The sequence below is a fragment of the Ptychodera flava genome, unplaced genomic scaffold, assembly GCF_041260155.1.
Source record: "Ptychodera flava strain L36383 unplaced genomic scaffold, AS_Pfla_20210202 Scaffold_31__1_contigs__length_3010019_pilon, whole genome shotgun sequence".
Taxonomy (NCBI): Eukaryota; Metazoa; Hemichordata; class Enteropneusta; family Ptychoderidae; genus Ptychodera; species Ptychodera flava.
This window is the reverse complement of record NW_027248353.1, coordinates 277,501-415,419: the sequence shown is the minus strand read 5'-3', so window position 1 is coordinate 415,419 and position 137,919 is coordinate 277,501. Positions and strand designations below refer to the sequence as shown.

Genomic DNA, 137,919 nt, shown 5'->3' with positions numbered 1-137,919 from the left:
TGTACATGAATCGTAGATTTACTGACGGCGGGTATTTTTACTGCAATTACTCGGTAGCCAAGGTTACAGAACAATTTGACGTCCAACCACGTCAACCAAGGACGGCCTTGCCACGTTTTATAAATTGTATAGTTCATTTAAAGTAAAACTTTACCGGAAGTGTTCCAAGAAATAACCATTTCTTTCAAAGTGGTTGAAAATTAATTATCTATGCAACTTTTGACCCCTCATCAGTATCGAATATCATATCTTATTATTTGACAGACTTGCAAATTAAACGTAATATTCTAATAGGGGAGTCATGTGCCAACTTGAGACATATGCAAATATGTCTTTCAATTGTCTTGAACAAACAATCTATTCTTCATTTGTCTTGAACAGAGGAGACATTTCTTTCCAAACTAACTCTACATTACACGAGCGATTTCAACGAAAATGCAATCTAAGACCATCTTGCACTTTCACGCTGTTTTATTGATTTTGTCATCTTTCAGGATGATCTGAAAGAAATTCGACTATCATAATTTTGAGAATTTGTTGTTCGGTAATGCTGGCTTTCATTGTTGCCTTGGAATTTCTTGTGAGCTGTTATAAGTCAGAAAGAAAACGATCAATGCCAATTAAGCTATTTATATTTTCATAAGAATACGAAACTTCTCACAAAAGATCGTCGACTGAAATAACAAACCTTACTAAAAAAATTTGTGTAGACACTTGACATATAAAATGTCACACGTTTATTCTGTATATCGAACAATTTGATGTTAAAGTTCTGCTTAGAGTGTTGCTGCAGGAATCACACTTGAACGTTTGATTGCTAAATATCAGTTTAAATGTTGTTCAGCAGCAGTATCATCATACTAGATTTTGACGTCATTTGTGTCAGAGGTAATATGGTCGCTTTTTGACACTTCGTCAGAGGCACATAGAATCATCGAAGTATCTGCACACGTAAACCTTAAGCCAGTTTCAATCCCATAATCTTTACTTCCGAACAGATAAGCTGCGCGGACCACGGTCTAAGGTACCTTAACCTTGATGTCGCCGTGTGATCGATATTGTTCCAGCTCGAATTTTTGTTTGTTTGTCTGGCTGTCGTGACTTTGGTCTGTATAGTATATTGTCTAGTATAGGCTATTAAGTGCATATACGATGATCAAAGAAAAAAAATATTCACTGAGTCGTAAATATCAACAAGGCTCTGTTCTTGACGGTCCTACAGGTACACATCCTTGTCTGTACTTCATAAAATGGTAATGTTCTGATCATGTGCTTTTGATTTTGATTGAAACAAAAGGTAACGTACAATACAAATAATCTCAAGACCCGTTACATACTTAACTTAGTTCCCTTAATCGTTCTTTAAGGTACAAGAATCTGATATATATATATATATATATATAATATATATATATATATATATATATATATATATATATATATATATATATATATATATATATATACTTTCAACCCGTACAACAACAGGAAAAACGCACAAGAACACAAAACATCATATGGTTCAACCCACCGTTTGACAATAGCGTCAACACCAACATCGGGCGCAAATTTCTACACTTAATCGACAAATGTTTCCGCCACGATCATACACTCAGGAAGATATTCAACAGGAATACACTCAAACTAAGCTACAGCTGTATGCCGAACATGCAAAGTATTATCACTTCACACAACAAATCAGTACTTGCCAAGGAAATGGAAAACAAGAACACAACCGCTACCATCGCCAATAAAGAATGCAACTGCAGACAAAGAGCAAATGCCCATTGCCAGGAAAATGCCTCACCGAGGGCGTGGTTTACCAAGCAACGGTCACCAGAGAAGACAACAATACACACGCAACATACATCGGCCTGACGGAGACTCCATTCAAAACAAGATATAATAACCACATGCTATCATTCCGCAACACAAAATACAGAAACAGCACCGAACTGAGCAAGCACATCTGGTCACTGAAAGATGCAAAGACAGAATACAGGATTGACTGGAAAATAATAAAGCAATGCAATCCATACTCCAACGTCACAAAAAAATGCAATCTGTGCCTCCACGAGAAATTCATACTCCTCAGATATCCAGAAATGTGCTCCCTCAACAATAGAAACGAATTAGTATCGACCTGCAGACACAGGAGAAAATTTCTCTTGTGCAGTCACTAATTATTCAACCTTTTGCAACAAACAGGTGCCAACAAAAACAAAACAAAAGAAATCGTTTCCCGCCTAAAGTTTCAGTCGATCACAGCCACCCGATGAGTGTAGGCGGCTCTGCAGCCTATACGAAACAAATTTGTAGTGGAAATGTAATATTTTAGATTATCCTGATCAACTCAGTTGTGTATTTAGCTCTACTCTAGTATTGAGCACTCTACTCCAGCTGATCTTGAACTAAACAAGTATATACTTCGCTCCGGCATTCGTTGAGCACTCTCTAGATCAACATGGAACCTGTGGACTCTACGAAGAACATCCCGACTGCCAATCAGAAAGGCTACTTGAAACGTTTCATCGAGAAAACAGAATCATTCCTCAGGCGAGTACGATGGAAAGCTTTCCACTTCCTAAATCCATCTTGTAAACCAGACAAAGAAACCTTCGGTTTCAAAACCACAAAATCGCCGAAACCAATCAGCGAGCTAAAAGAATTTGAAGACGGAATGCTAGAGCTCGTCCAAAACATCGAATTTAGAAAATCCAACAATTGTGAATTTCAAAGGAGACTATCGCAAGATGTCAAGAATATCAGAAATGACAACAAACTCCTTATAGCAGCTGACAAAACAACAAACTTTTACCGCATGGAACCAGCCCAGTACAACCAACTTTTACAGAACAACATAACAAAATCATACAAGAAAGCCCCGAAAAATACAAAACCTAAGATAGTGAAAGAGGAAAAAAAGATTGCAGAAAGCCTTGAGCTAGACGACAGGATTGATGCCATCGCAGAAAAAGACGCTTTCATAACACTGAAAGACCACAAACCAAATTTCAGCAACAACCCAGTATGCAGACTGATAAACCCATCAAAATCAGAAATCGCATCATCAGCAAAAAAATCCTCGAACGGGTGAACACAAATATAGCAAAGAAAAGCGGGTTAAACCAATGGAAAAACACGCAATCTGTCATCAACTGGTACAAGGCGATCCCAACAAATCCAAGCACACATTCATCTGTTTTGACATAGTTGACTTTTACCCATCAATAACAGAGGATTTACTGAAAAAAGCATTGGTCTTTGCATCAAATTACAACACGATCACTGCCGAAGAGAGAAACATCATCTTGCAAGCAAAGAAATCACTACTTTTCAATGACAACACAACCTGGTGTAAGAAGACAACAGACACACTATTTGATGTGACAATGGGCAGTTTCGACGGCGCAGAAACTTGCGAGCTTGTAGGGGCCTACTTGCTGTCACTGCTTAAACCAATATGCGGAGACAAGGCAGGCGTCTACAGAGACGACGGCCTGGCAGCACTTAACGAACCACCTAGGCAAATGGAGAACATAAAGAAACAATATGCGCAGTTTTCAAAGACCACGGCTTCAGAATCACCATAGAAACCAACAAGAAATCTGTCAACTACCTGGACGTGACCTTCGACCTATGCACTGAAACTTTCAAGCCTTTCACCAAACCAACAACATCCCGCTATACGTCAACCACAGAAGCAACCACCCACCCTCCATCATCCGCAACATACCAGAATCCATCAACAAACGATTGACCAGCATATCATCAGACAAACAAACATTCGATTCAGCCATCACACCATACCAAGATGCACTCAAAAAGAGCGGCTACGACCACCAACTCACTTTCAAACCCGTACAACAACAGGAAAAACGCACAAGAACACGAAACATCATATGGTTCAACCCACCGTTTGACAATAGCGTCAACACCAACATCGGGCGCAAATTTCTACACTTAATCGACAAACGTTTCCGCCACGATCATCCACTCAGGAAGATATTCAACAGGAATACACTCAAACTAAGCTACAGCTGTATGCCGAACATGCAAAGTATTATCACTTCACACAATAAATCAGTACTTGCCAAGGAAATGGAAAACAAGAACACAACCGCTACCATCGTCAATAAAGAATGCAACTGCAGACAAAAGAGCAAATGCCCATTGCCAGGAAAATGCCTCACCGAGGGCGTGGTTTACCAAGCAACGGTCACCAGAGAAGACAACAATACACACGCAACATACATCGGCCTGACGGAGACTCCATTCAAAACAAGATATAATAACCACATGCTATCATTCCGCAACACAAAATACAGAAACAGCACCGAACTGAGCAAGCACATCTGGTCACTGAAAGATGCAAAGACAGAATACAGGATTGACTGGAAAATAATAAAGCAATGCAATCCATACTCCAACGTCACAAAAAAAATGCAATCTGTGCCTCCACGAGAAATTCATACTCCTCAGATATCCAGAAATGTGCTCCCTCAACAATAGAAACGAATTAGTATCGACCTGCAGACACAGGAGAAAATTTCTCTTGTGCAGTCACTAATTATTCAACCTTTTGCAACAAACAGGTGCCAACAAAAACAAAACAAAAGAAATCGTTTCCCGCCTAAAGTTTCAGTCGATCACAGCCACCCGATGAGTGTAGGCGGCTCTGCAGCCTATACGAAACAAATTTGTAGTGGAAATGTAATATTTTAGATTATCCTGATCAACTCAGTTGTGTATATATATATATATATATATATATATATATTATATATATATATATATATATATATATATATATATATATATATTTATCCCCCGCAAACGCTGTCAATGCTGGACAAGGCCCCACATCACTGGTAGTGATGCTGTGCCCCGCCAGCTACAACACCAGCAAAATTAAGGAATACCCAACTCATGTCTTTGTGGGAGAAATGGGCCACCAAATGGGTGACCAGTGTTCCCTTTTAGGTTTCAAGAAGGTGCGCAACTTGAGATACACCTGATTACCTCACAGCTGGGTCCGTTCGTATATATACTAATTGATTGAGGTACGTCACAACGTACAATGGACGTTGGTGGCAACTGCGTCGCCAACGTGCGCTAAACTCGAGACGCGGAAGTAAAATCTACGCTGAGATTGCACATTTCGCCCTGAGTTATCGTTTCCAAAACTAATACCGATTGAAATGACTGAAATGACTGAGACTAAAGTTGCGCAAAACATGAAATTTCACTGCGAGAGCAGTCGGAGACACTGCGCAATTAGCGCGCAAATAAGCCTTAGCGGGAACACTGTGGGTGACCATTTAATGAGAAACTGTAACTGTAAAATACATCAAACAGCCACTAATTGATGACACGCAAACATAATACAAAACATGTGACCTTACAATAACTAACCTACTTACACTTGTGATAAAATTAAAGTTGCAAAGATGAGATACATCACTTAGGCCCACAAAATTGGTGACCATAAACTGACACACAAACAAATTTCCTTACAATGATTAACATGCTGCTAACTGTGAAATACATAAAGTGGGCCACAAAATGGGTGACCAATTAACAGTCTAACAAAGAATTCCCCTACATAGGTAACTCATTTAATCTTGCCCCAATCTTGTGGGGCCCAAACACGCCACAAGACACACCTTGTGTCGGCCCCACAAGAAGAAAGTCCACGTCACTGCAGCCCCTGCGAACAGTGACTTGTCTTGATTGCTACGTTGACCCGTGCCGTGTTGAGAAACTGGCAACTGGACTGTGACTCATGCATGTTTCACAGATGTATGCAAAATTTATACTGGCACAGCACCAGTGTCTAACTAGCAATAACTTAGCCATCCTACTTATATACTGTGCTTGGCTATGCTACTACCCTCTGTTTTATTGCAGCAATAGAGGTAAACCCGTAACAATTGTAAAGTCTGTAAACTACGTTTTGTACTTCATCTACAAACGAGTCTTGTTGACCCCCTTCTTTGTATTACTACCTTGGGAAACAAGGAACAAAACTCGAATTGAGTAACTGTTTTTCCTACTGTGGCTAAACACAAACCAAAGAGAGACTTGCTCTAAAAAACAGAGATTAAAAACCCTTTTGGAGGGAAAAATTCTCTCTGAAAAAGCCTAGTCAATCATATGGAATCATAATGCGTGGAATGCAAAGATAGCAAAAATAATTGTTAGCAATGTGAAATGGAATCTGCTAGTCTGGAGGAAGTGCATAGTGTGAACCTAAAAACTTCCTGAACTTAATAAACATATTTCTAACCAGCTTCCTCCCCACCCTATAAAGCATACTTGCTCCTTATACGTTGTCACTTGAACATTTTTCGGGACATCAGATAATAAGCCAGAATGGCACAACTTACTGCAGCCCCTGCGAACAGTTACTATGCTAAACTTGGCCTTAAACTGATGACCTATATATATACTTGTTTCACAACTTAACTGATTGTACCCAACGACCATTTAGGCAAATAGACTTCATACCTCTGGATGATTGCTGGAGAGCCTGTTTTTAAAGTAGCAGTAATGCACTCATATTGATAAAGGAAGGTTAAAAAATTGTCACACTGGCAAACCAGAAAACACAGCTGATTTCTCGTTAAATTGACTCTACTTGAAAGGGGAAGCTGGCTTACAACATTTGACTCTGTACCGCGCACGGCGCACAGTTGCTGTACTAAAACTGGGTCTTCAACTGGCAAGTAGATTCCAAACATCTGAAACCTCTGATTGGTTATTGGAAGGCTTGCCTTTGTAAATATATGTGCAACACATAGCAAGATAGATGAGCCATTACTATAACTTTGAAGTCTTATGTACAATAATACAGCTTCATATTGATCTAGAGAGGATAAACTTATATATCCTAAAGAATAACTGAAAACACTAAAAATTGTCCATTTTGTAAAGTTGATGTTGTTGCTTGTTGCCTTGTAGCCCTAGTGTCAGATGCAGGATTTGAATATGCTGAGTGGCAATGAGGTTAGCTGCCTTCTTTTTGTACAGTTCTTTTTCTATGAGCCATGCTTTTAGCCCCTTTTGTGGATAAGGTAATTGTTACCTACAGGAGTGATGTGGTACTGGAGCCAGCTGCCTTCTTCTGGGTTATCTTTTCGCCTCGAGCCATGCCTATGAGCTAAGAAAATGAAAACTAGGCAGAAAAAGGAAATTGTCTGAGTTCCACTTAAGGGGTTATAATACCCATAGTTCAAAACTTTTGACAGCTGGTCACATGTGAAGCTATTGCAAAACTAAGGCAAAAAGCTGAAATTGCCCGTTCCCTCAATTGGACATATGCACAACTGCATGTAAGGAGGCAAAGAAAAACTGTGGTTGAGTGGCAGCAAGATCCACGGCATGGAGAATCCGCTCAGGGATGCTGCCCTGAAAATAAAAATACATACACCCCTTCCGCAGCCAAAAAGTCAAAGTTGCGTGCCCAGCCGATCCCAACAATGAACGGGAAAAATACAAGCTGAAAAACACAGCTGAATCCAACAATGTGGAAAAATAAAACAGCGCTACCAGAGCAGCTGACATTCCACCGAAGTGGAAAAATAAACAAGCTGTAAAAACAGCAACACCCGACATGGGGACCTGTCATGGGCTGTAAGCACCGCAGTAAAACAAGCCGCGTGGGGAGTGGTATGTAACAAGATTCACACACGATTCCCAAGCCCTGGTCTGATGCCACTCCAGATGTCTACATTCCGACCACAGCTATACTACAATAAAAATAAAATGACCGAAGGCATGGCGACGTACTATGCCAATGCACGACAAGCGCGAAGTAGAGCAACTCGTACACTACGATAGAACCGGCGAATGCCCAGCTCGTTAAGGTGTACCCCATCCCTGTGGAATACTGGTAGCGATGACCGCCATAACCCGACATGTGACCAGAAAGGGATTTCCCGCCAAAGACTCCCTCAATTGTTCGTTCAGGGCGTCCCGGATGTTTTCCGGACACCGGGCACGATGCAAAACCTGGCTAAAATTACAACTCGAACGCTGAAATGCTGATGGAGATTCTGCACGAAAAATTAATCCTCTGAGCAATAGCCTCGGGTGAACTATACACACTGCAGAGATCGTTTGTACCGATGTCTAAAAATACTATATCCGGCGACACGTCTCTCACGTACGACATACTCAGAGAACGTAAGGTACCTCCGCTGATACCCCTCACAAAGACACGCACTCCGGACAAACAGAAAATACTGAGCGAGTTTCTGCGCGTATATTCCCCTAGACGGCGTATGAAGTGTACCCCGTCACTGTAGAATACTTGTAGCGATGACCGCCATAACCCGACATGTGACCACAAAACACAAAGGGATTTCCCGCCAACGCCTCCCTCAAGTTGTTGTACAGGGCGTCTACACGTGCATTGAAGTCCCGGATGTTTTCTGTACACGGGCCCCGGGCACGATGCAAAACTTAGCTTACAACTAATGATAATAACCGAACGTTGAAATGCCGATGGAAATTCTGCATGAATAAAATAAACCTATGAGCAATAGCCTCTTGTGAACCATGCACACTGCAGAGATCGTTTGTACCGATGTCAAAAAACAAAATCTGGCGAAACGTCTCTCACGTACGATGTCCTCCGAGAAAGTTACCTCCGCTGGTACCCTTCACAAACACGCTTCGAACAAACAGAAAAAATTAGTGAGTTCCGGCGCGTGTATTTTCCTAGACGGCGTATGAAAGAATGCCCCAAAAGTACTACACGGATAGGGGCATGGTTTCTTGTGGAGAAAGGAATGTTATAAATACCGTTACCGTTGTTAAAGTTCAGATGAGGTCCATCTGCCGAAATGGCAGTCTTGCCTGGAGGAACGTCTCAGGGCAAAAGAGGATGCTACAAGCCCACACGATGACCTCTTGACCCCCGCCACAGGCGGCGCTGTATGAACGTTTGCAGGAGATAAAATTCCTTACTTTTGTAACTTCTTATATTTATATATATGTTTGAACATTACAAATAACACTCCCTTGTCCATCCTTACTATGGTGGTCTTCCTGGAAGCTTAAAAAAGAACAATATGAACATGGAACATACAGTCAATTCGACTCCTGACAAAGAAGACATGTGGCCATGTAATCTTATTTTGAACGTATTAACCATTTGTGTTTCCCATGTGGATAATGTCAGTTTAAAAGATTGGGTATTTAAAATGAAGTACACATTCTGTTCATTGTATGTTGTTGCAATGCAGTAGAAGGACTTTTCATTGAACAAGAAGTATGCGAAGAATATTTGTGACCATCACTGGAAATGTTGGTGACAACTAATTCAGTCAAAGGTCTAAAACTTTTATGTAAGATACAGAGAAATTTGCACGTGAACAACTAGGCCTAACCCTGTCACAATTTGTTTATGAGATTGCATAAACATGAGTTTACTTTGGAATTTCTCTCTGCGAGGTTATCAGATCACTGTCGTCTGAAGTCCCTGGCTATATGATGCTTTTCCCAAAGACCAGTTCCAGACTTGTGGTCCAATAAAATACAACGATAGCATAAGATGTCCAAAAATGTACATCAAGGCTTTTTGCTGAAAACTAACAGCTATTTTCTCACTTCATCTGCTAGGCACAAAAAGTATTTTTGTCATTCGTTTGTCCTATCATTGGCTGTCTTACGATTATCCCAAATTGTTTTCAAAGAAACGATAGCGCTACCGAATATAATTAAGGCGGCTCCTATAAAGTCAAAGCGATGTGGCTTCACTCCAACTATCAGTGCTTGCAATATAAATGAAAATACGACGTCTAGTACACTTAGTAGAGATGCCACACCCACACGCTCCAAATGAGAGCTTCCATCTAGCGCATATGTAAACAGCGTGGAGAAAAGGCACAAACCAACAGTTAACCAGGCATCTCTAGATGACATTTTCCACACTGGTATCTCTGTGCAAAACATAACTATGAGACAAACTACTGGTATAGTCACACCATAATAGAGCTGTTTGACAGTTAGTGGCACAGATTCACCCAAAGCCCGAATGGCCAACATACAAGAAGATATCGAAACGCCAGTTGTTATTGTCCAAATATATCCGACCAATGTGTCCTCGGGTGTCGTTATTGACAAAGTTTCGTTGACATGGATCTCATTCTGAATATCGCTTCCGAACAAAAATGGCGGGCGTGTAATGAGAGTAACACCTGAAATATTTGTCAAGACAGTAAGTATGTCAACAACTCTGCAGGATTCTCCAAGAAGTAGAGCGCCTCCAATGGTTGCAGTTAGCATCGAAAATGCTTTCGATACTGCAGTAAAACTGCCAAGATTGGTGTGTTTTAAGGCCTGATACCGAGCAATCGTAGCGACAGTTTGAAATACTCCGTTTGCTGCGAGAAGTATCATTATCTTACCGTCCTTATAAAACACTTGTGGTCTTTGATAAGTGGCAGTGGCAATGACGGGAATAACAAATGCCACGCTGGTCAGAAATGCCTGCTGAACAGGTGGCACTGCATGGGCAAGTCCTGCAAGGAGAGATGCCAACGCGGAGAATGGTCCGAAGAGTAATGCAAGGGTCACTCCTAACTGGTTTCGAAACCGTTTCAGGCAAGCGTTTCTACATGTTGAAGACCCCTCCCTCTTGTTCGCTTGATTGGTTGCCACTATCATCTTTGAAGAGCCAAGTTAATTCCATTTGAGAATTCATGGCTGTGGTACCATAGAGAGCGAGAACAAATTCTTACTTGAAATAATAGAGCGACCTATCCCTGGTATAAAAAATAAATCACTGTCGATAGCGAACAATTGTCACAAGATTTACATATTCAAATAATAATCAGAAAGCAATACACATGTAAGTTAAGAACACTGGGTTTGCTTTGAAAGAATAGGTGAATATCATTGTACGTAAAAGGTGTTTGTTAAATCACTCATTTTTACGACGGAGGTCCAGCTTCAGTTGCACATAATTGGAAATCACCTTTTTGAAGTCTGCTGGCTCTATCTTCGGAAAAGGTGTAATATTTGGTTTTTATGTCATGTCTATATAACATGTACATTTTTACCTGTTCACTCATGTTCCATTGCGGTACCCCAAAATGTTTCAACTGTAAAGATGGCAATGAGAGGCCAACATAAAAAGTGTAGGTTTCTCCTGAATACAGCAAGGCTCGCTTCACAACAAGGCCCTTTGTTACAATACCTTTCTAAGTAAAATTCCCCTTCAAAACAAATTATCTCCTTCATTATCATTTTATGTGAACTTGAAATTATGTAGTCACAGCTCTGAAAAAAGTAAGTACGCAATAATTCTACTTTTGCACGTCCAAAACTATCGAGATCGTGGTGGAGACCTCATGCATAACACAAAAAAGCTTCAAAATAGATTACCATAATTATGTAGCAAGTGCATGGTGTTTACTTCTATGCAGGAAAAGTGGCAGACGCTAAAGTCAAATAATTGGCTACTTCTTGTCCCTGTCTTTTTCGTATTTCCGCATGCTGTGATGTTGTGGATCTCATCTCTCTTTTACATTATATGAGTTTGAGCTTTACGTGTGACTTAAGCTATCATAAAAGTATAGATTGAATGTAAAGGAATACATCACAACTAGCAATACAGCTCTTCGCGATCTTATAAAACACCGGGTCATCATCTTTTCAGGCATGATAATGACCTAATCATTTGGAAATAACTCCGACCAATGAAATATGCGAGTTATATAACAAAGTTCTATTATGAAATTGAACAGAATAGGACAACTTAGAATATATTCAAATATATTCAAACCTTATGTCACCTGTCTATATCAGTTCCGAATTACCACCGTCTACCTAATGATTGTCTTTACGAACTCTAATTCAATGTATCTGTTTTGTTAACTTTTACATAGGGCTCTGAAACAGTCTTGGAGGAATGAGTTGCCCCACTCACCGTCTTTCAAGTTATAGGTGCCGCATACAATATACGCTCTCTTTTCCTGTTTGAAGAAACTCACGCCTTCAATGCCGATGGTCTGTTGCGTCGATCATTTCAACAAATCAAAACCGCCTCTTCGAAACCAACAAATCTACAGAAACAGTCACTGCCACAGGAAGTTAAAGTCCGACAGTGCATGTACAGTGCATGTACAGTGCATGTACAGTGCATGTACAGTCACGTCAAGCAGACTAGTCAGGATACACAGAATTTTTCTTAACCTCTGAATTCAAACTCGTAAATGTGCGCCGGGCCATTATTCTTGTTTTGCAAGTATTGTTTATAAAGACGATCTATGATCTACTGAAACATGACCAAACTCGAAAGCAATTCCGCATAATAATTATATTTACATCAAAATTAGTCGCTGAAAACGGTTTGTATCAATGACGCTCACATTAATTCAATTGGAAGGTTACATAATTCAAATTACGTCTACAGAAGGTGATTTATCATTGTCTGGTTTGTGAGCAATGTTCAAAACAAATCTTCAGCTAGTTTATAAAATGACAGAGAGGTCAGAAGCTCTCTAAACAGTGAAGAGTGGTCTAACATGAATAATTAAACTAATAACTTATCGATAATACGTTCCCATTGAAATAGAAAGAAAGAATTCTGTCATGTGGCCAATCTTCCAATCACAACTTGCAAAACGCTCCTTAATATTTTGTCATACCTTTCACGTCATTAGGGTAGTTTTCGTCTCGAAAGTAAAAGACTTAAACTTTTGCTCAAACTTTCCTCAATGAAACTTTCGATCATTCTCTTAACAAATCAAGAATAAATATCAAAGGTCACCGTGCAAAGTTTGATGCTAAAGAAACAAAGTACCTAATATTACTGATGTATGAAATTCAAATGGCCGCAATCCCTGTTTTACCTCTAAACGGGAAATAAAATTTTCGATTTTCGAAAAAGTAAGAGGACGGAAGTTTCCCTACTCCTAGAGCTTTAAAATGAGTCTCCACTGGTAGTAGATCAGAATAGAATCATAAAAGTATGGGATCCACATATCTGTTCCCGAGGTACATCTTCCTCAAGCCCTATTAAATATATCATTGAATAATGAGATTAAAGTCAATTTCGACTCAAAAATCCTTCATAGTCATAGCACATTAAACTCAAATACAAATTGATGCTAGATCACTCATTGTTGCGATCAAAGCAACACGGTTGGCAATTACAGTTCATAGAGTATATGGTCATTGAAACTTTAAACAACATTCACGGGTTTCTTAGTGTGGAGGAGACACGCACAGTGTTGCTGTATCTGTTTACGTTGTCTAACATATGCTGATCACTGCTATATATCCTTATTCTCTTCCACTAATCATCGAATTTTGACAGTGAGGACTACGCAAAAACTAAGTTAGTGAAACCAAAAATGCATAAGTGGGTTGTTTAAGTTATCATGATATTTGATAATTCTGTAAAAGTTAGATAATGCGTCATTTAAAATTGTCTTATGCTTTAAAACTCATCTGAATATTGATCTATTGTTCTATTGTAGAGTGGATGAATTTGATAGTATGATTACAGTCTAAATAGCAGTGCCCTCCAGATAAATACTCGTAACTCATTATTACACAATAAACACTCAAGTTATACGTTTATGCATAATCGTTCAAGGGCAGTGTTTTAAACTCCAGTTGGTCCGTGGCATACCCCATGCACAAAAAATCGAAAAACCAACCAATTCGTACACAAAGCAAAATGACCCTCCCTTAAACTGTTTGCATGAAAAATGGTTACTAACTAAATCACACCAGCCCTCACCCATGTTAATTCTGTCAAGGCCAATCATAAAAGTCTAGAGGTAGGCTTGAATCATGGCCAGGCCAGTGGACAAGGCCAATGCTGGTCAGCAGCATTTGAACAGCGCCCTCGTGCGACGAATCCTGGAGAGCATCGTTTATCGCCAGAACCTATAAATCCTAGTTACATTTTACAAAATTGTGAAAAATCGAGCTCGGTGACCTACTAAACAAAATGTGGTTTTGAAAAATTCACAAACAGAGCTATTATTTAGCAAGTTTGAAAAAATGGCATTAGTAGAAACTATCAATAATTAATAAACTACCCTCTCCAAATCCTAAAATTTGGGGCATATTTGTTGCAATGTTGGTTAAAAATAAATATCGTGACTTTTTAAATCAATTTAATGTAAGTAAAATCTTCAAAGTAGCTGAAATTTATAATTTGTTTGTTCTTTTACAGTGTAAACGTGAAAAATACAATCCTGATATAAATATGGAAATGATGACCTCTTTTATTGATTTTTCAGTGATTTTGTGAAAAACCGTGAATTTTTAATGTCATTTTGTAAAATAAACAAGCGCGGTGACTCCATCTTTTCCCCCAGTTTTGGACTACTCTCATATGTAGGTATTCAAAAAAAGCCCATTTGAAAAAAATGACATTACTTTTACTTTTTCCGATCGTACATCCTTGAAGTCGAACGCGCTTCAGGGACAGACGTTCGGAGTCAAATTTCTACAATTCTTTTCTGATCCACAATTTGTTGGGGCTCATTTTAAAGCTCTTGGAGAAAGAAAAACTTTCACGCTCTTAGTTTTTCGAAAATTTAGTTCCCCCGTAAAGGTAACACAGAGATAGTGGCCACTTCATGATATTTTAATTTCATATATTGTAAAATGTTGGAAAATGTGTATCGCTATTTCTAAACTATGCACGGTGACCCCGATTTATAATTCTTGATTTTGTAAGAGAATGGCTCAAAATTTTATTTAGGAAATTTTGAGCAAAAGTTTAAAGCTTTCACTTTCGAGACGCACACTACCTAAAACAGAAATTTAAAGTGTAATATGGAAACACTGTCGGCTAGAATTGTTCTTATGACAAATTAATGTCGTAGAATATTTTGGAATTAGCAACAGCAAAATAATCCTGTTCATCTGCTTTGTCTTACGGTTCTTTGTGAGTGAATTTGTATAATTGTAACTCGAAGTTCGCTTGTCAGTTAATTAGCCAGCCGACATTACCTTGACCCTGGTTCGTATTATCCAATTAACAAACAAAAGGAAAGAATGAGTATCGTACAATATGCGTTGCAGTTTATGTTCAGGTTTATTTCCTTACACACTAATAATGATTCCTAAAAGTTTACAATGATTAGCCGGCAATAGTGTTTAAAAAGAACAGAAACTCTAGACACGCCTCTATCCAAGTTCATATCATTTACACGTGTTGTATTGACAGACTTTGTCCAGAATTGTTCAGAGTTCAGAGTCCACGTCGATCCTGTTGCTACGGTTACGAATTCCTTGAGTAGCCTCTTCCAGTTCGTGCGGGAATCTGATTCACACAAAAGGTCCTCAAGACAATTCTCCTTTCAATAGCAGTCCAAACATTTCCGTCACGTATCTGCACACGTAAACCTTAAGCCAGTTTCAATCCCATAATCTTTAATTCCGAACAGATAAAATGAGCGGACCGGTACCTTAACCTTAATGTCTCCATGTGATCGATATCATTTTAGCTCGAATTTTTGTTTGTCTGGCTGTCGTGACTTTGGTCTGTATAGTATATTGTCCGAGTATAGGCTATAAACAGCATATAAGATGTTCGAAGAAAATGATTCGTAAAGTCGTAAATATCAACAAGGCTCATTTCTTGACGGTCCTACAAGTACATATCCTTGACTGTAGTTCATAAAATGGTAATGTTCTGATCATGTGCTTTTGATTGAAAGAAAAGTTAGCATTAAAAATATAATCTAAAGACTATAATTAACGCATCCGTCGACAGTTTAGTTTCATACTAGACTATATTTCCTAAATTTCCTTTCTTCAAGATGCTTATATATATATATATATATATATATATATATATATATATATATATATATATATATATATATATATATATATATTCAACAGCATTATCTACAGTGGTACCATCAGATTGAGACGCATTTGTTCCCTAGACAAATGGTTTGATCAGCGAATAGAAGAGTTTCAAGATAAATTGGTTAAATCAGGATATAATAAAAATCATAGAGAAGGTTCGTAATAAACCTAGGACACATTTTCTTCAATATAACAAACCTAAGACAACAAAGAGAGTAGCATTGGTGAGTGACTTTCATCCTCTGCGCCCAAATATAAAAGAAATGGCCAAAAAACACCAAGATATATTAAAAATTTCCAAAAGAATGCGTGAAGTCGTGCCCAACCCACCTATTATTTCACAAAGAGTGTGCGCAAACCTTGGCCAACTCATTGTTAGACATAAATTAACATTGAAACGTAGTGACAATAATATAAATTACGGTTCAGGACCATGTGGAGATAGTAAATGTAAAATAATGTGTTCACATATGGTAAAAACGGACAAAATGACTAATATCCATAATGGAAAAATATTTCAAATAAAAGGGAATTATAATTGTAACACTGAGAATGTTATATACTGTATCTACTGTGATAAATGCATGTGTCAATATGTTGGACAAACCAAGAATAAAATTAGATATAGAATGGCTGGACACAGGAGTATGATTAAATCTAATAAGTCTGACCCTAATAACCCTGCAATGTTCGTGAGCCAACATTTTAATTCATCTAACCACTCCGTCAAAAATATGAAAGTTGTAATTCTTGAAAAAGTACACAAAGATGACAAATTCTCCAGAGATTTCACAGAGTCCAAGTGGATATTTCAACTCAACACTATGTATCCTCAGGGTTTGAACAGAGAGACACCACAAAAATTCTAGATGTGTAAGCAGATTTTACAGCTCTTTCTTCATTTCATTTTGACCATTTTCAGTAGGCATCACTCTTTCAGCAGTATTCATTTTTAGTTTTCTTTGTAAGTGTTCTAGTTTGATGTATTGTAGAATTTCAGTTGTTACATAAGTGTCCTTGGATGTACGCTATTGTCCACGGTTCATAATTTCACCTGTTTGAGCTGTATAACGCGAGATAAAATTTCTCCCCTTCAAAAAACGATTAGTAACACCGTATTAAAAAAGTATATAAATTTATAAAGAAATGATGTACGATAAGGAGAATTGGAGACTTGGAACGGCAGCTCCAGTTACCGATAGCCTTACTATCCAAACTTGTACCCCAACTAGTGTTACCAAAACTACGAATGCATCATTAGTCGAAAAAGTTTTATTGCATTGGATTTCTCCTCCAATATTGCTATCGAAAACAGACCTCAAATCAGCACAACATCAGAGAAATTAGCCAAGACGGCAACAACGTGCCAACAACTCTGCAGGGTTCTCCAAGAAGTATAGCGCCTCCTGTCATAGTGGTTGCTGTAAGCACAAAACCACTCGACAATGCAGTAAAATTGCCAATATTGATCATTTTCAAAGCTTTACATTTAGCAATACCTACAATAGTCTACTATAGTGATAGGTAACATTTTCTTCCAGTTCCTGTAAATCACTTAAGGTCTTTGATGGTAATAATAGCTATGGGACATGAGAATAGCGCCACCAACAAAACTGTCTGCTGCACCGGCTGTACTTAAAATGTGCAACTTGAATTGTGGCATAAAGAAATAACACCGTGTAGAGTGGTAACAGCAGAGAGAGAGAGAGAGAGAAAGAGAGAGAGAAGAGAGAGAGAGAGAGAGAGAGAGAGAGAGAGAGAGAGAGAGAGAGAGAGAGAGAGAGAGAGAGAGAGAGAGCTGCACTTGAAATTATGGAGCGACTGTTTCCTTATACTTGAAAATTCGTCAACGAGAGAGAACAATAGTCGCCACACGATTTACATATTGACACAATAAGCAGCAATGTCCTTCACTGAATTAAGAACACTGGGTTTTCAAACAATAGATGGCGGAAGCTGACAATAGCTTTGATCACCCGTCAGAGCAACGCCCTGACTTGTCTACTTGCTGGCATTTCATGATCTGTTACAACCAAGGCTGTGTGGTACTAGATAATTGTGATTTGTATTATGTGACTAAAACGGCACAATAGTTTCCGCTGACTCATATGTGCAAACCATAGTCCCTCTATTCACAGTAGTGCAAACGTTTTTGTCCTCTCTTTTAACCAACTTTGAAAGCACCTTTTCTGAATATTCTAAAGCGCTAAAGAAATTCAACTGATTAAATCAAAAGTTATATCACAGTCACTCCACAAAGTTATGTTAAAATCATTGACAGTGTAAAAGGTTTCAAATTTTCTTACAACTGTTCAATATCCTTTCAAATTGTAGAGTTGCTCAAAGTTGCCGAGATTTCCAGTAAGTCGGGAATAGAATACCAAAGCCAAGGTGGTACAATTGGTGAACGCTCTCTCAGTCATCTTTTTGAAAGAAAACGGAGCAACTAACTTGTAAAGGGAGTTATTCGTAAGTCATACATGTAGTTATGTTGTCATCGACTGAGTACACAAATCCCATTCACGTCGAAGTGTGTCGTCTGCCGACGCTGTGGTCTCGGTTTCAAAGAACAAGTCTCAGAGCTCCTATTCGCCAAATAATACTTATGCATTTGTTGGGGTGACAGCGAATGAACAATAGGAATGTGTCAAACGAAAATACATTTTGCATGCGCAATATTATAATGTGGCAACACATCCATATCTACTCCTAGCGTAGCAGAGAAATGGGAAAGGACATCCTTATCCTTAAATCATCGATGCGATGCAATTAGGTTTTATAGCAGAATCCCCAAGAATCACCAAAAAGCAAAATTGAATTCCTGAAAGAGTTATGATATTCAGAGTCTGGAGAAGTAAGAAGTTAAAGGAACAATGAAAAACATTTACATCCACAGCGCCAAGATGCTCTCAACTAGATATTTGAAGCGTTGAGATGAACATGAATCATATATTTACTGACGCCAAGTAATAATATTACTGCAATCACTAGGTAGCCAAGGCTACAAATTAATTTGACGTCTAACCACGTCAAACAAGGACGGCCTTGTTGGCAATATAGTACATTCAAAATAAGACTTTGCCGAAAGTATTCAAAGGAATAACCATGTGGTAGGAAATTAATTACCTACTCAAATTTTGACTCCTCGGTAAAAAATATAATATCTCATTATTTGTCAGGCGTGCAAATTAACTATAACATTTTAATAATGGGAGTCATGTGCAAATACGAACCATGTGCCAAAATGTTCTTCTATTGTCTTGAACAAACAATATATTCTTCATTTGTCTTGTACAAAAAGATATTTCGTTTGAAACTAACTCCACATTACACGAGTGATTTCAAACGAAAATGTCATCCATGCCCATCTTGCACTTTCACGCTGTTTTACTGTTTTTGTCATCTCTCATGAAGATAAGAAAGAAATTGATAAATCATAATTTTGAATACTTGACATTCAGTAATACTGACTGGCATTGTTGCCTTGGAATTTCCGGTGAGCCGTTATTTAGAAAAAACGAACAATGCCAATTAATCTATTTATATTTTCATAAGAATACAAAACTTATTCTCACAAAAGATCGTCGACTGAAATACCAACACTTTGTGAAAAAGATTTGTGTAGACACTCTCCATGTATACAATGTCACAAGTTTATTCTGTACATCGAACAATTTGATGTGAAAGTTCCGTTTATAGTGTTTGTGCAGGCCTCACACTTTAACGTTTGGTTGCTAAATATCAGTATCAGTATATCAGTATATCGAACAAATGTTGCTTAAGCAGAAGTATCTTAATAGATATTCACGTCATTTTTGTCAGAGGTAATATGGTCGCTTTTTGACACTTCGTCAGAGGCACATGGAATCATCAAAGAATCTGCACATGTAAACTTTAAGCCAGTTTTAATTCCATAATCTTTACTCCGAACAGATAAGCTGAGCGGCCGGATCACGGTCTAAGGTACCTGAACCTTAAAGAGGCACTCCCATTTGGTAACATGTTTAAAACACATTTTTAATGCCAACGGTCGATATTTGACGCGGCGACTGCGCGCGGATCGCGAGATATCGATAAAAACATGTCATTTCCCGAGCGTATTTTTCACATCCCGAAGTTTTACGATCGTTTCTGATTATGATGCGAAATCCCCCGAAGGTTTGTTGTTGTGCTGATTGACGATATTCTAGGGAGTCCATAATATGTTCGAACGACGCAATTTTACCTCCCACTGCGAAGACTTTATATACAGCATTATGCCTTTACCACAGGTCAGTTTTGAAAACTTCCACCACGTCCACCATAATTTTTAATTATAGCCTGCTGTGTTTTCATTGTTCATGTAACATTGAGAAAGAATCTAAGCGACCACCAACATGCACTAATGGCCGGTGACTTGTAACGTTGAGCAGTTTTTTTACAATTGTAGTTTCATACTAAACTGAATTCCCCTGAATGTTTTTTTATGCTACAAGAAACGTTTTATGAATTTCGAAAAGGAATATGTATATATATATATATATATATATATATATATATATATATATATATATATATATATATATTATAATGTATATATTGTATATATATAATATATATATATATATATATATATATATATATATATATATATATATATATATATATATAAGTATGTATAAGTATAAGTATGCGAAGAATAAAGGTCTAAAACTTTTATGTAAGATACAGAGACATTTGCACATGAATAACTTGTCCAAAAACCCTGTCACAATGTGTTAATGAGATTGCATACACATGAGTTTACTTCAGAATTTCTCTGTGCGAGGTTATCAGATCACTGTCGTCTGAAGTCCCTGGCTATATGATGCTTGTCCCAAAGGTCAGTTCCAGACTTGTGGTCCAATAAAATACAACTATAACATAAGATGTCCAAAGATGTACGTCGAGGCTCTGTTGAAAACCATCACCATTTTCTGACTTCATCTGCTAGGCACAAAAGTATTTTTGTCATTCGTTTGTCCTATCATTGGCCGTCCTACGATTATCCCAAATTGTTTTCAAAGACACAATAGCGCTACCGAATATAATCAAGGCGGCTCCTATAAAGTCAAAGCGATGTGGCTTCACTCCAACTATCAGTGCTTGTAATATAAATGAAAATACGACGTCTAGTACACTTAGTAGAGATGCCACACCCACACGCTCCAAATGAGAGCTTCCATTTAGCGAATATGTTAGCAGCGTGGAGAAAAGGCACATACCAACAGTTAACCAGGCATCTCTAGAAGACATCTTCCACACTGGTATCTCTGTGCAAAACATAACTATGAGACAAACTACTAGTACAATCACGCCCGAATAGAGCTGTTTGACAGTTAGTGGCACAGATTCACCCAAAGCCCGAACGGCCAACATACAAGAAGATATCGAAACGCCAGTTGTTATTGTCCAAATATATCCGACCAATGTGTCCTCAGGTGTCGTTATTGACAAAGTTTCGTTGACATGGATCTCACTCTGAATATCGCTTCCGAACAGAAATGGCGGACGTGTAATGAGAGCAACACCTGAAATATTTGTCAAGACAGCAAGTATGTCAACAACTCTGCAGGATTCTCCAAGAAGTATAGCGCCTCCAATGGTTGCAGTTAGCAACAAAAAAGCTTTCGATACTGCAGTAAAACTGCCAAGATTGGTGTGTTTTAAGGCCTGATACTGAGCTATCGTAGCGACAGTTTGAAATACTCCGTTCGCTGCAAGAAGGATCATTACCTTGCCGTCCTTATAAAATACTTGTGGTCTTGATAGTGGCAGTGGCAATGATGGGAATAACAAATGCCACGCCGGTCAGAAATGCCTGCTGAACAGGTGGCACTGCATGGGCAAGTCCTGCAAGGAGAGATGTCACCGCGGAGAGTGGTCCGAAGAGTAATGCAAGGGTAACTCCTAACTGGTTTCGAAACCGTTTCAGGCAAGCGTTTCCACATGTTGAAGAGCCCTCTTGTTCGCTCGATTGGTTGCCACTGTCATCTTTGAAGAGCCAAGTTAATTCCATTTGAGAATTCATGGCTGTGGTACCATAGAGAGCGAGAACAAATTCTCTACTTGAAATAATAGAGCGACCGATCCCTGGTATAAAAATAAGTCGCTATCGATAGCGAACAAATGACACAAGATTTACATATTCAAACAATTATCAGGAAGCAATACACATGTATGTTAAGAACAATGGGTTTGCTTTGAAAGAATAGGTGAATATCATTGTACGTAAAAGGTGTTTGTTTAAAATCACTCATTTTTACGACGGAGGTCCAGCTTCGGTTGCACATAATTTCAAATCACCTTTTCGAAGTCTGCTGGCTCTATCTGCGGAAAAGGTATTATATTTGGTTTTTATGTTATCTCTATATAACACGTGATCTTATCAACACACCGTGTCACCATCTTTAATGGCATGATAATACATTAATCATTTAGAAATAACTCCGACCGCTTGATATATGCGAGTTATATAACAGAGTTATAACGTGAAATAGAACAGAATAGGACGACGTACAATATATTCATTTACAATTCAAACCCTATGTCATCTGTCTATATCAATTCCGAATTACCATCATAAAATAAACTACATAATGATTTCCTTAACGAACGTCGAGTTGAATGTTTCTGTTTTGTTAACTTTTACATAGGGCTATGAAAAAGTCTTGGAGAAATGAGTTGCCTCCCTAACATCCACTGTCTTTTAAGTTATATGTGTCGCATACAATATATGCTCTCTTTTCCTTTATGAAGAAATTAGCCTCCACTGGTGGTAGATCAGAATAGAATCATAAAAGTGTGGGAGCTCAAATATCTGTTCACGAGGTACATCTACCCCAAGCCTTATAAAATATATCGTCGAATAATTAGATTAAATTAGTGGATGAATTCGATAGTATGATTACAGTCTAAATAGCACTGCCCTGCATATAATACTCGTAATTCAAAATTACAAAGTAAACAGTAAAGTTATATGTTAATGCATAATCGTTCAAGGGCAGTGTTTTAAAATGTATTTGGTTCGTGCCATACCCCATGCACAAATATCGTAAAACCAACCAATTCGTACACAAAATAAAATGACCCTCCCTTGAACTGTTGCATGAAAAATGGTTACTAACCCAAATCACACCAGCCCACCCATGTTAATTCAGTCTAAAATTTAGTTTCCCCATAGAGTTAACACAGTGATAGCGGCCATTTCATGATTTTTGAAATTCAAATATCGTAAAATGTTGGAAAATTTGTTTCGCTGTTTCTAAACTATGCACGATTACCCAGATTTACATTCTTGATTTCGTTAGAGAATGGCTGAAAGTTTTATTAAGGAAATTTGGGCAAAAGTTTAAAACTTTCACTTTCGAGACGCACACGACCTTAAACAGAGATTTAAAGTCTAATTTGGAAACACTGTCGGCTGGAATTTTTGTTATAAAAATAAATGTCGTAAAATTATATTTTGGAATATGTAACAGAAAAATATCCTCTTCAAGTTGTCTTACGGTTCTTTGTGAGTGAACGTGTGTGATTATGTTATTTCTATCTACATTCGGCCAAACAAAATAAATTGTGCTGTTCCGATAACATGGTTTTCAAACTTGGGTTAGAAAGGTCGGTAGGTTTTTTTTTCAAAATATTATAATTATTTTTAAACACGCATTTTTCAGGGGTTCAAAGCCTGCAGCTGCCAACAATACTATCATCAGATTGGATTACTGGTTGACGTGTATGTTTTTGTTTGAATGTCATAGAAACTGACGCGGCTGAATCATAATTCTTTTGACAGCAAACTGTACAGTCCGGTTTCAGACATGACTGTCTTCGACAGTGCAAGGCTTTTGAAATTCCTCAACTTTCGCATTCACTCATTGAGTGAATGTATTCCACGTATAAGCTCGCATAGCCAATATGGATATTTATCTGCCGGACTTCAAACCACGGCCCGGCCGCAAATTTGGCAAATTGAACTCGAGTGGAGTATGTTTTACATCGAGAAAAATGTTGGTAGTTTTACTCAAGAATTTGTTCGAAAGTCCGTTTCCGATTTACAGCAGACAACAACGAACTTGCCGTGATCACATTTGCGAAACATACGTATGCGAAACAAACAAGCGAAATGCTTGTTTTTCCTCGTCGAAACTAATTATCTTTTACTAGTATGCCTATTATCCCTAGGAACCTGCACAACGAAAATTAATGTGACCAGCAGTTTCCGAAAAAATAAATGTCGACAAGGAAAACCAAGAAAAATCGCATCCAAAAATACAAATATGTATATTTCATCAAAATTTAAACAAATACGGCCAAGTTTTTTTTGAAAATTAGGCTTTGTTACAAATATGGTTAACTTTTGTTACAAATTGGGTTAGTGTTACGAATAGGATTAACTTTTGTTACAAAAAAGGTAGGATGACTTCTGTCAGAAAACAACATTTTTCACATTTTTGACCGAAATAGGTGAAAGTTACCCCAAAATAAACTTTTGGCAAGTTTCTGCACAACGTGAATATCCCTAGGAACCTGCACAAGGAAAGTGAATCTGACGAGCAGTTTCAGAAAAACGAGTTTCGACAAGGAAAACACAAGAACCCCCCGAAAAAATAAACACATATGCATATTTCTAACAAATCTTAACAAAGACGGCCAAGTTTTTTTGATAATTTATTTTTTGTTACAAATAGCGTTAGAGTAATTTCTCTCAGAATTTTTTTTTTACATTTTGACCGAAATTCGTGAAATTTTCCCCAAATTCAACTTTTGGCATATATCTGCAAAACGTAATTATCTCTTACTAGTATGCCTATTACCCCCTAGGAACATGCACAACCACAGCTCATGTGACCAGCAGTTTTCGGAAAAATTAGTTTTGACAAGGAAAGCAAAGTACATCGCTCCCAACAATACAAATATGAATATTTCATCAAAATTTAAACAAATACGGCCAAGTGTTTTTGAAAATCAGGTTTTGTTACAAATAGGGTTACTTTTGTTAGAAATTGGATTAGTGTTACAAATAGGATTAACTTTTGTTACAAGTAGGGTTAGTATGATTTCTGACAGAAAACAAGAGTTTTTGACATTTTTGACCAAAATTGGTGAAAGTTCCCCCAAAATCAACTTTTGGCATGTATCTGCACAACTTGATTATCCTTTACTAGCATGCCTATTATCCCTAGAACCTGTGCAACGAAAGTTAATGTGACCAGCAGTTTCCGAAAAAACGTAACTTCGACTAGGAAAAACAAGCAAATCGCTCCCAAAAATACAAATATGCGTATTTCATCAAAATTTACAAGTAGGCCATTTATCCCTAGAAACCTGTACAAGGAAAGTGAATCTGACGAGCAGTTTCAGGAAAACGTGTTTCGACAAGAAAAAAAAGAAAATCACCAAAAACATACAAATATGCATATTTCTTACAAATCTAAACAAATACGGCCAAGTATTTTTGACAAGAAGCTTTTGTTACAAATTTGGTGAGTGTTACAAATAGGGTTAACTTTTGTTACAAATATGGTTAGTATGATTTCTGTTAGAAAACAAGTTTTTTTTCACATTTTTGCCCGAAATTGGGGAAAGGTGGCCCAAAATAAACTTTTGGCATATATATGCACAACTTGATTATCTTTTACGAGTGGGCCTATCCGAGCCTAAATAATTACTTCCGCCCAAATTCTCGCGAGTTCAGATGCAATTACACTGCCGGTCAAAGAATCACCTCTGAAAAACATTTAAGGATAGGCCTTTGTCTTATTTCCTTGTAATATCTTAGAGAACAACTTCACATATGCGACTTTGGTCGTCCAGGTCGCAATTGGCCATTGGTCTGAATGTAGCTTACGTAGGCAATCTGTGACAGATAAATGGTGGATGTTCTTTGGGGAAAGGGACTTTGGAAAATGACAATAAATCCTTGCTGGTGTTGGTTACAGGAGAATCTGAGAGGGCGCTTACCTGAAAAGACGGAACTTAGGTTCATAGTTCCTTATACCGCCTGATCGAAAGAGAGAAACAGCTTCCCATTTTGGTTATACAATAAATTACAGTTTCTTGAGTCAGACTCGCAATGTTATTATAGGAAGCCGATACATATCTCTCATGATTTTTCTTCCTTGGGTTAAGGAGATGTATTCTTTTATTGAACTTTGATGATACGAGGTTTGTAAACTGTCGCAAGACAGGGAGTGGTAAACAAATACTTCAACCTGTTTATTAAGTAGTGGACAACGTCACTGAGGTAAGGTCAGTGTGTACTGCTGTGGCTGTTTCATGACAGAACGTGCAGTACAATTATATCTACCTGGATTTATGATCCAGATTCGGCATTTGCAAAATCACACCCAAGTCACCAAATTTGATTTTGAATCAGGTAAAGGCCATTGCTTATGATAATCTGCTCTTTTCCCTGATTTTCCCTGATTTTTGAAGTCAAAAGACATGACCCTGACGTCCTTCTGGAGTTGTACCTCCTGTTCTTCACTAGATCTTTATTTCCGTCTACCTAGTTTTGTATGATATTTAAACCTCTAAGAGACCCAACGCACTCAAAATTTTACTAAATTTCTATACCACTCCTCTACCTGCTTGAAGTGTGGCACGTTGAAGTGAAGTTTCCACAGAAAGAACTGTGTCGCTATTTCATTGCACATTGTAGATTAAGGTCACACTTTCAAGCATATTTTAATCATCCAGTGTACAGTGCACGAGACAAGGTATTTTAGGTTGCGACCCGACCTACATTGTGCATGTATTGGTGTCAGTCCTTGATCTCTGTTTCTCGCGTTCGTGCATGTTCGTAATTACTCAATCGCCGACAATTGTTAGGAGCTTTTTCGTTGCAATGATAAATTGACTTTTGTCGATTGCAGCATAATATGCTCTGACTATTTCAGCATGCAGTTTTCAAAAACACCTTGACGAAATCTCCTCAAAAAAATATGCAAATTTAGTATGTCTGTACCATGGCTGTTTTTGTCTGAAGCTTTCAAGGGTAGTTTGACCCGCGTGTCCTAGTCAACGCTCTCTACCGAATCATGCAAATTACTTTATTATATAAGGTAGCTATTTGTCGTTGTAGCGTGTCAGGGCGTTGTGACAGAATGTCGTGTCAAGCTTTTACTGTGAGTCCGGTACATCGATCAATTGACTATCATAACAGTGATCCACATATTTTATCAAATTTTACAGGCTTAAAAACGCAAAACTTCAGGCTTATTCATCCAATCAATCAATCAAAATTATTTACAGCACAAAAAGTCAATAAAAAATTTTATCCTTAAATAACAGATTATTGTACAGTAATACGTCGTCACACTGTGACGAATGCTTCCGATATTTTTCATTTATATTCATGGATATTTATACACTGATACATTGATTTCTTTAAAAACACCATTTTAAACAGTTTTATTTTGTTCCCATCTTTTTAAAATGTAGCACGTATTCCGAGACCCTTATTTTTACGGCGTGGGGGTATTAGAATTCAAGCAAATAGTAAGCAGGAGTACAGAGCTAAATAATACCCTATATTGAAAATACTTCGGCACTACATGAAATGGATTGAGAGACAAGCTTTTTTTTCAAACACCCCCTGACGAAACTTTCGACCGTGCTTTTAGCAAATCAAGAAAACAAATAAGGGGCCACGACGCAAAATTGGTAATAAAGATACAATTTGCGCAACATTTACAGAGATCAATAATTGAAAGACTGGCTGTAATAACTGTACTAACTCCACGGGGAAGAATTAAGTTTACGAAACTGAGATCAAAAACAAACTTAAAGAGCGTCAAAATGAGCCCACAAATACATGAAATCAGAAAAATACTGTGAAGTGTGAAATCCGAATATCTTTCCTCGAGGCGCGTTCTACCTTAAAAATATAAACGAACGTATTAAGGTGGGAATTGAGTTTTATCATCTCACCAATTTGCATATCTCTGATGTAAGTACTGTAATATTCATAAGCATGGTGGGCAGGGCGATCCATGTGACGTCATTGTATTCCTCTAAATGGTAAATCAGACTTAAGTTTGGTTTGAGTGCGCCACTGAAGCTTGTACATTGGCACAGCTGGGGTATATGCTAAAGTCAGAAAAACATTTTGGCATGGCTGCGAAAAACCGCGTGGCAATCGTTGGGGCTGGAGTAGCGGGTTTGATGTCAATCAAAAGCTGTCTTGAAGAAGATGGACTTGAACCAGTTTGTTTCGAGAGACACAGCAAACTAGGTAAGTTAGCATCAACTGTGTGTTCAGTATGGACAAAAGACCTGAGGGTGTTTGTATAAAAGTCACACACACGCTCTCTCTCTCTCTCTCTCTCTCTCTCTCTCTCTCTCTCTCTCTCTCTCTCTCTCTCTCTCTCTCTCTCTCATGCTGTGAAAGAAAAGATCTACAATCATGATAACATTGACAACCTATTTTTAGCATAGGGAGAATTGGAGAATTCCGTTAGCAGCAAGGTAGTTGTTTATGTTTTATTTAAAACTTCAAACCTTCCTGTCTTTTCTTCTTCGGCTGTTGTCTGTCTGTCTGTCTGTCTGTCTGTCTGTCTGTTCTGTCTTTCTGTCTGTCTGTCTGTCTGTCTGTGTGTCTGTCTGTATGTCTGTGTGTCTGTCTCTTTCCTTCCTCTGTAATCACATGCACTGTTGTGTACGTAGTCACGGACTTGTCCGAAACAGTCGTATATACTTCGGTTCAAAATAACAAAGGCATAAAACCGTCAACTGGGTGAAATGAATGACTATGGTTCACGATAAATGGAGCCAAGGTCTCGTCGCTCTGACCTACTTCGATTCGCTTAGCTGCCGTGCAAGATTACACTGAGATAACAGAACGCGTATGGACAAGTTTTGAAATCACGTGGAATTTCTTGAAATTTCATTCATAAGCTCTTCATATTTACAAATTGTTCAATAAAACCCAGTTTGGGGAAAAATATTTTGATATAAATGGAGCGGTTTTCCAATGGCCAAGCAACTGCTTGCACCCCATTACCCATAATGGCGAGATTGACTCCCTTAGTACTTTTAAGACAAATTGGCCTAATGTGAAGCGATGTTCCTGTCCCTCTTTTTGAAACCTTGCTTCTTACTTGCAATAAAGGTGACATAGAAAAGTAATTTTGAATATGACGTCAAAATGTAATCCTTGATCATCTAGTATAAAATTGTAAGAAAAACTTTGCCGGTTATGAACGTTTTTGAAAAACGTATTATATAGGTTATTTAAGCAACAAACCATTCCCAGCGACGGTATACCACGAGATTTAACCAGTTCACGACATCTGTGCACGAGCGATAGCCATTTGCTGGTGTGGTTTATCGATATTATATTGTAACATAAATCGAAATTCTGGAGTGAGAAGGGTCAAAAAGGGAATTTATGTCTAACAGGGAGCTCGTGTCAGTCCAACCCGTGCTATATCGCGAATGTTGCATGGTTATTATCATGTCTCTTGACCACGCAGATCGCGGTATTTGTGCCATAAATATACTGGTATGATATAATGTAATACCTACCTAATATTGCCTTTTCGTTCGTCATATAAGCGTGAGTGTCATTTGTGCTGTGTCAGAAACGAAATGAAGTTTAGTGTCTGACGCAGCACAAGTGACAAAAGGAAATATCAGGTACTGCGGTATATCATACCAGTATGCTGCAATCCCCAATTGCTTTTCATGTGTCATATCAGCATGGGCGTCATTTGCATCAGACATGAGACGAAGGTGAGTGTCCGACGCACCTAAAATTAGGCTACTGTAGATACGATGAGGGAACAGCGCCCCGGCCAATCGTCGTACGCAGCATGAATGTCTACAACGAGACGCATTGTAAATTGTAAATAATTATCCGAGATTGACCACAGATGTACTCTTTCAGAAATTAGAATTCATTGAGGTAATCTCGAATTCTGTAACGTGTTAGTTCTCATGTATTTCTATTAACCCTTTGAGCGCCAAAGTCAATGTTTGTCACCTTTACAAAATATATCCCAGTCAATGTTTTCAGATTTTTGCCAAAGTTTTGAGAAAAAAACTGTACTCAAGGAAACGTGATGTCTACCTGCTCAAAAATTATCAAAAATGTGCAGACAGATTCATACAAATTGGTAAACTGTTGCATTAAACTTTTGGTGGGAAAATTCTGCAATCAAAGGGATAATGCAGAACACAAGATCTGAGAATCGTCTTTTGTTTATTTCTATCAGGCGGTGTGTGGAATTATGAGCCTACATTACGTCCTGGGCAGGGAAGTGCCATGTATGACTCTGTTGTATCCAACAACAGCAAAGAGATGTTGTCATTCTCAGATTTCCCCTTTCCCAAAGAATATCCGCCATTTATGGGTCACGGATTGGTCCTTCGTCATATCCAGAACTATGCACAACATTTCGATCTCGAGAAGCACATTCGGTTCAACACAGACGTAATCGACGTACAGCGCAACAACGATGGCAAGTATTGGAAGTTAAAGATCAAGGACAAGGATGACAAGCTTTCCACTGAAGAGTTTGATTATGTCATGATTTGCACCAGCGTTTACAACAAAGCAATTCTTCCTTCGTATCCTGGGCTGGAAAACTTCTCTGGTACCAAAATCACGCCAACGAGTATCGCGAGGCCAGTATATTCAGGGAAAGAAAGTTATAGTCGTTGGTGAGTCAGGTTTTTAATTCCAATCATCAATCAATCAATCAATCAATCAATCAATCAATCATCAATCAATCATCAATCAATCAATCAATCAATCAATCAATCAATCAATCAATCAATCAATCAATCAATCAATCAATCATCAATCAATCAATCAATCAATCAATCAATCAATCAATCAATCAATCAATCAATCACAATCACTCAATCAATCAATCAATCAATCAATCAATCAATCAATCAATCAATCAATCAATCAATCAATCAATCAATCAATCAATCAATCAATCAATCAATCAATCAATCAATCAATCAATCAATCAATCCGCCCATGCGTCCGTCCATCAATTCATCCACTCGTCTAACCACCCACCCACCTACCCATCCAAACCCACCAATCCACCCACTCACCCACCCATCCACCCATCCATCCATCCATCCATCCATCCATCCATCCATCCATCCATCTATCAACACATCGATTTACACATCCCTCCTTCCATCCATTCATCCACCCACCGAAATGTGATTGTTCATATTAAAACATATCACTTGCCAAAACGGTGGCCAAAATATAGAAATATCTATTTTGTTTATTTAGCAAATCACTAATTTTGTCTTCTACGAACAATAATCGTACATATACACTCTCAATGACGATCATTTTGAGTATGACTGTATAACTAAAATGTCCTTCTTAATTTCATTTTTTCAAGGCGGATCCCAGTCTGCCGGTGACATTTCGTCTGAACTGGCTAGAAGTGGGGCCGAGGTAATTCTTGAGATGATTATTGCGCCTTCGTTTTCTGTGTTTGCAGAAATAACTAAGCATTGTTGGGTCGGTAAAGAGAAATGCTTGCTAGTGAATATGACACTGTGTGTGATTGTCTCTGATAGTGCGATGGAAGGCATAGTGCATCACAAGAAAAGCTCCAAAAGCAGAAGATGGGAACAAGAGATAAAAAGCACTAAGCCCAATCCCTTATGTCGTATTTCATTTTGTTTTTATGCGATACCATTAGTCAAGGACGCCAATATGAACGAAAATGTGACTGATTGTACGGGTGACGTACTTTCATATGAAATGCTGACAGGGATTGGTGCACGGGTTAAAACATAAATATTGTCATAGTAGAGAAGAGGACGGACTATTTTTAGGGCAAAAAAGACGAGGAAAACACATAGGGGAGGTATAAACCCTTGCCAGCACTTTTTAAAGCCCAAATAGCTGCAAATGTTTAATAAATCGATCTCAAAATATCCTTCGTTTTCCAAGATGTTTCTTTGAATAAGACCCCTAAGAGACTGAAAAAGTGTATAACGCTGCCTTGAGTGTCATGAGTGTCATGTAAATGCAAAGGTTTTAACGTCATTTTAGATTTCCCGCTATTTTCAAAAACTCGTCATATGACAGAAAAATAAAGAATACAACAACAAAATGTTAGCCACCGTGTGATGCATTCAAGTAAATGGCATCATACTTGTGTCTGTTATGATCACGATGTATATGTGAAGGAAAATACTGTTTTTTGTATTTTCTCATGGGGGCGCCATTTTATGGCTGCGGCATCCATTTATTATTACGCCTGTTAAAATGTGTAGGCATGGTACAAGTCAGCGAGCAGTGATACTTCAATACACGTCCTTCAGCAAGTACATTAAACGAACCAACTCTGGTTTGAAAATAAGGTCATGAAAATAATGCATAAAATAAGCAGCTTCTGGGGCTTTAAGGTGATGCAGGCCTCTAAATCGAAAAAAAAAAACTGTTCTCTCAAATTCCCCTAAGAGAACTCTAAATGTTCATTTCAAGTGTGAGAATGAAAATTGGGGCACATGCAAAACTGGCACAGAAATAAATTACCAAATATTTCCTGACGAACAAAAAGATGCTCTGTTTTCATTTGCTCAATAACAATCAAAATGAGCTACCGCAAGAAATACACCGAATATATCCCCTGCATGCACCCTGCAAATATATACCCGAATTCTACCTTGAAGACAGTAGGTTGCTTACATATCAATCCAGTTCGTCAATACATATTAAAATCATAGAAATATCACAATACAGTAAAACCGTACCATCTCTGCCATGCCACATTGAGATTAAGTTTGTATCTGTGTGACTGTAACGGGTGAGCCTATTTATGTACATTTTGGGATGATCAAAATCTCAGAAGAAATTCTTGAAGCGTGTTTCCTAAGACGGGGAGTTATATTTGATCTCTTTTTGTAGAATAATTGTAGAATTTAACAGGGTGGTTAGTTGTCAGCAGGTCAATAATACAAGGGCTCATCTTTATGATTAATAACATAGACGATCAGCCAACAAGTAGACCTTTCCCATTTTCAGATGTCAAGGGATTTGAACTATTTTCCAATCACGTCCCTTGTAATGTGCGTGAATATAGTGGGTTTATGGAGAAGTTTCAAAAGCGTCGGCTTACCCCGTTCTCTCTTTTCATTCTGATCCACAGGTATATATTAGCATGCGTCATGGCGTGTGGATTATCCCCCGTATGTGCCAGGATGGTCTCCCATTTGACATCGCCCTATTTCGTCGGACCTTGTTTAAATCGCAGTCAAAGCTGAAAGAAGAAATTGAGAAAGTGTGTAAGACAAGAATGAGAGATCATCAGAAATTTGGCCTACAGGTAATACGTAGTCGCCATCGAAATATATTTTCAACTGCACCAACGATACCTCGCGAAGCATTACACCCACGTGAATAGAAAGAAAGGACATATTGTTCGTTTAGTATTCTTAAGTTCAAAATAGTATACTTAAAGTACTTAATCGAAGGTAAACCAAACTTTTACTGTTTGGTATCACAATAGTTTTCTCTTTATTATCTGTTCAGTTTTTCTACATGTATTATGTCATACGTTAATCGATCCCTCTTTAATGTCGATAGAGCGATGATGTTTGTCGATACGAAAACTTTGATATGCTCAAAACTGAATTTGCTGATTGCATGATCAAAGGTTAAAAAATCATAAATACAGTCTCTTAAACAGAAAAATATGCAAATGTTTCCTTGTATAAATCAGTTATTTTGAATTTTCTATATAATGTTTCAGTCACTACTCAGGTGTTACAATTAATAGTCGTGTAGCGGTATTTTGAACAAGTTTGTAATTTTGAAAAACGGCATACTTGCCGCCATGTTACCAACATGCGTGTCACTCGAATAGTTATATATCCAACAGTTACAAAGATATACTTGTCATAGGTGGCACTGCACCTAATGAATGGACTTCCCTTTTCTTCTCTGTATCTGTGAGATCTAAAAACGTCCAGTGGTCTTTTGAATATGAAATGAAAGACTTTTCCAATTATACCAATTGAAAGTGTCATTTCCTATAAAGAGGTGGTCTATGCAATGTTAGAAACCCAACAAAGTGAGCAGAGAATGTACAAGTCTAGTATGAATGTAGTAATCAGAGTGGACCCAGAGTACTTGCATGTCTTAAGATAACAGTCTTTTCTGGCATGAAAATCAAGGGTTTTGCATTAAAACACAAGACTTCCCAATGTCTACAAAGCCCTTTATACATACATATTTTCTATACATAGGGCAAGGATATATACTCAATTTTCAAAGCTGTTATGATCTGTGACGACATACAAGACAGGCTGGTCCAAGGTCAAATCAAACCAATGGTTGACATCAAAGGGTTTCAGAAAAATGACGTCATCTTTCAAGACGGCACAACTCTGGAGGATATAGATGCTGTCATCTTTACCACAGGTTATGGATTCGGCGTTCCGATTGTAAATGATTCGTGGCTTTATGGTAAGTACTGTAAGTCATGAGTATACTCGATTGGTACTTGGTTCTAAGAGTTTTACCTCAGTTGATATTGTTTGTTTGTAATATTTTGTTTGGACATTAGGCAATGGAACGGCCAACCGGAACTTCAGTATACTGTGAGAGAGAGAGAGAGAGAGAGAGAGAGAGAGAGAGAGAGAGAGAGAGAGAGAGAGAGAGAGAGAGAGAGAGAGAGAGAGAGAGAGAGAGAGAGAGAGAGAGAGAGAGAGAGAGAGAGAGAGAGACCGATGATGATTTGCACAGGAACTGTGGCTGGCAACTCAACAATCACGGTGACGAAAATTGGAGTAATCATTGTTAACGTTTCATATATTGTCAGGAACTGGCTAATATTATTCATAAGACATTTCCAATATTTGTCCCTTACTTTTTCCTCCGTTCCCATTTCTTTGTTTCCATTGTTTTGCGTAGAACTGATTCGAATTTCATTCGATTGCAGAACATGGATAACCAGAAAACATAGAACGGTTGCAAATGTCTCAATTTCCCTGTGCGCCTAGAGCATCCTGAGAGGTTGGCCTTGATCAGTATATGCAGTCCATACGGACCTCATTGGCCATTAGGGAAATACAGGCCCGGCTAGCAAGCCGAGTCTTTGCTGGGAATATTGTACTGCCAGAAAAAGCTACCATGAAGAGAGACATCGATCAGAAGATAAAACATGAGAAAAACAAGTCTTTGTATGTAAGTGTTATTAGTTCAAAAGGATATTCCTTTCTTGTCGGTATATTGACGTCATTTTATTACCCACAATGCATTGTGGTTGGTAGAGGGTACTTTAGAGTAAGAATTCTTTGGTTTGGCCTGTCGAAAAGAAAAGCCCTTGTCTGTGCAGTAGTCGGCAGAGCTGGTGAGATATTGAGCCCGCCACTGAGTCCCCATGGACCAGATGATGGATGTTGTAAGCGAGAAGTGTAGCGACAATTCTCCGTCATAATTGCTTCCAGTTGTCTGTATAACACGGTGTGTCAGCAGCTACGAATATTGAGAGCATGACTAGAATGCATGGTGGATGATAATTTCCCTTAATGAGTGCATGGGGGCATATAAGGGCAGGCGTCAAGCAGTTGGGTTCGAGAAGGAAGTCCGTCATCGCGGCTTTGTATGGACCAATTGAAATAAATCAATACCGAATAAATAAGCCAAGCGCCAAGAAATAAAATGAACAAATACATTGGGTTTTAGTGGAACAGCATTCACCGATGACGGACTATCAGCCATCTCCCCTGTCGACGTCGCACCATGTATGATCACGACAGAATGGTATAAGTATGGAGGTCCATAACTTTACCTATGATATGATTATGAATGTGTACATCCAGCGCATGGCTAATAGTGAAGTACCCAGCGTACTCGGTGCTTATCCATTCGAAACTATTAGCAGACTCTTGTTGGTTGTTACATTTTGTTCGCCCTTTCCCATACTGCCTTGTGGTATGCACAGCCGGCCTGCAGCCCGACCTTCCAATTATGTTGACTCGGTAGTCGATAAAAAATGTATTCGCAAGATATAGTATGTTAGTTTTGTGTTGAAAGATAGGTAGGCCCTCTCCAAAAGAAGGGTCTGTGGCCGACATGTGTATGATTGAACTAAAAACAAACGAACCTCCGTCCTGGTTAACACGAATGTCTTTCGACAGGATAATCCCTTAAGAGAAAATCTAGACGCCATGCAATCAGAGCTAGACAAAACAAAGCACGTAGCTCAATCTGGATGTACACTGCATGGTCATACATGCATTATGTCATCAGGCCACGTTCGCCATCATTCATTTTGTGTTAGTCTGTTTTTAAAAAGATTTGTCCTCCTTTAGTCATTACAGAAGGTTATCGCCAGCAAAAGTGATTTCGCGCCGGAATTGTTTACATCCACTTTATTCACACATATATGTCGACAATGGGAAGTAAAAGTTTGCCCAGGATTAGCATGTTAGCCAATCAGACTCACAGACCCCGATGATGACGTAGGTCACATATATATTAGGAGTTGGAAGGTCATCGTAAATGGTAAATGCAATGACGGGGGCGCGAATGGACAGTACTGACTGTTGTGGTTGAATTTTTCTGCTTGATGTGAAAAAAACACAAAAAACATTTAGCTGTGCTCCCCAAGGATTCACAAAAGTAATAAAGAAGTGGTAGGCAATACTCCGAATATCAAGTATGTTGTAAGTTTCCAGGAAGTTTTTTCAAGTCCTTTGCGATTCGTGTACGTTTATCGAAATCCGTAAGTAAACTTCGATTGCAATTTTCGTGTTCGTGTAGCAAAATTCGTTGTAGTGCAGTGTACCTGAAACCTGAGAAGTTTCAATGTCTGCTTCGAACATTTGACTTTTGCAGGGATTGCTCACATTTCAGACATTTGCTTTTTCCCGGCGATTTTTGTAGGTGGCTATGCAATCTCCATACAGAGAATTAAGCGCGGCGTGGTAATTATAATCTCGCTAGGGAGTCTTAGCAGTAGCAACACAAATCTCTGCCACCGTCGACATTTTACACCCATTTTTAGGTATTGCGCGTTTTCCATTAAAATACTTTTTGTCTTTTTGTATATATATAATTCCAACAGAAATAGATAAATGAAATATACACTTGTTTCAATATCGATCCGATCGATTTCATGATTACTTGAAAAAACATATCCCTTGCTCTATATTACAACTTACATGGATCACGCACCGCCAACGAAGCTGCTCGTGCAAAAAAGGTGTTCGTGCGCAGTTTTTTTACCAATTGGCTGCACCTTGTAGATGTGAATCGACGATCCAAATGGATGCCCCTACGGCTGTCAACTTTGTCAAAGTTACATCTGATTATATATTTTTAATGGTCTGCGGAAAATGCAATCTCTAGCTCGACAGCTCCTCTCAAACTTTGAGAATTCTACCACGTTTATTGAACCAGTTGGGCACGCGGAGGACTGAAAGAAGACCCAGTACACTGAAATATTTTAAATTTGCCTGCAGCAGAAACTGGTAGAGGCGCGCGGTCAACGACTTGAAACTCTCTAGCTTGGTGAGAATTATCCATGCCGCACTGCTGCCACAAGGCGTGCTTCAATCTCTGCCTCGGCTACGGAGCACGTAGGCAATTTACAACAGAATTTGTGGTGAGTGATGAGATGGGAGACCTTGCATAGGTCGGGCAGACAGTAGAGGAAGAAAGATTCCTTTTCTCCTGTCTGTGGATGTAGACTGCCAATTCAGTACGCGTAAGCGCAGGAATCAAAATGGCTGCCGTCTGGAACATCGCCTCTTCTGGAGTTGCAGCTAACTCCAATTTAGATATTCTTTCAATACTCTCACCTTCAATTACTGTAAATATAGTGATCATAGCGGGATGATACTAGGTTATTCACAAAATACCTGGATTTATATTCGAATACATCCTGATGCAAAGGTCACTGCACTGAGAACAATACTGACGCGAACGATATTATCATTATGCAGCCTTTTAATCTAATTTCACCAGGGAACAAATCGAAATTAGGGCTATTTTAGGATGGTCGTCGCGTACTTCATTGAGCGAACGCCAGCACACTTCCGAATGCGTTCCTAGCGTCCGCTTAGCCAACAGAACGAAATTTTGACCCGCGGAGTGCAGTGCACGTGGTAGAAATTGTCTTAATTGTAGGTCAGCAGCATAATTTCACTCAAATTCACAGGTTTTAAACTGACCATTATTCACTTCGTGAAGTACTTAATGTTAAGAAGTATAATTTTTTGTAAAAAGTGTAAAAATCTTCTCTCTATCCCCTCGTTGACGTAAATGTGTTTTGATGGCAAAGGTCAAATAGCGTCCAAGTGACCTTACGTCATGACAGTGACTCCTTTTCGCTTCCTCTGATATACCGAGACTTACTGTACAACGAAACTCCATAAGTTACAGAGGCAGGTGTATAGTAATTTTTGATATGCTTGTTAAGATGACATTAAACTGGTCCAATAATCATTTTCATTCAAGGTAATACATTACCAGGTCCATTGGACATTTGAGATTACAAATTTAAGTAGGACCATCCTGAACCACTGATAGTTAGTGGTGGTACCAGGTGTCCGGAATGGGTAAGCGTACCCTGCTAGTATGCTACACCCGTCAGGATTGATCCCAAAATTGTCAAAATATTGCACGAAGTGATACAGTATATGGATCACTGTTATAAGTCAAAGCCGGGAATGCTGTCGCTAATCATTTGAGTGACCGAGGTGTCATATTTTGCCACAATGTGGTCATATCGACCGTAGAACATTTTGAAAGTCCTCACGAATCTTTGGATGTATATCCCTGTCTCACTAGTTTTGATACTAATAAGCTGTGTCTCATTTGAAAATTCGCGTAGGAATCACAAGCCCTACAATATCTGAGAAGTTGAGACACATACACACCATAAGAAGGTGCAGGTGGAATATTACTTGATAAGTGGGGATAATTTAAGATTTCAAAATCATCCCTTTTGTCATACAGCTTAGTGTATAGCCCATTAGTACCCACTTGCAGGAACAGATCAACATATGAAGCTGAGTTCCTACTCTCAGTTGTTTCTTTGATTTCCAATTCATCAGGGTATCTATGATATAAGTAATTTATATGTCTTGATTGTTCAGACTAATCAGATCATCAATATATCTGTGCGTGTTGTTAAAACGCCTTGCAAGTTTTTAGACCCTGCTTTGTAGAGAGATTGTAGGAACTCTGCTTCATATGAATAGAGAAATAAGTCAGCAAGAAGTGGTGCACAATTAGTACCCATTGGTATGCCGATAGATTGTTGAAAGGTCATACCACCAAACTTAACAAATATGCTGTCGATTAAGAAATTAAGCATGTTAATAATTTCTTCATCTGTGCATTTGTGGTGTGCATCCATGTTGTTACTAAAATAACCTGACCCATGTTTGATGGTAATATATTGGTACCTTCTACTGCCATTTTTATGCGGGAAAGCTTGTTTAACGACAGATGACAGCCTTATTTTAAGTTTATAGTGGGGATTGTGGTGTATAGCGTGGAAAAGTCAAGGGTATGTTTCAAATTCAAGGCGGCCCTGCCTGCCTTGCCCTCTAAGACCTTATATTCCAGTGGAGTTCAAAGCAAGTCGATGTAAGTAGTATATGAGAATAAAGGTATTTTTAAAATACTGGAGTCCGAAAAAACTGTCCCAATGAAAATCAACTTTAACACTTACTTCAAACTGACCGTACTGCGGAAAAGTGTTACATCGCAAAGGTAATATTATATTCTCAATTGTTTTTCTACTACAGATTCCAGGCCCACCAACTGTTGATGACATAGCCGAGGTGCTTGGTGTGAAACCGTCATTCTGGCGTCTTCTCCTGTCGGATCCAAAACTGGCCATGGCGTACGAGTATGGTCCCATGGTTCCATACTGGTATCGATTGCAAGGACGAGGTGCATGGCCTGGTGCCAGGGATAGAATATTGAATGCCGTTGAGAAACACCTCATTTTGCTTGAAGGGGTATCCTTCTATTGAATAAAACAAATCATTTTATGCACGTTAATTCGCATATCACTTAAGGTGGATCTGCATGTTGCCAACACAGTTTTTTAAAAGGAATAATTCTCATCTCAGATGACAAGGAATCCCCTAATATCATATAGTTTCAAAAAACCCGGAGAATCTAAAGTTTAGTATGGTAGCAATAGTTTATCGAAGGATGAAAGGGATGTATACTTCGTGCAAAAACCTCAATTTTGGTATTGATGATAAAAATTTATTTAAGTCCAAATTTGATACAATTTTCTGAATGCAATATTTCACTACCATTTTATTTTGCATTATCTATCCTCATTCTAAAATATCACGGGTTGAAAGACTACGATAAAAAGTGATTACAAACATGATAAGTAAATTCAAATGCATGTTATTCAAAACGCAAAAACTTTATTGCCAAACAAAATAGTCGTTTTATGTATAGCATTTAGGGAACATTATGTGAAAAGTTCATTAAATTTGACCAAGCCAGAGTGGGGTTAAATTCTTTGAAAATCTTTAAATTTGGAGAAAAAGAAGCCAGGATTCGGGTGATTTGCATACATTTGCACAAATTAACACTTCTTTATCACACAACTTACAGCTGCTTGACAAGCCAAAAGAAGAACCCGACTTATATTTTAAGCTTTGGTTAACAAATTAATTGATATTGACTGAATACTTACAAAAACGTGATTTGGAGCAAAATACGCTGAATTTGGTGCAGCCACCCTTAAAGGAGCTATTGTTGTTACAGTGTCTTTCCATAAGTACAATATATCTGTTATTTTGGTAGGTATATTTCTTTAAACAGTGATTACACTACACAGAATAGAAGTGTATATTCTTAAGTCATTGGCTTCATTACCTTTTAAATATCAAAACCTTTATTGACGATTGCTGGCGATTATTATAAAAATTGTCATTAGACTGCATTCAAAAATACCCAGTACGAAAGGGGGCGGGATATTCTAAAAATGTTTTCGGATTTTTTCAAATACCCCTCTAACAAACTCGCAGTTTGTTCAAGTCCCATCCTTCTCACTTGCTATAATTTTAAGTCCCCCGTTCAAAGTAACCGAAATGTGGCCGATATAGTGCTTCATCCAAAAATATCAATAATACAGGAAATTTATTGTGCAAACTATTACATTTCCCATAAAAGCTATGTCTCTACATTTATATGTGTGTGATAATTATGTTAATGTACTTCTTCAAGTGGAAGGTAAAAGTGAATGTGTGTATAAAACATCTGATTTTGGATTCATCAATATGTTGATTCACTATACACGGTTGTCTATGAGAAAACTATGGACGCGTACATTCCAATATAAAACTTCCAATATCTGTTCATGTATAGACGTTAGATAAATGATATAAATGTACTTGATTAGAATGGGGTGTTTACAAGTGCACATGTGTACAAGAAATTTAACTTTGGAATTTCACCGAAAATGTTGATTAACTATCCATCGGGATCTATGGTAACACTGTGAATTTTTTTTTCCCAATATAAAACGTGCGATATTTGTGCATATACGGACCCTGAATAATGGACATAATTGATAGATTTGGTTAGAAGAAGTTGGTTACATGTGTATATGTATACAAGAAATTTAATTATGGAATTTCGCCAAAAATGTTGATATACTGTAAATTGTAGGATATGAGGAAACTACGAATAACACATTACGGGTTGTCATCTCCAAATAGTTATTCAAAGGTTTTTGACCTGAAGCTTCCAGTTTTTATTGATGACACTATGCAATATTTAAATAGTTTGTATTATGTCAATGTCCTCAAAAAAATACATACGAGGAACTTCATCCATAAAATCCCCTGGCAAGGTTAATCGGTCTGTCATTTGGTATATCATAGCTTCCCGCGTTAGGTAAACACAGAGCAATTCAGATGCTAAAATACTTCTGGGTTACACAAGATAAACCAAAGAGGTCTAGTTACATGTAATCTGACGGTAGCAAAGTGTCATTCACATCTCTAGCAGTGATGATGTGTGAATGTTTGGTTTAGTTGTGCGTTCCCGGGTATTTTGCAGCATTCTTTTCCTCGATAACGTGCAAAAGTTTTACGTAGAATATATTTATTTACATGACGACTATCTTAGACTTTATAACATCCTTGACTTTCATCTGCCAACTGTCGATAAAGAAATGCACAGAAATCTCTGTCGAGGACGTCAATTAAAAAGCGAACTTAGACTATAACCTATCGTTCATGTCGGGAAATCATAGCGCGTACTTCTTGCACAGGTGCAAACTCTGGAAATATTCTAAATCAAAAATGTATGGTAATTTAAAATCACGCCTTGCTAAGTTACTTGACTTTATTCAGACAAATATCAAGGAAAAATTAGAGTTAACTAAGACTATGGGCAGAAATATCGTTCGCTGTGTAAATGCCAAGCGACCTCGGGTTGTCATGTGACAAAGACGTCCCGCATACTGATGACTTTAACTAAACTTGTATGTTACTAAGCCAACCAGGCTGCACCTGTGAAATCTCACCACTTCACAAACTAAACGTACACGAAAATATTTGCCGTACGTTTGTAAACATATTTTCAAGAACGAGAAAACTTACATGATCGGTCAGGAGATCCATATCTTCGAACAGCTACTCTTGTGTGGAATTGTTTGTGGAGCAGATACTTTTGAGCTCATGTGATGGAGACAGAGGCGGCGGGTCTATTTCTTCAAACTTCAGTACTTCAGCTACGTTGAACTACTGCTACAATGACATAATGGTGTATCAGCGGGTGGATTAGTGACGACTAGTTCCAGTGATGAGCGACACCGATGTGCATTCATAAACTAAGGTAAAGAGATTAGTGTGATATAGTCGGTTTTGGCGGAAGGAATGGTAGCGTGTTTGGCTTTGATTGGTTAGAGTTGAATCGCGTCGCAAAGAATTAGAATTATGCGTAAACACAGGATATTAGGAAGGAACTGACAAGATTGTAATCCGTCCTCATTATAGCTATCTATGCGTAACATTTCTCAACAACTTTTGAACCGACAGTAAGACTTTCGTCTATATCGTTAAAAGACGCACATTTGATACCAAAACAAACAGAACGGCTCGACCAAGTAATAATGAGGAACATGACGTCTTGTTCACTTTCCGATAGGAATGCTTGAAAGCAAATGCAACTTATGTACGTGTGTGTATATATAGAAGTATGAGCGGATTTTTGTCAAATAGTGCTGGCAGACGCATGGGTTTTGTCAATAAAATAATGTTCGACTTGCAACTAAAATTTGGCTGTCGCAAATAATATGCATTGCGCCTGAATTTAATTGACAAATTTAATCATTAAGATGTGAAATAGTGAAATTTTCAAATACAAGATCGCTCAATGACAGGAATCCAAACACCGCTCTGAAATAGGATGGCATTTTTGGTAAAAAAATGCAAAAGGTACACCTAATGGAGCTTTAAGCATGCCAGATATGCAAATATTGCTTCAGAATTTTCCAACACTGCATATTTCATTGCTTACATTGCATACTCCTCTGTATAAGAAGATGCTGATCGATAACTGCTATCTGCTTAGTCGCCATGGTTGTCGTGAAATCAAGTCTTGTATCCATATTCTACGTTGTGACTGAACAGACACGGTTTCAATTGTCGGTAACATAGTCATATTGTTACTCAAATACTGAAAAATTTAGGATTGTTGATATTGTAGTAATTCAATCATGGGGATGATGTGCAAATATATGTAAGGATAAACACCATAATAATGTTCTTCCATAGACTGTAAGTACCGCAGTGATTCTAAGTACTGTACCAATTTTTATAATCCTTGAACTCACAGGGGTATCTCTGCGTACAAATGTGTGTGTTGTTACCCTTTATGTCAAAAACATGTACATGTATCTTTCCAATTTTTCAACTTGATATAATTTACTTATATTATGTACTACCAGCCTATGATGAAAAGATATATGTTACTTAAGTTTCATGCATCTGTAATCTTCAGACAAAGGGAAAGGATTCTTAGCTTTACACTCACATTTATATGGTTGAGACGTACCATTCTATTACAAGGATGCATGAAATTTAAGTTACATAAGTTCCTTGTTAAGCTCATCAGTGTAATTCCATACACTGCTGGTTCGAAGGCAAGACAACAGGTTACGAAGATGATATGTGATGCGTACGAATGAAGCGATAAATACCTTTTAAGAGTTTATCTAATATTTTTCACCTGACCTATGGTATGACTTCATAAAAAGGCTGTTGCTAAGCGACAAGCTATAACAAAATGGCGGCCATATTTTCTGTTGATTTCAATCGTAAAATTAATGAAACGTTTCTTTGTATCTACGGTTCGTATTATTTTTTTGAATTTGGCAACAGTGGAGAACGGATATGACCGGAGAGAGATTATATAACGGTACGCTTAACAAGGACGCCAAGTAATTCGGCACTGACTAAATAATAGACCTAGAATAAAACAAATATCGCTTTTCTCAAAGTCACTGTAGTATATGCCCGACTGCCTAGTGTTTGAATCAGTCGAATTGAGATAAGAGCCTGAGATAAGGGTTAACTGTCGAAATTGTGGAAAAGTAGTAAGGGGAATGCCGACATTCCTGTCTCTTATCATATATATATTAACTCCTGAATAACATATCGCCTCTTTAGAAATTAACCCTTTACCTTATTTCTATGAGTACGCAGAGTTTTGACGTCATCAATGTGAAACTCAGCAGTGGTGATTCTATATCTGAAAGGTCCATACATAGTTCCTATCACAAACTAGTGCCGGAGTAGCCATTCAAACACAGTGTAAGTTTAAAGATCTTAAAGCATACTCATATGAGACCAGTTTTAGTTTTAATTCAAAGGTATGTGTTACTAAACTAGATCGTACCAGTTCAGGTACATGATATAATAAAGCTTGTGCCGTCTTCAGTTATAAATCCTAAACTGAAATACATCTTTTTCTAAATTTATGTAAAAACATTTCAATGATAACTGCTACGATATACGATTTGACGCTCCAATTGAGCACGTGGAAATTAGGTCAAAGCACCAGTGCTGTCTGAACCGTTTGGCTGTATCGATTTATTTGCATGTCATAGGAGCAGAAAATTGACGCCGAGCAACTGGGTTGTCGTTTATACGTCCGTTTGTAAAGAATCGCGATAGCCTATCACGTGGCCACATGGTTTCAAAAAGTTGTTTCATTAAATTGATAGTAGTGCCGTCTTAACCAAATTACTAAATGTTATGGTTGTTACGCAATCTGTATGAGAGAGAGAGAGAGAGAGAGAGAGAGAGAGAGAGAGAGAGAGGAGAGAGAGAGAGAGAGAGAGAGAGAGAGAGAGAGAGAGAGAGAGAGAGAGAGAGGGGGGAGAGACAGACGGACAGAGACAGAGACAGGCAGACAGACAATCAGACAAACAGCAGTTAGTTAATAATATATGACGTATGACCTTTGAAAGAAATCCCGGAAGGGAAGTAACAATATCACACACGCTAAATTCGTTTCTCACTTGCTCAATTACCAACGCACTTGTGTAATTCAACCTAAGCTCGATATCTGATCTGGCTGACGTACGTCATTGGATTTTAGAGTGTCAACACAGCCAATGACAGCTACAGTGCATGCAGTGATAGCATAAACCGATTTGTGACATGACTTAATGCACTTCAAAGTATTCAACACTAAGCTGTTTCAAAAATCATTGAACAAAGTGATAAACCTGAGGCACTTGACAAATACAGCGTGCAATGCTGAAAATCTGCTGACCTTGCCACAAAGGTCTCCGTAAAGCCAGTGGAATCAATCTGGAATGCTTTGCCATTAGCAATGAATGCAGCTAGACCTTATGACACATTTACGAGCAATTTGAAAACCTACCGTTTTAATCAGTAATATGGTTAATTTTAAAAAGCTTCCCTTGATTTATTTTATTGTTTTTATCGAGTGAATGTTTTAGCTTCATGTGTGGTTGTACTTTTAATATTTTACTTTTCTTTCCGTTTTGAATAATATGCTGAGACGTGTGTAGTACATTTCAAACAAGTTCTTAACAACAACAACAACAACAACAACAAAAACAACAACAACAGTAAACTGTAATGTTACAAAACATATCCCTTTTGAAGGATTTTATTTTAAAGAAGAATGAATGTGATAGGAGCTAGAAAATAGGTAAGGCAAAGCTAGTGTAAGAAAGACAATCTGAGAAATTGCGGGGAGTCTGCACAGGAAAAATCGTTTATAAAAATTCCTGTCAGAAATCTAAACTAGTGGCAAATGTTCATCATATTTAGTTCACTGAAAAAGGGGTGCACTTTGGGCATGGGAATAAATTAAATGTGATGACATATTAAATGATTTTTTAAAGATTATGACCTGGAAGTAACATGGAATGTTAAATACTACTCCATACCTGATAACAAGAAGTAATATGTTGGAGATAAAAGGAACTTTACAAGACAATGAATAAAAATGCTTTTTGACAAAATACCTGATTTTTGAACAGTCCAGTAGGTAAAGTGCAGTGCAGTGCTGTGGAGTGTAGTGCAGTGCAGTGAAGTGAAGTGTAGTACAGTGCTTTACAATACAGAAAAGTGCACTGCAGCACAATACAGTATAGTACATTGCTGTGCAGTACAGTGCAGTACATTATAGTGAAGTGCAACGCAGTGCAATAGACATATAGTAGAGAGAGTAGAGACGCAGTGCAATAGAATACAGCAGAGTAGAGTAGAGTAGAGTAGAGCAGAGTAGAGTAGAGTAGAGTTCAGTACAGAACTGTACTGTACTGTACTGTACTGTACTGTACTGTACTGTACTGTACTGTACTGTACTGTACTGTACTGTACAGTACAGTACAGTACAGTACAGTACAGTACAGTACAGTACAGTACAGTACAGTACAGTACAGTACAGTACAGTACAGTACAGTACAGTACAGTAATATACACCTACTATGGGAGTTTGACCGTCCAATAAGTTTCCGTATTTTTTATAGTACACGGAGTCCTGATACGGGAGACGTGCGACACGCAAATTTTCAGGTGTTGTAGCAATTTTTTTCAACAATCGCCCGCGTTCCACTCATATCGTGCGTGCCGCATCCTTCAAAAGTTACCATAGAATTAGTTTATAAGGACGATTAATGGAGGGAGGTGTATAATAATAGGGTTATACACGAAATACGGCCCTGTATGGACTCGGGCTCAGTGAGTGACGTATTGGACTCGCCTCCGGCTCGTCCAACACGTCACCCACTGAGCCCTTGTCCATACAGGGCCGTATTTTGTGAATAACCCTATAGTATAGTACAGTACAGTACAGTATAGTACGGTGCGGTGCAGTTCAGTACAGTACATACATACATACATGCATGCATGCATGCATGCATGCATGCATGCATGCATGCATGCATGCATGCATACATACATACATACATACATACATACATACATACATACATACATACATACATACATACATACATACATACATACATACATACATACATACATACATACATACATACATACATACATACCTACATACATACATACATACATACATACATACATACATACATACATACATACATACATACATACATACATACATACATACACCTGCATGCATGCATGCATTCTTAAAGTTGACAATTCTTTTTTTCTCTATAGTTTACCCCCTCTCTAAGTCCTGTATGATCATGATACGAGGTTAATTAATTTAAATACGGAACATTCAAATTATTATATTATAACATGCCATTAATAAAATACATCTCTTTTATAAGCCAGTGACTATTATTATCCGCCTTGCCACCCATACAAAATATCGTTAATATGACGCCTAAGAAATTAAAAAAAACAACTGTCGTGCATATGAACGAAGACATACGAAAAGAATGCTTGCATTGGAGTTTAGAAACGCCCTCTGTGTCGGTTATTTGATGCAAAAATAGCCAGTTTTAAACGGAACGCTAGTTTCAGCTTGCAATTGCAATATGGGCAGTGCAGTAACTATTGCAACGATAATGGCAGCACAATGCGTCCCATTTTAAACCCAATAGGTTGTTATCATGGTCGGTAAAAATTGGCAATTTATGTCCAACATTTTACACATTAATCAGAAATTCTATACCTGAAGGGTCTTACATCGTGTGTACATATGTTAACTGTTTTCATCACAGGGTAAACTGAACATAGTGGTCGTACAAACGTATATAGGAAGTAACGATTAATTATATTTCATCCATTACTATTACTCATCATGAATCAATACAAATACATTTCTAATCTTGAGTCCTCGAGAGCATCAAGGGCTGAGCCTTTTAATGATCTTAGTAGGACGATGGTGAACTGGATGTCGGCTGTGTTGTTTTATAAGAAAAGATTGTAACACTACAATTTATTAGAAGTCTTAAAGGCAAACACCTAAGGTTGTAGTAAGACATAGATTTGATAATAAATGAAAGAAAATAGGACGCAAATTGTTCTAAAATTAGTACTGATCTATGTTGTCTCTACAATTCGAATATTAAGATCGTCGAATTTCCAGTTTGTTTTAATAAATTTTTAATGTCGATTTACTTTTAAAAGCTTAGAGAAGAAGGGGTTTGAGAGATCTCTGCACAGTGTGATGTTTGCTCACTGAAACACTCAGCTTCGGGTGACCAGAGGTCGAAAAAAAGCTGATGATTCACTGTATCAGCTAGAGATCATTTAACCGAAGAAGGTTTGCAAGATATCCACAGATAACCTTAGTAAAAAAACTTCATTGAGATCTGCCTAATTACAACCACTGTGAAATGCTTAAGTGAGTGTTGTGCAGCTCCCATGCGCTAAAGTGAAGATTGTCACTGAAGCACAATGTATCAGGTAGTATATACATGTATAACTCTCCCACCGTATTTAAACTAATTCGTCTATTCCATCAAAGTTTTGTCTGTCTTTCCACCTCTTGATGGACTGTCACAGCGTTAGACTAAAGGCCGATAATTCGCTATGTACCATTATGAGTGAATGTCCTTCTTCATATAGTATGAAATCTCCTTCTTCATCTGTCTGCAGCTTTTCTTTTAGCTGAGAACGATGGACAAATCCCCGCATCCAGAGACATTCAAGTACACAATGCCTCTCCCTCACACATACACAAAAAACCGGATATGCACCATTTTTTAATCCGTCACAAGCAGAACTGGAACATTTTTTATTCCAAAGTAACATTGCTTTTAGTTTCGATCGAACGATTTTGTTGGACCCGTGTTCAATTTAGGAACATTGCACATGTTTTGTACCACAGAGTGTTTTGGAAATAATACATTACTCTGACATTTCATCCAGAATTTACTTTGTAATGCTACCTGCTATTACAAGTATTGTAAAGTTTGGGAAGGGAGAGAATTTATTTCTGTCTCAATGAACGCTTGCTTTGCTCACGTAGTTGCGCTGATCGTCGGCAGCCCTAAACTTATTCCCGTTACAAATCCGTAGCCGTTACTTCAAAATAGACAAGCGAACTTACGCCGCGGCTCAAATACAACTTCGTAGCTCTAGGTGTCTCAATGTTGGTTTTATCGGTGTATTTTTACGTCCGTCTATCATGTGTCTCGTCTTAATGCTATTTTGTCGAAGTATGCTTTATCAAACTATACATATCATGTGAAATCTAATCACGAATATCGCATAAATCATAAAGAAATTGAAAATACCAGATGTCCAGTCTTTGAGGAAGAATCATTGCATTAATTGTGATATAATTGATACGCTATATGAAATTTTTCGCAAAGTTAAGTTTGAAATAAGTAAGGTCGAGTTGGAGAAATGCCATGTGGAATTACCATAACAAATTCAAAACGAATCTTATCGTGAATAAATATGAAACAATATGTTGGCATAGTGTGCCTCTGGCATGTTTCTGCTATGCTTCTCTGTCAGGATTGCACGCACTGGCCATATTAATAGATTCAGTAAGATAATGGCCCCCTGATAGTGATGCTTGATAACGTAACAAGAAAAATGATAACACAAAAATAAAAGTCAGTAATTTATCGACCCTTCGGAATTCATACCTTACATCGGTATAATCACTGTCGTGAAATTTTTTCTAGATATTTTTTCTATACTGTTTTCTATATATCTAACTTCTAGACAGACACATAAATGCAAATAGAACAATGGTTCAATGCCGTTAGTAGGCGAACCGATAATGCTTTCAGTTTTTATCTTACTTTCAAGAAGGAAACCCCTTCAAGATAAATTTTGTGTTTTCTGCCGCATTCAATATTCTATCCCTGGCACCAGGCCATGCACCATGTCCTTGCAATCGATACCAGTACGGTACCAAGGGACCATACTCGTGCGCCATGGCCAGTTTTGGATCCGACAGGAGAAGGCGCCAAAATGAAGGTCTCACACCAATCATCTCGGCTATTTCTTCAACTAATGGCGGGCCTGGAACCTTTTATGAGTGGGAAAGAGGAAATGTGATTGACTGGAGGTTATACCACTATTCTTCATTACTGACGCTTATGCGTGCCCCTGGGGAGGAATACTTTTCATAGTGAAAGTTTACCGCGGAAACGTTTGATCAAAAGAGTAAATCTTTGTTTTACGAAACTAGCGCATTTTAAGAACTATCAAAATCATACATCAATGCGTTTCCATTATCATGATTATATCAGGATTTGATTTTTTTCCTTTTCCAAAAAATATTGGTCGTCTAATTTTAACGCTGTTTATAAAATATTTATTCATCGGATTGAACCTACTTGATATTGTTTGTTCTTCTCATATTTTGTCTTCTGATCAATATCCATCTTCATTATAGCTTTTTCTGGCAGTATAATATTCCGGCAAAGACTCGGCTAGCTAGGCGGGCCTGTAGTTCGGCCAAGGGCCAGTGAGACCCGTAAGGAGTACAAATACTTATCAGCGCCAACCTCTCGGGATGATCCAGACGCAACGGGAAGACGTACTTGTACACCTCAGCTTTGCCTGATTCGTCTGCAAAAGAAAATTTACCAATCATTATGACATGCATCAGAAAAATGTTTTTTTTGTTTGTTATTTTTTATTTCGTGAGAATTACCTCATCATGTCTTTCTCCACCATGCATATTTAAGAAACTTTGTATAATCGCACGAACGGCAAATATTTAGGCGATGATAATGCATATTATCGTTACGTTTTAGTAAAATTATTTCATTCTACACTTGCGCAAGTTGGCATTCGCTGCGAAAATAATTCTTCCAGTAAGCTTATTTTGTAATTACCGTCTTAAAGTGGCGAAGACGCCAAAGGTCAGAGAAGGCAATGTTAATATCGACATTTTCTGCCACGCATCAGACTACCAGTCTATCAGCTGATTTATTTCTTTATATATTTGCATCATTGATTATGTATTTATTTAGAGAGGCTACAAAGCTAAAGGGCATTTTAGATACCAAGAAATTAATATTTATCCTTTGTTCTAAAATACACTTGCACTGACACAAAAGCAGTTGTAAACAGTACGGTTGTACTCCGTATCATACGTTACCATAGAGCCATGAGTCGTCGATAATCGGTACGTTAAAGCCATATCCTGTTGCAAAGATAACTCCATCAACGTTCTCAAGAGTAGTGCCATCTTCGAAAATGACGTCATTATTCTGAAACTCCTTGATGTCAACCATTGGTTTAATCTGACCTTGGGCAAGCCTATCGTGCATGTCATCACAAATCATTAAACGCTTCCATGCTGGGTATATCTCTTTGGCCTGAACATAGAAGTTGTATATAGACATACGAAATGCCATATTATAGAAAGTTAGTTTAAGGATATCATGTGCTTAAATGATAAGCTATCCCAATCCTGGACTGTAATACAGCGCTTTTTTAAAATGGTGCACATCGAGTATTGCTAAAGCTGTTCGTCTCTTATCATCGCAAATCTTTGGCTTTAGTGTTATAGTAAACAGACGAAATGACTTGTCGAAGTGAACAAGTTGCCCGTTCGGAATGTACAACTAGGTTTTATTTTCGCTCACATGTTCGCACACGTGAGCTAATGTTGTAGCGATGTCTGTCGGTCTGTGTGTCTGTCTGTCTATCTGTTTACACGATAACTCAAAAACACGAACGAAATCAAGTCAGATTTGATAGGGTTAGAGTAAATAGTGTTACAGTAAATAGACGAAAATGACGTGTTAAAGTGAGCAAGTTACCCGCTTGGAATGTACAATTTGGTTTTATTTTTAATGCTTGACACCCTTGCCCCGAATGAACTCAACAAAAAGGACTGGTAACTTTCCTTTATAAGCTAGGCAGTCCCTCCGATTTTTGCATCTCATTTAGCACTCAGCTAGCGACTCTCTTCCCTTGATTCCATTATTTTTCGATCAAAACCAGGACCACAAGTGTTCCCAGCACTTTACCTGTAAGTAATTTTTATTCTCTTCAACTCCCCTCAAAAAGTTTTACTTTGGCTAAGGAAGCATTTTTATTTTTTGTACTACTACTCTTTTTAACCCATTTCCATTGTCCTTTTATTCCAATGTTCTGTATTTTTTATCATTGCCGACTGTGTTTTTATGCATTTCAGATTCCTGAAGAAGGTCCCTTTGAAGGACCGAAACGTTGAATAAATGGTTTTATCTGCCACTTGGTTGCCTTTCTATCAAACCATAGATTTGATAGACAGGTACCATACGCCAATTGCAAGTAGTCATTGATTTTTGGCTCGTGTTAACCTTCATATTTATGAAATTATGACGTATCATTTTTTCATATAAAGGTTAGCTATGGAGACAGTAATGACAGTGTCGACAAATATCAAGAAATACTGCACAAAATGTCATGAAACTTTTCACTGACGACGATCTCAGAACGTTATGATTATACTATAGTGTCATGTCAACTATTACATATGTACCACAGTTTACACGCATCGAAGCGCGCGCGCGTACTACGGTATTTGCACTGCAGTGCAATACCAAAACATTGTGCCATTCCTTTATTTTAATGAGTATTTACCATCTTTGACCCGGAACTATTTTTGTTTGTAAACACAGAAAATGTCGTCTACTAGATTCCATTTCACTTTGGTTCAATGCTAGTTATATAAGATACATGACATTACCGATAAAAAACTACGACGAGGAAACGGACATATGTGCACACGTCTATGGGGCGCATAGACGCAGAGCGGACTAGACCTCATGTGACTGTAGTGAAAATCAGCAAGACAAGATCCTAGGCCGTACAATAAATCGACAAGAAAAACACAACATTCCAGCAATTTACAGTAAACGTTGTGAACAACGTACATAACTGGATACAGCATGGGCCAAACAAGGATCACAATACTAAACGGCCTTTTTAAAGGCCGACACATGTTCAAAAGGGAGAGTTACCATATCAAGACTGTGCCATGCCTCGACACTAAAAATGTGCACTAAAATTACACATAAAATTACAAAATAAATAGAAGGGTCAACATGATAAGAGGGCACAGAAATAGAGAACAAAATAAACGTATTATGCCGACAAAAATGTCGCATTACAAGAGCACAAACCAAAATGAAAATCAATACACATAGCAGCCTCAAATTCATCTGAATTTCACCTTCCAAAACACAGATAAAATAAATTCTATGTCTAAGGCATGTGATCAAGAACACTATCAGAAAACGGTGAGATACCAATCAAACCGTTAGATAAAGGAGATGAATGAAATTCTACACACTAATAAGGAAGCGTCAAAAATAACTCGTCAACCACCGACTTCATACAAAGATTACAACAGGCCATTATAAACCCAGAATCAATTCCTGCATTTTGACAGAAATTCACAACATTAAACATGTTGACGATCACATATATATTTCTCTCAATTTAGTAAACACAATACGAACACGACCTTGAACAAGTAAAACAAAATGAGATATCCCAGCTTCCAGAATGAAAGAACAAACTTTTAGTGGGAGAACATAGGAACAAACTTCCAGTGGGACAACATAGGAATACATACAATCTGCAAATATACCACACAATTTATCCACTGAAGTTGAACTTGAGGCAATTGATGAAGAAAGTCTGGCAAACTTTCAAAATATAGCGTCAAAGAATCGTAGTGTCTGACACAGTCTCTCCACTCTGGAGTACAGACTGCACTGACACGCAGATTACAGCCGCTGTGTTCTCCGTGCATAATCGGCTCTATAGACAAGACAGTGAAACAAAAACTACACACTACTATACATTAAACGCAAATCACTAATATATGAACGATGTGTGGAGTTGCTTTCCCTTTACTAAAATTGCATGTACTTATTATGGTGTGAGGATGATTTTATTATCCGGAAGAACAGTTTGTTTGTCAGCGAAGCAAAAACATTGAAAACGGGCGACGTCCGTTTCTAGCTCCGTGGATACACAGTGGCCGCCGTACACAGCGGCTTCATACATCAAAACACACGTAACTGTGGGCGCAGCGGAGCCAATTGAACAGTTAACATTTTTTAGAGACGTTTCTGTCAGTAGTTGTTTCACCGGACATCCCCTGTTTACAATAGAAAGTCACTTTTGCATGCAGTTTATTCTGTGCTTGTGTGTCCTACATAACAGTGTGTCCTTGATAAAAGCGAGCGCTTGTATGCCACGGTTAACACTGAAATTTGATCGCTCGACAAGTTACGTTTGCCGTATCTTGCTCTTAAATTTCCGTAAAATCTTCGAACTGTTATTTGTATCGATCATTGCTAAAAAGGTGAAAAACTCAAAAGCGTTCTATGTTCAAAGTTCTCTTCGTTTGGCTATCTGTGGCATGTTGCTACGTTTGTGTGCGTGTGAGCGATTGCAAGCCGAGATCGAGCCCGCCGACGTTTCTCTTACGTCATCCTTGATAAACAAGTAAACAATAGTTTAGCCAATCAAAATAAAGGGTATGGCGCATTGACACATGAAGGGTGAAAGCTGATTCGATGCCTCATTACAGTGATGCCAATGTTATATAACTCCGCAGAGTCGCCCTGAAGCTTGATAGACAAGTAGTACGATTCACGTCGATTCACTCGATAAATGATGCAGATAAAAAATAGAACATATGTAAAAATAACAGAACCCCATGGGGTTCTGTCATATTATCCGCTGAGTTGCATATGTTTTAATAACCTTTTGTAATTAGTGATGTCACTCCGAATTTGATATACTTGCTACACATATATTTATATCTGATAGATATCTGATTGTTCTGTGAACCGTAGTACTATGTAATAAATTGTATTAATGTAATAAACCCGTTGTACACCACGTGAGCACATTCAGTTCACATCTGGTAATACGATGTTTCAGGTAGCACATATTCACAAGAAAAACCTCACTGTCACTCAGATAGTTATATTTGATGATCATCATATCTGGCGAAATTTCAGAATAGCGTATATGTTGTCTTATAAAAAGAAATATGTTAATATGGTATGGACTTGACAAATGCTGTACACAGGTATATAATACGGTAGCAGGTAATTGACAAGGTCAATATAACAGCTTCTGTATTACTTCAATTGAAAACTTGTCTTTTTATAATTATATTTTTCTTTTGCTCCAATTCACTCAGGTAAGCCAATTGATAATGCAGTCTTGTCGACTTGAAAGTTCTATCACCACTCTACTTTCTTATCTCGACAAAGTTTCAACCGGAGTTATGTAATGCACAAGCGTTGAATTTAGTTAATAATGATGATAATCATGTCGAATAGACCGACTGTTGTCTTATTGCAGACTTATTTATTGAAAACTAAAATGTGAGTTTTTAACGGTAAATTTGGCTTCCCATCTGTATTATATCGGCCAGAAGCTACGTGGAATGTTGTAATTGCGTTCACTGAGTCTACAAAAGTCTAGTCATAAATGCATTAACAACTAACCTGTAAACCATATATTTGATGGTCATTCATTCTGTTTTTACACAGGCTCTCCAAGAATACCATTTGCCTTGCTGGCGATCTGAGCAAGTGGCGAGTAAAGACGGCGGTGTCCAGGGGGCGACCGTCCGGACAAATACGAGGGACAATCCAAGTGCCATGTCGCATGCTAAGATATACCTGAGCAGTAAATAAAAAATGAAATTTTAATAAGCTCGGCAATTCCATTACACCCAAAATAACACATATTATATAATGTCAAGTAGATTTGAAGTGTTCACAAAGTCGGAAATGGATAATAAACAGTCTAAAAGAGACGAAAAGCCGGCGACATCTGCATCGTGTGTATTCTTTCCTAAACGAAGATAATACCCTTATTTGAAGCTTACTTGCACGTCGAGCTCGTCTTTGCCTTTGATTGGAACTTAATACGGCTAAGCTTCATTTTCATCGCTGGAAAAAGCTTTAGTAGTAAAGCTAATCTCTTAAAATATTAGAGCTAACGCATTACCAGCACGCCCCCACTTAGTCGCTTAGCAACAGACAGAACGAGAATGAGAGAAAGCATGGTTTAGCCTTTCTAGTACATTCTTTCTGCTGTTCCCTTGTTCGGATGCTTTGAAAGCCATCGTACAATATAACATGTTTTCCAAATACCAGATATGCTTACACAAATAATAACATTCAACCATTTAACTTTCAAACCGTATCATGTCACACAACACACTCAAACTTAAAATCATTCCTGTTAAGATCCATCCAGCTCACTGTTTTTTCCAGCTTTTTCCATCTGGGAGGCGCTTCAGATATTTTAAATCAAGAACAAGCCGTTTTAAAAACAGTTTTTTTTCCAAGGCCTGTTAAACTTTGTTGATCCAGTAATTTTAATGTGATGTTTTAGTGTACAGTTTTTGGGAGCAGCATTCCGCAGTAGTCTTATTGGTTTTAATTTGTTTCTATCTATATTTGTTGCAATTTTGGTGTTTTTAGTATATTGTGTGCTGTATAGTGGGATGTGTGCGTGTATTTGTTGAACAACACCATGTCACAATTCTTATCGACTCGATTTGGTAATAATAAAGTAATAATAAAAATTATTTATAATAATAATAATAATAATAATAATAATAATAATAATAATAATAATAATAATAACAATAACCGTCCAAAGTATTACCTCAGAGCCATTTCTGGCAAGTTCAGCTGAGATTTCCCCGCCTGTTGCTGAACCACCTTGGGGTCATTTAAATAAACAATAATATGTTGTTAATATCCCTGTTACATCTAGAACGGAACTTTGGAAAAGTCCGTATTGCGTTGATTATCCCATCGTACCAAGGTAAAATATAATTGATTTTGCTTTCACCTCTTTTCATTTTTGTCATTGTCAACATGACTCTACTGTGTGTTGGTTTGTTTACTTTGCGTTTTGAAATATTTCGAAATGTATACAAAATATACAAATATAATCCCGATGATCATATTCCATTCCAGCATGATTAGGCTGTAATGTCAGACTGGCTCACCGACAACTATAATCTTCTTTCTCTTGAATATACTGGCTTCTCGGTACTCGTTAGCGTGGAGTTTGGTCCAACGAAGTTGTCCTGGCCAGGATATTTAGGTGTGTTCGCCACGTTGAAAGTGCTGGTGCAAATCATGACGTAATCAAACTCTTCAGTTGAAAGGTTGCCATCCTTGTCCTTGATCTGTAACTTCCAATATTTGCCATCGTTGTTGCGCTGTACGTCGATTACGTTTGTGTTGAACCGAATGTGCTTCTCGAGATCGAAATGTGTTGCATAGTTCTGGATATGACGAAGAACTAATCGGTGACCAATAAAGGCGGATATTCCTTCGGGAATGGGAAATCCGAAAATGACATAAATTCCTTGCTTGTGTTGGTTACGACAGAATCATAGATGGCGCTTCCTTGTCCGTGACGTAGCTCGTTAGTGTAATTCCATACTCCGCCTGATTGAAAGAAGACAACCAAAACCAATGTATACAGTCAGGGATTTTATCAAATATAGTAAATTTTGACATCTACCTGACCTCTGGTATGACCTCGGTCAAGGCTGTTGCTAAACAACAAGCGTAACAATGTGGCGGCCAATTTAAAACCGCAACCTGGCAAATACCCTGTGTCTGTTGATTTCTATCATAGAATTAATGAAACCTTTCTTATAATATTTCGGATTTGTGTTTCGAATTTTGCAACAGTACAGAAAGAATATGGCTAAAGTTGGATAGTATACAGAATTCCGTACGCAAAACAAGGACGCCAAGTAATTCGGCACAGACTAATTACTAGACTTAAAAATAAAATCAATGTTGCCTTTCTCGAAGTCGCCTTAGTAAATTCCCGACTGCCTATTGTTTGAGTCAGATGAAGAACAGTGAAGGCAAGAACCAGGTTAAATGTCGAAATTGTCAGAAAGAAGCGAGGGGAATCCCAACATTCCTAACTCTTAGCCACTAAATACTATAAGGCCCCATTTTAAAAATTAACCTTTAACCTTATTAGCGTCATCAATGTGAGACAAAGGAGCGGTCATTCTATGCTTTAAGTTGCAAAGAAATTTAACTCTACAAAGGTCCAGACGTATACGTAGTTCGTATACAAACTAGTACCGCAAAGAGACATTCAAACACAGTGTAAGTTATCTTAAAGCTTACTCACACGAGACCAGTTTTAGTTGTAATTCAAAGGATATGTGTTACTAAACTAGATCATACCAGTTCAGGTGTATAATATCATAGCTTGTGCGTCTTAAGTTATTAAACCTAAACTCAGAGATATTTGTTATTGGTACAACATTTCAATAGCTGCTATTGTAGTACGATTTGACGCTTCAATAAAGCTCGGAAAAATTAGGTCAACGCATCGGTGCTGTCTGAACCGTTCAGCTGTACTCATTTATTTACATGTCACTGGGACGGAGATTTGACCTCCAACAACTGCGTTTGTCCTTTATACGCCCATTCGTAAAGAATCGCGACAGCCTTTCAAGCGGACGCACGCGACCTTTGCACACCCTTTTTGGATACCGGTCGTAATGAAAAACAACATCAGCGAATTCTCCAACAGGTCATAGTCGCGACAGCCTTTCAAGTGGACGCATGTGACCTTTGCACACCCTTTTTGGATACCGGTCGTAATGAAAACAACATCAGCGAATTCTCCAACAGGTCATAGTGTCAAAAAATTGTTTCATTAAATGGATAGTACGCACGTCTTAGCCCAATTAGCAAACGTTGTGGATGTTACGCGATCGCATTTTAAATAGATCGAGAGACAGAGAGAGCGAACGCTGTTTAATATTTTAAGGACATTGTATGACCTTTGAATAAATCCCGGAAGTGTATTACCAATATTGTACACTCTACATTCGTTGCTCACTTACCCATTTTGTCGTGTCTCTCGAAACAAAATGGCCCAAGTCCTTCCTCAAGACAACTCTTGATTGATGTCAACCTGCGACTCCGGCGCCGACAATTGCTACTCGCTTTTCGGCCGCCATACTGATTCACTTATACACTACAGGCAGTCTTGACCCGTGTACCCTCAAGAATTATGCAAATTACCTCAAGAGTTAGTAATGTCTGTTGTGTGCTGATAGCATAAGGGCATCAATAAATCTTAGGTAGCCCATAGTGAATAATTATGGTATACATGGTACTTGCACCAGTCTTCGTTCAACTTCATTCCTTTACTGTTGAATACAATTAACCGGAATCAAACCAATTACCGAATAAGTTTACGTATAATAGTGTGACTTTGATCGACCATTACCAACGAGGTACTCGTGTAGCTGCTGTAACTCAATTGATGGTGAAGTGTAAACACAGCAAATGACAGCTGCAGTGATAGCATAAAACGATATATGACATGTTTCAATGTACTACAAAGTGCTTAACATCATACAGATACAAAATGATATTGAACAAAGTTATAAAATAAGGCACATGACAAATACAGCTTACAATACTGAAAAAGTGCTAACCTAGGTCTCCGTAAATTCAATGGGCATTGTGTGATTAAACGGCCCAGTCTTGATGCTTTTGCACATAGATGCAGAAGCCAGCACAAAAAGGCTCTTTATTTGGGTAATAAACATATCTGCCACAATTCATCTATCATGTTCACTCATTCTGTGCCTGTTTTTTTGTTTGTTTTGAGGAATGCCATTACCAACCCAAGTTAAAAGTAAGTTTATGGCACTATTAGTTCAGATCATTCATTCATTCATTTCCATAATTAGAAGAACTGTATATGCATCGGAATCTATTGTTGCAAATTGCATAGGCTACTGCTTTATGAAGAATGAAGACCCCACGTTATAAAAACTGAATTGAATATGTATTTATATCAAAAAAAGAAAATACCGATTAAAATGTCTAAGTGAGTAAATTAAAAAATAGATAAATCAATGTATGCATTGCGTGGGGAACTCATTTATACAGAGAAGAATGAATATTAATGGAAGCTAGAAGATAGCTAATGCAAAGCTGATGAGTGTATAGCTCCTCATGGAAGGCAACTGAGAATTTAACAATTATCCAAATTATACGGGGACTGGGAATAAGATGAGAAAAAATATTAATGGTTAAAAATCAAACATTTAAGGCTTCGCTTAAATTGATACCTATGGTAAACTGTTCATAAATTTGGCTCCTTGGTAATAAACGGAAACTGGCATATATGGCTGCAGTGTTCTTTTTTGGTATAATCAAGCGGGAACTGTCAGATTTGGTAAAGTACTGGTGATTGTGTAAGAAAGACAATCTGAGAAATTGGGTATTGTTTATTGATCTTGGCAATGAATTCGACTAGTTCACGTTGTAGTGTTCCATAAAAGATCATTAAAATGTCGTCTCTGAATCTGTACCAGAGAGCTATTCGTGTCTCGTTCTACTAGATTATTTGCCTTTGTATATCATAGAAGGTAATTTCCGCTGTTTCTTGGGATGATGGGGAGCGCATTGAGCACCCGCAGATTGATGATATAATTTGTTGATAGAATTTGTTGTCGAATTCGAATGTGGTACTTTTTAGTATGAGTGTGGCTTAGAAAAAATACTCCGTGGGTGGCTTTTTTATATTGTAAACGTTTTGTCTTTCAGTAAGGCTTTGTCGACTTGTGTCATTGCTTCATCGTGCATAGTGTTTGTGTAAATATTCTATTAGCACCTAGTTTGTAACCATAATCTTTTTACATTTATGCAAATTAGGCATTGTTACATTTTTAGATTGTACTAGGCTTTTAGTATGTGATTGTAGGACTTCTCTGAAATACACAGTGAACAAATAATTCTGTTGCTGTCAGAAGTAGCTTAAAAAGAGTTATTAATTGGAAAAAATACAAAGAAAAGTGAAGGTTGTGGCGGCCATATTGGATTTATGCAAATGAGGAATATTTCTATGACGACTAAATATTTCCATCAACATTACCTAAACCAAAACAAGGCAAATAAGCCAAAAACCTGCATAACATATCATGCTTATCCAATTATTTTTAGCAGAAACATTCTATCAGCACTAAGTTTGTAACCATAATCTTTTTACATCTATGCAAATTAGGCACTATTTACAATTCAGATTGTACTAGACTTTTAGTATGTTATTCTAGGACTTCTCTTAAATACAATGTGAAAAAAATATTCTATTGCTGTTAGTAGTAGCTTAAAAATAGTTATTAATTAGAGAAAAACAAAGAAAAGTGAAGTGTTGTGGCGGCCATATTGGATTTATGCAAATGAGGAATATTTCTATGACAACAAAATATTTTCGACAACCTAGCCTAGACGTAAAACGAGGCATATAAGCCAACAAACTTGGTGTTGCGATAATAAACGTACGGTGAGAAAAATGTGTCACATGACCATGAGTTGTATAATTTGTTTAATAGTGTTATTTATAGATACATTAGGCCAAACAAAATAAATGTAGGTGGGTCGGTAGGGATTTTTTCAAAATATTTTTATTTTTCATATACGAATTTTTCAGGGGTTCAAACCCTGCAGCTGCCAACAATTCTATCATCAGATTGGATTACTGGTTGAAGTGTATGTTGTTGAATGTCATAGAAACTGACGCGGCTGAAGCATAATTCTTTTGACAGCATATTGTACAATCCGGGTTCAGACCTGCTTGTCTTCGGTGGTGCGATATACCTGCTTTCGTGAAAAAAAGGTATGGGATAATTTTTTGCACAGGATACAATACACCATATCGGATAATAAATGCTACTACACTTTCAGTATCTTTGTTATTGTCGTATAATATTATTGTCTTTTGATAGCATGTTGCTCTTTGCAAGTACATGCATTACAATTTAATCGTAGTCAGTACAAGCAAGATCATCTTCTTCAAATGCAAACATTCTTCATCATCTTTCAGTCTTTCCTAAGCACTGAGTATACGGGCAGAGAGTTTAGGCTTTTCATGTAAATGATGTCTGCTGTTCCTGTGTTTAAACCAGATATGAACTGAAAATGCTCACGTGTTACATTACATTATATATTGACGTTATGTGTAAATTTGAACCTTTGCCACATGTTTGCAACTTCATTAAAATTATTATGATCAAAATAATGAACAATAATCACCGCCGATTAATTCTAAAAGGTCATGAAGTATACAAATATGTAAATAGCTGAAATAAAAATATTAAAGTTATTAGACTGCTCTTATTGTATCACCACTTTATATAGCAAGTGTAATTACCGTTGGCCAAGTTTTCAAGCCATATATGCTGAGCTGTGAAAGCTCATTAGATATATAAATTAGCTGACATGAGTGACTTTCGATATTGTTTTAACCTAGTACCTGGTATAATCATCAATGTACATAGCATGTTTTGCCAACTTTGATCAAGTATATAACCCTAATAAGCAAAGTTCATTAAATATGTAAATTAAGAATTAGCTTAAGTAAAATGCTTAATGATTGTCACTAATGTTGTATCATGGTATCTGCAATATGTGTAGCAAATTTTGTCAACTTTGGTCAAGTCAATTCATATATATATCTCTAATTAGGAAAGTTCATTAAATATGCAAATTAGGAATTTGCTGAAGAGAAAATGCTTATAATGACTTTCAATAATGTTGTATTATAGTGTCTTTAATGTACATAGCAAGTTTCATCAATTTGATCAAGTCAATTCAGATATATATCCTTAATTGGGAAAGTTCATTAAATATGCAAATTCGGAATTGGCTGAAGTAAAAATTCTTAATGACTTTCAAAATTAGTGTATCATAGTGGCTTCAATACATGTAGCAAGTTTCATCAACTTTGGTCCAGTCATTTCAAATATATATCCCTAATTAACAAAGTTCATAAAATATGCAAATTAGAAATTGGCTGAAGTTAAAACGCTTAATGACTTTCAATAATGTTAAATCATAGTATCTTTAATATACATATACCAAGTTTGGTTAATTTTGATCGAGTCAAATCAGACATATATCCCTAGTTAGGAAAGTTCATTAAATATGCAAATTAGCATTTATCTTTCATGTCACCCCTTAATGGTTCCCACTGCTGATATATCTTGGTGTGATCAACATTTGTAGCAAATCTCATCAAATTGTGTGTAGTCGTTTTTAATGTATATCCGTTTTTTCTAAAATCATTAATTATGCAAATGAGCAAAAAGTACGCAAGCCACACCACCAAAAACTAATCAGTTCTTGCCATTTGCTAACTAAATATATGTACCAGATTTGATTTTGATCTGATAAGCCGTTTTTGAGATATCGGACCAACAGACAGACAGACAGACAGACACACAGACGGACAGACAGACAGACAGACAGACATCGCTGCGACATATGCTCACGTGTGTAAACACGTGAGCAAATAATTTGAAAGCTCTCGGAGTTACGTAATTTGTTTCCTCACACAATCAATTTCAGCGTTTGTGACATTCACTTCGTGTAGTCAGGTTACATAGTTCACTCAACCGCACAACTGCACAGCTCACAAACGCCTAACTGAGTTTAATTGATTACTTTTGCCTAATTTCTCGCGAGTTCAGATGCAATATCAGCGCCGGTCAAAGAACCACCACTGCAAAACATTTAAGAATATACCTTATTTTATCTTATAGAGCAACTTCATTTATACGACTTTGGTCGTTGAGGTCGCAATTGGCCGTTAACCTAAATGTAGCTTACGTACGCAATCTGTGACTGATAAATGGGGGACGTTCTTTCTGGACAGGGACTTTGGAAAATGACAATAAATCCTTGCTGGTGTTGGTTACTAGGGAATCTGAGAGGGTGCTTCCCTGTAAAGACGTAACTCAGGTTCGTAGTTCAATACATACCGCCTGATTGAAAGAGAGAAACAGCTTTCTCGTGACCACAGTATTGTGTTCATACAATAAATTATAGTTTTTGAGTCAGACTCGCATTGTTTTTATAGGAAGGTGAGTTATGTCGCTCGTGATTTTTCCTCCTGGTGTTTAGGAGATCATTCTTTTATTGAAACGCACGGAAATTGATGAGAGGATAATTGTAAACTGTCACAAGACATGGAGTGGCAAACATATACTTCAATCTCATTATTACGTTATGGAAAACGTGAATTACGTCAGCTCCGTGTACTGCTGTGGGTGCTTCATGACAGAACGTATATTACAGTTATCTCAACCTGTGAATTATGATCCACTGCTAGCTATGACATTTGAATCAGTTAGAGGCCGTTGCTTATGATAATCTCCTCTTTTTCCTTACTCAAATTTTTGAAGTCAAAAGACGTGACCTGACGCCCTTCTGACCTTGTGCCTCAAGTTCTTCTCTAGATCTTTATTGCCGCCTTCCTAGTTTTTTGGTGACATTTGAACACTCTGAGAGACCCCGCGTACTCAAACTTTTACTAAATTTCTGTAAACCACTCCGCTACCTGCTTGCAGTGTGACATGTTGAAGTGAGGTTTCCACAGCAAGAACTGTGTTGCTAGTTCATTGCACACTGTAGACGAAGGTCAGACTTTCAAGCATATCATCCAGTTAACACGATTGGAACTAATTTGGGATAATTGGATTTTCATATTTTGCAAATTTCTCTAAAGTATTAGGTGCAATATAGCTGAATGTTGAAATATCTCGAATTACTCATAAAAACAAGTTTGTTATATAAAAAGAAAAGCAGATGAGATAACATTTATAAATTAAATCGACATTACTTCACCATCCAATTATCCCAAAGTAGTTCCAATTTTTTATCATCCAGTGTACAGCGCACGAGACAAGGTCTTTCAGGTTGGGACCTGACTTATATTGTACACATATATCTTCGACCATTGCGATGGTGTCAGTCCTTAATCTCTGTTTCTCGTGTTCGTGCATGCTCGCAATTACTCAATCGCCGACAATTGTCAGGCGCTTTTTCGATGCAATGATAAATTGATTTTTGTCGATTACAGCATAATATGTTCTGACTATTTCAGCATGCAGTTTTGGAAGGCCCCTAAATTTCTGTAACCACTCCTCTACCTGCTTTCAGTGTGACATTTTGAAGTGAAGTTTCCGCAGCAAGAACTGTGTTGCTATTTCATTGCATTCTGTAGAATAAGGTCAAACTTTCAAGCATATTGTAATCATCCAGTGTGCAGTGCACGAGACAATGCCTCTTAGGTTGCGACTCGACTTATATTGTACACATCTATCTTCGACCATTGCGATGGCGTCAGTCCTTAATCTCTGTTTCTCGTGTTCGTGCATGTTCGTAATTACTCAATCGCCGACAATTGTCAGGCGCTTTTCGTTGCAATGATAAATTGACTTTTGTCGATTACAGCATAATATGTTCCGACTATTTAAGCATGCAGTTTTGGAAGGCCCCTAAATTTCTGTAACCACTCCTCTACCTGCTTTCAGTGTGACATTTTGAAGTGAAGTTTCCGCAGCAAGAACTGTGTTGCTATTTCATTGCATTCTGTAGAATAAGGTCAAACTTTCAAGCATATTGTAATCATCCAGTGTGCAGTGCACGAGACAATGCCTCTTAGGTTGCGACTCGACTTATATTGTACACATCTATCTTCGACCATTGCGATGGCGTCAGTCCTTATTCTCACATTCCTGGCTGCTGGGAGTGCGGGATCGGCTGTGTGGGAAAAATCGATCCCACACTCTAAGAAATCGTCCCACACTCTGCAGTAAATATTACACGAGCTTTGATTGGATGATAAACAACTGCATGTTTCGTTCCACGCGCACAATGTTATCCAATGGCACGACGAGTAACACACGGACCTAGACTACAAAGTAAGCAGGTTAGAGTACAGTGGCAGTCGAAAGAGTTGTCACGATTTTGGATAATGTTGTACGTGTCCAATATGAATTTAACGCATTTTGTGGTCATGTGAGAAATAGAATCTCACACACCAAGGACCTGGGATCAGATTTCTCACACGAGTTGGGGATATTTTGTCTCACATGAGCCGCAGGCGAGTGTAAGACAAAATATCCCAACTCCAACTCGTGTTGTCAGGCGCTTTTCGTTGCAATGATAAATTGACTTTTGTCGATTACAGCATAATATGTTCCGACTATTTAAGCATGCAGTTTTGGAAGGCCCCTAAATTTCTGTAACCACTCCGCTACCTGCTTGCAGTGTGGCATGTTGAATTGAGGTTTCCATAGCAAGAACTGTGTTGCTAGTTCATTCCGTTAAATTTTGTATGTCTTTCTGCTTCTTAGACTGACTGTTATTGAGTTGGACTATAAGTGCCGACAATTCACCATGTACTTGTAAAAGTTAGTGTCCTATACATATAATATGAAGTCTGCTTCTGAAATCGGGCGCCCATTTCGAAGTTTTTGGATTACAAATACCTGCAATATCTGTGTACAGCTTGCCTTTTCGCTTAGAACGTTGGGCACATCCTAGGCAATCCACATTGCATCTTATTCGATCTCCCCTCTCTCTCTCTCTCTCTCTCTCTCTCTCTCTCTCTCTCTCTCTCTCTCGCGCGCGCGCGCGCTCTCTCCCTCTCTCATAACAAACAGGTGACTATCAAATTATTCTTGATCCGGATTTTTTATTCCAAAATAACATTGCTAACTTTCGGTCTAACGACTTGGTTGGACCCATTTTCAATTTAGTAACATTGCACATTTTAATATCACACAGTGTTTTAAAAATAATATATTATACCCTTGCCATTTCACTCAGAGTTTACTGTTGTAATGCTACCTGTTATTTACGTAATGTACATTTTGAAAAGGCAGATTTCTGTCTCTATGAACTCTTGGTTTGCAATCTCAGTTTCACCCATCTTCGTCGGCAGCCCTAAACTAAGTCTACTATGTATCTCTTCTGTATGCTAATTTTTCCAATTATGTAATATCAAAATTCAGTAAGAAAATGGCCGCCTGATAGTGATGCTTGATTATATACAAGAAAAATTAATAACAGAAAAATTAAAGTCAGTGAGTTATCAACCCTCCAAATTCATACCTTACTTCAGTGTAATCACTGTCGTGAAATCAGCTGTTTTCTAGATATCTAACTTCTAGACAGACAAATAAATGCAAATAGAACAATGGTTCTCAATGCCGTTAGCGTGCGAACCGAAAATGCTCTCAGTTTATTTCTTCTTCGCAAGAAGGATACCCCTTCAAGATAAATCTTGTGTTTTCTTCCGCATTTAATATTCTATCCCTGGCACCAGGCCATGCACCTCGTCCTTGCAATCGATACCAGTACGGTACCATGGGACCATACTCGTACGCCATGGCCAGTTTTGGATCCGACAGGAGAAGGCGCCAAAATGAAGGTCTCACACCAATCATCTCAGCTATTTCTTCACCTAATGGCGGACCTGGAACCTTTTTTGAGTGGGAAAGAGGAAATGTGATTGACTGGAGGTTATATCACTATTCTTCATCACTGACGCAAATGCGTGCCCCGGGGAGGAATACTTTTTTAGTGAAAGTTTACCGCGGAAACGTTTGATCAAAAGAGTATATCTTTGTTTTACGGAACTAGCGCCTTTTAAGAACTATCAAAATCATACATCAATGAGTTTCCATTATCATGATTATATCAGGATTTGATTTTTTCCCCTTTTTCCAAAAAAATATTGATCGTCTAATTTTAATGCCGTCTATAAAAGATTTATTCATGGGATAGAACCTACTTGATACTGTTTGTTCTTCTCAAATTTTATCTTCTGATCAATATCCATCTTCATTATAGCTTTTTCTGGCAGTACAATATTCCCGGTAAAGACCTGGCTTGCTAAGCGGGCCTGTAATTCGGCCACTGGCCAATGAGACCCGAAAGGAGTACAAATACTTATCAGCGCCAACCTCTCGGGATGATCCAGACGCAATGGGAAGACGTACTTGTACACCTCAGCTTTGCCAGATTCGTCTGCAAAATAATTTTTACCAATCATTGTGACATGCATCAGAAAAAGCGTTTTTTGGTTATTTTGATTTCGTGAGAATTACCTCATAATGTCTTTCTCCACCATGCATATTTAAGAAAGACGTATAATCGTACAGGTAGGTATATAGTGACGAACGGAAAACTTTTAGGCAATAATAATGCACATTATCGTTACTTTTTTCAGCAAATCATCTTCGTTCTACTCTTGAGCAAGTTGGCATTCATTGCGAAAATATATCTTCCCATTAACGTATTTAGTAATTACCGTCTTAAAATTGGCTAAGACGCCAAAGGTCAGACAAAATATCGATATTTTCTGGTGCACACCAGACTTCCAGCTGTCCATCAGCTGATTTATTTATTTATGTATTTGCATCATTAATTATGTATTCAATAATACAGGCATAACAAAGCTAAAGGGCATTTTAGAGACCAAGAGATTATTATTTTATTCATTGTTCTGAAATGTACATGCATCTGACACAAAAACAGTATGAAATCACGTATATCACACGGTTGTAATCAGTATCATACGTTACCGTAGAGCCATGAGTCGTCGATAATCGGTACGTTAAAGCCATATCCTGTAGCAAAGATAACTCCATCAACATTCTCAAGAGTAGTGCCATCTTTGAAAATGACGTCATTTTTCAGAAACTCTTTGATGTCAACCATTGGTTTAATCTGACCTTGGGCAAGCCTATCGTGCATGTCATCACAAATCATCAAACGCTTCCATGCTGGGTATCTCTCTTTGGCCTGAACATAGAAGTTGTATATAGACATACGAAATGTCATATTATAGAAAATGCGTTTAGGGACCACGTGAGCACATTCAGTTCACATATGGTAAGTAGATGTTTCAGATAGCACAGATTCACAAGAAAAACCTCACGGTCAATCAGATGGTTGTATATGATGATCATCATATTCGGCGAAATTTCAGAATAGCGTCTATGTTTTTTAATAAGAAGATTTATGTTAATATGATATTGACTTGGCAAATGCCCTAGACGGTGTATAATACCAAAATAGGTAATTGACACGATTAACATAACAACTTCTGCACCGCTTCACTTGAAAAATCGTCATTTTAATAATTATGTTTTGCTCCAATTCACGCAGGTAAGCCAATTGACACTGAATCTTGTGGACTTGAAAGTTATATCTACATTCCACATTCTTATCTTGATACAGTTTCAACTAGAGTTCTGTATTGTACAGGTGTAGAACGAACTTAATAATGATGATGATTAATAATATGTCGAATAAACCGACTTTGTCACATCTTATACTTAATTATATTGAACATTATTATGTGATTTTTAACAGTAAATTTGGCTTCCAATCTGTATTACATTAGCCAAATGCTACGTGGAATGTTGTAATTATGATTACCGAGGCTACAAAAGTCTAGTCATGAATGCATTCACAACTAACCTGTAAACCATATGTTTGGTGATCATTCATTCTGCCTTTACACAGGCTCTCCAACGATGCTGTTTGCCTTGTTGGCCATCTGAGCAAGTGGCGAGTAAAGACGACGGAGTCAAGGGGGCGACCGTCCGGAGAAATACGAGGGACAATCCAAGTGCCATGCCGCATGCTAAGATATACCTGAATAGTAAATAAAAATGAACTTTTAGTAAGCTTGGCAATTCCATTGCATCCAAAGTAACACATAGTATATGTGCAACTAGAATCGACGTGTTCACCAAGCAAACCATCGAAAGAGACGAAAATCCGGCGACATCTCCCTCATGTGTGTTCGTTATCCTAAACAAAGATGAGACTCTAATTTGAAGCTTACTTGCACACGCTCGTCTTTGCCTTTGACTGGAACTTAAAACGGCTAAGCTTCATTCTCATCAATGAAAAAAGTTTTAATAGTAAAGCTCATTTCTTAAAATATTGGTGGTAGCGCATTTTCAGGACCCTCAAATTTATGCGCTTACCAACAGCCTGAAGGAGAACGAGAGCAAGTATGATTTAACCTGTCTATTACATTCTTTGAGCTATACCCTTGTTCGGATGCTTTTCAAAGCCATCGTGCAATATAACATGTTTTCCAAATATCAGATATGCTTACACAAATAATAACATTCAATAATATAACCTTCAACCTAATCACACACACACACACACACACACACAACTAAAATAACTAGATTAACCGTCCAAAATATTACCTCAGCGCCATTTCTCGCAAGTTCAGCTGCGATTTCCCCACCTGTCGCTGAGCCACCTAGGGATCATTTAAATAAACAAGAATGTTGTTAATATTCCCGTGACACCGAGGAAGGAACTTTGGAAAAGGATATATTACATGGATGGTCCCACGGTATCCAGATAAAATTAAATAGATTTTGCTTTCAGCTCTCATTATCCGTGTCTTGGGTTTTATACTTGTATTCTTGTATACTATGTATTGAAATATTTCGAAGTGTATACAAAACATTTAAATATAATCCCGATGATCATATTTCAACCTAGCCGATTAGGCTGTATTGTCGGACTGGCTCACCGACAACTATAATCTTCTTTCTCTTGAATATACTGGCTTCTCGGTACTCGTTAGCGTGGAGTTTGGTCCCAACAAAGTTGTCCAGGCCAGGATATTTAGGTGTGTTCGCCATGTTAAGAGTGCTTGTGCAAATCATGACGTAATCAAACTCTTCAGTGGAAAACTGGTCATCCTTGTCCTTGATCTGTAACTTCCAATACTTGCCATCGTTGTTGCGCTGTACGTCGAGTACGTTTGTATTGAACCGAATGTGCTTCTCGAGATCGAAATGTTCTGCATAGTTCCGGATATGACGCAGTACTAATCGGTGACCAATAAAGGGCGGATATTCCTTCGGGAATGGGAAATCCGAAAATGACATGAATTCCTTGCTTGTGTTGGTTACGACAGAATCATAGACGGCGCTTCCTTGTCCTTGACGTAGCTCGTTAGTGTAATACCATACACCGCCTGATTGAAAGAAAGACAACGAATTCCGAAAATGATGTGTGACGAATAAAAGCAATGTATTCATTCTAGGAATTTATCAAATATAGCAAATGTTGACGTCTACCTGACCTCTGGTGTGATATCGGTCAAGGCTGTTGCTAAACAACAAGCATTAATGGCCATCAACGGCCATTAAAGGCCAATGTGAAACCGCAACCTGGCAAATACCCTGTATCTTTTGATTTCTATCATAGAATTACTGAAACCTTTATTATAATATCTACAGTTCGGAGTATGTGTGTTTTCAATATTGCAACAGCACAAAAAGAATATGGCTAAAGAGGGATGATATAAAAGATTTCGTACGCAAAACAAGGACGCCAAGTAATTCGGCACAGACTTATTACTAGACTTAACAATAAAATCAATATTGCCTTTCTCGAAATCACCTTAGTATATACCCAACTGCCGATTGTTTGAGTCTGATGAAGTACAGTGAGGGCAATGAACCAGGGTTAAATGTCGATTGTCAGAAAATGCGAGGGGAATCCCCACACTCCTTACTCTTAGCCCCTAAATACTATAAGGCCCCTTTTTAAAATTAACCTTTAACCTTAATAACGTCATCAATGTAAGACTCAGCAGTGGTCATTCTATGCTTTACGTTTCAAATAAATGTAACTCTAAAAGGTCCAGACATAGTTCGTATAAAATCTAGTACCGCAAGGAGCTATTCAAACAGAGTGTAAGTTAAAACATCTTAAAGCTTACTCACGCGAGACCAGTTTTAGTTTTAATTCAAAGATATGTGTTACTAAACTAGATCATATCAGTTAAGGTGTGTAATATCATAGCTTGTGCCGTCTTAAGTTATCATCCTCAGATATATTATTTCTAAATTGATGTGCAGAACATTTCAATAGCTGCTATTGTAGTACGATTTGACGCCCCATTTAAGCTCGGGGAAATTAGGTCAACGCACCGGTGCTGTCTGAACCGTTCAGCTGTACATGCATGTCATAGGGACGGACACTTGACCCCCAACAACAATGTTTGTCCCTTATACGACCCTTTGTAAAGAATCGCGGCGTCCTTTCAAGTGGACGCATGCGACCTTTACACACACTTTTTGGATAACGGTCGTAACGAAAAACGTAATCACCAACATATCATAGTTTCAAAAAGTTGTTTCATTAAATGGATAGTAGGCACGTCTTAGCCAAAGTAGCAAACGTTGTGGTTGTTACGCGATCGCATTTTAGAGAGAGAGAGAGAGAGAGAGAGAGAGAGAGAGAGAGAGAGAGAGAGAGAGAGAGAGAGAGAGAGAGAGAGAGAGAGAGAGAGAGAGAGAGAGAGAGAGAGAGAGAGAGAGAGAGAGAGAGAGAGAGAGGGGGACATATGGCATTGTATGACTTTTGAAATAAATCTCGGAAGGGTATTATTAATATTAAAGACTCTACATTCGTTGCTCACTTACCTAGTTTGTCGTGTCTCTCGAAACAAAATGGCTCAAGTCCTTCCTCAAGGCAACTTTTGATTGATGTCAAACCTGCGACTCCGGCGCCGACAATTGCTACTCGCTTTTCGGCCGCCATACTGATTCGCTCATACACTGCAGGCAGTCTGGACCCGTGAAACCTCAAGACTTATGCAAATTACCTCAAGAGTTAGTCACGTCTGTTGCACGCTGATAGCATAAGGGCATCAATAAATCTTAGGGAGTAGTAAAGGTATAGACGAGCCCATATTGGATGATTATGGTATACATGGTACTTGTACCAGTCTTCGTTCAACTTCATTCCTTGACTGTGGCATACAAATGAACCGGAATCAAGCCAATCACCGAATAAGCTCACGGATTAATACTGAGACTTTGGTCGCCAATTATCAAAGAGGCACTCGTGTAGCTGCAGTAACTCCATTGATTGTAAAGTATAAACACAGCCAGTGACAGCTAGAGTGATAGCATAAACCGATTTATGACATGATTTAATGTACTACAAAGTAATCAACATCATACCGATACGAAATGTTATTGAACTAGGTGATGAAATAAGAAGGCACCTCAGCTATAAGTTTGAAAACGTGCAAGATCTTGTAACTATATTTGTAGGATCGGACGATAGTAAAGGACATCAAATTTCTTTTAAACGAATTAATTACGTCCTGTTGTTGTTGAAGCTGCTGTAGGTACTTCTGATACCTACTCGATGACAAATCTGACGCAATCCGATTTTTAGCTTTTGATCAACAGTTGATGATATGCAAGTGAAAATTAGCTTTATTCCGTCTGCACATTTCAAAAATGCGACTGATCGACCATGCTAGCGGGTGATTAGAATGCTGTCATACAATTTTTCATGTTCAAAAAATTGGACAGATTTAGCATGGATTTTGTATTACTTTTTTCGTCAATATTAAATATTTTTATAAGGGCACGAAATGCCTGATATAAAGTCATCAAAATTATATGAAGGAGGAGGGAGTGAGATAATTTACACACGATTTCCTGCTTATATTAAAACATGTTCCCCAAACCAGGTGATCTTTTCTTGGACTTCAATGTGATAGGTGTTTCCTTACACTACCGCTGCAATAATGAGAGTCTGAGAATTTTGTTGTCACCATTATTGAAAATATAAGTAAGTATACAATGTACAAACAGGCGTCAAAATGATTGTATGGAGGTTTCTGTCCTAGAAACAAGCAATTCAAGTGCTAGAGATTCGCTTCACTCTTAAACCTATAATAAAGGTTCACCATTCTATTTGATGATACAGTGCTCCTCGTGTTGTCATGAAGAATCTTTCTTGATACAAAGAAGATGAAAGTAATGCCTCTTCTCCTAAAAATGTAAAATTTCACGAGGACAATTGTCGGTCATTGTGGTAACTAAACCTATCAAGGTATGATAATTAAACCACTTTGAGAATCACTATCGTATCACAGATCTGTCTGACATGTCTATATTTACCTCTTATACTGTAGAGTTCGTGAGTGTCACTCAGCGATCAAAAGGTTAAAGAGGCATTCGGGTGGAATGCTTGTAAACTAATGTACAGGCAGTCAAAAGGTCTCGTGATCTAAGATAGAATCGTGCGCAGCGGCAGTAAATTGCATAATACTTAGTCATTTTACTTATCGCATTGTTCGGATACTGTTTATAGTGAGGTAAATAGGCATAGGTTCAGCATAGAGCTTTAAGATTCATGTGGGTATTGGCTTCTTTATGATAAACATCATATAACAAGCATTCTGACAACTAAGACGGTCAACTGTTCTCTACGCAGCGTTTTCGAAAAAATGAAATTTGACGAATATCTTTGCGAGGATGTTTTTGTCGAAGTGGTGTACAAAAATGCATACATACATACATACACACACATACATACGTACGTACATAGATACATACATACATACATGCATGCACGCATGCATTAATAGATACATCGATACGTGCGTACATACATATATACATACGTACGTACGTACGTACACACACACATACATACATACATACATACATACATACATACATACATACATACATACATACATACATACATACATACATACATACATACATACATACATACATACATACATACATACATACATACATACATACATACATACATACATACATACATACATACATACATACATACATACATACATACATACATACATACATACATACATACATCCATACATACATACATACATACATACATACATACATACATACATACATACATACATACATACATACATACATACATACATACATACATACATACATACATACATACATACATACATACATACATACATACATACATACATACATACATACATACATACATACATACATACATACATACATACATACATACATACATACATACACATACATACATACATACATACATACATACATACATACATACATTACATACATACATACATACATACATACATACAAACATACGTACGTACATTCGTATGTATGTACGTACGTACGTGCGTACGTATGTACGTACGTGCGTGCGTGCGTGCGTGCGTGCGTGCATGCATGCACGCACGCACGCACGCACGCACGCACGCACGCACATACATACATACATACATACATACATACATACATACATACATACATACATACATACATACATACATACATACATACATACATACATACATACATACATACATACATACATACATACATACATACATACATACATACATACATACATACATACATACATACATACATACATACATACATACATACATACATACATACATACATACATACATACATACAAACTACATACATACATACATACATACATACATACATACATACATACATACATACATACATACATACATACATACATACATACATACATACATACATACATACATACATACATACATACATACATACATACATACATACATACATACATACATACATACATACATACATACATACATACATACATACATACATACATACATACATACATACATACATACATACAAACATACGTACGTACATACGTACGTACGTACGTACGTGCGTACGTATGTACGTACGTGCGTGCGTGCGTGCGTGCGTGCGTGCATGCATGCACGCACGCACGCACGCACGCACGCACGCACGCACATACATACATACATACATACATACATACATACATACATACATACATACATACATACATACATACATACATACATACATACATACATACATACATACATACATACATACGTACATACATACGTACGTACGTACATACATACATACATACATACATACATACATACATACATACATACATACATACATACATACATACATACATACATACATACATACATACATACATACATACATACACAGAGGAGGGAGTGAGATAATTACACACAATTTCCTTCTTATATTGAAACATGTTCCCCAAACCAGGTGATCTTTTTTGGACATCAATGTGATAGGTGTTTCCTTACACTACCGCTGCAATAATGAGAGTCTGTGAATTTTGTTGTCACCAATACTGAAAATATAAGTAAGTATACAATGTACAAACAGGCGTCAAAATGATTGTATGGAAGTTTTTGCCCTAGAAAAAAGCAGTTCAAGTGCTAGAGATTCGCTCCACTCTTAAACCTATAATAAAGGTTCACCATTGTATTTGATGATACAGTGCTCCTCGTGTTGTCATGAAGAATCTTTCTTGATACAAAGAAGATGAAAGTAATGCCTCTTCTCCTAAAAATGTAAAATTTCACGAGGACAATTGTCGGTCATTGTGGTAACTAAACCTATCAAGGTATGATAATTAAACCACTTTGAGAATCACTATCGTATCACAGATCTGTCTGACATGTCTATATTTACCTCTTATACTGTAGAGTTCGTGAGTGTCACTCAGCGATCAAAAGGTTAAAGAGGCATTCGGGTGGAATGCTTGTAAACTAATGTACAGGCAGTCAAAAGGTCTCGTGATCTAAGATAGAATCGTGCGCAGCGGCAGTAAATTGCATTATACTTAGTCATTTTACTTATCGCATTGTTCGGATACTGTTTATAGTGAGGTAAATAGGCAAAGGTTCAGTATAGAGCTTTAAGATTCATGTGGGTATTGGCTTCTTTCTGATGATCATCATATAACGAGCATTCTGACAACTGCGACGGTCAACTGTTTCCTTCGAAGCGCACAATTAAAGCAAACAACCCAGCGTTTTCGAAAAATGTAATTTGACGAATATCTTTGCGAGGATGTTTTTGTCGAAGTGGTGTACAAAAATACATACATACATACACACACACACACACACACACACACACACACACGTAAGTATGTACATGCGTGCGGGCAGGCAGGCAGGCAGGCAGGCAGGCAGGCAGGCATACATACATACATACATACATACATACATACATACATACATACATACATACATACATACATACATACATGCTTAAAGTTACTGAATATTTTTTACCTTGTAGTTTACCCCACTCTCTAAGTTCTGTATGATCATTATGGTAGATTAATAGTCGCGCCAGCGGTTTCTTGACTTACCACGCAAGGGTTCATAATGTACTATGCAAGCAGCAAAAGGTGTTACGTACTCAACTAAATTCACGGGTGTCGCGATACTGTTTGAGCGCTTATAAATAAACAAATACGGAACGTGCAAAGTATTTTTTACAACATGCCATTAATCAAATACATCCCTTTTATTAGCCAGTATGTATTATTATCCATCTTGCAAGTGATACAAAATAATGATACTATGACAAAGAAATTGAAAAAAAAACACTGTCGTGCATATGAACGAGGACATAAGAAAACAACTCTGGTATTGAATTTTAGAAGCGCCCTCTGTGTCAGCAACTAGATGAAACAATTGCCAGTTTTTAAAGTGAACGCTAGTTTTCAGCTTGCGATTGGAAGATGGACAGTGCAGTTACTATTGCAACGATAATGACAGCACAATACGTCCAATCTCAAACCCAATAGGTTGTTATCATGGTAAAAATTGTTAATTGATGTCCAACATTCTACCTGCAGGGTCTTACTTTGTGTGTATATATGTTAACTGTTTTCATCACAGGGTAAACTGAACATAGTGGTCGTACAAACGTATATAGGAAGTAACGATTAATTATATTTCTTTCTTTTCATTGTTTTACATAGAATTGAATCGAATTTCAGTCGAGTGCAGAACTTGTATAAGCAGAAAACGTATAACCATTGCAAATGTCTCAATTTTTCTTCTTTAATAGACGAAACGGGCAAAGCTGAGGTGTACAAGTACGTCTTCCCAGTTCGCCCAGAGCATCCTGAGAGGTTGGCCGTGATCAGTATATACAGTCCTTACGGACCTCATTGGCCATTAGGGGAAATACAGGCCCGGCTAGCAAGCCGAGTCTTTGCTGGGAATATTGTACTGCCAGAGAAAGCTACCATGAAGACAGACATCGATCAGAAGATAAAACATGAGAAAAACAAGCCTTTTTATGTAAATGTTATTTGTTCCAAAGGCATAAAAGGCCCTCCCTTGGAACTGTTACTTTGGCTAGAGTCTTTGTATATTCCTTTCTATGTCGGTATTTTGACGTCATTTTATTACCCTCAATACATTGCAGTCGGTAGAGGGCGCTTTAGGGTAAAAATTACTTGGCTTTTGGCCTCAGGAGTTAAGCCTGACATATAGCAGGGGTCATATTAACGAGCCAACATGCCTTAGCTATAGCAAGGAATTTTATCTCATACTGTTATAAAATATCTAATCATGTGTCACCTCCCTGTCAAAAAGAAGAGCCCTTGCTTGTTTTACCATCGGGCAAATTCCGATACATTGGACAATACCACTCTCAGGTTACAGCACAAGGAAGCTCTTCTTCCCTGTTTATGTGTGTCTGTGTTTGTTTGTGTGTAAGGTGTTTGTGTTTGTTTGTTATTTTTAATAAAATAACAGCGAAAAGCTGCTTTGTTTATATTTGTCAATGAAGAGCAGTTTATTTATTTATTTGTATACTTGCTTGTTTGTTTATATGTATTTCCGATGGTTCGGGTTAGTGTTAGGCTTAAGTTAGTTTTAGGGTTAGGCTTAGGCTTAGGCTTAGACTTGGGTTAGAGTTAGACTTAAGTCACGCCCTCTATATTACCAGAGAAGGGGAGCAACTGGGATTCAAACATCTGTATTTTCAAGTTAGAAAAACCCACAAAATAAATGCCAGACAATTGATATATTTGGTGTGTGGCGGCAACATGTCCTGTACGTACCACACCTATCCTGTAATTCAATGGAAAGGGCAAAAATCGGCGATAGTTCGCATCTTTCTCCTTTGATTCGTACAGTTTGTACGGCAAAACTTTATACGTGAAGTACTTAATGATAAGAAGTATACTTGTTTTGTAAAAAATGCAAAAAATGTTCTCTCTTTTCCTACTAGTTGACGTAAATGTGTTTTGAGGGCAAAGGTCAAATAGCATCCTATTGACCTGAGGTCATGACTATACTCCGCGTCAAAGTAATTGGACTTAGCGTCCTCTGATATACCGAGACTGTACGACGAAGCACCATAAGTTACAGACGCAGGTGTATAATAATCTTTGATAAGCTTGCTATTGGATACGTTTCAAATTTAAGACGGACCTGCCCACCTTGCTCTCTAAGACCTTATATTCCAGTGGGGTTCAAAGCAAGTCGATGTAAGCAGTATATGAGAATAAAGGTATTTTTAAAATACTAGAGTCCGAAAAACTGTCCCAATGCAAATCAACTTTAGCACTTACTTCAAGCTGGACCGTACTGCGGAAACGTAGTACATCGTAACGTCGTTATTATATTCAGAATTGTTTCTTCAATACAGATTCCAGGCCCACCAACTTTTGATGACATAGCCGAGGTGCTTGGTGTGAAACCTTCATTCTAGCGTCTTCTCCTGTCGGATCCAAAACTGGCCATAGCGTACGAGTAAGGTCTCATGGTACCGTTCTGGTATCGATTGCAAGGACATGGTGCATGGCCTGGTGCCAGGGATAGAATATTGAATGCCGTTGAGAAAACCTCATTTTGCTTGTGCTTCTATTGAATAAAATATATAATTTTATGCACGTTAACTACCTTATTCACTTGAAGGAGCTATACAGTTGCAACAGTGTCTTTCCGTATGTACCATGTATCTATCTCTTTGTCCGGTATCTTAAGAACAGTTTATTACACTACACAAAATAAAAGTGTGTTTTAGTACTTGGCGTTCATTACCTTGGAAGTATCAAAAGCGTTGCTGACGATTGCTGGCTATTATTATGACAATTTGTCATTGCGCGACAAATTATGGAGCTGATAAATATAGGGTGGTCTTGCTAAAATGCTTAAATTACCTCTGACTAAGAAAGGCTTCCACAGTTTTAGTTTCATGAAATTGTCATTTTTTGCCATACAATTAACACAGGTACGGCGGCCATTTGAATTTCAAATATCGATAAATCTAGGTTTCTCTCGTACCAACATTTGCACGGTGACCCCCGATTTTATTCTTGATTTTGAAAACGAACGCTTGAAAGCTTCCTTGAGAAAAATTTGAGCAGAACTTTACGTCTTTCACTTTCGAGGCGCATAATACCTCAAGTATAGCCCTATGACTGGATTTGAATTTATTAAATGTGCCGACGTAAAAGAATTGACGTTTTGCACTATGTGTTCCTTTAATTATTTTGTAACAAATAGCAATTGCATGATAGTACCATGCACACTTACGGGCGATATCAATTTCTTTGATATATATTTTTAGGTCTTTAAGTAACATTGAAGGGAGGTAGTCGTCGGAACTGCGTTCAAAGGTCCCTAGGGACCCCTACGACCGATACAAACATTGTATCCAACGTACGTTGGCGATCGATGAAATTAAATTTAAAATATGGTTATCATAATGTACAGCGCTAAATTTTAATGTTGTTGCTATGTTGACATGATGCATCTATATATAGTGCATGAAATACATTGTTTGTAAATAAGAAGTCGCATATGCGCAGTTCTGACGACAACTTTCCTTTAACATTTCGAATTTTACCCCTTCTCTTCACAAATGGAGCATAACGAGTATTCATTTTTGATACTCCAATTTGTTGCGATCATTTCATAATTTTTTCTTTAGTGTCTATGAACACTAGACGATATCCCGGTCGCAAAACAGTGTGACATGCCCCAAAGCCCTACTGTCGTGGATTTTCTAAATGTTTTACCGTGTCTGTGATTTTTTTTGTAATTAACTTCACTACCTTTATTCAATGAAATATTCGTATTGTGATTAATTGCATGAAAGGAGAGCGTAATTATTTTAGATTTGTTTTTCAATTTTAATAAAACACCTCAAAGCTAAATCATTAAAGAATTGTGTTTTGTTCTCGTTTACTTGAATCACGTAATTCTCATGTCCTATCAATGAAGTTATATGACATATAGCTGTTCACCTTTAAAGGTATACTGTCATCTGTTTCAATTTTGCAACAGTTACCATGAAAAGAGGAAATCTAACCAATCACAGATTTTAAGCGGATGGCTGCTTTTTAAAAACAGCGCCCTCACATGGACATTTTGACATTTTGAATAAAAAGAAACGCCTCTGTGGTCATATTTAGATTACAGGTGACTGTAAACCTCTAACTGCTTTCGATTGTAACATGACTCGCCAGCTCTTTGTTATTTAAAATTTCAATTAAGAATTTCTGTGGGAATTTATTATGTATTGAAATTTACACACTGAAACAATATCGGACATTCTCTGTATACATGCTCTTTTGAATGAAGTGGTCATGCTGGTTGAATTGATATGACTTTCCTCCATTGTAATAACCGTTATATGCCATTGCCATTGACTTAACGATGTTGATTTTGACGCATCACTTTCAATTTCAGTAATTCACGTATTGCTCTAGTAATCAGTACGTCATAAAAGAGAATAATGATTCGGTATTTCTCTTCATATTTGCAAGGGGCGATAACAATTCACTTTGGACACAATTGGAACGACTTTGGGAGAGTGGAATTGAATTGTTAAAATTTATAAAACGTATTATGTGTCCTATTGCTGAAAGTTGCAATATTGTAAATTACCCATAACAACAAGTGCATTGCAAAGATAAACCAAAAAAAGGCGAAAACGAAAGTAGATAAGCTTCGATGTGCTGATTAACCAAAATATCACTAAATATCCTATCCACCCAAATTAGTTCTATCCGTGTTTTTCATAGTAGTATTTACAAGTCGACATTTAGCGGATTTGTGGGAGTTCTATATAGTCACGAGTAAAGTTTCTAGGGAACTTCCTGCCGTAGAAAGAATTAATAATTAGTTATTTGAAGCTGTACTTTGGTTTATGAAGAGCGTGGATGATGACCAATGCGATATCTGTTGTATTGTTTCTAACGAAATGGCAACATTCTACCGCAAGGTTTTTGAGGTCTAAGGGCAAATGCCTCAGCTGGTTATAAGCCTAGGGATTCGGCAATGAATGAAAATAGGAGGCAAATTGTTCTATAATTGCTACTAATCTATGTTGTCTCCGCAAAGTAATTTAAAGAAGAGCACCGGAATTTGAAGAGCTTCGAATCTTAAGCTTAACAGATATTCATTAAATGAAGTTTTACTTTTAAAATACGCTTGAGTAGGAGGTGTTTGAGAAAACTCTGTACAGGGTGACGGTTGCCCACTGAAACACCCAGCTTCTGGTGACCACAGGGCGAAAACAAAAAGCCATCGATCAATTGTAGCAGCAAGAGATCGTTTTCACCGAAGAAAGTTTGCATGATTTTAACAGAGAACCCAAGAAAAAAGAACTTCCTGGAGATCTGTCCAACTACAACAACTATGAAATGCTTACTTAGGTTTTGTGCAGCTGCCATGCGCTAACTTGATGTTTCACACCGAAGAACAGTGTATCAAGATAGTATAATAACTCTCCTACTGTATTTAAAGTAATTCATCTATTCCGTTAAATTTTTTGTATGTCTTTCTGCTTCGTTGACTGTCTGTCATTGAGTTGGACTCTAAGTGCCAACAATTCACCACTAACCATTATCGGTTGGTGTCCTTACGCGTGTAATATGAAGTCTTCTTGTGAAATCGGGCGTCCATTTCGATAGTTGAGGATTACAAATGTCTACTGTATCCGTCCGTAGCTTTCCTTATTCGTTAGAACGATGGACACATCCTCGGCAACCAAAGACATTCAAGTACACATTGCATCTTACTATCTCTCTCTCTCTCTCTCTCTCTCTCTCTCTCTCTCTCTCTCTCTCTCTCTCTCTCTCTCTCTCTCATAACAAACGATTAGATATCAAATTATTCTTAATCCGATGTTTTATTCCATAAAACATTGCTAAGTTTCGATAAAAGGACTTGGTAGGACCAATTTTCAATTTAGTAACATTGCACATTATCATACCACAGAGAGTTTTGGAAATAATACATTATACGCTTGACATTTCATCCAAAGTTAACTGTCGTAATTCTAGCACTTATTACACGAATTGTAAATTTTGAGAAGGTATAGATTTAATTTCTTTCTGTCTCGATGAAGTCTTGGTTTGCTCATGAAGTTTAGCCCACTATCTTCGGCTGCCCTAAACTTAGTCTCGTTGCAAATCCGTAGCCATTATTTCCAAACAGACAAGCGGACTTACGCCACGGCTCAAAATACAACGTTTTCTATAGCTCCAGGTGTCTCAATGTTGGTCTTGGTAGGTGTGTTTTCCCGTCCGTCTTTCTGTCATATGTCTCGTCTGTATGCTATTTTATCAAAGTATGCTTTATCAATCTATACATATCATGTAGAATCTAAAGATGAATTTCTCGTAAATCATACACACATTGAAAATACCAGATGTCCTGTCTTAGAGGAAGATTCATCGTATTAAAGGCCATCAAATTGGTAAGCTATTTGAAATTTTTTCGCAAATTAAAGTTTAAAATAGGTAAGGTCAAGTCTGAGTAATGCACTTTGGAATTAGCAAAACAAAGTGGCCTTCTGTATTCAAATTGAATCTGATGGTGGAACAAATTGAAACAATATGTTGGCATAGTGCGCCTCTAACATATTTCTGCCTCAGCCATGGTTTGACTTATTGGCCAATTATTGGCCAGATTCCGAGCCAATAAAGTAAGACAATGGCCGCCTGATAGCGATGCTTTATTACGTAACAAGAAAAATGTTAACACTAAAAATTAAAGTCAGTCATTGATCAGCCCTCCAAATTTCATACCTTCCATCGGTTTCTGGATATCATTGTCGTGAAATCAGCTGTTTTCTAGATATCTAACTTCTAGGCAGATACATAAATGCACATAGAACAATGGTTCAATTCCGTTAGCGGGCGAACAGATAATGCTCTCAGTTTATCTCTTCTTCGCAAGAAGGATACCCCTTCAAGATAAATCTTGTGTTTTCTTCCGCATTTAATATTCTGTCCCTGGCACCAGGCCATGCACCTCGTCCTTGCAATCGATACCAGTACGGTACCATGGGACCATACTCGTGCGCCATGGCCAGTTTTGGATCCGACAGGAGGAGACGCCAAAATGAAGGTCTCACACCAATCATCTCGGCTATTTCTTCAACCAATGGTGGGCCTGGAATCTGTTTCGAGTGAGAAAGACGAACTGTGATTGGCTGGAGGTTATATCACTATTCCTCATTACGGACGCAAATGCGTGCTGCGGGGAGGCATAGTTTTTTATAGTTTGCTCCCTGTGTCGGATGATTTTGAAGCATGTAGAGTAAATGACACAGTAAATGAAGTTTTCACAGGCTTGCGTTGGGAAAATCGATAATACCCATCTTCCCCATACAGTACGCATATGATGGAGCAGCCATTTTGGATTTTAAATATAAATCACATAGTAATGAACTTTTTCACAGTCTTGCTTCCGCAAATCGATCAAATACCCTAATTTCAATATAGAGTAAACATATGATGAAACGGCCATTTTGGATTTGAAATCCTATGTCATCAGAAACGTTTGTATAGTTACACTCTTTCTTGGTTTTGGATTCAGGAAGAGAATTCTTTAAAGCTTAATGACACGTTTGATCATAAGTGCAAATCTTTGTTTTACGGTATGTGTCGCCTTTAAATAACTATCAAAGTCATATATCAAGGCGTTTCAATTATCCTGATTATCTCAGGATTTGAAATTTATCATTCCAGCCCCGCGCCCACACAAAAATTGACCACTTTGGTATTATGGCCCATCAACCAATTCTATTGTTCCCGAAATTTTTCTGCAAATGTTGGGTTAGTCCGATGTACAGGCCTGTCGGGAAAACTTGTACCTGATCAGTCTTAAGAGCTCTTCCGATAATTTTGTATTTCCCCTTGTGCTGTGTTTTAGTGATTTAACAGTAGCTAAATAAATTACAGAAAAAGGAAGTTCAGCAACCGAACCACTCCACAAGGGTAGAGGCATTGCCTCCATCGACACAACAGATTACATAATAGCATCAACATGGAAATACACAATCTTGCTTCAGAATTGTACGATAAATAATACATTGATCTCGATACATACAAATACCTTGATCCTACAAATGAAACTACAGGAATACCACAGTGGTATCTATTACCTGAAGTACACAAAACTCCCCCGCCCGGTGCAACATTTGTAGTAAGACCAATCATTAGCGGTTGTTCAAGTCCTACACACAACATCCCTGAATTCATAGACTACTACATTAAACCAATCGTCGCCAAACAAAAAACATACATACGAGATTCAACGGACCTTAAACGGAAAACAGAAACTGTCCGAGTTCCGAACAATACAAATTCTCGTCACACTTGAAGTTGTTACTATGTACACAAACACTGTATGCACGATGAAGCAATGAAACTAGTTGGCAAAGCCTTACATGAAACAAAAAACGTTTACAAAATCAAAAAAGCCACACAGGGAGCATATGTTATCTAAGCTAACACTAATACTCAAAAGGAAACACATTCGAATTCGACAACAAATTGTATCAACAAATGTTATCAATAAATCTGTGGATGCTCAAAGGGATCCAAATCATTCCAAGAAATAGACGACATCATATTCTACGATCTAGAAAGGAAAATCATTCAACAATAGGAGACATAAATAGCACAGGGGTAAAGATTTCACAATCTTTTATGAACACAACATGAACTAGTCGAATTCATTGCCAAAATCAATAAACAATACCCTATTTTCGAATTTTCATATGAAAGTTCGACACAAGAGGTAATATATCTTGATCTAGTCATTTTTCAAGGGCGTATGAATATAACAACAAACAAAGTCTTGACAGGAGAACACACACAAAAACAACCGATACATTCGAATTCCTACACAAAGATTCATGTCACCCTACAACCACGTGATGTCGTAAATATGTAATTAGGGTGACAGTGATCGAAGACAGTGATGTAGTCGGATGGAAGCCGTATAATTGGAACAGCGGATCGTTTGCTATTAAAGACGACCAAAAGGTGCGAAGCGCATCTTCCATTAAAGTAGTAAAGTAAACTATGCATAACTAATAGACGGGATGCAGAACGTCGTTTTTGGCTAGATCATAGAGATAGATAGGTAGAGTCGCAACGGGTATTGTGTAAGGCGTGAAGCAGTTACGTAACCCATCCATGTTCGCCTCGCCTCAGGTTGCTCTCGCCTCTCTTTTCCGAAGAGTGCCGACCATGAATCCTTCGTTAATTTTCGGATTTTCGCCAATTGTTAAGCGAAAGTATGTTCGACAAAGTTTGTGTTGTTGTTTTCGTGTGGTGCTGAGCAGAATTGACGTGCTGGCGAAAACGGGAGTGTTTTGAGCTTCAGGAAAGTGAGTTTTACCGTTTTAAAAATTCCTCTCATATTTTTATGAATATATAATGAGTGTGTTTGAACCAAATTTGAAAGTCTTTTATCGATACTGTCTGGTTTTACTCAATGGTTTACGGTCAGTCATACCGTCTTTCACACGTACGTCAAGGAAGGACATGTTTATGAAACTGCTGGCGTGTTATGTTTTGTTTGGCGTGAAGCAGTGTTTCTGGCCTGAGAGCTCACAAAGTAACTATGGTTGCTACGCAACTGGCAGTACGATGCCATCTCGTCGTATATTTCGCATAATCTCTTGCAATTATCAACCACAAACAAAGCCTCCAAAAAGTTTAACACCTTTGAAACTCATTTTAATATGAAAAGCCAATAGTCTACCGAGACGACCATGGAACAAAAGGCATGCAGGCGTTACCACTCTGTCTATGTTACTCTGTGGCTAGATCGACGTTTTGTACCCCGTCAAGTTCTGTGTGGGCGCAGGGCTGTCATGTTGTCTTTTTCCAAAAAAGTGGTCGCCTAATTTTAATACCGTCTATACAAGATGTATTCATATGATTGAACCTACTTGATACTGCGTGTACTTCTCATATTTTATCTTGTGATCAATATCCATCTTCATCATAGCTTTTTCAGGCAATACAATATTTCCCGCAAAGACTTGGCTTGCTAAGCGGGCATGTAGTTCGGCCAGTGGCCAATTAGATCCGAGAGGAGTACATATACATATGAGCGCCAACCTCTCGGGGTGATCCAGACGCAACGGGAAGACGTACTTGTACACCTCAGCTTTGCCTGATTCGTCTGCGAAAGAAAATTTACCAAAGAATGTGATGTGCATCACAAAAAGTGTTTTCTGGTTATTGTGATTTCGTGAGAATAACCTTATCATGTCTTTCTTCACCATTCATATTTAAGTAAGATGTATAATCGTACAGGTATGTATATTCACGAATTGCAAAACATTCGGCGATAATGATGTGTATTATCGTTACTCTTTCAGCAAATCAGCTTCATTCTACTCTTGCATAAGTTGGCATTCATTGCGAAAGTAATTCTTCCAGTTACCTTATTTTTTAATTTCCGTCAGATCAGACAATGCAATGCTAAAATCGACATTTTCTGCTGCACATCAGACTACCAGTCTATCAGCTGATTTCTTTGTTTATATATTTGCATCATTAATTATGTATTTAATAGGACAGGCAACAAAGCTAAAGGACATTTTAGAGACCAACAGATTAATGTTATTCATTTTTCTAAAATACACTTGCAACTGACACAAAGCATTGTACACAGTACGGTTGTACTCCGCGTATATCATACGTTACCGTAGAGCCATGAGTCGTCGATAATCGGTACGTTAAAGCCATATCCTGTAGCAAAGATAACTCCATCAACGTTCTCAAGAGTAGTGCCATCTTCGAAAACGACGTCATTTTTCAGAAACTCTTTGATGTCAACCATTGGTTTAATCTGACCTTGGGCAAGCCTATCGTGCATGTCATCACAAATCATTAAACGCTTCCATGCTGGGTATATCTCTTTGGCCTGAACATAGAAGTTGTATATAGACATACGATATGCCATATTATAGAAAGTTAGTTTAAGGATATCATGTGCTTAAATGATAAGCTATCCCAATCCTGGACTGTAATACAGCGCTTTTTTAAAATGGTGCACATCGAGTATTGCTAAAGCTGTTCGTCTCTTATCATTGTAGCGATGTCTGTCTACCTGTCTGACTGTCAGTATGTGGTAGTGTGTCTGTCTATCTATCTGTCTGTCTGTCTTTCTGTCTGTCTGTTTACATGATAACTCAAGAGCACTTGAATGGATTCAGATTTGATAGGTACCGTACGCCAATTGTAAAAAGTCGTTAGATATTGGTTACTGTGACTTTCATATTTCTGAAATTATGACATATCATTTTTTCAAAGGTTTGCTATGGAGACAGTCATGACAGTTTTGACATATGTTAAAAAAATACTGCACAAAATTTCATGAAACTTTTCACCGATGACGATCTCAGAACATTATGATGATACTGTTAGTGTCTTGTCAATTATCCGCTTATTTGCATTTTTAAATAAGCTTTTGTAATTAGTGATATAACTCCGAATTTCGTACACCAAACTTGATGATACTTGCTACAAATATATTGATATCTGACAGATATCTGATGGTTCTGTGAACCGCAGTACTATGTAATGAACCTGTTGTACACCACTTGAGCACATTCAGTTCACATCTGGTAAGTAGATGTTTCAAGTAGCAAAGATTCACAAGAAAAACCTCACGGTCACTCAAATAGTTGTATTTTATGATCATCCTATCTGGTGAAATTTCAGAATAGCGTATATGTTGTTGTATAAGAAGATTATGTTAATATGATGTGGACATGTCAAATGTTCTACACCGGTATATAATACGCAAACAGGTATTTGACAAGGTTAACATATCAGCTTCTGTATCACTTCAGTTGAAAAATTCTTTTGCTCCAATTCACGCAGGTAAGCCAATTTAGAATGCAATCTTGTCGACTTGAAAGTTCTATCACCAATGTACATTTTTATCTCGACAAAGTTTCAACCAGAGTTCTGTAATGCACAAGCGTTGAACTTAGTTATTAATGTTGATAATCATGTCGAATAAACCGACTTTGTCTTATAATAGACTTATTTATTGAAAACTAAAAGGTGAGTTTTTAACGGTAAATTTGGCTTCCTATATGTATTATATCGGCTAGAAGCTACGTGGAATGTTGTAATTATGTTTACTGAGTCAAGTCATAAATTTATTCACAACTAACCTGTAAACCATATGTTTGGTGATCATTCATTCTACTTTTACACAGGCTCTCCAGCAATGCCATTTGCCTTGCTGGCGATCTGAACAAGTGGCGAGTAAAGACGGTGGTGTCCAGGGGGCGACCGTCCGGACAAATACGAGGGACAATCCAAGTGCCATGTCGCATGCTAAGATATACCTGAGTTGCAAATAAAAACAGAAATTTTAATAAGCTTTGCAATTCCATTACACCTAAAACTAACACATAGTATATAAGGTCAAGTAGAGATAACATGTTCACCAAGTCGGAAATATAATATCTGATAATAAACCGTCCAAAAGGGACGAAAAGACAGCGAAATCTGCATCGTGTGTGTTCTTTCCTAAACAAAGATGATACCCTTTTTGAAGCTTACTTGCACAAGCTCGCGTTTGCCTTTGATTGGAACTTAAAACGGCCAAGCTTCATTTTTATCAATGAAAAAAGCTTTAGTAGTAAAGCTATTTTTCTTAAAATATTAGAGCTAACGCATTTTCAGGACGCTCCAACTTAGTCGCTTAGCACCAGACAGAACGAGAACGAGAGCAAGCATGGTTTAGTCTTTCTAGTACATTCTTTTTTGCTATACCCTTGTTCGATGCTTTTGAAGGCCATCGTGCAATTAACATGTTTTCCAAATATCAAATATGCTTAAACAAATAATAACATTCAATAATATAACCTTCAACCTAATCATGTCACACACACGCACACACGCAAAACTAAAAACACTAGATTAACCGATCCAAAGTATTACCTCAGTGCCATTTCTCGCAAGTTCAGCTGATATTTCTCCGCCGGTCGCTGAGCCACCTTGGTGTCATTTAAATAAACAATAAAATTGTTAATATTCCCGTGACATCTAGGAAGGAACTTTGGAAAAGGCCGTATTGCGTGGATTGCTCCATCGTATCAAGGTAAAATAAATTTGATTTTGCTTTCACCTCTGTTCATTTTTGTCATTATCAACGTGACTCTACTGAGTATTGGTTTGTTTACTTTATGTATTGAAATATTTCGAAGTGTATACAAAATATATAGATATAATCCAGATATTCATATTTCAACCTAGCCGATTAGGCTGTACTGTCAGACTGGCTCACCGACAACTATAATCTTCTTTCCCTTGAATATACTGGCTTCTCGGTACTCGTTAGCGTGGAGTTTGGTCCCAACGAAGTTTTCCAGGCCAGGATATTGAGGCGTGTTAGCCATGTTGAAAACGCTGGTGCAAATCATGACGTAATCAAACTCTTCAGTGGAAAGCTTGCCATCATTGTCTTTGATCTGTAACTTCCAATACTTGCCATCGTTGTTGCGCTGTACGTCGATAACGTTTGTGTTGAACCGAATGTGCTTCTCGAGATCGAAATGTTGTGCATAGTTTTTGATATGACGAAGAACTAATCGGTGACCAATAAAGGGCGGATATTCCTTCGGGAAAGGGAAGTCCGAAAATGACATAAATTCCTTGCTTGAGTTGGTTACGACAGAATCATAGATGGCGCTTCCTTGTCCTTGACGTAGCTCGTTAGTGTAATACCATACACCGCCTGATTGAAAGAAAGACAGCCAATTCCGAAGATGATGTGTGACGAATAAAAGCAATTTATGCTTTCTAAATTTTGACGTCTACCTGACCTCTGGTATGACCTCGGTCAAGGCTTTTGCTAAACAACAAGCATTAACAATGTGGCGGCCAATGTAAAACCGCAACCTGGCAAATACCCTGTATCTGTTGATTTCTATCATAGAATTAATGAAACCTTTCCTATAATATCTACAGTTCGGATTATGTATGTTTTCAATTTTGCAAAAGTACAAAAAGAATATGGCTAAAGAGGAATGATATACAAAATTCCGTATGCAAAACAAAGACACCAAGTAATTCGGCACAGACTAATTACTAGACTTAAATATAAAATCAATGCGAAGTCACTTTAGTATATTCCCGACTGCCTAGTGTTTGAGTCAGATGAAGTCCAGTAAGGGCCAGGAATCAGGGTTAAATGTGGAAATTGTCAGAAAGAAGTGAAGCGAATCAACACATTCCTAACTCTTAGCCCCTGAATACTATAAGGCCCCTTTTAAAAATTAACCTTTAACCTTATTAACGTCATCAATGTAAGACTCAGCAGTGGTCATTCTATGCTTTACGTTTCAAATAAATGTAACTCTAAAAGGTCCAGACATAGTTCATATATAATCTAGTACCGCAAGGAGCTATTCAAACTGAGTGTAAGTTAAAACATCTTAAAGCTTAGTCACGCAATACCAGTTTTAGTTTTCATTCAAAGATATGTGTTACTAAAATAGATCATACCAGTTCAGGTGTACAATATCGTAGCTTGTGCCGTCTGAAGTTATTAACCCTAAACTCAGAGATATTTTTTTCTAAATTGATGTGCAGAACATTTCAATAGCTGCTATGGTAGTACGATTTGACGCTCCGTTTAAGCTCGGGGAAATTAGGTCAACGCACCGGTGCTGTCTGAACCGTTCAGCTGTACTCATTTCTTTGCATGTCATAGAGACGGAGATTTGACCTTGAACAACTATGTTTGTCCTTCATACGCCCCTTTGTAAAGAATCGCGACAGCCTTTCAAGTGGACGCACGCGACCTTTGCACACCCTTTTTGGATACCGTTCGTAATGAAAAACAACATAAACGTAATCACCAACATATCATACTTTCAATAAATTGTTTCATTAAATTGATAGTAGGCACGTCTTAGCAAAATTAGCAAACGATGTGGTTGTGTCGCGATCGCATTTCAAAGAGAGAGAGAGAGAGAGAGAGAGAGAGAGAGAGAGAGAGAGAGAGAGAGAGAGAGAGAGAGAGAGAGAGAGAGAGAGAGAGAGAGAGAGAGACAGACAGACAGACAGACAGACAGAGAGAGAGAGAGAGAGAGAGAGAGAGAGAGAGAGAGACAGAGAGACAGAGAGAGAGAGACAGAGAGAGAGAGAGACAGAGAGAGAGAGAGAGACAGACAGACAGACAGACAGACAGAGACAGAGAGAGAACACGCCTGGAACGCTGTTAGTTTAATAACATATGGCATTGTATGACTTTTGAAATAAATCCCGGAAGGGTCTTACCAATATTGAAGACTCTACATTCGTTGCTCACTTACCCATTTTGTCGTGTCTCTCGAAACAAAACGGCTCAAGTCCTTCCTCAAGACAGCTTTTGATTGATGTCAAACCTGCGACTCCGGCGCCGACAATTGCTACTCGCTTTTCGGCCGCCATACTGATTCGCTCATACACTGTAGGCAGTCTTTACCCGTGAACCCTCCAGAATTATGCAAATTACCTCTATAGTCAGTCATGTCTGATGCGCGCTGGTAGCATAAGGGCATCAATAAATCTTAGGGAGTAGTAAAGGTATAGACGAGCCCATATTGGATGATTATGGTATACATGGTACTTGCACCAGTCTTCGTTCAACTTCATTCCTTCACTGTGAATACAAATGAACCGGAATCAAGCCAATTACCGAATAAGTTCATGAATAATACTGAGACTTTGGTCGACAATTATCAACGAGGCACTCGTGTAGCTGCAGTAACTCCATTGATTGTAAAGTGTAAACACAGCCAGTGACAGCTAGAGTGATAGCATAAACCGATTTATGACATGATTTAATGTACTACAAAGTAATCAACATCATACCGATACAAAATGTTATTGAACAAAGTGATAAAATAAGGCACCTCGGCTATAAGTTTGAAAACGTGCAAGATCTTGTAACTATATTTCTGGGATCGGACGATAGTAAAGGACATCAAATTTCTTTTAAACGAATTAATTACGTCCTGTTGTTGTTGAAGCTGCTGTAGGTACTTCTGATAGTAACATGAAGACTCGATGACAAATCTGACGTAATCCTTTTTTACGTTCTGATCAACAGATGATGATATGTAAGTAAAAATTAGATTTATTCCGTCTACACATTTCGAAAATGTGACTGATCGACCATGCTAGCGGGTGATTAGAATGCTGTCATGAAATTTTTCATGTTCAAAAAATTGAACAGATTTAGCATGGATTTGTATTACTTATTTCGTCAAAATTCAATATTTTTTATAAGGGCACAAAATGCCTGATATAAAATCACAATTATATGAAGGAGGAGGGAGTGAGATAATTTACACACGATTTCCTGTTGGTATTAAAACATGCTCCCCAAACCAGGTGATCTTTTCTTGGACATAAATGTGATAGGTGTTTCCTTACACTACCGCTGCAATAATGAGAGTCTGTGAATGTTGTTGTCACCAATACTGAAAATATAAGTAAGTGTACAATGTACAAACAACCGTAAAAACGATTTTATGGAAGTTTCTGTCCCAGAAACAAGCAATTCAAGTGCTCACTCTTAAACCTATAATAAAGGTTCACCATTCTATTTGATGATACAGTGCTCCTCGTGTTGTCATGAAGAATCTTTCTTGATACAAAGAAGATGAAATTAATGCCTCTTCTCCTAAAAATGTAAAATTTCACGAGGACAAATGTCCGTCATTGTGGTAACTAAACCTATCAAGGTATGATAATTAAACCACTTTGAGAATCATTATCGTATCACAGATCGGTCTGACATGTCTATTTTTACCTCGTATACTGTAGAGTTCGCGAGTGTCACTCAGCGATCAAAAGGTTAAAGAGGCATTCGGGTGGAATGCTTGTAAACTAATGTACAGGCAGTCAAAAGGTCTCGTGAACTAAGATAGAATCGTGCGCAGCAGCTGTAAATTGCATAATACTTAGTCATTTTACTAATCGCATTGTTCGGATACTGTTTATAGTGAGGTAAATAGGCATAGGTTCAGCATAGAGCTTTAAGATTCATGTGGGTATTTACTTCTTTATGATAAACATCATATAACAAGCATTCTGACAGCTACGACAGTCAACTGTTTCCTTCTCAGCGCACAATTACAGCAAACAACCCAGCGTTTTCGAAAAAAAATGTAATTTGACGAATATCTTTGCGAGGATGTTACAGTGCTCCTCGTGTTGTCATGAAGAATCTTTCTTGAGGTAAAATGATAGGATAATTAGGAGACAAACAATTATGATACAAAGTAGATTAAAGTAACGCGTCTCCTCCTAAAAATGTAAATTTCACGAGGACAATTGTTCGTCCTTATTGTAACTAACCATATCAAGGTATGATAAGTACACCCCTTTGAGAATCACCATCGTATCACAGATCAGTCTGACATGTCTTTATTTACCACTTGACGATAGATCACACTCAAGTCACGCAGCGATAAAAAGGTTGAAGGGGTTTGCATTCCGGTCGAATGCTTGTAAAGTACTCGAAATTGAACTCGGGCTTTCATGAAGTCTGGTAAAAGACATTGTGTGCAGCGGCTGTACACGACATATAATTTGGTCGTTTTACTGATCGCAATAGAATTCGGGCATTTTTATACGGAGGAAAGCAAATATAGGTTAGGATATAGCTTTGAATTTCATGTCAATGTGGGCTTCTTTATGATAAACATCACATTACAAGCACTGTAACAACTGCGTCGGGCAGTCGCTTCCCTCGCAATGCACAAAGAATACGAACAACCTGGCGTGATATCAGTGAAGTGAAATGAAGTGAAAAAAATATTTCCAAGGATATATAAGATAAAAACAATAATTATCACTATGTAAACAGCGTTCTAAATTTATAAATTAACTGTAGTTTAGAAATTCGAACTTCAAGTGAAAAAAGTTTTCCAGGATATATCGAAGAAATCCGATAATTACCGCTTTCTAATTAGCGTTCTTAATTTATAAATTAGCTGAAGTTTTGAAAGTCGGATCAGAGGTGAGAAACAAGGTTCCAAGAATATATCGATTGAAAACGTGGGTACATCATTTCTGTTGTTATATGTTTTTATCCCCTGCAAACGCTATCGAAATGGGCCACCAAATGGGTGACCATAATAAAAAATTGTAACTGTAAAATACATCAAACAGGCCACTAATTGATGACTTGCAAATATATTACAAAACGTGTGACCTTACAAATCTAACCTACTTATACGTGTGATAACACCCGATAACACCCGAAAAAGAAGAATATGTGAACAAAAATACATTGTAGAAATTGACACACTCACACCCAAGGGCATTAACAAAGAGAAGGATACAGCTACTTTCCCGCGTTTCAACTTCCCCTTTTCCAACCACTTAGGGGACCCCTTGGTTCAGACGATTTTTTGCCGTCTTAGGAGTCCCTTCACCATGAACTTGCTCATTCCGACCCTCCACTTCAGCTGGTACACAGTTCCACTCTCCGCACCCAGGTCAGTTTCATTCCACTGTACCTTTGTTTCAACCACCCTTCTTGTTTCAAAAGGCTTATTGATCTTTTATTTTTAGTCATGGCGCTTTTCACTGTTTTTTTATCACTACTGGTTTTTAATTTCGCCTTACAACTGTAGTTGTGGTGTTTTCACTCACTGTAATTCCAGTTTTCACAAGTATTGTAATTCTCATTTTATTTCGTTTTTACTCTCAGTTTACTTTTTATCAGCCCGATTCTTACTTCTGTTTGTGCTCATTTTTATTTGTCAGCTTTTGCCCTGAAGAGGCAACTTGTGTGTTGCCGAAACGTCGGTATTTTATAATAAAGATCATTAGAAGACAAGGAGTACTGGTTGAACTGCCTTCTTTATTAATTTATCTATGCCATGATCCTGGTGTGTTACCGCACTCTTCGTGTTGCTTCTATGGTTGTAGTTGGACTGACTCTTTTTAGAACACTATATAAATACCGTAGTTCAGATGAGGTCCAGCTGCCAAAATGGCAGTCTTGCCTGGAGGACAATCTCAGGGCAAATAGGATAGGACAAGCCTACACGATGACCTCTTGAACCCCGCCACAGGTGGCGCTGTATGAACGTTTGCAGGAGATAAAATCCCTTAATTTTGTAACTTCTTATTTTTTAATCGTTTCAAAGTAAAAAAAGTATTAGCTTGTAGGTGCAGTCGTGTAGACCATTATCAAGGAAAAAACTACCAAAACACCACAGCTATGGACCCACAGCTAATGTTGAAAGTTACAATTTATTCTAACATTATGTGATCATTTACAAAATTAGTTGTAGATAAAATGACAACTGGGAAAACAGTACCTATCGCAGGTCTTTGAAAAAAAAGCCATCGTCATGTAAGTGGGTATCGGAAAGCCTTAAAAATTGTGCTTTAGATCTTTTACAACAAATTAAACACATTGTACAAATGATTGGAAAGGGGAATTTCTCAAATATTTGTACTTATACAACTAAGTTTGAGTTCGAAAAGGCATTAAAAGTGATGGTTTAATGCTTTTAGCAATAAAATAATACATTCTCCGATTGATTGGAAATAGGACTTACTCGGCCATTTTCAGTTATTCAAATAACATAAATGCAGGCGTGCAAGGGTAGCTCAAAACCCCCACTGAGACAGCCAAATAGGACTGCTTTTTGGCTCAAAATGCATTCTGGGACCGATCACAGATGTCATCCAGGAGCAGACTCTGTTGGCTCTGGAACCAGTAGCAGTCCCAGTTGGCTCACAATGCACTCTGGGACTTGTCTAAATTAGCCTCAGGACTTGTCCTAGTTCACTGCCTTGACTGGTCCCAGTTAGCCTCCAAGACCTGTTGACTTTTGGGACACGTCTAATTTATGGAGTTGGAGGAAACGTCCAATTTGTGATCTAGGGTCACTATAAAAAACCCAGTTACGGGTGCAATCTGTTTAATATTTTTATCTTTTTAATCTGCAATAATTATAGGTATACAACACATTGATAGTTTAAAACTAAAGTCAAAGTAATTAAGTTCTTTGTTTTGCATCTATGTGCACCTTAGATTTTTGAAGTGTTCATGAAAAACCTGTCTGCGTTCGAATAGGCTTTTACCAAGTAGTTTTTCTGCCTACAAGTATTTGTTTACAAAATTCTACATCTTTTAATATAACTTTCATAATGAAATGAAGTTTCTAATATTGTTCTTAAATAGCCAGATACTTATTTTGTTATATGAAGATATATACTTCTGTGTTAATATTTTCTTGTTTGTCTTCCGTACTGCCTTCCTGTTTGAAAACACCACAAGTATAGACCCACAGCTAGTGTTTACAGTCACAAATTATTCTCAAATTTTGTGATAATTAACAAAAAATAATTGTAGATAAAATTGATACTTGGATAAACAGTATCTATCCCAGGTCCTTGAAACAAGACTGCCATCGTCTTGTAAGGTTGGTTGGGTATCGAAAAGGCATGAAAAGTGTTGTTTTAATTCTTTAAGAAAATGAAAGTATATATTGTCCAATTAATTGGAAAGAGGATTTACCCAGCCATTGTTATTTATTCAAATACCATAAGTGCAGGTATGCAAGGGTAGCTCAAACACCCAAGTAAGATCGCCAACTGGGACTTCTTTTTTGCTCAAAATGAATTCTCTGGACTGGTCCCAGATGGCATCCATGACCAGTCCTAGTTGGCTCAAAAAGCACTCAGGGACTTGTCCAAGTTAGCCGTCAGGAATTGTGACTAATTATTATGACATTTTGTCATAATTAACGAAATTCATTGTAGATAAAATGATAATTGGAAAAAACTGTATCTATCACAGGTCTTTGAAACAAGACTGCCATCATCGTGAAATGTAAGTTGGGTATCGAAAAAGCATCCCTTTACAACAGGCGTTTAAAGTCGTACAATTCAAATAAAGCAAAAGGAAATTGGCACTACTTCTAAACATCATTGACAACTAGTAGTATGTCTGTCTGCCAGAGCTCTGTGGAACTATGAGTCCAAGACCGGAAATGAGACCACACTGTCCTAGAAGGAACGAGGAGATTTTAGCTTTCCTCACACAGATAACATATCGTTTTCACACCAGCACACAGAACAGGAAAAAGACGAATGCCTACTACTGCTGCAAATAAACATTATAGTGGCGTAGAAAGCCTCTGGTGGGTTGGGGAACCTCTTTCCGATTTTATATTATCGTTTTCGTTACATCAGAGTTCACCTATGAGGCCAGTCCTAGAGTTAAACATTGACCTGTCCTGGAAGCCAACTGGGACAAGTCCTCGGGTCGAACTGGAACAAGTGCTGGAAGCCAACTGGGACCGGTCCCTGAGTGCATTTTGAGCAAACGGTGGAACCAGTTGGCGGTCCTGGAAGCCAACTTGGACCAGTCGCAGAGTGCATTTTGTGCCAACTGGGGGTCCCTGTTGACGGTCCAAATGGGGGATTTGAGATACCCTTTCTTACCTCAGAAATGTCACACATTGCATAAGAACGCCATCGCTAGCTCAGTTGGTAGAGCGGTGGACTGTAGGGGTCCCAGCATTTTTATCCTTAGGTCGCTGGCGCATATTTGGTTTCTGTCATGACAATTTATTTAATACTCATATTTGTTTTCATAAGAATGTTCTTTCCCTCCAATCCTGTGTTCTCAGTGCTGCAACGACATTTTCTGTATCAATAAAAGTATTAAGACAAAGCTTTCTGACCAAGTTATTGTTACAGCAGAAACTCGACATATTATCAGCTTAAAATTTGTTTCCTTATAAATTAAATCCGATAATATGTTTGTATTTGCACCAGCTGTCTCTGCGATCAAAGTAGGGCTAATGACACAATATGTACAATTGATCATGTAATTTGAACAACATGTATTTTTTATAATACTGCGCAATGTTTTTTGGCAAAGAACTGTATAAGAGATACACATGAATTACGTTCCCAACAATCTTCGAAACCATCCTACGTCCTTTATTCCTGAGTGATCTAACGATACATTTAATGTACTCTAACCAATAGTAAAATAACTTTCTGACCCTACCGTGTAACTTGAAGTTCGTACAATGTACTGCTAAACGGTAGAATGATTTATTGGTTTCTATTTGCTTTGCTTTGCATTGTGTACCAGAAGAGAGAAATTAACAAGACATGACTTCAAACTTCTTCGAAACCTGTCAGTAGAACAGTACTACATTCCCTGCGGTCAATACAACCTGAAAACCTTCATTGCTTCTCCTTATACTGACATGCATTACAATTCATTTATTAATTTTACCAGATTCCAACTGTCATCTGTATGTTCATTTACTTTCCGAACAACCTCGAATAGAGCAATTGATATTTATTTTTGAACCAACCTATTCATCGGCTGCGCATTCTGATCAAAAAAGGATAGATCAGCACAAGAATGCACTAAAACAAGTAAGTACTTGGAAAAGCAACTATGTCGCGATATTGCTGAAATGCTCTGCGGACTCTGTTTTATGACTGGAATTTTAGATGATGTAGCAGTAGGTGGAACTATCTTGTTTAACATCTTAATAGCGCATGTTATAGAGAAACGTCAAAGCAGTCTATAAAGATAGTCCAATAATGAATTATAGTTCGTTTCTGCGCCATATACAAGGAGGAGGAATAATCTGATTTTTGTCGTATTGAAAGACACTGTATACAGTGAGAAATCTAGACAAGATTTTCAGCTTTGTGTTGACATGCCACTTGATTTGTCAACCAATAACGTTTAATTATTGCAATATCTCTGCAAAATAGTCTCAATAAGCTACATATTTTTACACCATGTAGTTTGTTTCATACAGAAATCAAAATCCTGTAAATCTCCAATTACTATTCAGTTACAGAAGACTCAAGACAGTTGACGCTTATGTAGCTGTTTTTTTTAGCTTTGTACAATATATGCACCTGAAGTTTATCGCTATTGTTTTTCTTGCATAACTAATATAGACTGGCGCTACTTTTAAGTGGTAAATGTCATTCAAAAATTAATGAGTAGTCTCTTGCGTACAATTTAATTTAATGTATACATAAATTGAAGGTCCGACGACTTCCCAAGTAAAATATCAAATATTCTGGGAAAAGTATATACCTGTAAATTTAACATTATGTACTGACTTTAGGGAGACCAAAAGGAGGCACTCGAATCAAACGTTTTCTATGACCCGAGATTGAATCGTTAATAAGACTCAAATAGCGATTATTAATAGCAGGCTTTTCTATTTCAGAATGGCACACTCAGTCTGCTGATTTGAAACATAAGAATATTTATAGTTGTTTGATGTAAGTTTTTCTACAAGCAGCAGATTACATTAAAAGAATGTTTTTCTTCGGGATAATACATGTGAGTCTACGGTAATGCTGTGAATCATGGGACTGCACCTGCATCGTTGTAATTCGACAATACAGACTTTGCGGTGTGAGAAATTAGGAAAATTATCAAAGTTAGCTGCGCCATTACTTGTTTTTTGCTACAGAGCTTGTTTCCTTCACAAGTGCTGCGTAATGGTTGTAGGGCAGAGTCATGAGTACCAGTGGGTACGATGATCAGTTAGATTACACACGTGTTGACAAGCAGGCAAAGAAAACAAGAAGCAGACAGCGTAGAATTACATGGTTCAACCCATCCTACGTTAAGAGTGTGAAAACCAATATGAGAAAGGAATTCTTCCATCTCCTTGAGAAAAAAATTCCTGGACGATTGTAATTACATAAAGTTCTCAACAGAAATACGGTCCAATGAAGCTACAACTGCATACAGAACATGGACAGTATTATAAAATCACACAACAAAGGGGTCACCCAGCGCAATGATAAAAAAAACTAACTGACGCTATGTAAATGCCGCATCAAGACCATTTGCCCACTCCAGGGAGCTTGCCAGTGTAAATCTATAATCTATGAAGCTACTGTTACAAGCGACACCAATGAGGCGAAACATTATATCGATATAACTTACGACACATTTAAAACACGCTGTGCAAATGCAACCTTTGTCTTACAGAGAAGCTATTCATAATCAATGCAGATAAGTCAGTCTTTTAAAAAAGCTTTCCGAATTGGTCTCCAAGTACGACACGAAAACAATTTTACTTGTCTAATTTCAATCCAACCTACCAAATCAAATGGTTTGACCAAACCTGATACTTACATGTAAGCACCTAGAGCAAATTTCATACAACAAAATCTATCTATCTGACGGAGGTGTTTGCGTGAAACTCGAGTAATAGGTACCAAAAATATTATATATATATATATATAATGTTATATATATATATATATATATTATATATATATATATATATATATATATATATATATATATATATATATATATACCTGCGACTGCCAGAATTATGGAAGAAGGCTTGTTTAACCAATGATGATGACCTATTTTTAAGCTTGTTATGCGGGATTGTGGTATACAGTACAAGTTAATGGGTGGATTGAACTGAACTGCACTTGCTGTTGTTGGTTTTTTAAGCAAGCAATAAGTCTCGGTTAGAATAATTTTCACATATCAAAATGAGATTCATTTTCATTCCGACTAAAATTTTAGGTTTGATTTTTTCTCGAAAGGAAAATCAATTTAGCTTTATTTTTTATTTTGTTTTTAATTTGTCTTAGCAAAATAAATTAATTTTGTTTCGATTTTCATTTTTTTTCACTTTTTAAGAGCATAGTAATTCTTAATTAAGCTTCGTTCTGATTTAAATTTGATTTTGAGCTTAAAAATTAAAGTCATTTCGTTTTTCATTTTCATTTTAATTTTTACTCAGATTTTCACTTTGATGTATGTTCTGATTTTATTTGATTTTCGTTTCATAAACACCCACACCCACAGCCATATTTATTCCAAAAATGGTACCCACTGACAGGGATTTCCTTGACAAATTTTGGGTATTTTCACCTCTAGTTTGTCGCATGTGAATTTTTTCTACAGCATGAGACATATATTCGTTATCGACATACTGTGAGGGTATTTCAGATGAAAAGCGACCCATGTTTAGGGGTTTTTCTTGAAAAAGTGTCCCATTGGGGCTGCAAATGCCTTTCCGTAGGAGTGGGCCCCCGGGCGCTAAAACTGCAGAGTCATGACGGAAAGTAGCCGATTTTTACTTGCGATGAATCCTTTTGTGCGGCGTTTCCTCTAATTATGAAAGTATATTAAATTTGTTTCTATGTCGAAACAAATCTAATCTCCATTTTCGAAATGACTCTCGTTTTCATTTTGATTTTGATTTTCAACTATTTGGATTTTCATTTTCGTTTTTCAACTTTGACCCTTAACCTTTCAATTGTCATCTGATGTCTTTGGACCATTTACAAGGGTTATGTATTTCTGTATATATAAACCAACGATCAAGACTGTACGTGTATGACCACGTGCACGTCCAACCCGATCCTGAGACGCAGAGACACATGGACATTACAAATAGTTGCTCTTTGGTTAACTGTCAAACTGCTAATCTAGTCATTATTTTATATGTGATTTAATAGCTTGCTTAAACTGCCGTCTACTTTAGATTTATAGTTTTGGTGGTAGTTTGTAAACTCATCAGAAATCTTGATCTATAATGGTAACTAAATGAAAAATTGCCTACATGCAGTGTTTTATTTTTTAAAATTTTAATTAATCAAATGGAATAATGGAAATGGTATAATACTATCTGTTGACTGATGTAAGAAAAAGTAATCTGAGAAACCGTCGGCGAGTCCGCCATACGAAAAATAATGAATGACAAATTCTCTCTTTTAACTGAATAGTTCGTAAACATTAAACATTAGATCTCTGAAAAGGGGTGCACTTCGGGAATAGGGAGGATTACATGTGATATTTTATCTAATTATGAGGGGACATAGGTGCAGTCTTCTGACACATCGGCTCCGAGGGTGATAAAAATTCTTGTGTAATTGGTCAAAAATCACCCAGTTCTTGGTGTGGGATATCATTAGTACTCAAAGTTGGTGTTGGTGAAATCTGATAAGTATGGGTATCACCGTACAGCAGTGGAGACTGAGAATTGGTTGCTTCCAACAACCCTTGGCGAAGGGACTGGCAGGCCATGTTGGATTCATTTTACATGCAGTGCCACCTGTTACGAGTCTCATTGTTCTGTTGTTGCTAGTTGGTCTCATCGTCCCTTTGTTTAAGAAGGGGGATAGGAGTGACGTGAATAATTATCGTGGAATCACACTTCTTTCTTTAATTGGAAAAACGTTTTCATCTATTATTTATAACCGTTTAAATAACTGGGTTCAAAAGAACTGCCCTTTGAGTGAATATCAGGCAGGTTTTCGCAAAGGTTATAGTACGATTGATAACATGTTCATATTGGACACCATTGTTAATAGATATTTTGGTTTGAAAAGTCGCCTTTATTGTGTTTTCGTTGATTTTGAAAAGCGTTTGATCGCATAAATCATTGTATGTTGTATTATAAATTGATAAAGAATGGTTTACATGGGAAATTGTTTAAAGTTATACAATCTATGTATAAAAATATTTCATCAAAAGTTCGAACACCAGACGGAATTACACAAGCTTTTAAATGTGCTTGTGGTGTTCAACAAGGCTCTATTCTATCACCTTTATTGTTTACTTTATTTATTAACGACCTTGAACAACACTTAGAACAACCCTTTGTGGGAGTATATGTAGGTTTGTTGAGATTGTTTCATCTCTTGTTTGCTGATGATTTAATTTTATTTAGTTATAATGCTATTGGATTACAAAGACTTTTGAACAATCTTTCGAGCTATGCATCTAAATGGAAGCTTAAAGTTAACATCGACAAAACTAAAGTCATGGTATTTAGAAAAGCGGGTCCTTTAAGAAAATATGAAAATTGGTTTTATAACGGGGTTAAGCTTGACGTTGTCTCAAAGTTTAGTTACCTTGGTGTCATGTATTCTAGTAGTGGTCTTTGGGGTGTTGCCCAAAAAACAATATCAGAACGTGCCTTTAAAGCAACGTTTGCCTTAAAGAGAGCGTTAGCAAAGTTTACGTCCGTAAATCCGATCATTGTGATGAAAATATTCGATTGTAAAATTTTGCCTATACTTATGTATGGGAGTGAAATTTGGGGTTTTCACATTGCAGATTGTGTGGAAAAAGTCCATCGTACATTTTGCATATATGCGTTGAGCTTATATACAAATGCAACGAACCCAACTATTTATGGAGAACTTAGAAGAACTAATTTGATATGTATAAGATATATACGTATTATGAAATATTGGTTAAAAATTTTAAAAATGGACACAAACCGTTTAGTTTATCAATGTTATCTTTGCCAGTTTAGAGAAGCTGAAAACGGTCGTAAATGTTGGGCATTACGGTAAAGCAATTATATTTTCATATGGTTTTGGTTTTGTTTGGTTAAACCAAGGTGTTGAAGATGAGCATGCATTTATTAACATTCTAAATCAGAGAATATGTGATGTTTATTTTCAGTCATGGAAGGCTGATATAATGAAATATTCTAAGTTGGATAAGTATACTGATTTTAAGATAAATTTCAAGTGTGAATCATATCTCTCAATTATTGAGGATAGAAACTTAAGAATTTCTCTTTGTAGATTGAGAACGTCTTCACATCAGTTAAGAGTTGAATGTGATCGCAAACATCAAGTGCCGAGACACGAGAGGCTATGTGTGTACTGTGATCTTTGCTCAGTCGAAGATGAGTTTCATTTTTCTTTAGTTTGTCCATATTATGATGATTTACGCAAAAATACTTACCTCTCTATTTTTATAGAAATCCTACATATCAGAAATTTGTTCAACTGATGCAAGTAGGAAATCGCAACATAGTGCAGTTTGCAAGATTTCTTGATTATGCGTTCAAACGTAGAGACCGATGTATTTTGGTTGACTGAAAATTTTAAGTACAGATTGTAGTGATGGTAGATTTGGATACCCTCTGTGTTCTGACGAAAATGCATATGGCTGGATGTATTGTTGTACTTTAGGCCGGTTGCCAAAGTACATTATGATTAAGTGAATTATTATTATTTTTAACTAATTATGAGCTAAAGGTAATGTGGAATGGTAGCCACCCCAAACCTCGAGACAGGAAGAAATAAGTGGGAGAATAAAAGAGTTGTACAAAAGAATGAGAAAAAAAATATGGACAAAATACCTGAGTTCAGAAAAGAGACCGATTTTGGGATTGACGTGACTGCAAACACTTTCTTAATGTGCGATTTCCGCGATAGGTGAAGGTCAATATGTATTCCCAGGTAAGGTATTGTACATAATCTGCCTCTGAATGCCAATGTAATGTTTCAAAGAGCGACGTTGAATCACCAGAAAATGTCTTAAATATTTCGTGTGATGAAAAAACATGCAAGTGTTCGAGATCGCCTCATTCGCGCTTGACGAAGGCAACCTAAAGTTTTGATGCACCTTAATTATATTTGATGATACAGTGGTCCTCATGAAGTCATGAAGAATGTTTCTTGATGTAAAATGATCGGAGAAGTAATTGCGAGACAAACAAAATTATGATAAAATTAAAAAAATGTATCTCCTCCTAAAATATGTACACATTATAAGGACAATAATCCGTCCTTAATGTATTTAATCATAATCCCATGGTTAAGGTATGATTGTACACCATTTTGATTATTACCTCTTATACGATAGAGGGCACTCGTGTCACGCAGCGATAAAAAGTTGAAGGGGAATCCCGGTGGAATGCTTGTGAAGTACTCGAAATAGAAGTTATAGCACAGGCAGTCACTAGGTCCTGTGGTTACGATAGAATTGTGTGCAGTGGCTGTACTCGACACATAATTTGGTCGTTTTATTTATCGCATTGTTCGGACACTTGTTTATACTGAGGTAAGTGTTTCAATGTATCAACTACAGAATTTTACTATAATACGATAATCATGACCAATGCCGGTGTCTTGTTTGCCAACACAGCCTGCGTTATGTTGATAAATGTATTCTAGTCCGGACCTGAATATAAAATTTAAACAATAACAATTCAGATTATACTCATATGGCGTATATTTATGAGCTAAATATTAGGAATTTCTCCATGGTTCAGGGATTTAAACCAGAAACTGCAGATGATACATAGAACAAACAAAATATGGATCTCTAAGTTTAACAATGCGAACAAAGAGAGAGAAATATTTAAGCGCTTGGAGCAAAGATATCACTCTCGCTCATCGAAATTTCAAATCGTATGTCGGGAATGCAATGTCATCATACTTGATCCGAACCACATTATATTTACCAGGATTTGTTTACAATCGATCATTATGTAAACATATTTGTAGTTTTTCAAGTGATAGGTATCGTTATCTGATATTTCGAATAGTGTCCTGCCGCTAGCATGAAGTCCGTGTACGGATCGTTACAAATGAAAGTTACCATCATCATCTCTCCATAGCTTTCCACGCTCGCTGAGAACGACCGATCCACCCTCGGTAACAATAATTGAACGGTCTCGCGGGATCTGGTAGTCTTCGACTATTACCTTCCCACTCTCGGATACAATAGACACTACATCTTCCTGTAATTGTGTTCCGTCGCCAGAACTCAACGCCGTGTATTCCCTCTCTCTCAGAATTTCCCTAATATCATGCACGGAACTGTCGCCCGATTGGAGTTGAGCAATTTCACGTCTGACGGCCGCAGATATCCCGGATGCGAGGGATCTGTCGCGAGCACTGCGTATGTAGATTTCTGCAGGGTATCCATTAGCAGCGTGATGCGTAGAATTACTGAACCCTTGTCCAAGTCCTGGTACAGCTTCCTGGATTTCTAGAAACAATCGACGGTATATATTAAAGTAAATGTATTATACTAATATATAATACTATTATTCCTCGTTAATCAATGATAAATTAACACAATAATACGGTATAAATACATGATGGAATATATTGAATTGCCTGCGAAAGTGACTTTTGGCTTCTGAAAAAGTATTATGTACAGACGAGATTTATATGTCCACATGAATGATGTTGAATTTCTTTATTTGATAACACTAACCTCCCGTAATGTTTGCAGAATCAATGTTTGCAATGTTCGCTTGGTGATGTGACGTACTCATGTCTATCGGCTCTGTAAGCAATGGGACAGGTTTATATTATTCGGGAACATGGTGTGCATTTAGGAAGGCGATTCACTAGGCGACGATCGCTGATAACTTCCTTTCAATCTTCCTTTGCAATCCAAACTTGTACTAAAGGTAATGAACTTGTCATCTTTACTGCATCTGTTCAGCTTACTTTGCGTAAAATTTAGAAGAACGTTAATTTGTAAAATAAATATCAGGAGTCTGCAAGCTTGGCTCTTATGATTACAACAAATACAAACATACACACATGTTCCCGTTAAGTTAAATAATGAAAACCAGGCTTAAATATTGCAAACAAGTTTGGAATAAACATCTGTCTTAGCTTTTACTGTCACTAGCTATTGAAAGTTTAAAAAATGATATAACTATGGAATCGTTGTCTTGAGTTACCTAAAATTAATCTCGCCATTTCCATTAAGATGCAAATTCTTATTCGCTGTGGTTAACGAACTCGCTACTTGATGTTTGTATTAACTTTTCCTCAAGCACACAAATCCCAATGTATGATGTAGAGCAACACTTGATGGCAGGAATTTGAACTGCTAGATGTTTGCAGTCGAGCTGAAATTAATGAGTAACTGCCATGGTATTTGATAACGCTGAGAAACAGTAGGTAAAATCGGAAGTACAGTTCTCATAAAAATTTTGACGTTGTTCAAAAAAGAAGAACGTTGAAATGAAAGTTCAAACCCATGGGTACCTGACAGATCTTTATGCTCTTGAGTTTCGTTAAATTGACGCTGTTCCGGTGCACATTTTTCTTCGAACTGTGTCACCTTTTCGACTAGTGGGTTTCTGTTGATTGCCTTCAGTAAGGATTTAAGAAATTTTAAGTTATTACGTGTAATATGCCCTTTCTTTTCTAAGGCGAAGAAGATGTCATAGGGAGTCTTGAGTTGGTCAAGTTCTCTGACGGGAATACCATTATCTCGGTCTCTCAGCAAGCCTCTTAATTTGTCCTCCTCTTCAACAGTGATGGTTTCACTCAGCTCCTGATAGAGTTTCGGAAGGGGGTCAACTAAGGATGCTATGTCGGCCATCCTGATAAAAAGGAAATATGAATACAAACATTAGCAGAATGAAATTCACGCATCGTCACAAAGGACAGTCGTTTAAGTTGTCTTTTTTCTTTCTGTCTGTTTTCTTGTTTGTTTGTTTGTTTGTTTGTTTGTTTGTGTATGTGTGTCTATCCCTCTGCCTGTCTGTCTGATTGTATGTATGTATGTATGTACGTATGTATGTATGTATGCATGTATGTATGTATGTATTTATGTATGTATGTATGTATGTATGTATGTATGTATGTATATGTATGTATGTATGTATTATGTATGTATGTATGTATGTATGTACGTATGTATGTATGTATGCATGTATGTATGTATGTATTTATGTATGTATGTATGCATGCATGCATGCATGGGTTTGACCTGTTATTCTGCTGACAATGCGTGTATACCTAACTGACGTCACATTAAACAATAAGCTTGGCAATAATTGTCTTCAAAGTATTAAAAAAAACTGTTTAAAATTTAACTGTGTCATAAAATTAGACATTCAATTCTTCAATTATGCAATCCTGATGTCATTTCTGTTTTTTGTTGTCGAAAATGAGCGAGTTCAATTAATTAAGCCAGTTCTTATGTTATATCCGGAATTCAACTTTGCTTGTCACCAACGAGACCTCAACATCAAAGTTAGAAGTTGCATGAATATACAATTTCAAATGATATTTCGATTGCTAGCCGATAGCGCCACACTCTCCGTATGGCAGATGAATGTACTTAACATTTGGACGAAACAAAAACTAATTTTAACTTTTATGTCTGAGTGATCAAAACCAGAATCTGGACAGAAAAAAAGGCTGATGCTGCTCTATGGCAAACATTGGAATCGACAGTATTGCACCCCTTTTTGGTTGAAAAACTCAATACGGTGACTTACTCGCTGCGGTTTTAGCCCTCGGCAATTAAAGTGTCTCGTGACGGATAACGAGTGGGTAAAAGGGAGTATACCTAAACACGAAAATTAAGGACAACAAAAAAGTCAAACACTGTTCTTCCCGAATCACGTCATGTTGTGAAGGCTGATCCTTTCGAGAACGATTGTTTTTTTTCCTACAGCACAAAGCATTACGCTCAAGCCTTGACTTGCTCCACGTCTGTTTACATACAAATATATATTGCAGGAATAAACTTCAGCAGACTGTCGCGCCAAGTGGTACGCTGTTGCGTAGACCGTGAGGTGAGCGATTTTGGCCTTCTGCCGAGAAAAGCCGGGGGACTCGGGGCCAGTCTAGCACAAGCAGTGTCAATCCGTACTGGTTTACCGTTGCGGATCCCGTGAATCACCGTCGCTTTGACAATGAGCTTCACGCCGTATGTTTTCTATAAATTTCGATGTGAATTCGTGGGCGTTGAATGGAATTACACGGGGATTTAAATTCATGGGCATTTATTTGTTGTGTACTTGTCACTTCCTGGAGACGCATTCAGAACATGTTGCCATTTTATCTCAAGGGGATTACAAAGAACTCGGAGAGATACTAGTAGGTATCTGATATACGAAATGAAATATCGAATGGAGACATATAGCCCTCAAGTGTCAAATATAGTAATGACAGCGGAGATTTGAAACGTAGTTTGCTGTAAATCAATGAGATTCCTCGTTAAACAAATTGAATATTAGAGAGATGTGTATGACGTCATATACTTATGTGAGCTGCCTTCGGAATGCTGTTGTTAGCTTTTCCAACGAACAAAGGGACATATGTCACTAACGTATTTACGATCAACAAAATGTGAAATGTTATGTCTGCGACTTACCCTTCTTCACTCCTTCTTCACCGGAATTCTTGAACCTGCAAAGAACCTCAGCTCGGTGGTGTCGAAATATCACGTGACATAAACATATCACGTGACATAATCATCGTTGTTACGAAGATTAAAGGTCGATGTCGATGTCGTAAAGAATAGGAATCGTGCGGCAAGCCACGTAATGGACATTTAAAGAAAACTCTTTGTTTGCCGTCCTTGGATATTTGAAAAACCTTACTGCCAGCCAGGGAGAAGATCACAAACAGACAAAAAACACAAGTGTGTTAACATAAGCTCATTTTTTGGATATTTTGAAAAATAATATTTTGATTAGTAATATTGTTAACAATGTGTTTGTTTTCTTAATTTTCTCTGAAAACCTACAAGCACGCGGACGGCAAACAAATAATTGAGTTTAAAGGGCCTAATGGATTAACACCCTGACCCCGTCAACCTCTTTGTAAAAGGAATGTGATAAGGTACTTATAATATAAAGATACATCTACTACCTTCTATTTGTATTTGTGTAGCAATTCTATTTCAACTACTTTAAAGTTTTGCGTTGCTAGTGCTTCCAGGAATCATCTCCATGAATTTACTGTCCATGAACTTGACTGAGGAGGAACACCGTCTACAAAATTATGTTGCCAAGGTTACTCGACCTGTCATTTGGTATGGTGTAGCTTCCTGCGTTAGCTAGATACAGAGCAATTTGAATGCTGAAAATACTGCTGGGATACATCAGGTAATAGAGAGAGGTCTAGTCATGCAATCTGACGGCAGCAAAGTGACATATGTGCAACCTTGTTGACGTGTGGAAATTTCGGTTTAGTTGAACGCTCCCGATTATTTCGCAGTATTTTTCTGGGAAAAATACGAAATTTGTGAAATATTTTCTTAAAATTAATTTCTCTATTTGACGACTATCCTCAAAACTCACATCACCCTTGAAATCAATTGGCCGGATGTCTATTATGAAGTTTACCATCAGGTTTATCGAAAGTTAACGTACAATTAATGTGTAAGTTAGAGTGTAACATTTGGTTCATGCCGGGAACCAAAGTGAAAACTCCCTGTTCTGGAGCAAGCTATATGAAATATTCTGATATCAATGATGTGTGCTTATTTAGAATGACAATTTACTGGGTTGTTTGCCTTTATTGAGGGAGACTCCAAGGCATCCGGAACTATTACATTTAATTATGACTTCAGGCAGAAATATCGTTTGCTGTTCCTAATACATGTGTTTTATGTAAGCGACCTCTGATTGTCACGTGACAAAGACGTCACACGTACTGACAGGTTAAACTAAAGCTTTCTGGTACCTAGCCAACCAGTACTTTTAAAACTTTATCATTAAATAAATTCAAACGGCAATATTTTCCGGTCGCCGGCGAACAGATTTTCAAGAACGTGAAAACCAAGATCGATCATGATATCTCATTACACACAGCTACTATACTCTTTAACTAACGCTGAGGCATGCATGCGTAGATTTGCCGTTTAAGACGCAAGTTTGACACCAAACCCAAGAAGACGGCTGGCCCCCACTGAATAGTCTATCAAGTTGCTAACTAAGGCGGAGCAAAAAGTTCCGCTTGCTGTAACGCTTTCCTTTTATCCCATAAGATAATTTGAAAATAAATATATATTATGTATGTGCTTGTCGAAATATGAGGGCAGAGCATTTTTTTCAAAATCGCTGACGCACAATGTAGATTTTAATAACAAAATAATGTTCGAGTTGCAACTTAAATGTAGCCGTCGCAGAGTATATGCACGGGCTGCTGAATTCATTTGACTAAATTCCTCACTGCGATTCGAAAAAGTGACTTTTACTAACACAAAATGGCTCAGTAACAGGAATTCAAAAACACTGTCCTTGAATTAGATGGTATTTTTTATAAGGAAAGCGCGCAAATAACCGCCAATGGAGATTCGCGGAAGCCAAATATGTAACTAATTGTTCCAGAATTTTCCAACATTGAGGAAGATCATAATTCATAGTGCCTATAATGACATACTTATCTGTTATAATAAGAATGTGATCGGCAATTAATCGTTTTAAGCTGACAAGCTGCGATCGTGAAATCAGGTCAATCATCAATATTCCATGATATGATTGAACCGACGCCGTTTCAAGGGTCTGCAATTTACTTATCTGATTGTTATTACTTGTTCTAAATATTGCAGACCACTTGGGTGTCGTTGATAGTGCAGTAATTCAATCAGATTGTTGTCGTTACAAAATAAATGCAAAAGGCATCGTAATAATTTTACTACCGTAGACTGTAAGTACCACATAGGTCCACAGAACAAAGTATCATTTTGTCTGATGGACTTACTCGCAAGGGTACCTCCACAGGCAACTGAGTATGTACACCGTTTACGCTAAAACTTTATGATACATGCTATGCCTGTATTGCCATTCTCCTATTGTTTAGACGGTACTAGTATGAAACCGTATTTTAACTAGTGAAAATAAGAATTAAATTTTTACTGTAACCGAACTACTTACAACTACGCGTACGTGTGACCTTCGCAGGTATGTTCATATGCGTGTAAAACAGCTGAGCGATTAAGACTTGTGACACTCCGAAACGTCATTGTGATTTTGGTCAACGCTTTGTTGTTTGCAGTCAGTTCACGGGCATTGCACTTAGGTATAAGCACAGTTGTACCAAAAACATACAAAGGAACGCATTGAAATTGTGTATGTTTGCCGACACCTGCCATGATCGTTCATGGCTGGTCCCATACTGTACAGTGTTTTCATGTCGTCTCTGCTGCTGAAGATTACGGTTCCCGGCGGTTGGACAGTACATCATGATAGAACCGCTGCGACAAGTTCCCTGTTGACGCGTTTAAGTATCTAGGTGGTGAATTACATGGTTTACAGCCATAAATGAGCTACAAAATCCAACCGCACTGAAAATACTCGAGACAGACAAGGTGCCCATATTATAGCAAAAACACCCCTGATGTCAAAATTTTCAGATTTTGAGTTTTTACAAAATTTTGGTTCTGGACTATTAGTAGTTTGTACTCCTTAAACAGATTTGCTCAATTAATTCTACAAGTATGGATTAGAGGAACGTTTTGTTTGACCTTTGACCCCCCCTGGTATGGATGAGACAGCTCATTGCATAAAATAACACAAAATCACATTGATGAAAAATAATCACTTAATGTCTAAAAGATTGAAAAGAAACCCATCAAATTGAAAGAAATTATGTAAATTGTAGTATATAATATAATTTTGTATTGGATTGTACCATTGTTTGATTTGGGTGCTGGTAACAGCTTTATTGTAGGATGATGGGACCATAGACCCTTGTTTTCGCGAGTGTCTATGATGGGGCTAAATAATTATGGGACTAACACTTTTCTGCTAAGCAGATTAATGTGTGTGTTACATGTGCAGATCCACAAGATTAAAATAGTGTACCCAGAAATTGCTAAGGTATACATAAACTGAAAGAAAATATTCTACCTTAGGTGAGGATCTGTTGAATGAGATAAATTGAAGATATTCTACAAAGGACTAGAGTATGTAATGTTTGATATGAAATGAAGATAATGTACCCAGTGTGAGTGTATGCCATGTGTGAGATGAAATGGAGATAATGTTGTGAGGTTATGCCATGTGTGAGATGAAATGAAGATAATGTTTTGAGGGTATGCCATGTGAGAGATGAAATGAAGATATTTGCCCAGTGTCAGGGTCAGCCTTGTATGAGATGAAGCGAAGATATTTTATCCTGTGTGAGGGTCTGCCATGTGTGAGATGATGTGAAGATATTTTATCCAGTGTGAGTACCGCCATGTGTGAGATAAAATGAAGATACAGTTGTATTTGCCCAGGGTGAGGGTCTGGCATGTGTGAGATGAAGTGAAGATATTTTACCAAGTGTCAGCCATGTGTGCAATGAAATGAAGATATTTGCCCAGGGTGAGGGTCTGGCATGTCTGACATGAAATGAAGATATTTTACCCACTGTGATGGTCTGCCACGTGTGAGATGAAGTGAAGATATTTGCTTAGGGTGAGAGTCTGGCATGTGTGAGATGAAATGAAGATATTTTACCCAATGTGATAGTCTGCCATATGTGAGATGAAGTGGAGATATTTTATCCAGTGTGAGGCTCTGCCATGCGTGAGATGAAATAAAGATATTCTCGTGATGTGTCCGTATTTCGACTCGTTGCTGCGCAACTCGTCAAAATACGGACACATAACTCGAATTATGACACGGTATCGCCCAAACATCGTGTAATAACCCCTAATAAATATACAAACTGTCCAATACTGAGTTTTGCTTACTCCGTCGTTATCTGAAAGTTGCAAGTGCCTGAAATTCGAAATCAATAACGAGGGATAACAATTGATTTAGAAATAGACATTCAGAATATACTTACTGCAGACGAAGTAATGTTATACAAACAATCACCACTGGTAGGGATATTGCGATTAAGTCTTACATGATGATGTGGTTTAAAATTCCTGCATTTACTTGCATTATTTAACTTGTCTTCTTCTATGAAAGTTAACCGTAGGAATCAAAGCAATAAAGTAATATATAATCCACCATTACTATAGCATATATGTAATTATTAATGAGACTGCAAGGCTCCTTTTGACTAACTTAGGTGTTGTATGATTAATATTGTGCCTTGTATTTTCATATGTCTTGGTAGTTCAAAAAGAAAACAAACCAAAACAATTTGGAATTTATACATACTTCAAAAACATACTTTGAAAAAACAATATTTGAACATAGAACAGTCAAAAATGATCTCAAAACCTCGTTTAAAACAACGGGCAGCTCCTGAAGTTTAATGCAAAGATGAAGACGTGTATATCACTTGTAACTACATTAAGTAAGATGAACTTACTTTCAGTTTTAGGTATAGGCCTACTATATATCTCATCGGTACACATACAATTGATAAAAAGAGTCAATTCGAAGACTATTCATATTGATTCTTAATGCAAGCTGGGTTTCCGATAGCGCTTTCTATTAGTTGCGTCTGTCACTATAACACTGTTGATATGTATTAATGGTAATTATCGTGTTCATCTACCCACAGTTTTCCGTATTTGGTGGCGACGATGTCAGGACGACTTGTAACGATAACAGAACGGTCAAACGGGATCTGGTGAGCTTCGGCTATCATCAGCCCATCCTCTGTCACCACCGATATTACGTCTTCCTGGAAGTCTATAACGTCTTTGGAACCAACCGGCTGGTATTCCTTTTCGGTCAGAATCTCACTGACGTTATCCGTGAAATCTTCGTCTGATTCGAGTCGATCAATTTCACGTCGAACGGCGGAAGAGACTCTTGATGCAGAGGCTTTATCGCTGAATCTCCGTATGTAAACTGTACCGGAGTATCCGTTAGCGAAATGATGCGTTTGATTACCAAATAGTTGTCCAATTGATGGCGCTAGTCCTTGGATTGCTGGAAACAACAAAATTGTATTACTGATTCCTAGTTTAATTTGTATTTTTCATATTAAGTTATGAAAATCATTAGCTAATGCGATTTCACCCTGTGATATCATAGCATTACACTTTCGGTTAATTGATCTGCAAGATCTTATTCATACGGCTAATGCAGAGCTATGTCGAGCCCGTTTACCACCTAACGCAATAAATCTTACCTCCCGCTAAAGCTGACAAGCCTGCGTTGCCCGGATCCGCCTGATGTTGAGGCATGCCGTGATCACGTGACTCTGTAAGGTAGAGGTATAAATTATTGAAGTTCATGAAAAGCGCAACTGTTAAGAAACCGAGGTGGGAAGGGGGGGGGGCTGATTTGCTAGGTAGCTTAGGTTTTAGAACATCCAAATAACCAATCTAATCTAATACAGGAAATCAGTCGACAACTACATGAAAATACATACACAGACACACAACGTTTACGTTACCTTAAGGTAGAACGCACCTCGGGGACAGACATTCGGACTCTCAAACTTTTACAGTTCTCTTCTGATATACCACATGTGGGGGTTCATTTTAAAGCTCTTGGTGAAAGAAAACTTTTTACCGGCTTTGTTTTTTGAAATTCGAAAATTTTTATTTTTCGCCATAGAGTTAACACAGGGATGGCGGCCATTTTGAATTTCTAATATCAGTAAATCTTGGGTTATTGGTTTCTCTAGTACCAAAATTTGCACGGTGACCCCCTATTTTTATTCTTGATTTTGAAAGAGAATGATTGAAAGATTCCTTGAGGAAAGTTAGAGCAAAAGTTTAAGTCTTTCACTTTCGAGGTGCTTTTACCTTAACGTGACGTCAGTATCTATTCAATTTTAATTCAATTCCTGTTTTAATTAAGTGTGTTTGTTTCAGGTTAATTTAAAAATAAAACGAAAGCCATATATCCTTATAGAGGTAAAAGCGCCAATATCGACAAGTTCATTTGTAACAGATGCACAAAATATATCTTGTGATATCAAATGTGAAAATATAAATGAAAATCATCTTTAACGTTGTCTACATAAGTATTACTGTAGAAATACTGTGAAGAGGAAAAATAAAAATATTTTTGTAAGTGGCCCGATATATTGTATCTTGGACACGTAAACATATTTTGGCATGAGGTGATATCATGGTGATGTTGTCAGAATACGCCCAATGCTGGTAGGAAGCTTCATATATTGACATGACAGCTATATTGTGTACCTGAGCATCGCACTTTTTAGTTCTCTGTTTGCTTCTTTCTGAACCTAGAACTGGTGATATAGGCCAGTGTAATACGCCATTTTCATGAGTCAGACCCTACATTCTGGCAGCTTTGTTGATATGTCGGTATTCAAACTGCACTTTTTCCAGGCTAATTAATTAATGCTAACATGTAAACATTGCTGTTTTCAGAATTTCAAAATGCTACATGCAGTAGCCAAAAAAACTGTACAGTCTTTGGTACATCGAACGAAAACTGTATCATCAGCTTGCATCAATTTTTAGAACAAGACGTAATGGGTAATCGAGTTCACTTATTTCGACGAAGGTGCCTCAATAATTTGTCAGCCCAACATTGACGCAAATGCCCAAACGCGCTCAAATGTCCAGAGTTAATGTAATAACAATACTCAGTGAGAGTAAGAACTGTCAATAGCCGAACATTGGAATGTTGACCATTGATTATAATCTGTGCTCTGTTAGAGACAGTCACCAATGAAATGTTGGATATACAGTGAGGCCTATGTGAAATTAATGTGTGAATAAAAATCATTTATTTAAGGTTCCAAGACAAGAAATTTGACCTTTTTAACCTAACAATTCTCTAACAGTTAATAAGCTCAAAACCCCCATAAAGTATACATTTTCTGAAAGCCTAGATATACAGGAACATTTTGGTAACCACAGTGTCACCATTGTTTACATAACAATCACGTGACAAGGTAATTTGCATAACCTTTCAAAAATCGGTTTTCCCTATGTTTTGTCTCAATACTTCAAAATATCTTACTCAAACTTGCCGGAATGCAAGCTGTCACAATGCTCTTCCAAAGTGTGTCTCAGATTTTTTATATCTTGCTTAGTTTTTTTGGAGCACAATTTTAAAGAAATCAACTACGGTAAAATTCACTGCCCTGGAAGTTTTTCCGGCATAAAAACTGTTTAAGAAGGTTTAAAAAAATTCTGAGACACACTTTTGAAGACCCTTAGGACAGCTTGCACTCACATAAATTTCAGCCGCATATCTCAAAGCATTGAAACAAAACATAGGGAAAACCGATTTTTGAAAGGTTATGCAAATTACCTGTCACGTGATAGTTATGTAAACAGTGGTGACACTATGGTAACCAAAATGTTCCCCTATATCTAAGCTTTCCGAAAAATACAATTTAAGGGGTTCTGAGCTTATTAAACACTACAGAATTGTTAGTTTAAAATGTTCAATTTCTTGTCTTGGAACCTTAATATGTAGAAAGAATATTAATTTGGACTATCGGCCGATTACGGACGAGTTTGCATTAATCACTATATATCCTAAAAATCGTATAAACTAGAACTGATGCGATAAATATGCTAATTGATTTTAATGTCTTCATTACTTATCTAAACCTTCCTAGAATAAATGGCATTAAGTTTAAGTTTATGATTACCTGGACGACCTGTTTGACTACTACGTTCCTCATTTGTTGCTTCAGATGCCAGCTTATCTTCACACTCGTTTACCAAGTCAATGAGTGGTTTTCTGTCGATTGCCTCCAATAGGTCTTTCAGAAATTTCAAGTCATGACGTTTAATGTGACCTCTCTGTTCCAAGTCAAGGAAAATTTCAGAAGTGGTCTTGAGTTTGTCTAGATCTCTGTTTGGGATACCGGGATCGGAATCTCTCAGCAGACCTCGCAGTGTACGTTCTTCTGTCTCGCTGATCTTACCATTTAACTGGTTATACAGTAATCGAAGGGGGTTCAGTGAAGCCATTGCTCCAATCTGCTGAAATAAAACAAAACTAATTTTATAATTTGTTTAAATAGTTACATATATATATTTATGTAGGCAGGTAGGTATGTAGGCAGGTTGTACTATGCAAGATGCGAGTTACATAAATATTCCACATTCAGAAAGAATCACTAGCATAAATATTTAATACAGAAAGAATTATCATAAATGTCCCCTGAATAAATGGATATTTAGATACCTAGCATATTGCACTAAGAGAGGGAGGGAGGTAGGTACGTAGGCAGGCAGGCAGGCAGGCAGGGGGGTTCTGTTTCCTTGTGATGCTTCACGTAACATTTTTACTTTCCAAATTTCGAAATAGATTTTGTGTCGTTAAATTTTCTACTTTTCACAAGGTAAAAAGCGCTTCGGGGACAGATATAAAGACATAAAAAATTGTTACATATCTTAATGATACACCACTTGTGGGGTTTCATTTTCGTCTTTTGAGTAATAAAATTTCCCCTTTGAGAGCTTTTAAACATCGAAATTTTATCTTCTTCAAAAAAAATAGCGCAGACATAGATTGCGGCAATATGTGATTTCAATTATCGGTAAATGTTACATAATTTGTTTTTAATACTTAATTCACTCGCTGACACCTGATTTTTATTATTGATTTGGTTAGGGAATTGTTGAAAGGGTTATTGAGGAAAATTTGGGCAAAAGTTTATGTCTTTCACTTTCGAAGCGCATAATAGCTTAAAATTGGGAAAGGCAGTTTTATGGTTATGACGTTTTTTTTATGCGTGCTCGCTTGAACATATATTAAGATAAACGCGATTTTTACGACAATTTATATTGATAAATATGATCATATTTTTTGGAAACAATGCACATTTCCATGTGTTACGCGTACGCATTTTGAAGAATTTATTAGGAAAGAAAAATTAATATGATTTTTATACCATACCATTAATTATTTCTGAACATTTGGCGTGCTGTACTGGTAGGTCAATTCTTTCCGTAAATTTGTTCTTATGTAATTTTTTATACTTGTATATTGTATAAATTGAATCTATGAAATACTGATAAAATAGACCGATAGGGAGGTAGTGGACAGACAGCCTGATAGCCAGGCATCTAGACAGCCGGACAGATAGACAATCAGAGAGCCAGACAGACAGACAGATAGATAGATAGATAGATAGATAGATAGATAGATAGATAGATAGATAGATAGATAGATAGATAGATAGATAGATAGATAGATAGAGAGAGAGAGATAGAGAGGCAGATTGGTAGACAGATGCATTTAATTGCTTTTTGAGACCAACATGCAGCGCAGCGCATGCATATAAAAGGTAACAGGTGAGTGACCCATACTGCTTTATTGGGCGAGTGCATGCTTAATACCCGTGCCAAAGCTAACGTTGGATTCCGTCAATTATATACTTTAAGAGCTCTCTGATATCACAAGTAAGAACTTTTAAAATTTCCGAATGTCTATTAAGGCCACCTGTATATACTTGATCCACTGCGTTTATCGGTATGGCACTGCTTTTTATGAGTTATCAGCGTGTTCACTCTGGTGGCGCTTACGGGCTGACCTTTGTCCTCAGGTCTGTTCGACATTGTTTGACGCGACATTATGGATTCGTTAATCATGGCTGCCGTAGTTGCTCATGTATGCACTTCTACCGTCTTAATCATCTGCTGTAATAAATGTCGCCACTGGAAATCGTCGTGATACCATAGTGCACTTTCTTGATTAAGAGGCTTCTAATAATGCATGTTTGAATGAGTCAAGTTGACATAGAGCTTGGGCCATACAAATTCCATAATGTATGGGAGGCGTAAGGTGTCATAGGCCGATATGATATGCATTCCTATCGCAGTGTGATTTGTCCCACTGGAAATGGGAGAGGCTTAACCAATTCAGCCTATCGGCAAAAAAGACTCCATTATTCGACCTACCTGTCTACACTGCTTTGCCACTTCTACTCGCCAGGAGCCAGGCAAACAAAAATGTGGTTTCGAAATCTCACGTGACATCAAAAGCGATGCCTAGCAGTTCACAGGTCGATGTTGTCAAAAGCAATCTTGACGCAAACCGCACGATGGCCCCTCTTATCAGACAGTAACACCCATTGGCTTCCCGTAAACGCAAGTTAATAAATATAATATGATTAGCATCTATCAGTGTAATAACGATTGCTTTGATTATATCCAACAGCTAAATAGTATCATTTATTGAACAATTTCGCATCACGAATGCAGCCATTGTGGATTTTCTTAGTCGATGTGACGTCCATAAAGTGTAGCTTGGACCAGCTTGCGTCAATGTTTGTTGTCTATTAAAGCAGCCACCACAATGTGCATATTTCTGTTGCAGAGCCAAGATACCGTGACCGGGCTTACTTCATTTTATCAAGAGTATCCAACTCTGGGACAAAATACTACCGTACCGTTGCATTGTTGAAACTTACTCACATGACTTGAGCATCACGTTTGTGTGGGTAAGTTATTGTATGTTATTGTACAATCGCGAGACAAATTAAGTCGGGATGTTTATGTGTATTGTTTGTACTAGTTAACTGACATTGAACACAATTGGAACTAATTTAGGATAATTGGATGGTGAAGTAATGCTGATTTAATCTACAAATGTAATCTCATCTTCTTTTCTTTATACATTACATAATTGTTTTTATAATTAATTTTTAATATTGAAACATTCAGCTATATGGCACCTAACATTTTTGAGAAATTTGAAAAATATGAAATTCAATTATCCCAAATTAGTTCCAACCGTGTTAAATTAGTGATACTTGATCTAGATATGCAAATGCACATGAAAAATATTGCTACAAAATATCTCAAGAACATTCACATTACATTACCACATGAAGTGTAGAAGGCGCCCTTCAAATTTAAAGCAGTTAACATCCTACAAGCAATAGCTAATGTTGCAAACTATGCTATACTGAGTGGCTCCTGCTATAGTTCTCTTCTTCAAAGAATATACGAACTGATTGGCAAAATCGCCATGTAGGAAAAAACACCAAAAAACTAAATAAATACAACTCAATTGTGGGAGATAGATTTGCAATTTTACCATCCATACAATGTCTAAGAGAAATATGTTTTGTTTAAATTGAGCTCAGCTCGATTTTTAAATCACATATATACGTCGCCTCGACATGTACCAAGCCGTACAAACGCTAAATTTGACCCTGGACACATGGAAGCAGTAAATACAGGCAGTATTGTATAAGGATGTAATTGTCTGTGGGATCCGGCCAGTCATTCGATAGAATGCACCATGAATAAGTTTGGCAGGACAGTAACCTTTTGATGAATAGTATGGTCTTTGGACCCACCGCCGGCAGGTACTTATAACCAAGATGCAAAGTTATTCACTCAACTATGTAATGCTCAGTCGGCCCTTGGCTGTTCCGGAAAGAAACGCCGCCCTCTAAAAATAGAGTTTGATGATTAGGTCGACTGACCTGCCGACTTAATATAAGCTCATGTAGTGCGGTGAGATATGGTGACACGATACCATCAAAACTGTAGTTCACTAGTTTACATGCTTCTCTTGGAGGGTAATCAAAGTTTTTCTAATAGTGTCTTTCATAATGAAAAAAATACCAAACAGCCAAGAAAACGGCGATTTTTATTACAGCTCAGTATGGCCGAGTATTCTTGCGTCATCAAAAAAATACCTAGCGTCATAAAATGTTGAAGAAGGGGTCACGTGGTCTTGTGTTGTAAACTTGTTTATTTCTCTCTCTCTCTCTCTCTCTCTCTCTCTCCCCCTCTCTCTCCCCCCCCGCCTCTCTCTCTCTCTCTCTCTCTCTCTCTCTCTCTCTCTCTCTCTCTCTCTCTCTCTCTCTCTCTCTCTCTCTCTCTCTCTCTCTCTCTCTTCTCTCTCTTTCAGCTATCCCGAGCTCCCTCTCTCAGCTCTCTCCGAGCGCCGCCTCTTGCTATATCAAGCTATATTTAGGTTTGCGTCTGATAACAGCCTGAGGGCACTGTTGATACACGTCAGACTGTCGTCTTTTCATTTGTATACTCTGTCTGCTTTTTTCAGAATTTATGACCGGTGAGGGTAACCAGTGGTTTATGATCAGTCGTACAAAAAACATTTTTGACACCGCAAGAAGTATTTTTTCCATCATTTCTTTGGTCACAAATGACATTTTTTGGGTACACCTTTCAAAATTCCGATGATTTAGACAAATTTAAAAAGAGGCAGTTCATCTATTTTGACGATATTTCGGAGAGCAATTTTGCGTTTTATTTCAACAATACAATATAAATAATAATAAACATTCAACGGGAATGTCGTAAAAGTAAGTTTCGGGTACAGGAAGAACATGATCTGCTTATCAAATCTCACGACAGAAACATCCGAAGACGTTAGGAGAAAAAAAGACCTAGCTGCGTGTTTGCTGCTTAAAAGAGCTGCCTGTGTGAAGGTGTCGTTTGTTAAGCAATATTAAAGAGTGATTGCAACACCAACAAGTGACCTGATCTGTGCTGATGGGAATTAGAGGTCAAGCAGCTAGTTATAAAAGAATTAGCAAACATTTTAGGGTGATTTTTATAATAGTTATTATTCTAATATTTTCGAACAAAATCACTGTTGATAAATGATAAACCAGGAAACAGTGTTGACTTAGATAATTTACATTGAATATTTGATGGCTACCACATATCAGAAACAAGCAAAGCAATAATGAGTTATTTTATCTAATTCAGTACACAATAACAATTTAAGCTTATTAACAACAGAATAGTAGAATGTTTTAACTTATGAAGATAATATGCGCCTCGAATGCACTTGTTTTCAACATGTTTCCATGTTACGCATTTCATCGACACACAACAGATTGATAAAAAGGTAGTTCATTTAGTTTAAAGTAATCTGTAATGTAAGCTGATTTTTCCGATAGTGTTCCCGTTATAAACGGAGTCAATTACTATAACACTTTCGATTTCAAAGTGTGGATTTTCATTAATGGCAATTATCGTGTTCATCTACCAACAGTTGTCCGTTATTTGGTGGCAACGATGTCAGGACGACTTGTGACAATAACAGAACGATCAAACGGGATCTGGTGAGCTTCGGCTATCATTACCCCACCCTCTGTCACCGGCGATATCACGTTTTCCTGGAAGTTCATAACGTCTTTGGAACCAACCGGCTGGTATTGCTTTTCGGTCAGAATCTCGCTGACATTATCCCGGAAATCTTCGTCCGATTTCAGTTGATCAATTTTACGACGAACAGCGGAAGAGACTTTTGATGCGGAGTCTTTATCGTGGAATCTCCGTATGTAAACTTTACCGGAATATCCATTAGCGATATGATGTGATTGATTAGAAAACAATTGTCCAATCGTTGGCACTGATCCCTGGAATGCTGGAAAAATGCATTACCATATTAACATTAATGCTATATTCAGTTCTCAGAATATTGTGGTAATGTGATTTCACCCTAGGAGCATAATATATTCCTTTTGGTTATATTATCTGGAAGAGGATGGAATTCATGAGCTTATAAAGACTTAAGTTGAACCCGTTTTTTATGTGATTCAGTACAATCCGCTAAAGTTGAAAGCCTGCGTTAACAAAATCTGCCTGATATTAGGGTCTGCCAATATCACTTGACTCCATAAGGCAAGGGTAAAAATATTAAAGTTTATAAAACGAGTAAATTGTTTAGAAATCAGAGTGTCGATTTCCTTTGTTACTGAGATTAATAAGCCTACTACCATTTTAGAATTTCTTTAGGACTAACAAATCTAATACAAGAGGTAAAACAACAGGAAATCAGTCGACAAAAAGATGAAGCAAACAAACAAACAGACAAACAGACAGACACAGACACACTTTTTCCATATGACTTAAATCTCATTTCATTTTTCATTCAACCGGTCGTGTGTAGGTGTGTCCGTTTCAATTAAATATAGAAAATAAAGAGAAAGCCACATTTCTACGAGGCGAAAAATTCCAATATTGTCAAGTCATGTTCATAAAAACTGGCTCTTCTACATGGAATGAAACATTAAAAATGTGAGAAATTACAGTAACTGTTATTGTTGTTTTAACATAAATAATAAACGTATTCGATTATCAACATTTCTATTTTTTTCCAGCAATGCCTTAATTTTGGCTGTCACGAAAATTGTATCATCAGCTAAGGGGGCGCATCGTTTTTTTAAAGAGGTGGGGTAATGGGGTCCACATATTTCGACAAAGGGTTCAGAATAATTAATCCACCTCTGACAGTAATGCCTGAACGCTCTCAAATGTCCAGAGTTAATGACATAACGGTACGCAGTGAGGGTAAGAACTGTCAATAACCGAATATTTGAAGGCTAATTATTGACTATAGTCTGTGCTCTGTTCGAGACAAAGTCACCAATGAAATGTAGGATATACAGTGATGTCTGAGTGAAATTTATTTGTAAATTAAAAACAATGCATGTTGTGGAGCAGTAATGGAGAGAAGGAAGTTGGACTATCAGCCGATTACGATCGATTTTGCATTAATAAGTATGTATGCTGAAATTGTAAGAACTAGATCCATAGATATCGCTCAATATCGCTCATGTCTTTAATCATTTATTTGAACACTCCAAGAATAAATACAATCGAGTTTTCAGTTACCTGGACGACCTGTTTGTTCACCACGGTCCTCATCGGTTTGTTCAGATGCCAGCTTTTTCTCACACTCGTTAACAGTCAATGAGTGGTGTTCTGTCGATTGCCTCCAGTAAGGTTTTCAGAAATCCTAAGTCATGACATTTAATGTGACCTCTCTGTTCCAAGTCAAGGAAAATTTCAGAAGTAGTGTTAAGTTTGCCCAGGTCTTGGGTTGGGATACCGGGATCGGAATCTCTCAGAAAATCTCGCAGTGTACGTTCTTCTGTCTCGCTGATCTTACCATTCAACTGATTATAGAGTAGTCGAAGGGGGGTCTGTGAAGCCATTGCTTCCATGCTGAATTAAAAGAAAACTCTGAATGAAATTTCATAATACTGCAAAGGCAAAATATGATGCCAAGACATGTATGTATACATACACACGTTTATATTTACTAATTTATTTATTTATCAATTTTTATTTATTTATTTATTTATTTATTTATTTATCTATCTATCTATCTATCTATCTATCTATCTATCTATCTATCTATCTATCTATCTATCTATCTATCTATCTATCTATCTATCTATCTATCTATCTATCTATCTATCTATCTATCTATCTATCTATCTATCTATCTATCTATCTATCTATCTATCTATCTATCTATCTATCTATCTATCTATCTATCTATCTATCTATCTATCTATTTATTTATTTATTTATTTATTTATTTATTTATTTATTTATTTATTTATTTATGTAGTAAGGTAGGGAGGTAGGTAGGGAGGTAAGCAGGTAGATAGGATTGTAGGTAGGTTTTGTTTAGTCGTGTTGCTTCAAATAACATTTATTTCTTTCCCATTTTCGAAACATTTTATTTCAGTAAATTAGTTTCCCTTCTTAAGGTAGAATGCGCGTCGGGGAAAGATATTAGGATTTTTTTACAATTAGTTCTTGTGTACCACTTGTGGGGTTCCATTTTAAAGTCTTTTGAGTAATATACTAGTCCCTGTTGAAGTTTTTAAAATAGAAAGTTTATTTTCCATTAAGAGTTAACACAGGAATTGCGGCCATTTTGAATTTCTAATATTGCGTACGCCTTATAAGAACATATTGAGAAAGGAGAAGAATTGACTGTTTTTTAAATTTACAATAAATATTTTTAAACATTTGGCGCACTGTACCAGTAGGTCAGATGTTTTTTGTAAATTGCACTCATGTAATATTTATTACTTCTATTAAATTGACTGTATGTATGAATTACTGATATAAATGGGAAGATAGGAAGGCAATGAAATGGATAAACAGCCAGATAGATGGATGGATGGATAGACAAACAGACAAACAGACAGACAGACAGATAGATAGATAGATAGATAGATAGATAGATAGATAGATAGATAGATAGATAGATAGATAGATAGATAGATAGATAGATAGATAGATAGATAGATAGATAGATAGATAGATAGATAGATAGATAGATAGATAGATAGATAGATAGATAGATAGATAGATAGATAGATAGATAGATAGATAGATGCAATTGCTTTTTTAGACGAACAGGCAGTTCAGTATATATATCAAAAGGGAAACAGGTGAGTGACCCGAAATGCCTCGTGGGCGAGTGCATGCCGAACACTCCCGCCATAGCAGACGTTGCAAGTCCGTCAATTCTATACTTTGTGAGCTTTCGGATATCGCAAGCTAGAGCTGTTAAAATTCCCTAATGTCTGTTAAAGCACCTATACATAATTGATCCATTGTGTTTTATTGGTATGACACTGCCTTGTGAGTTATCATCGTGTTTACTCAGTGTGAGATAACATAGTTGCCGGCTGACCTTTGTGTTCGGGTCAGTTCAAATTATTCGATGCTATGTGTAGATGCATTAATCATGGTGGCCATAGTTGCTTATGTGTGCACACCTTTCTCCTTGATCATCTGTTGTAATAAGCGTGCTCACTGGAAATCATTGTTGATTTTCAAAGTAAACTTTCTTTTTTTTCGTAAGGATTTAGACGTAGCAATTCTAAACAATTTTCAGTCATTAACTAGGCCGAAATGAGTAAAAGGGAGTCAAAGATGATCGCCATCTTGGTTAACAGAAACATATGAACTCAAAGAGACACGTTGTTGACATGCAAAGTTTTGTCTTGGTTAACATGTCAAACGCCAAAATATGAACAAAGCACTCGTACACCATTACTTGTGGATATTTTCAGTAAAGATAGGCTTCGAATAAGGCAGATATAGATGAGTCAACATAACATAGCGTTTGGTAAGTAAAAATCCCATAAGATGCGTATTGTGTCATACGCAAATGTGATATGCATTCCTATCGCAGTGTGAATTGTTTCACTAGAAAACGGAAGAAGGGTAAACAGTTCAGTCTATCAGCAAAAAAGACACCACTGTTCGACTTACCTGTCTACACTGCAACGCCAACGGCACATCTACTCTCAAAGAGCCAAGCAAACAAACACGTGGTTTCGAAATATCGGTGCCTAGCATTTCAGAGATCGATGTTATCAATAGCAGTTTTGACGCAAACCGCACAATTGGCGCTCTTATCTGACAATAAAACCCACTGGGTTTCCCATGAACATATGTGATTAAACGAATACGATTAGCCCTATCAGTGTGTTTTGATGATTGCTGTAATGATGTTTATTGATAGAGAAAAATATATCACTTACTGCACAATTTTGCATCATGAAAGCAGCCATTTTGAATTATTTTAGTCGATATGACGTCAAAAAGTGTAGCATGACGAACTTGTGCCGAATTTTGATGAGTCTCTTTAAGTAAACACCACAATGAACGAAATAACTACATCAATGTTTTTCTATTGGAAGGAACTCCCGATTGGGATTACTTCATTTGGTGTGGAGTAGCCGACTCAGGGACGAAATACAACAGTACGGTTGCGTTGTTGAAACTAGGTCACATGACTTCAGCATAACGTTTATGTAGGGGCAAGTTGTTGTATGTTATTCTTCAATCGCGAGGCTAATTACATCGGGATGTTCATTGTGCATTTTTGTACTTGTTTACTAACATTGGTGATATTTGACCTAGATATGCAAATGCACATGAAAATTATCTTTACAAAAATATATCAAGAACATTGTCATCACTTTACCACATAAAGTCAAAAAATGCCTTAGTTTAGACTTTAAAGCAGTCAACATCCTACGAGTAATAGCTCATGTTGTATACTATACTTTTCTCAGTGACGTCACCTATAGCTCTTTTCTTCAAAAAACCATAGACAGTTTCTCTACTGTCTATAAAAGATCGTGTGCTCTGATTTGGATAACTTGCTTCGTAGGAAAAAAACCTACTGTCTCGTAGATGCGCCTGAAAACGGTGACAATAGTGTTTGTGGGAAAATAAACTCTGACCCTGTAAAACGGTAACCCTTCTTTATATGGTCAACTCTCAAGTCATCAGTCGCAACTCATCAATCGTAAATTGTTTGAGATAAGTGGGCAATTTTATCATCCATAAAATGTCTAAGAGGAATCCGCTAGGTTTCTCTAATAAGAGTTCAGCTCGGTTTTGGAAGTCAAATCTATTCGTCGCCTCGACATACACCAAGCCAAAGAAACGCTAAATTTGACACCAGACATTGTAGAAGTAGTAGATAAACGTTACTGTATAACGATGTAATTGCCTTCAGGATCTAGCCGGTCATGTAATAGTATGCACTCAGAGTAAGTTTTGTGGGGCAGTGACCATTTAGTTAGAACAGCATGCTCTTTGAACCCACCGTCGGCAGGTTGCTTCTGACCCGGATGCAAAGTTGTGTGCTTAACTATGTGATGTTCTGTTGGCCCTTGGCTGTTTCGGAAAAGAAACGCCTCCCTCTGATGCTCGATAATTAGGTCGACAGACCTGCTGACTTACTAAATACATAGTGGGGTGAGTTACACTGACATGGAATCATCAACTGTAGTTCAATGGTTTACATGCTAGTTTTGGTAGTAATCGGTGCTTGGCGAAGGGTGTCTATCATAATGAAAAAAATACCAGAACAGCCTGCCAAGAAATTGCCAACTTTTACTACTGAACAGCTCAGTATTGCCGAGTATTCTTGTGTCCCCACAAAAAACCTGGCGTCATAACAGTTGACGAAGGGGTCACTTGGTCTATTGTTGTAAAGTTGTTTATTTAAGCGCTCCTTCTCTTTCGCTATGTCAAGCTATATTTAGATTGGCCTCTGATCCCAGGGCACTGCTGATACACGTCAGACTGTCGTCTTGTCACCTGTATTCTCTACTTGCTATTCACAATTTATAGCAACCCAGTTGGGATAACAAGTCGCAAATAAACCTATTTTGACCATCCCAATGTATTTTTCTGTCAACTCAAGTCACTTGTTGTATTTTTGGGACTTTGACAATTTGGAATAACATTCAAGAAGAGGCAGTTACTCTTTTTTGTCAATTTTTCAACAAAATTTTGTGACGTATTAACAATACAATATCAAACGTCTGCAGTTCAAGCTAAGTCTCCAATTCTTCCCTGACGTACAATCGTCATTCAATTGGAGTATGAGATAGAGCATTGTCATGACTTCCTAATGACTGTTGTTCTGGGATTCTTCAAATTATGTAATGACATTTTGCACTTTACTGTTAGTGACAATGGCGCTTCAAAAAGCATGAAAGCGCCCGAACACATTCAACGAGAATATCGTAAAAGTAAATTTCGGGTACAGGGAGTCCATGAACTGCTTATATCAAATCTCACGACAGAAACATCACAAGATGCTAGATGAAACACCTCGTTGCACGCTTGCTGCTCAATGAAGCTGTCTCTGTAAAGATGACGTTTTATTTGTTAATAGACAATGAGTAGTTGCAATACTGACATGTCAGCAGATCTGCATTGCTTATCATCCCTGATGGGAACAATAGGTCAGGTAGCTAGTTCTAAAGGAATTAGCAAACATTTTAAGGTGATTTATACAACATGGAAACATTAATTCAACTTTTCTTCTTGAGCTTTTGTAAATCGATATCGAATATTATTTCCGAGGTATACATCAACGTACGACATAGAAGTATGGATTGTCCTCTGCATCTGCCAGGATGGTCGCCCTTCGATATCGATGTGATACTCTCTGCTCGATTGTTGGCTGAGTCACCGATGGAGTTAACGGCAACAATTGAGAAAAAATTGTAAAATTATCAGAAAGTTGCCTTGCAGGTAGGTTGTGAGTCAAGTAATTTATTTATCCATTGCCATCAAGTTATCCATTGCCAACGCTTGTCAAGCGTTACTGATAAAAACAGAACCTCCACGTTTTTCATTCAAACAGAAACAAGACAGTAATCTTATAGAAATGATGTCACAAAGTCATTCGGGAGGAGTAAGAGTAGGGGATTACGTGTTGGTAACATGTCACCATGTAATTATCCTTGAATGATGTTGCATGTCTAAAAGTATAGCGTAATCAAAGCATCCCTTGCATTGGTAAATTCTGCGCGGTAAACAGTGCAACTAAGAATGCTGGTCACTTGGTTGATACTGCTTGGCCCGCCAAATGTCAGAGTGTGCCTTTACAGGTACACTTTTATCAAGTCATGTCTCTTCACGATTGATGCAATGATGTTGAAGGGGTGTTACGCCCATTTCGTCAGTTTAATTTTTTTGTGTTTTTATGCGATATACATGATTAAGGTAGAAATGCAAGATGATTCTGCAGATTCCATTGCCTTTAGTAATTTTGGTGAAAAAGTTTAAAAGGTATGCGAAGTGTGACAAAAACGAAGGAATATGTTAGCTTTCTAATTAACATTTTGAAGTAAGTTGTCTGTTTTCATATTCATTATTTTTATGGCAAAGGATTTATCCATGGTCAATAATACTACGTGAATGACGAGACATATAATAACGTACAGGTGATGTTGATAAACAGAATACAAATATGAAGACATTTAGTACATGATCGATGCACACCATAGTGTTCACGGAATATCACCAACTCCGACGCTCAATTTAAAGCACTTATAAGTGATCTTTAAAATCGATTGGTTGAGTCAGAGACCCTAGAAAAATATTTTTCTTGGCTTAAATACATACAATCACATTCATGTAACTATAGCTGCAAGCATTGTAGTTGAACGTGATGTAAAGGTCACCTTGGCGAGGTACTGGCTTACGTGGCTGCAGTTGATGAGTCGCCCATTATCTTTACTACACAAATCAAAATTAAAAAGTAGAAAATAAAAAAAATAACTAAAAAATTTTCATCTTCGCTAGCGATATTCTTGATTAAACTTCTAACTGCGTTACTTTTGGATTATTTTGCCAAATTTAAGATTCTGAAAGGAATTTTCATGTTTCTGTTGTTACTGTAAGTGTTAAAAAGACGCCACTCTATCTTGACTGCCGCAAGATTTCTACTGATAAAGTTGTTATCATGATGCAGCAGTCATTGAAAAGATATATATTTATTATATTTTAAAACTATCTACTGTTGATTGACCAATCAGAGTGCTCAATTCAGGGTGTTTTATTTACTCATAAAGCCTTGGTCACCAATTCCAGAAACGAATGACAGCGCAGTAGTAAAGTACTGTCCAATCAAAGTGAACATGTCATATTCTGTAGACATCTGGTATGTTTTAATATTCAAATTTGGTAACACAGCGGAAACCAGCTGCAACACAAAATCTGCTGTGCCCTGGGGCATTTATATAATGTGCCCTAGGGCATTTATAGGATGTTCCATTACATTGGAAGGCTATTTCACAAATAAAAGTTTTAATTCATATCCTAAACATGTTACATTGACAAAGGGGACAGTTGACGTAAACACATTGAAAACGAAAATATATCAGTTAGGGGCGATAGTTTTTAAGTCGGATAAAACCCTCGTACTCGGGCTCTTCTGGTATATAAAGTCCAACCCTACGATAAAATGTCTCGGCCTGCGGCCTCGACATTTTATCGTTGGGTTGGGCTTTATATACCAGAAGAGCCCTCGTACTCGGGCTTTATCCTATACTTATTATATATATATATATATATATATATATATATATATATATATATATATATATATATATATATATATATATATATATATATATATATATATATATATATATATATATATATATATATATATATATATATATAGTCACTAATTATAGTCACTAATTTGACAAGTTGGCTCGTGTTGTCATTTCTTACTCTGCTAGACATAACCTTGGAGAAAAGGAAACATTCTATGGTACGTAATTTGCATATTTCTCGAGGAGGCGGTGGGTCATGTTCCCTTGTAAGTTGCACGGACGAGTGGTTAGCGTACATTTTGCACTCCCAGCAATGCGACATGGCTACTAAACGCGTAGCAATTGTCGGTGCTGGAGTCGCAGGTTTGACTTCAATTAAAAGCTGCCTTGAAGAAAACCTGGAACCTATTTGCTTCGAAAGACATGACAAACTAGGTATGTGACGACCGATTTAGGTACGTTTAATACGGGAGCCAGTCATCGGCGTTATATTTTAAAGGTTATGCATATGTGATCGCATTGAACAGACTCTCTCTCTCTCTCTCTCTCTCTCTCTCTCTCTCTCTCTCTCTCTCTCTCTCTCTCTCTCTCTCTCTCTTGAAAATGCGATAGTATATCATTCATAATTTGAAAACTGACTTCCAAGCCAATTTAAAGACTCTTCACTCACTGAAGACGCATACCTAATTGCATGTCTATGTCCTCGAGTGTTCGTGATGAGGCTTTTTAATGCTCACTGACAGCGTGTTAATCAGAATGGTCAAGGATATATACAAAATATGTATATAGGTGAGATCACAAATTGACAAACCATGTAATTGCACCAATATTGAAGTCACGAACGATAACCAATATGGTTGGAGATAACCTGTTTCGCAGGTCAACTGTTTTCATTGTCTGCAACGAAATAACAGGTCGGGTCTGACAACAGTGACCTCATTTCAACATGCTAATAAATGCACGATGCTAAACCAACACAGCACAAAGCGAAGTACTTTCCACGATTTCACAAGTTATTGGCACAGTTAGGAACACGGTTGGGACTAATTTGGGATAGTTGGATGGTGAAGTAATGTCTTTGAAATCTGCAATTGTAAGCTAATCTGCTTTTCTTTTTACGTTACACTCTTGTTTTTATGAGTAATGTGTAATATTACAACATTCAGCTATAAGGGAACCTAAGATTTTTGAGAATATTTAAAAAATATGAACATCTAATTATCCAAAATAGTTCCATCAGAGTATTCTACTATATCAAAAAGCTGGCGTGAATATAGAATAATGGGCGACGCGCTGACCATTAACGTTTATTTGTGGGCAAGGGCGAGAGGAAAGCCAAAAATTAACGGGCGAGGCTTACCGAGCCCGTTAATTTGGCTTTCCTCGAGCCCGCGCCCACAAATAAACGTTAATGGTCAGAGCGGAGTCTGTTATTTCCATTATATTATCAGCGAACCCAAGAAAACCGTCAAAATTTCCGAAAATTTCAGGAGCGAACGACAACTGGGCCCCAGAAACTGAGCAATACGCGACGCACTGTCACGCGCGCTGTAAAAAATTGGCAAATCCGGAGATGTTTTCAGAAAAAAATATCTCAACTTGACCTACAAGTGCTCCATTTTATTTTGTGATTGATTATGATTTATGTTTGAGCTGTAAAGTTACGATAATTTGAGTTGTTAATCTTATTATTCATATTCACGGGCATGTAAACGAACCATTACTGTGTATTTGTGGTCAGTCACGTGGTTCAGCTCGACCAATCAAAATGCGACGGGCAGGGCATGGTAATATAATGCGTTTTATTGGACACAACCCGTTTACTACAGCATAAGTGGTTTTCCATTTTCAAGCAATGAACTTTAACCTTTCCCCTTAATATAACGACACCTTGTATTACTTATCGATAATGCGAAGGACTTTCTATCTCCTTTATCCTTAATTGTCACCTTTTATCCGCGTTCAATCAGATTTCGAAAAGTGACGTCTCTCACTCCAGGGTTTGAACAATTCTGCAGGTAATTCAACCAAAAGGGCGCTAGCAATCATTTTCGCCACTGTCTGTGCTTCAGCACTTTGTGAGATTTCATTTAATTATCGAATGCTGTGAAATGACAGATATACACGAAGGGTGAATTGGGTGTGAAAACAGTGGCAGGCTATTATTAAGTTGTCAACAATATTGCTCTGTTTGAGGTCAGTGTAAAGTTGTAGGTATATACGTTATCCCAGCAATTAATTGGTTGAAAGTTGGATCATTTTTTGTTTTCAAATGCATAGAAAACCAGCAATTTTAGTACACAGACAGTCAGACTCAACCAAATGCTTATTCATGAAAAACACGAAGTTTTGAAGTGTTTTGAACGATTAATTCCAGGCCATCTCATCCAAATACTTACTTTAGTTGCGCAGAATTGATCTCGTCAAATTCAGCGTTCACCTCGACTTATTCCTGGATACATAATCCCATAGCTTGTTACCATATGTAAATACTGGCAGTACATTTTGTAACAAGGCAGCCAATGTTAATCAAGAGAAGACCTGGAGGTACATCGTCAGAAATGTCACGGCTTTTGACTTCAAATTTAATCATGAAGCAGTACCCTAATATTATGCTAACATGAAATAAACTTCCTTTTGCAGGGCACAAAGCTGATTATCACAAGCAATAGTGTTAGTTCATTAAACATCTGATTGTACAGTTTGCAATCAATTTTTTATTATCGAAGCTCACTATAAAATAGAATAACAAATATTCTGAGTTAACCTACTCAATACACAGCCATACCTGTGGCAACGAAATCGGGAACAATTAGGATATATTTGGCAATAACGTACGTTTTACAATTTTTGTTAAGTTTAAAACTAACATTACCACCAATTCCTTGATATCATCGAAAACCCAAATTGAAAGATATTAGTACGTTCTACCGCTGCTATAACGTGCGTGAAGAATGCAACCATATCTATACACTAACATCATGACATAAACTGACCTTATCGACAACACATATTGCAGTGTTTGTAGAGCCGGGCAATCAATTGTGTGTTTGTCACTTAGGTAGTATGCACCTCGAAAGTGAAAGACTTAAACTTTTGCTCTAACTTTCCTCAAGGAATCTTTTAATCATTCTCTTTCAAAATCAAGAATAAAAATAGGGGGTCACCGTGCAAATTTTGGTACTAGAGAAACAAATTACCCAAGATTTACTGATATTGGAAATTCAAAATGGCCGCCATCCCTGTGTTAACTCTATGGAGAAAAATAAAATTTTTCGAATTTCGAAAAAGTAAGCCAGTGAAAAGTTTTCTTTCACCAAGAGCTTTAAAATGAACCCCCACATGTGGTATATCAGAAGAGAATTGTAAAGTTTGAGAGTCCGAACGTCTGTCCCCGAGGTGCGTTCTACCTTAATTTACGTCGTTTTTTAATGTACCGTGTTTTGTCGATTCCAATGATTACGGTATTTAAGCCACCAAAATGTTTGTTTCAGCTTGATACCTGTTTCTATTAAAACACAGTTATATCTTAGAAAACTTTAATTCATTGATATACCCGCAAGTTCTTTCAAATATTTTTATCGATAAAACTACCATGTCATATTAACAAAAATTCAAATGATGCAGAAATTATAAAGAGCCATACTAACTACTAGGAGGGGAGCTGAAAAATTCAGGGGTGGATACATATATGAAAAAATATGTCGGGAAAGTGGTTCTCTTAAATAAAAAAATCATACATAATCTTGAAAAAACAATTGCTTAAAATTGAGTTTTCATCTTGAATCCAACTGTATTTCATAAATATTTGTCTACAAGGCAATATACAATAGAGTAACATTATGAACCATTCCTGGTTTGTTAAGTTTCTATAGGCCATAACTTAACGTTTTTTTCCTGTTCTAACCAAGGTGGTGTATGGAATTACTCACGTGAGCTACGGCCAGGGCAGGGAAGCGCCCTCTACGATTCTGTTGTCAGTAACGACAGCAAAGAAATGATGACATTTTCAGATTTTCCCTATCCGAAAGACTGTCCGCCATTCCTTAGCCACCCATTGGTACTGCGTCATATTCAGAACTATGCACAACATTTCGATCTCGAGAAACACATTCGGTTTAACACAAACGTTTTCGACGTACAGCGCAACAACGATGGCAAGTATTGGAAGTTACAGATCAAGGACAAGGATGACAAGACTTCCACTGAAGAGTTTGATTACGTCATGATTTGTACCAGCGTTTACAATAGACCGTTTACTCCGTCATATCCTGGGTTGGAAAATTTCAAAGGAACAAAAATCCACTCTAATATGTACCGAGAACCAACAGAATTTAAAGAAAAGAAGGTTCTAGTCGTTGGTAAGCCAGTATTGAACTAAATTAACCTTACGGATTTCTTAATAATAAATTAAGATATTGTGTATTTTACAGACTGATATTCGAAAGTTTAAAATAACGATACACATTGAAATAATATGCGCCACGAAAGTGAAAGACCGAGACTTGTGCCAAAACTTTCCTCAGTGAAACATTCAATTCTCTCACCAAATAAAGAATAAAAATTATGGGTCACCATGCAAATTTTTGTACTGGAGATGCAGAATACATTTGAGATTCAAATTTGCCGCTCTCCCTGTGTTAACTCTAGGGAGAATAAATAACATTTCGGTGAAAGTTTTTCATACACCAAGAGCTTCAAAATGAGTCCTCACAAGTTATACATGAAAAAATAAGAATTGTAAAAGTTTGAGGGTCCGAAGCATGTTCAATCTTAATGCACACTTTTCTTGCATTCTAGGAGGACGCATGTCTGGTGGTGAGATTGCAACAGAACTCGCACGAAATCGAGCTGAGGTGAATGGAATCGTATTCTTTTTATTTCAAACATTAAATTTCATTAACTTTGGTTTCTAAGTTTATGAAACGACAGTGCCCTAAGATCCCATTCTAATCTCAAATGAAGCAGTCGAAAAACTATTTGTCCAGTAGAAGAAACAATGTGATTTTTTCCATCCGGATTGGTTATAGTATTGGAACTTGCAAACGTACATATTGAGAATGGTTAATCCTGGCCAATTTTTATAATATGTGACAGGCAATGATAATTTATCGTAATCTTCTGGGGTTTTTAGATCACTCATGTTCGAATCTTATCTCTAAGGTGTACATCAACATGCGGCATGGCGTGTGGATAGTCCCTCGCATCTGCCAGGACGGTCGCCCCTTCGACATGACCCTTTTTATTCGAGCCTTGATTAAGTCGCCTTCTAAGTTGACGGCAGAGATAGAGAAAATCTGCACAGGAAAAATATCAGATGAGCAATGTGGCGTGCAGGTAGGTTGTAAAGTCAGTTTATGCATAGTGAATTGCACAGAAGTCCGTCCCCAGGGGTGAGGGGGTAGGGGTGTCTTGGTCTCAGGACAATGTTCTTCTTGCTATATGGTTTAATTTATTTTAATACGTTTGACTATGATATATATTGCCAATAAAGATTTATACTACCAACCTTTCTTTGCAGCTTTGGTGTCTTTGTCTTATGTTAGCACTGGTTTTGTAACGATTTCTTTTTTCGTATTTGTCCTTTAACAGTCTTAAAGGCGCCTTTCTCAATTCCAGGTTCTCGCATTATCAAATGTGTCAATAGCTCTTTGACAGTTTGTCATTCTTTTGTTTTCCATTGAATATTTTATCAAGTACATAATATTTATATAAGATAAATCTG

At 37.5% G+C, this 137,919-nt stretch overlaps 6 protein-coding genes across 7 annotated transcripts in view; 2 read left to right on the top strand and 4 right to left on the bottom strand.

Moving 5' to 3' along the window:
• The first annotated feature begins 27,922 nt into the window (after window positions 1-27,922).
• Window positions 27,923-41,656, top strand: LOC139127418 (flavin-containing monooxygenase 5-like). Its single transcript, XM_070693341.1, has 7 exons — window positions 27,923-28,105; window positions 30,087-30,534; window positions 31,248-31,303; window positions 33,009-33,185; window positions 34,108-34,327; window positions 34,818-35,047; window positions 39,625-41,656. Exons 1-3 carry the CDS (start codon window positions 27,958-27,960, stop codon window positions 31,267-31,269), a joined length of 618 nt encoding a protein of 205 aa, XP_070549442.1. The 5' UTR covers window positions 27,923-27,957; the 3' UTR covers window positions 31,270-31,303; window positions 33,009-33,185; window positions 34,108-34,327; window positions 34,818-35,047; window positions 39,625-41,656.
• A 7,057-nt stretch (window positions 41,657-48,713) lies between these two features.
• On the bottom strand, window positions 48,714-92,612 carry LOC139127342 (dimethylaniline monooxygenase [N-oxide-forming] 2-like). 2 transcript variants are annotated; one of them, XR_011550980.1, is made up of 7 exons: window positions 92,492-92,612; window positions 90,460-90,909; window positions 56,950-57,005; window positions 55,776-55,952; window positions 51,407-51,626; window positions 50,637-50,871; window positions 48,714-50,326 (listed from the first exon to the last, which is right to left on the bottom strand). XR_011550980.1 is itself a non-coding variant. In XM_070693258.1 (7 exons), the coding sequence occupies exons 1-7, from the start codon at window positions 92,607-92,609 to the stop codon at window positions 84,062-84,064; spliced, it is 1,503 nt and encodes a 500-aa protein (XP_070549359.1). In that variant the 5' UTR covers window positions 92,610-92,612; the 3' UTR covers window positions 83,079-84,061. The 2 variants fall into 2 exon arrangements, 1 of the variants encoding a protein (XP_070549359.1); XM_070693258.1 differs by lacking the exons at window positions 48,714-50,326; window positions 50,637-50,871; window positions 51,407-51,626; window positions 55,776-55,952; window positions 56,950-57,005 and adding exons at window positions 83,079-84,307; window positions 87,095-87,330; window positions 87,858-88,077; window positions 89,339-89,515; window positions 90,114-90,169.
• Window positions 66,812-73,088, bottom strand: LOC139127341 (dimethylaniline monooxygenase [N-oxide-forming] 2-like). Its single transcript, XM_070693257.1, has 7 exons — window positions 72,617-73,088; window positions 70,711-71,160; window positions 70,376-70,431; window positions 69,627-69,803; window positions 68,726-68,945; window positions 67,933-68,168; window positions 66,812-67,621 (listed from the first exon to the last, which is right to left on the bottom strand). Exons 1-7 carry the CDS (start codon window positions 72,732-72,734, stop codon window positions 67,376-67,378), a joined length of 1,503 nt encoding a protein of 500 aa, XP_070549358.1. The 5' UTR covers window positions 72,735-73,088; the 3' UTR covers window positions 66,812-67,375.
• Window positions 92,613-105,627: 13,015 nt separating the features above from the next.
• LOC139127340 (uncharacterized) lies at window positions 105,628-110,192 on the bottom strand. The gene is made up of 4 exons (XM_070693256.1): window positions 110,107-110,192; window positions 107,982-108,322; window positions 107,194-107,265; window positions 105,628-106,962 (listed from the first exon to the last, which is right to left on the bottom strand). The coding sequence occupies exons 2-4, from the start codon at window positions 108,319-108,321 to the stop codon at window positions 106,553-106,555; spliced, it is 822 nt and encodes a 273-aa protein (XP_070549357.1). The 5' UTR covers window position 108,322; window positions 110,107-110,192; the 3' UTR covers window positions 105,628-106,552.
• A 3,285-nt stretch (window positions 110,193-113,477) lies between these two features.
• On the bottom strand, window positions 113,478-125,443 carry LOC139127424 (uncharacterized). The gene is made up of 3 exons (XM_070693351.1): window positions 125,182-125,443; window positions 115,764-115,835; window positions 113,478-115,561 (listed from the first exon to the last, which is right to left on the bottom strand). The coding sequence occupies exons 2-3, from the start codon at window positions 115,816-115,818 to the stop codon at window positions 115,155-115,157; spliced, it is 462 nt and encodes a 153-aa protein (XP_070549452.1). The 5' UTR covers window positions 115,819-115,835; window positions 125,182-125,443; the 3' UTR covers window positions 113,478-115,154.
• Window positions 125,444-132,514: 7,071 nt separating this feature from the next.
• LOC139127346 (dimethylaniline monooxygenase [N-oxide-forming] 2-like) overlaps window positions 132,515-137,919 on the top strand; it is a 9,974-nt gene continuing 4,569 nt past the window's right edge. Inside the window, exons 1-4 of the mRNA XM_070693261.1 lie at window positions 132,515-132,629; window positions 136,106-136,555; window positions 136,995-137,050; window positions 137,358-137,531. Coding sequence (XP_070549362.1) covers window positions 132,515-132,629; window positions 136,106-136,555; window positions 136,995-137,050; window positions 137,358-137,531 — 795 coding nt within the window. The remainder of the gene's footprint in view (window positions 132,630-136,105; window positions 136,556-136,994; window positions 137,051-137,357; window positions 137,532-137,919) is intronic.

Coding starts and splice junctions, on each gene's coding strand:
- LOC139127418 (XM_070693341.1), top strand. CDS start 27,958: ATGCTAAAGTCAGAAAAACATTTTGGCATGGCTGCGAAAAACCGCGTG. Junction 28,106..30,086: donor CGAGAGACACAGCAAACTAG/GTAAGTTAGCAT, acceptor TATTTCTATCAG/GCGGTGTGTGGAATTATGAG. Junction 30,535..31,247: donor AAAGAAAGTTATAGTCGTTG/GTGAGTCAGGTT, acceptor CATTTTTTCAAG/GCGGATCCCAGTCTGCCGGT.
- LOC139127341 (XM_070693257.1), bottom strand. CDS start 72,734: ATGGCGGCCGAAAAGCGAGTAGCAATTGTCGGCGCCGGAGTCGCAGGT. Junction 70,432..70,710: donor AAAGAAGATTATAGTTGTCG/GTGAGCCAGTCC, acceptor AATGATCCCTAG/GTGGCTCAGCGACAGGTGGG. Junction 67,622..67,932: donor AGAAGAACAAACAGTATCAA/GTAGGTTCTATC, acceptor CACTCAAAAAAG/GTTCCAGGTCCGCCATTAGG.
- LOC139127342 (XM_070693258.1), bottom strand. CDS start 92,609: ATGGCGGCCGAAAAGCGAGTAGCAATTGTCGGCGCCGGAGTCGCAGGT. Junction 90,170..90,459: donor AAAGAAGATTATAGTTGTCG/GTGAGCCAGTCT, acceptor AATGACACCAAG/GTGGCTCAGCGACCGGCGGA. Junction 88,078..89,338: donor ACCAAACATATGGTTTACAG/GTTAGTTGTGAA, acceptor TTCTATGTTCAG/GCCAAAGAGATATACCCAGC.
- LOC139127340 (XM_070693256.1), bottom strand. CDS start 108,321: ATGGCCGACATAGCATCCTTAGTTGACCCCCTTCCGAAACTCTATCAG. Junction 107,266..107,981: donor AGAGCATAAAGATCTGTCAG/GTACCCATGGGT, acceptor CATTGCTTACAG/AGCCGATAGACATGAGTACG. Junction 106,963..107,193: donor TTCTGCAAACATTACGGGAG/GTTAGTGTTATC, acceptor GATTGTTTCTAG/AAATCCAGGAAGCTGTACCA.
- LOC139127424 (XM_070693351.1), bottom strand. CDS start 115,818: ATGCCTCAACATCAGGCGGATCCGGGCAACGCAGGCTTGTCAGCTTTA. Junction 115,562..115,763: donor CTTGTCAGCTTTAGCGGGAG/GTAAGATTTATT, acceptor TGTTGTTTCCAG/CAATCCAAGGACTAGCGCCA.